Source organism: Anabrus simplex, chromosome 11, assembly GCF_040414725.1.
Source record: "Anabrus simplex isolate iqAnaSimp1 chromosome 11, ASM4041472v1, whole genome shotgun sequence".
Classification (NCBI taxonomy): Eukaryota; Metazoa; Arthropoda; class Insecta; order Orthoptera; family Tettigoniidae; genus Anabrus; species Anabrus simplex.
The window spans coordinates 83,685,677-83,829,855 of NC_090275.1; the positions used below are offsets into that span (position 1 = coordinate 83,685,677).

At 39.4% G+C, this 144,179-nt stretch overlaps 1 protein-coding gene across 1 annotated transcript; it reads right to left on the reverse strand.

Moving 5' to 3' along the window:
* Positions 1-15,767: 15,767 nt before the first annotated feature.
* LOC136883303 (maternal effect protein oskar-like) lies at positions 15,768-97,204 on the reverse strand. Its single transcript, XM_067155538.2, has 6 exons — positions 97,024-97,204; positions 96,781-96,865; positions 92,262-92,395; positions 92,009-92,183; positions 47,897-47,975; positions 15,768-16,112 (listed from the first exon to the last, which is right to left on the reverse strand). The coding sequence occupies exons 1-6, from the start codon at positions 97,033-97,035 to the stop codon at positions 15,953-15,955; spliced, it is 645 nt and encodes a 214-aa protein (XP_067011639.2). The 5' UTR covers positions 97,036-97,204; the 3' UTR covers positions 15,768-15,952.
* Between the last annotated feature and the right edge of the window lie 46,975 nt (positions 97,205-144,179).

The following is a 144,179-nucleotide window of genomic DNA, read 5'->3' on the forward strand; positions in this document are numbered from 1 at the left end:
TTATACAAAGGGGCTACTATAGCAACTTTACATTCATTTGGTATAGATCCTTCATGCAAGCAATAATCAAATAAGTACTTCAGATATGGAACTATATCCGAACCCACTGTCTTTAGTATATCCCCGAAACCTTATCAATTCCAGCTGCTATTCTAGTTTTCAACTTTTGTATCTTACTGTAAATGTCATTGTTGTCATACGTAAATTTTAATACTTCTTTAGTGTTACTCACATCCCCTATCTGAACATCATCCTTGTAACCAACAATCTTTACACACTGCTGACTGAATACTTCTGCCTTTTGAAGATCCTCGCATACACACTCCCCTTGTTCATTAATGATTCCTGGAATGTCCTTCTTTGAACTTGTTTCTGCCTTAAAGTACCTATACATACTCTTCCATTTTTCACTCAAATTAGTTGGCCACCAATTATTATGCTTGCCATCATGTTATCCTTAGCTGACTTCTTTGCTAGATTCAATTTCCTAGTAAGTTCCTTCAATTTCTCCTTACTTCCACAGCCATTTCTAACTCTATTTCTTGCCAACCTGCACCTCCTTCTTAGTCTCTTTACTTCCCTGTTATAATATAGAGAATCTTTACCATTCCTTACCACCTTTAAAGGTACAAACCTATTTTCACATTCCTCAACAATTGCTTTAAACCCATCCCAGAGTCCGTTTACATTTTTATTTACCATTTTCCAACGATCATAGTTACTTTTTAAAATCTCCCTCATGCCTGTTTTATCAGCCATATGGTACTGCCTAATAGTCCTAATTTTAATACCTTCCTTTCTTTCACATTTATTTTTAACTACGACGAAAACAGCTTCGTGATCACTAATACCATCTATTACTTCGGTTTCTCTGAAGAGCTCATCTGATTTTACTAGCACCACATCCAGAATACTCTTCCCTCTAGCTGGTTCCATCACTTTCTGAATCAGATGCCCTACCCATATTAACTTATTTGCCATTTGTTGGTCATGCTTCCTATCGTTCGCATTACCTTCCCAATTGACATTTGGTAAATTGAGATCACCCGCTACAATCACGTTCCTTTCCTTATCGTTTCCCATACAGCCGATTATCTTATCAAATAATTCTGAATCAGCGCTTGCGCTACCCTTTCCCAGTCTGTATACTCCAAAGACATCAAGTTGCCTATTATCTTTATAGAAGAACCTTACACCTAGAATTTCATGATTGTCATCGTTAACTTTTTCGTAGCTTACAAATTCTTCTTTCACCGGAATGAATACTCCCCCTCTTACCATTCCTATCCTATCTCTACGATACACACTCCAGTTCCGTGAGAAAATTTCTGCATCCATTATATCATTTCTCAGCCATGATTCAACTCCTATTACAATATCTGGTAAGTATATATCTATTAAATTACTTAATTCTATTCCTTTCTTTACAATACTTCTACAGTTCAGCACTAACATTTTTATGCCCATCCCTATTTGATTTCCAGTTCCTTGCTACCTTACCACCGCTCTCTAGGCCACGCCGTTTCCCTGAATGTACCTCCCTATAACCCTTCTAAACAAATTTCCTAACTTATATGTACCACTGCAGTTTAAGTGAACACCATCTGAGCGCAGATCCCTATCTCCTACCCACCCATTAGGGTCTAGAAATCTTACTCCCAGTTTCCCACATACCCACTCCATAATCTCATTTAAATCCCCAATCACCTTCCAGTCAGTATGACTCCTACACAGTATTCCACTGATAACAATCTCCGCTTTCTTAAACTTCACCAGTGTTGCATTTACCAGATCCCATACATCCCCAACTATGTTGGTACTTATATCTACTTGTCTTATGTTGTTAGTACCAACGTGAAACACTCCCACCTTCTTCTTCTCTTCTAAATCCTCAACATCTCCCTTAACCTAATTCCTGGATAACACTCTACCCTGGTACCCTTTCCTCCACACACTTTCCCGACATGTCTAACAATGGAATCCCCCATGACCAGAGCCTCAACCCTACCCAACTCATTTGATCCCCTTCCCTCCTGGTCAGTCCTATCTTTCTTGACAGCTGCAGAAGCTACTTCCTCCTCCCCTTTCTCTATCCCATGACCCTGTTCCACCTGTCTTTTCCTATCCACTACACATTTCCCTTTCCCACCTTTTCCTCCTACTTCCACACTTCTCAACAACAGTTCCCTGTTCCTAATCTTCCCTCGGTTGTTCTACCTGCAGTGACTCGTACCGATTTCTCACAGACACCTGTCCTGAATTCTGATCCTGAATGGAGCCCTTAGCCTGCAATCTCCTTCCCCTTAAAACATTAGACCACCTGTCTTCTACAACTCCTCCCTTTCCTTCCCATCCCTCTTTTACACCTACTGTATCCTGTACATTGTTTGAGGGAAGCCCCTTCCTGTCCTCGGAGAGAATCCTAATTATCTCCCTCAAACTCTCCAACTCCTCCCTCATACTCCTTAATGCCTGGTCACACCTACAGTTCCTACACTTGCACTCCTTAATCATTCTTTACTGAGTAATGAAAAGAAAAGGAAAATAAGATAACTTATTCTGTGCAAAATAAAAATGAAAGGAAAGAAATATTGTCTAGGATAGTTCACAAAGATCACACGACAATAAGGTAATTAATATAGGCTACTACAATACTATTTAGTTTTACGATTTTTTTTCCTACAACACCCTAACAGGATGAAAATTGCTGTTAATTACTGGAAACAGAGAATACAGTGGAACCTCGATTATCCGTTCCCGGAAACTACGTTTTCCCAGATTATGCATTCAAATTACGTGGTCCCGCGTGCATCGTAATTAAATCACGTTGTAAAAATCCCTCATCTGTTCCTCGAAGAAACGATTTCCCGGGTCAACCGTCCAGAAATTTCAGTCCTATGGCTGCTAAATCCTCGATTAAGCGTTTTTCAATAAACTGTATCTCATGAAAGGACGCCTATGGCATACTTATGGATCTTGGCGTTAAGCCCCGTCATTATGATAATCAAAGCAAGTACTGTAGCCTACTGGAAAAGCGATCGGCGGTGAACTTACATAAGGGACCATCTTAGCATCGCATTCAGGTGGTATTGTTTAGAGAATCTCGGAAATCATAAAACAGAGAGTAGCCACAATAACTGCAAGGAGACAGCGCATTTCGACAACTCTACTTGAAGACGGAACAAGTTTCATCAAATGTTCGCACTTATAAAACGTCTACATTATGTCCACGGCTAGATGTTTATATTTTACTTTCTTCGATTGTATTGCCGAACAGGTTTTCGACACTTTCCTCAGGGCACTGTATAGCAACTGGGCTTTCAGGCAGGAATCGAAACTACTCCTTCTTAACACAAATGTAATACGGTACGTGATTATGTTATCGAGACCAGAACAGATGTTGCACCTCACGTTTAAAAAAGCCATGGGAGGACTTGGGATTGCCTATTATTGTTTTGGTTCTAATGTAAGACTGGAAATGTTACGTTTTCGTGTTAAAATACAAGAAACCGCAGTCATTTTATTTGCGCAAATTACATTATAAAAATTTCGTGTGGCTATTTCTAGCCGAGTGCAGCCCTTGTAAGGCAGACCCTCCGATGAGGGTGGGCGGCATCTGCCATGTGTAGGTAACTACGCGTTATTGTGATGGAGGATAGTGTTATGTGTGGTGTGTGTGTTGCAGGGATGTTGGGGACAGCACTAACACCCAGCCGCCGGGCTGAGTGGCTCAGACGGTTGAGGCGCTGGCCTTCTGACCCCAACTTGGCAGGTTTGATCCTGGCTCAGTCCGGTGATATTTGAAAGTGCTCAAATATGTCAGCCTCGTGTCGGTAGATTTACTGGCACGTAAAAAGAACTCCTGTGGGACAAAATTCCGGGACATCGGCGTCTCTGAAAACCGTAAAAGTTGTTAGTGGGACGTAAAGCAAGTAGCGTTGTTATTATAACACCCAGCCCCCGGGCCTTTGGAATTAACCAATGAAGGTTGAAATCCCCGACCCGGCTGGGAATCGAACCTGGGACCCTCTGACCATTTAGCCGAGTCGGACGCAAATTACATTTAAATGATTTGAATCATTTCCAACTCGTACTGACATGTGCAGCGGGCACACTTTCCAGCTGAGCTCAAGGTCACGAATAACTAATTTCTGAAGTTTTGATGATTTTTTCCTCTTTCCAATTTGATTGGATTAGTGACGGGCAGAATTGAATATAATGCATTCGGAAACTTTTGAGAATCGATACTTACATTCGAAACCATGATCTCGAGTTCAACATAGCCTTTAAAAGTCGATGTAGGCCTAATTTACGCGGTACAAGATTACCAGAAACTGATTACGAACAGTATACCAGAGACCAAATTACAATGGAAAATTTAAAAAAAGAAGGGATTTTGCCATCATGTTGGGTGCTTTTGTATCTAATGCCCTTTATTTTATTACATGAGAGAATTAAGAACTACCTGTGGTCAATTGTCGTTTGGTTTGGCGTTATTGGATTTTTCGAAGAATTGGCTAATCAAAGTGGCTGAACTGAAAGCAGTTTTCACGGGAAACTGACGAAGATTCCCCTGTAAAATTGAAGATAAAGTATTGAGATTTTAAACTCCTGTACCGGTAATTAATGTTTGATGCCGGTTTCGCGGTCTAACTTGCCAGCTTCTCATTCGGAGGGCCTGGGTTCAATTACCGGCCAGGTCAGGCAATTTTACCTGGATATAAGGGCTGGTTATCGGTCTACTCGGCATACATGATTACCTTTAAGCAGCTATCTAATGGCGAGATGGCGACCCCGGTCTAGAGAGCCAGGAATATCGGCCGAGGGGATTCGTCACACTGACCATGCGTCACTTCGTAATCTGCAGGCCTTCAGGCTGAGCAGCGGTTACTTGGTAGGCAAAGGCCCATTGGGGTTGTAGTTTGGTTTGGTTTAGGAGTTTTTGTAAGATTATAATTGTACATATTTCATTTTTGTGATGTTTAGCCAAATTGTTGATGGTTTTCATTCATTCCCAGATTTTCCGTTTTCCCGTGTTGTACGTTTTATTTTCAGGGTCCCTCCAAAAACGGAGAATTGAGGTTCCACTATAAAACACAAAAATGACACAATTCTAAACTGCAGTTAAGTCAACCCTAATTACTACAACAGAATTCTAGTAAGACAGTTACTACAGATACCACAGACACTATACTACACAAATATTTCACAATAATAGAATAAACACACTATTTTCTATTAAGATACTATAATACACTACAATACCAGTAATTTTCAACTACATTCAGACGTATTCTAATTACAACAGGTTATTACTAAACACAAACAGAAAAGGAAATTACAATTAAAGTTCAAAATTCGCAAGACGGGTTTACTTTGACCACTTTTTCAGAAAATTTTTGACAGGATCTAGGGGGAGAGTCATGAAGCTTACAAAAATAGCACTGAGTGGGTTTAGTTCCATATCTTTATAAAATGTATCTCTGAAAGTCCCTTCTCCCAGCTGAAGAGATTACTGGTATATTCAACCATTTTTATGTTTCCTGTTACTTTGCTACCAAAACTACGTGCGACTTATTCCAGTTGCATCGTGCAGATCATATGTCAGAAAAGGGTTTAAATAAAGAAGGTACGTTGTCCAATTATCTCTAATGATATCAAGTCTTTCATTTCAACTTCAAGTTGAGAAACAAATGTAGCAGAGTGAAATGTTCCGAGTGTGACTCATTGTTAAGGTTATTGGGGCTGGTCAAAGCAAATACAGTGGAGACAATATGAGACACTCAGCGAGATATCAAGGGACAGCTATTAGAGCTCTCTCTAGCAGATTGACCTGAGAACTACTGATTCTGTCATAAGAGCACGTGTATTTGTGTGTGAAGTTTTTGGTGTTATTTATGAGTTTTCAGTGAGTTGACATAATTAAATAGTAGTGTGTATCATTCCTTGATATCTCCTCTCAACATGAGGGGAAAGGTATGTGCTGTGTTTGGCTGCAGTAATTATGAAGTAGAGAAGAAGGCGCGGTCTTCCTTCCATATCCCTCGAGACAAGAAAATGTAAGTAATATTGTGTTTGCATATATATTCATCCAGTGACAAAGAGATTTTTATAGTACTTCATAATCTTCTGACCTGCTTGACCCATATTTTAATTGGCTTAAAATATAATACGCATATTTTATTGTATAGTGCAGCAGTTAACCTTCAATACTGATGTGTTGTTGTAGGTGTGATCTGTGGGTTTGATTTAATTCAGGAAAATACATATGCATATGAGTGTGGCTGGTTGTGTTCTAAGTTACCCCATTTGGAATGCCGTAATGCGTTGTCAAGCACTGAAGAAAACATGGGTGATTTAAGAAATGTACATATTTTGTTGAAACAATATAATGATGTAAATTTGCTTTACCCTAATATAATGGCAAGTATTGCTTATAGGGAAAGTTTAAATGTCTGAGGCTAAATTTATAAATTTTTTCTGTTAGTAGGCTTCAAGTAAAAAGGAAAATTAAGTAATAATAATAATGCTATTTGCTTACAACTTGTCTCCCATTTTAACAAGGCTAAATCCGGAAGTGTCGCGTATTGTCTCTACTGTATTTGGTCAAAGTAACCCACCTAGTCAATGTAAGCCACAGTCTAAACATTTACAATAATATTTCTGGGTCGAGCACACAAACGAAACCTCTTGAGTAGACGTTACTACTTTTAGGTCTTCGGAGACGCCGAGGTGCCGGAATTTAGTCCCACAGAAGTTCTTTTACGTGCCAGTAAATCTAACGACACGGGGCTGTCGTATTTGAGCACCTTCAAATACCACCGGACTGAGCCAGGATCGAACCTGCCAAGTTGGGGTTAGAAGGCCAGCGCCCTAACCGTCTGAGCCACTCAGCCCGGCAAAAGGAAAATTGTCCAGCTCTTAAATGTAAATTCATTGAATCGTGTGTGTAAGGAAAGTGCCGATATTTTTGTTGACAAGTGTTTTAATATGATGATACAATGCTTTTAAATGAGAAAAAAGAAAAATCTAGCCATGAACGTTCAGGCAGGAATGCTAAAGCTAAAAAAAAAAAAAGTAATGCATAAATGAAAGATCAAGCCCTTTCGCAGCAGTCCATTTCACATCTTGATTATATTCTAATTTTAGTCTTTAAATAATAACCTGTTAAATAATTTTTCATTCATTTATCCAGAATTGCTTTAGCACGTTTGAAGTTAATATCTTAGAAACACTTTCTAGACGTAATTTATTTATCCATTTCCATTGATATTTTAATTTAGCGCGAAATTTCAGGTCAAGCCACTAGGAGCGCCACTTACGACTTGACTCCCATTTTAACAAGGCTAAATCCGGAGTGTCGAGTATTGTCTCTACTGTATTTGGTCAAAGTAACCCACCTAGTCAATGTAAGCCACAGCCTAAACATTTACAATAATATTTCTGGGTCGAGCACACAAACGAAACCTCTTGAGTAGACGTTACAACACCGCAGATCCAAGTGTTCTAAAGGCAGAAATGGCAGATGTAGAATCAAGGAAATTGTCAATTACCAAGGCAGCTGCCCATTACAAAATAGCAAAAGGCACTCTCATGAATAGACTTCACAACAAACATTCACTAGCCGTGGGCAAGCCTACTGCATTTAGCAAAGAAGAGGAGGATTCATTTGCTGACCATATCATTGTTTTAGGTCAGTGGGGATTTCCCTGCGTTACTCTGGACATTTGTTGTTTAGCTAAACGATATTTAGATGCACGTAGAAGGAAAGTATCAATATTCGGTAAGAATAATTTACCAGGTACCAATTGGGTGTGTTCCTCCACTGAAAGACATAAACTACGTCTAAACTACAGACGTTGCCAGAACATTAAACTAAAGGCAGCCTTACACCTGAGGCCATCAAGGAGTATTTTGAACATTTAAAAGTTTCCATGCAAGACAATAGTACAAACTCAAAGGTGCCACCACCAGAGCGTTTATTCAATTATGATGAGACTAATCTGTGCGATGACCCTGGTACTAAAAAAGTGTGTGTTTAGGCAAGGGATAAAATATCCAGAAGCATCAGAGACAGCACTAAATCAAGTATTTCACTGATGTTTTGTGGCTCAGCAGCTGGATAGCTACTACCTCGATATGTTAAAAAATCAGAGTATTTATGGCAAACATGGATGGAAGGAGGACCACTTGGAACAAGCTATAACAGCAGTTGTTCAGGTTGGTTTGATTCCAATATTTTTACAGATTACTTTACACAGTTATTCATACCACATGTGAAGAAACTGAATGGCAAGGTAGGTATTGGAGAGAATTTGTCTAGCCATTTTACTCCAGAAATAATTAGATTGGCAACAGAAAATAACGTATCATTTCTCTGCATCCCTAAGAATTCTACACATATTTGTCAACCACTGGACGTTGCTTTTTATGAACCTCTCAAGAAGTATTGGGGAAATATCCTAGATGAATGGAAGGAAGGATTGTGTGAAGAAATCCCAAATACTGTCAAAAGATGCCTTTCCAACATTGCTGAAGACACTATATGAAAAAGTGAAAGGTCCAGATAGTGTGAGTGAAAATCTCGTCAGTGGATTTCGTAAGTGTGGTATTTATCCACTTAATGCTGACGTAGTTTGTAGTCGCTTGCCTTCTGAACTTCCAAACGATCCAATGCAGTATCTCCAAATGTATCAGACACTGTTGTTAAAATGCTAAGCGACATGCGATACAAAGCCAAAGAAAATACCACTAACAGTAGGCCTCGAAGATGGAGAATCAAAGTTAATGTAACCCCAGGAATGAGCCTGTGTATTGAAGACATTGAATACTATGAAGGAGAGGCAACATTGGCAATAAAAGTCCTTCATCCTTTGGGATCGCTGCAGATCATCCTCCTTACTTGGACAGTGACACAAAAGAAGAATCGTTCAACAATGAAAATAATGAGCCTTCTGCAAAGGATTCTTCATGTCATGCGAAGGTTGAAGATTTTGTGACAGTCAAGATCCCGACAGTGCACAAATCGGAGAAATACTCCATTGGACAAATCACTGAAGTTTGCATCAATGACTCAGGATATGTTGTGAAATTTCTAAAGAGACAGAAATCCAAATTTGTGTGGCCAGATCATTTTGTTGAAAGCGAAGAAATTATGTTATCCTCACCAGACCCGATGTACTGAAATGAGTCTTTAAATTTCTTCAGCATGAAATAGAGTGCTTCAATATTAACTAACATTTGTGATAATAAACAGTAATAACAGTAGTAAATTTATTTGAAATGCCACAGGAATATGTTGTATGGATGTTTATATCTGAATAAAGTATATTTTTTTCCCTAAATTAAGTTTGACTTTAATTTTGTATTTGTGTAAAAATTTTCTTTGAGAACAACAGGTTGGTACTCATATTCACCAATAAATGATCTCTTAAAAAAAAAAAAAAAAAAAAAAAACCCTCTGTGGTAAATCCCATTTGCATGGTAACTTTGACTGGTTACTAAAGGGCTGTTTACTGATGCATAGTGCAAGATTAATACATAGTCACCACAGATTGTTTACAGGAAGTGTTAGCCCCTAAACTTTATTTCTTCAGGCAACATTCAGAAGTTTTGTAAATGTAATTTGAATAATAATTTCGGTCAAAGTATACCCATCTGATGGTACTCAAAATAATAGAATAAGCACTCTAATAAGTTACTATAATACACTATAATAATTTTTAAACTACGTTCAGACGTATCCTAATTACAATAGGTTACCACAAATAGAAATGAAAATTCCAATTAGGCCTAAAGTTAGAAATTCGCAAGAACTACTCAAGGATTACCAACAAAGTTAAACACGTAGACAGATTTATATTATTACTACTTTACCCAACTATGCTGTATTAGAAATGAAACCTGCCATTTGCACAAAGATACACACAAATATAACAGGCAAGATACTATCTAATATTTTGTATCTACACTACAATTCTCACTGAAATGTGGTTATGTGATTATTACAGAGGGTGGATTACTATTATTTTCCCTACTCTGCAGGACGGAGAATAAAAGTGTCCTTCTGAAAAATATGAGGTTGTTTACAATAATAACTCAAAAATATTTCTGTCAAAACTAAGCTAGGGACTTGAATTGCAATTATTGAGGTGTAGGAACTTGTTTTTATTAGCTAACCGCTCATAAATACTGAAAGATCGAGGGTGTGAAATATAAATTACGGATACTTTAACTGCCAACTCAGAACTACAAATGATCAGAATACAAGAATCAACTGATTTTTATTTATATTTTCTTGATACACTACACCTTTTGTTCACGACTGTAGCCAACAGTGCCAATATTTGAATACAAAGAGCGATAATAATCAATAACAATACGACTGTTAACTATTTCGCCAGTGAAATACTGTATATTGTGTTGAAATTCTCCCTTTAAACAAAAATGACAACAGAATCGCGTTATTTAAAGAAATTATTACCTTTATGATAGGTAGAACCGTTGAACTACTATTTGAAATACCCTGACAAATGCCTGCACTAATAGACTATAACCGCTGCCAAAGTTACGACTCTTTTTAATATTCAGTCTTTGTAAGTATTTTATCAACAAACCTACTGATATTTTAAAAATAATATTAAAAAGAAAGAGATATTTCTTCTTTCACGCAGTCCTAAATTACAGGTTGTAATCTAGCGAACGCCTACAGTACTACTCAGTGTGAAAATTGTAAATACCACTAATCGCAGATTACTACAAACACTAAACACCAATATTTGTGGAACTAAATGTATCACACACACAAAATATGCTAAATTTCTACAACTATTAACTACTTTATCACTGAGATAATACAGAGCTCTTGGAACAGTCATCCACTCGCTAGTGCATCCAACAATGGACTCCCATGATATGCAGGGCAGCAAGAAATTACTGTATGGTATCTTAAGAAACAAAAAGAAGATCAAGTAAACAACCAGATTTGTGAAGGATGAAGGTGGCAAGAGTATTTTCAGAAGTTGCTGAACATGACAACTAATGACAGTCATTCAGTGGATGACCAGGAAAGGCAATTAGTTGATAAAGAAATGGATAAAGAAATTACAATGAATGAAATTTAAATGGCAGTAAGAAAGATGAAGAATGGAAAAACTGCTGGAATAGATGAAATTTCAGTGAAGATGGAGCTGTAGGCATGCAGTGGACATTATCGAGTTCTCCGTATTTTCTGGGAGAATAAAGAGGTCCCTGAGGATCGGCAAAAAGGAATAATCATCCCAATTTTCAAGAAAGGCGATAAGAAAGTATTGAAGAACTACAGGGGAATTACTCTGATATCCCATGTTGCTAAGATAATGGAGAGGATACTGGAAAGTAGGATTAGGTTGAGATTTGAAAATCAGATACAGGAAAATCAGTTTGGTTTCAGAAGTGGTTTCAACAATAGAGCCCATTTTCATTACAAGACAACCAATGGAAAAGCAATGGGAGTATGGGAATGATATGGTGATGACATTCATTGACATTGAAAAGGCATCTGACATTGTCCCCAGGACTAAAGTTTGGGACAGTCTGGTGCAAAAAGGAATTGGACAGGGATTAATAAAAGTGATCATGGTAATGTACAAGGAATATTGGAGTTGTGTGCAAAAACAAGTTGGTTCAAAATCACTAGTGGGCTGAGACAGGGAAGTGTTCTATTGCCAATCCTGTTTACAACAGTAATGGATGACATAAGAACAGCAAAAGCAGCATATGGAGGAAGAGAAATTAACATCATGGTATTTGCAGATGATATTGTGATTTGGGGAGAAGAGGACATGAAGGTTCAAGAATAGTTGGATGTGGCAAATGGGAAGATCGAAGAATGTGGATTGAAAATAAGTGTAAAAAAGAGTAAAAATCTTGTTATGACTAGAGGGGAGAAAGAAGGAAAAGGTCAGATTAGACTTGCAGACAAGCTCCTGGAAGTAGTGGAGACGGTCAAATACCTGGGGAGTGAATTAATGGAGAATGCTCGACTGGATGCCGAGATTAGTATGAGGATTCAAGCTGTAGGCTGTTTCTATCATAGTGTAAGAAACATGTTATGGGACAAAGATGTGCCAATGCAAGCAAAGGGAACTATCTACAAGATGTATTACTTACCCATAACAATTTATGAAACAGAAACTTAGACAATGACCAAGAAGGATGAGAGTCAAATACAGGCAGCTGAAATGAAATTCTTGAGGAGTATGATACAGAAGAGTAGAAGAGAGAAAATAAGGAATGAGAAAATCCGGGAATAAATTGGAGTGGAAAAAATGAATGATACAACACAGAAGAGCCGACTAAGATGGTTTGGGCACATGAAAGCAAACGAGTGATGAAAGAATGCCAAAGAAGGTGATGGAAATACAAATGCAAGGAAGGAGAGGTTGCAGACGACCACGAATGAGATGGAAGGACACAATCTAATGCAGTATTATAGAAAGAAACCTGGACTGGGACACAGTGTTGGCAGAGGAGTGGTGGAAAGACTTGAAAAAGTGGAGAGGAACCATATTTGCCCCCACCCGGCTACAGCTGGATAAAGGGAAATGATGATAATGACTCTTCTCACTAGTGAATAGATGGTTGTTGGTCTCCAGTTATTTAGAACCGTGGGGTCTCCTCCTTTATAAGTAAGCATGGTTCTGGCTTTCTTAAAAATCACCAGCACCAATGTTCTTGTTAATATGGTTGTTGCAATCAATGCTATACAGTAATTTCATAACACGTGTCATGTTTAAGTGCACTCATCAATATATGGTCCGGGCCAGGGGATGTATCAACAGCTATTTTATTGATTGCATACTCTACTTCTTGTTTAGTATCTTCTAACTCTACAGATTCTACTTCAGATGTGTGTGAAATATATGTTGGCCTTTCCAAATCATTTGGAATTGAAACACGAGTGGAAAAGTAATTGCGTGTCTTATTTATATCCACCTTGCAGACCTCTTTTGTGTTGTTGATTGCCGCATGCACTGCTTTTCATCTGTGGCTGTAGTAAAGGAATAAAGTTTTTTTGGTGTTCATACTTCTCACGGCGCTTCATTCTATCTCTCTCGGTCTCCCTTTCTGGATTGCTTGAATGCGAAAATTTACGTTGATTGTTATTCAACTTTTTTCTCTGCCTTTAGCTCATCAAATTTAACTGCCAGTTGTTTTGGACCAGGAAGCTGATATACGGCTTTGAATAAGAATTCCATTAATTCCTTGACATGATTACAGAAATCATTGTCGGTACCGATATTCTGGAATTCCAACTTATATTTTTGAATCGTTTCTTTGTAGGTCTATGTTTTTTGATTTTGGGTATACCAGGTATATTCATACACTCCCCTTTATAGAGTTTACCACAATGAGGACAGGCTGTGGTGTTAACAACTTTGGTGTTAATCTGAGTTGTTGTGATTTTCCAAGGGTTCCATTTCAGATGTTATATTACCCTTATTCACAACAATGGAATTAACAATGACACGATATTCGCTATAGCGGAATATACAGTACATTAACTTATCCTGTTATGATCACTAATTACCAACTGAGAAATTTGCACATATCACTGTAGAATACGATTAAGTTTTATCTGTAGACACAAGAAGCCTAACAGACATAACCCAGCAATAAAGCATTGACCATATAATATGTAATATGAACATGGGACCTTGCTGGACTTGGTTAAAAGAGATGGACTTGAGCAGTCAGTGTTTTCATTCATCGTTATATCTTGATGGTGAGGATACAAAATAGGCCTATTAAATATTAGCACCATTGATTAAGAGCATCATCTTCCCAGGCCTATCGTAACTGGTTTGTTAGAAGGCAGTTTGAGTTTAGGAAAGGTTATTCCAGTGAAGCACAACTTGTAAGATTCCAGCAAGATATAGCAGACATTTTAAATTCAGATCAAAATAACTGTCTTGTTATTGAACTATCCAAGGCTTTTGATACGGTAAATCATGCAAGATTACTGACAAAAATTAGGGCTATTCGACTAGACAAAACAGTGGTTGAATGAGCGGCTAAATTTCCAGAAAACGTTGACGATAATAACAAGGTTGTTAAGAAATGTTACAGATCTCTTCACATGGTTACGAGGGTACTTAGGTGTTGTAGTAAAGATGTAAAGGAGAGGGCATATAAATCTCTGGTCAGACCCCAGTTAGAATATGGTTTCAGTGTAACCCTCACCAGGATTACCTTGATATGAGAACTGGAAAAGGTCCAAAGAAAAGCAACACAATTTGTTCTGGTTGATTTCTGACAAAGGAGTAGTGTCACAAAAATGTTCCAAACTTTGGGCTGGGAAGACATGCAGTGTCAAAGAGGATCAGGACAAGCAGATGGCAAAATGGAGGTCAATGATTCACAGCCCCACCCAGGAGCTCCCTAGCCAAGGGTGAAGAAGGAGGAGGAGGAGGAGGAGGAGGAGGAGGAGGAGGAGGAGGAGGAGGAGGAGGAGGAGGAGGAGGAAGAAGATGATTTTACCACGTGGAGTAGCCAGTGGAATGCCTCATTGCAACTGCCGACACCTGACAGTCAACTCCACATGGCATTCTAGGTCTTATGAGATTTTCCTGGTTATCTGTAGTTTGTTACCTAGAAGACTATTCAAGGAACACACCCTAAGGCAGCCAACATCTTGAACTTTTACTGAGTTTTACAACTACAGTTCTGTTTTCAGTACCAGCACGATTCTACATAACTTTCTCTTCCACCCACATTTTTTTTTTTTTTTTTTTTTTTTTTTTTTTTTTGAATGCAGGAATTGTAATATGGTAGTTTTACTTTAAATTAATATAATATTCAAAATAAGCACAAATTTTTAACATTGTGTTGTATACAAATGGCACTGTCATGGATCCGATCATAAAATCTATTAAAGAACACTGCAGATGATGTTTTGATCTGGGGAGAAAATGGGAGCAAAAGTAGAGGACGAAATAAACCTTTTGAATGGCAAGTTTAAAGAATATGGACTAAACATCAGTAATACAAAAATGGTTGAAATGACAATCAACAGGAAAGCCACAGTTTCAAATATTTTCTTGTTTCTAACTTCAAATACCTTGGAAGTATTGTTTCAAAAAATAAAACTGAGAAGATTTTGAAGTCCTATAAAGTATTTCTAAGTTATTGTGTTATTTTCAAGCGAGAAATCTACTCTGGGATTATAAAATACCCCAGAAAGCAAAATTGACCACGTTTCATACATACTTTATTCCAATTCTCACCTATGGGCTTGAAACATGTACCTTACATAACAAGATTAATAGTAAATCCAATCAACAGAAACAGAAATAAAATTCATCAGAATAATGAACCAAAAGAACAGGAAGGATAAGATTAGAAATGAAGCAAACAGGAAGGAGGCTGGCATCAAAATACCTGTTACAGAGGTTTTTCGGAAGACGCAGGCTACAATGGTTTGGACATGTTATGAGGACGGAGAGAATGAGAACAGCAAGGAATTAACTTGACCAAGAAGTGGAAGGGGAGAGGCCATTAGGGAGTCCAAAAAATCGATGGATAGACACAGTGAAATCAGAAGTCAGCACAAGTAATGCTAAGTGGGAGGATAGAGGAACAGAAACTATACTTCGACAGGAGATTGGAAATTGAAAATGATGATCATGACGAATGCCAAGGGACGGCAAGAAAAGTTCTCATTATTCATAAATTTGAATTGTATTTAGTTCCAGGGCATATAGAAAAAAATAAAAACAAACAAGTATAAAGATATTTATTGAACTAAACAAACGTCCAGTAACTTAATGTCAATAATTTAATATCAGAGTTTCACATAGTGGAACTGTAGGGATATGGCAATAAAATTATCTTTTAATTATACTCTATCTCTCTGTGCTCTTTTAAGAATACCCTTCATATACAATCTCAACAGTAAATAGGGTTTCTTATTTCAAGAACCAGAAATCCATTTTTCTGAATCAGGAACCCAATTTTTTGGTACAGCATTATCAATAATTACAAAATTATTATTCAGAAGAAAATCTTTTATCACTGTCAGTCCTTTCTTATTTAGATGGATCTTGTCCACTCTTCTATTTGATTCATAAAACCTGAAATGAAAAGATTTACCATCACTTTCAAGAAGAGTTACTGTCCTGTAAAAATAGAATTTGAGTTAATTCTGGCAAACAGGTAATGTCTTCTGATAACAGTAATGTGAAATTAAAATTGCATTAATCTAGGACTAACAGTAAAAGAAAAATGCAAAAATTATAAATTATTATTTATCTTATTATTTATTCATTTATCTTAGATTGATAAAATCAAAAGGAAAAAGAGGAAGACAATAGTGTTGACTGGAGGAGAAAGGAAAGGGAAGGAACTATAAAAGTAAAGGGACAAAACCTTGAAATGGTGGAGAGCTTCAAGAATTTGGGAAGCAAACTGATGCAGGATGCAGGGCTGGAAATGGAGATCAGTAAAAGCATTCAACAGGGAAATGCAGTCTATCAGAGTATGAGAAACATGGTTCAGAGGAAAGTAGTACCAATGAAGTGAAGAGGTGATATTCAAGATGTACTACTGCACAATACTGACATATGCAGCAGAGATCTGGACATTAACAAAAAGACAGGAGAATAAAATCCAGGCCAGTGAAACAAAATCTTTAAGAAGTGTAATAGAAAAGACAAGGCATGACAGAGTAAGAAATGAGGACGTCAGCAAGGAAATCAGAGTGGAAAAACTTTATGGCAGAATGGAGAGGGATAAACGTAGATGGTTTGGACATGTGGGTTTTTTTTTTGCTAGTTGCTTTACGTTGCACCGGCACAGAGAGGTCTTCTCGCGACGATGGGACAGGAAAGGCCTAGGAATGGGAAGGAATCGGCCATGGCCTTAATTAAGGTACAGCCCCAGCATTTGCCTGGTGTGGAAATGGGAAACCAGGGAAAACCATTTTCAGGGCTGCCGACAGTGGGGTTCGAACCCACTATCTCCTGGATGCGAGTTCACAGCTGTGCGCTCCTAACCGCATGGCCAACTCGCCCGTAAATAAAGAAATAAATAATAAAGTCCTTGTAGGTGGACTTAATACAATTAAATTCTTTTAGAATTTTATCTTAGATAGTTGGAAGACAATACAGAACTGGAATGAAGTTCATTACTTGTAATAATAAAGTTAAACAATGAGCTTCTGGCAGGAGTTCACACCTTCAAGTCCTGGGATGTGTTGTGTAACACATTGGGACTATAGCACAAGGGTGCAAATGGTAGGAAGATGAGATGTACAGAATGAAAAGGTCCCATATAATGCAGTGATAATAAGGAATATTATGTCCCTGTTCTGATATTTGGAGCAAAAACATGGACTACAACATCCCGAGAGGAAGGCAGGGTCCAGGGAGTGGAATGAATTTCTGAATTTCCTTATAAACATGGAGCCTCCGTGGCTCAGGCGGCCTCTCATCGCTGGGTTCCGTGGTTCAAATCCCGGTCACTCCATGTGAGATTTTAGCTGGACATCGTGGAGACAGGACAGGTTTTTCTCCAGGTTCTCCGCTTTTCTCTGTCATATTTCATTCCAGCAACACTCTCCAATATAATTTCATTTCATCTGTCATTCATTAATCATTGCCCCAGAGGAGCGTGACAGGCTTTGGCAGCCGGCACAATTGCTATCCTCGCCGCTAGATGGGGGTTTCATTCATTCCATTCCTGACTCAGTCGAATGACTGGAAACATGTTGTGGATTTTCATTTTCTTAGAAGCATGCTCGGAAAGGTGAATGACCGCACAGGGAATATCGCGATATGGGAAAGGATGGGGACATAAGTTACAAAACAGAACAGGAACCGGTAAGCTGACATGGTCTGCCATGTTAGCATGATGGAAATAATAAGAACCCTAGAGCAATGATGGGATGTAAGGTGAGTGGAACAAGACCAAGGGGAAACCAAGGAAGAGGTAGATAACCAAAGAACACGGGTGACTGGCCCAGAATGTTCAGAAAGGAATGATGAGAGAACAGGTCCATTACCCACCAGATAGGGAGTCGGATAGAAGGTGTAGAAGAAAATAGGTGAAAGCATAACACATAAAACAATAAAAATTATGATTCAAAATTATAATAATAAAAATAAACATAATTAAGTCATGTTCATGGATCAGTGGCACTGCTGAAAGAAATCTTAGAAAGTACCTAAATATTTCTTTCTGCGTTTCCTGTTCTCTGATAGCCCGCGTGGTGGCCATGATCGTAAAGGCATTAAGTCTGAACGGTCTGACACCGTGGTTAGCCAGTTCGAGTCCCGTTGGTCAAAAAATATTTCACCATCAGAATGTTGGCTGGCAGGGGAGGGGAGGTAATGGTATACAATTTTTAATCACTAGAGTGCGAGCCAAAAGCCTTATAAAATTCCAAACCTCTCCGCAGTTTTCATACGGAGTGAGGGCATATGACGCTGTTGGTGGTGATCCGTCTGTCGGATTGGGACGTTAAGCCTTAAGCAGACCCCTTGGTGCTATTACATGTGATAAAATTCATTCTTGGGCCCGTATTGAAAGTATTTGTATTAAATAACACTAGAATGTTTATATTGTTCTCCTACCTATTCAATACAATACAATCTTAAAAGTTAGGACTTTGTCCTTATCAAAATATTAGCGTAAAATGAATACATTAGATGGTACATGTTTCGCCTATCAATTGTAGGCATCATCAGCTATATTTTACCTTATGAATAGATCAGGTACCTGATTGGGAATGACTTATGAATACTGTTAAAAAATAATATCTTGTAAAATGGATTGGAGATCGTTAGACAACTAATACAAAATAAAATGTGGTAGTTGCTCTAAAGCCATCAACATAAGTTAACATCTCAGTGGTCAAAGAGAGTTTCATCACGCACTTGGCTACCCACCGACTGACAACAACGTTCCCTTTTGACTAGTATGCTCACCTCAACTTGTTCAACATTAAAAGCTACACCTATCATTACTTCAAAGAAGATGGCCTAATGACGTCTACACAAACTTCAATATAGCCTACGACACCAGCATTTCAAGTAATATTATCATCTTAAAAAGAACCAGACCACATGTAAATTCTTCAAAATTTATAAGTATAAATATAGAAACTTCAAGAACCAACGACCACTACCAATGCTCAATTTTCTTCAAGTTTTTAATAACACACCCTTTGACAATCAAATGGAAGGTGCTTTCTGATTTTTATCTTTATTATATCTTTTAATATCAGTGTTGTAATCTTCAAATGAATGTCACCCTTTTAGACTCAAATATTTTATTTTGTATTAGTTGTCTAACGATCTCCAATCCATTTTACAAGATATTATATTTTAACAGTATTCATAAGTCATTCCCAATCAGGTACTTCACCTATTCATAAGGTAAAATATGGCTGATGATGCCTACAATTGATAGGCAAAACATGTACCATCTAAAGTATACATTTTATGCTAATATTTTGATAAGGACAAAGTCGTAACATTTAAGATTGTATTGTATTGAATAGGTAGGAGAACAATATAAACATTCTAGTGTTATTTAATACCCTTGGTGCTATTCGACAGGAGTAGGCTATGTGCTGGCACTGAGTTTCACCCTCTCCCTTCCTATCATATATCACGTTATTCGTTTCATTAAATCTTCCGATGAGGTTGACGTCAGGAAGGGCATCCGGTCATAAAAACCCGCTACGACGGAACCATCTCACCTCATACCCAACCCCTTAGAAATAAATGGGACAAGGGTTGGACAAACATTTCATGTTCTCTTATGTCTTGCAATTAAATTGTAGTTACTGAAATATCTTTCAGCATCTACAATACAACTCCCAAATACAATGCAGAGCCATTGGGTATTTGCACGGAACAGCAAACAGTTGTTTCTACAAAGAAAATTTTTAAAAAATGAATTTTTATTTGAAAAAATATTACTGGTTTTGCATTTAAATTACTCACATAAATTTTGCATTTTATCTTGTATTTCCAAACACCCTGAAAAGTGCTAAGTCATGAAAAAAAGAAAAATATGTTTATAAACATTTTGCATAATATCACTGTTATGATAAATCACCACCCATAATCCTGTACAGTGAAACCTGTATTAAGCAACCATTGACTGTTCCACGAAGAAATGATCTTTCAGAGGGGTGGTCGCTTATAAGGTGGCAATATTCAGTAACTTTTTCTTTTTAAGTTTGGAAGCAAAATGTATGTGACTTAAAGCATAGTTTACTGCAGTTTACTTATACTTTTACACTACAGACTTTACTTGAATATACAGCACAATCCAAACTCTGTCCCTAACCTTTTACTTTCTTTTTAAAAAATCATCAAAAATGGAACTTTTCTTCATTTTCTATAAAATATTTTTTAACAAATTCATTTTCAAATTGCCCATTCCTTTAAAATGGTCTTTCACTGTTAAAATGGAATTGATCCGATACATTAAAATTTTCCCTTCGAGAGATAACATACTTCTCATATTCTGAAACATCTCTACCATCACAGCACGTCACAAGAAATGAAGATGAACTGTTATGACATACACCCTCTTGGTCCTGCTTTTAAAACTGTAGTAAATATTTAAACTTCTAAGAAACAAAGATCAGTAGGCTTCCTTCCCAACTGGGAGTGGTAATTTCCGAGTTCATTAGGTATGCCCTGCTCCATTGATAACTCGCACAGATACAGAATATGGACCCTAACTTTCGCAACAAAACAGCAACAGAGAGAGTCTATTATCGCTTCAAGAACTCGGCAAGGGCTTGCTAGTTACACGTCTCTTTCTCGTGCGTGTTATACTTCTCCAAATTTCACTGAGAAGTGGTTCTTTGAACAAGGTTAGACAAAGAAATAGATGTGCTTTCCCCAAGTTTTATAACATAAATCTACAGTGGATCTCTTGTGCGCGGAAATATTTGTCACAAAAAATAAATAAATTAGACAACATATTAAAACACAATCATCTAGAATGTCTGATAATAATCAATATTATCAATTAAGGTATGGCAAAGCAGACGGGTCTACGACCGATAACTAACAGGGTACTCCCCAGAAATTTTTGCCAGCCGGGTGGCAGGAATGAGTAGTCAGGCGGGGAATACTATGTAAAAAAATGAATATGATAAAATTTCAATTTATTCCCTTCAGGGCACTTACAATACAGTTATATCAGACAAGTAAACATTAACCTTTTCTCTGCCAAGTTTTGATGACCCGACGAACCCTCTGGGCCGGGTTTTTTTTTAACCCTTACAGGACCAGCTGACGATACATCATCAGTAACAGTCCTTGCTAAAAAGACCAGCTGACGATATTTCGCCAATGGAATAAAAGTATATCTGTAGGCCAAATATTTTAACACATGAATAATATAGTGCTATATTAAGTGTCTTGAAGATCTTTTGGAACTGTTAGATTAAAGTTTGATTGAGTATGAGAGTCAAAGCACAAAATAAACACCAACAAGTACAGTGCAGCACATCTAATGAAGAGTGCCACCTCGTGCTCGCCAGCCCGTGTTAACCTTATCGCCGAGCTGTGGAGTCTGCTGTTGCCGTTTCAACATAAACCACGTGTGGCGGCAAATAACTTAGTGCACTCTTCTCAATTTTATCGTTTGTTTGTTTGTTTCCGTCCCTATTTACGGTATCTCCTTTCCAGAAATCTGATAAATCTAACAAGTCATTGTCAGAGTTCTTGTCAAATTCTGTCTACAATTCGTAACTTGTCATACGTTTACGAGAAACACTCATTATTTACAAAGGCGATGGCTGTATCACTCAAAATGGAAAGCAATATTCAAAATAATTATCCACTTGGAAAGGAGCTACCGTAAATTAGCAAACAAACAAATAAAAAAACTGAGAAGAGAGCACTAGGTGAAAATGAAATGGCGTATGGCGTTTAGTGCCGGGAGTGTTCAAGGAAATGTTTGGCTCGCCAGGTGCAGGTCTTTCGATTTGACGCCCTTAGGCGACCGGCGCATCATGAGGATGAAATGATGAAGATGACACATACACCCAGCCCCCGTGCCAGAGAAATTAACCAATGATGGTTAAAATTCCCGTTCCTGCCGGGAATTGAACCCAGGACCCCTGCGACCAAAGCCCAGCACGCTAACTATTTAGCCGGACAATGTACTAAGTTACTTGCCGCCTCACGTCATAAGGTTATTATTAATCTTTAACCTTTATAGGACCAGTTGAACTGTGTGTACCAAATGCAAAGAAGGATGTCATGGTGTGTACATTGCGAAACATATTTGTAAATAAGTTTTTGTAAGTGTGAAAAACAACTGGAAACATTTTAAAACATTATTGGGTCAGTGTCAGTGTGTTATACTGTAGGTCTGTATTGGTGTTATTCGAGGTTCTGGCTTTGTATCTACAAAGTGTAGGCAAACAATGTGTGCTTAATGCTGTGCTAGTTTTTTTAGACTTCAGATCAAGTTGACAATAACAATATTTTATTAATAAATTTCAATCCGAACTCAAAAAAATTAGTGATAATACGGAAAATGAAATATGGAACGTAAATAATACATTTTCCATAGACAAATTTTGCTTAGTTTAGAAGTTACAGATTTTCATTTCAACATTTAAAAAACATTTTTGAGTGTATATATAAAATAATATTTATTTTTAAATATTAATGTTGTTCAAACTGCCTTCGTTTACATCTCATATGAAAAAGGGTTGTTTTCTCAAGATTTAAAAAAAAAAGAAAGAATCGTGTAGAAACCTTTATTACAGACTAAGTTATAGTTTACTGAAAGGAGATGTGAAAAATACGCCTTGAATGCCTTAGTCTTTTTCGCCATACCACATGCTAAACAGCTGGTCCTCTTAGGTGCGCCCTCCCTGAATATGCCCGGTCCTAAAAGGGTTAAGGAATACACACTTTTACAGATAATTTTGTAATGATACTATTAATGGAATGCATATCGCCCCCTTAGCCCCGCAGCCCAATACAGGGTCGGGGATGAAGTGAGATTATATTTTACAGCATATTTTTATGGCCGGATGCCCTTCCTGATGCAAACCTCAGTTGAGAAGGTAAGGAATATGAAATGAATGATGGTGAATGAAACTGGTTAAGGAAGTAGAAGGAATCAGCTGTGGCTTATGAATAAGAACTGCCCTGGGATTTGCTCGAGAGTGCAAAAGGGAAACCACAAACAAAAATCTGAAGACAGCTGATGGTGGGGTTCAAACCCACTCGCCTGTCAAATGCAGAGCTTGGCTCCATAGCCATACCATGTTAACACACTCAGACATTCCCCTCAGTGATACTATTACTGAAATATAATATATAATTGTTTTTTTACAATTTGCAATTTGCTTTACATCGCACCGACACATGTCCCTTGTAACGTTTTATGATAAGATTTAATTGTTAATTTACTACATCTCTTCGTATTGAATAGGTGGATATTAAAAATAACACTTGTAACATACTGTGTATTTACGGATAGGTCTTACGGCATGGGACAGGAAAGGGCTAGGAGTGGGAAGGAAGCGGCCGTGGCCTTAAGTAAGGTACAGCCCCAGCATTTGCCTGGCGTGAAAATGGGAAACCATATCCAGGGCTGCCGACAGTGGGATTTGAACACACTAACTCCCGAATACTGGATACTGGCCGCACTTAAGCAACTGCAGCTATCAAGCTCGGTATATAATTGTTGATGTAAGATGCTGATTAGTTTATATCACCTATTCAATACATTAAAATAAATATAAAAAGGTCCCTTTATGACCAAATACTCATTTTGCTTCAAAAAATGAATTTTCAAGACAACTTTTCTAAAATCTTTAATACCACATCAACTAACTCTCCCAACACATTGACAGAAAACCCCGTCTCCCCTACCTAGCCCATTCCCACCAACTCTCCCCTACGCAATGACAGCAAGCCCATAACTCCTCCCTCCCAAGCACTTCCCCCTCCACTACGACCTCGTGGATACAATACGAGAAGTAAGAACCATAAGAACTTCAAAAACACAACAACACCCAACACAAATAAATAACACCTCAACTGCATATAGAAAATACACAACAGCACTATCCACGTAATTTTTGGGACCATACAACCCCCCCTCCCCTCTCTTTTTTTTCAATCCAACACCATATCAACCAGCACTCCCAACACATATACAAGCTCGCCCCTCCACCCCACCTCCCACCTTTCCGTCAACTCTCCTCTGCGTGTGAACTTCAAGCCCATAGCACCTCCCTCCCAAATGCTCCCCTCTCCACCATGACCGCACAAACACATGCGTGGAATACTAGCTGAGCTTCCTTCATAGTCAAGCAACACTTACCTCGAACAGGTAGCTTCTCAGCGGCATATCGGGTATGTAATACTAATATTTACTCTTCTGTACTTACCTAAATCTTTTCTTTTAAACACCAATTTAATAATAATCTCGATTACAGATAACTTCCACTCCACCCACCACAGCTTTTAACAACACGCTAGCATCCAGCACGCACTGGCACCATCATGGCGTGCCACTACAGCTCCACTTCACAGACAGAATGAAGATGACTCGTCCTAGCCGTGACACTCCGACTCAGTCGTAGTGTACTTTCACATTTGATCCTTCCACTGCGGATTACGCCAAATATAAACTTCATTCTATATCACTAGGCCAGCATCCAAACCAAAACTTCGTCCCGATGTTCTTCATGTTTTCAATTACAACAATACCTCCATTTAAAGTCTCATCATCCATTCTCACGTTGGTAAATTTCACATAGCATTCAAGAAGTTAAAAAAAACTCAATTTAAGTGATGATTCTAACCCCGCAACATGTTCCCAGAAACAACTATTATCAACAAATAACGGCCATCATTGTTGCCATTCACAATGCACCATGTACTTAACGACCTTTCTTTTCAACTACACCAAAATTAAGCTTAAACATTACGACACCCAATCGAATTTCCTTCCACGCCAGCCAAATTCACCGCTGCTTATTGGAGCCATATTCACAAACCCGGGACTTCAACCAGACAGCTTTCTGTATGACTACTCTCCTAATGGAGCCTCATTTGACAATCTCAAAAAATGTTGGAATATTTTTCCTAGCATTCCTAATAATATGAACTGAGGTCAAACCACTGCTTCATATTACTCTGCAGTTGCCTTGTCAATACTGTGATCATCAACCAATGGCAGAATTTATAGTTATGCACATTGGTGCCCGATATTTTGTATCCTTTCTCCCCAAACTGCTCCCATGTAAATATGTTAATATAAGCTTTGTAATTTCCTAACTTTTCTAACAGAGTAGCACCAATGTTTCAGTCAAACCACCACTACTGTTGGCACTGTAAACATGCCCTGTGGTTTTACGCATTGGACCGACTACTTGTATCTTTGACCTTAGACTGCCCCCATGTAGCTATGTTAATATAATTTTCTTTTTAACTCCATATTATTAATGAACACTGTTTTCTCATTGAAATTTAGCAATTATTTTCCTAACATTTCTGATAGTGTAACGTCAATATTTCATGTCAGACCAATGCTGCTGGACACTGTTAAATACCCTGTGGTCTTATGTATTGGTGCTAGTCACTTATCTTTTCCTTACACTGCCCCCCTGCATATGTGTTAAGTTAACCTTTGTAAGACCTACCCTAACATTTTGACGCAATTATCCTCACAACTGGTAATTTACAGCCAATGGCTGATATGTTGATATCCATATTATCACTGAACATTGTTTTTCTCATTGACTATCCCTACTGTAATATGTCAATATTATTTCTTAGTAATTACAATTTAAATACAAATTGCCTTGAGGTAGTACTGTGACTGATGATGCCTTCAATGAAAAGGATAAATTCCTAATTGTTTAAAATTTTAATGTATTGAATAGATGATATTATAAACTAATTAGCATCTTACATATCGTCGCTGCTGGGACAAAACCTCCTATGTGAAATATTTTAGCTTAGAACATTGGCTGGTAAGGTTCTGTCATCTAGGGTGCTTTTATTTTTTTTGCTATTTGCTTTACGTCGCATCGATACAGATAGGTCTTATGGCGACGGTAGGATAGGAAAGGCCTAGGAATTGGAAGGAAGCGACTGTGGCCTTAAATAAGATACAGCCCCGGCAATTGCCTCATGTGAAAATAGAAAACCACGGAAAACCATCTTCAAGGCTGCCGACAGTGGGGCTCGAACCCACTATCTCCCGATTACTGGATACTGGCCGCACTTAAGCGACTGCAGCTATCGAGCTTGGTCATCAAAGGTGCAATATTGTGTGAATGTTGCCAAGGCATTCTCGCTCTTCATAATGTATGTGCTGCGGGTCAGTATATCTCCAAAAGTATTATCACATAGGAGGTTTTGTCCCGGCACCGACGATATAGTATCTTCAGTACGGATCCATAATGATATTTATCACTTGCAAAGTTCTTCAGTTTCAGCTGGAACCAAATTTGTCAAAATTAAAACAAAATTACTTGTCTGAACCAAACAAACATGTCCTTGCTTCCATTGCCACTGCTGTACGGGAAGTCATCATCGTCATTGTACAGTTCCAGTTTCCTGGGTACTGTTAATGAGCCTCTTCCACTTCTTCCTGTCCATATACTACTTGTCATGGAGAACATCATCTACTGCCCATCCTCTGGTAACTAGATCAACCTTGATCATGTCCATCCATTGGGTTTTAGGTCTTCCTGCCACTCTTTTCCCATCTACCTGTCTTTCCAAATTTATTTTGGCTGTTATTGTAGGCTCCAACCTCATCACATGCCCATACCACCGTAGTCCGGATGTGCCGATTCGGTCTAATAGGGATGTCTTTATTTCGGCTTCTTTCCTCACCTCCTCATTTCTTAACTTGTCCATCTTGGTCTTCTGGATGGTGGATCTAAGAAATGTCATCTCTGATTCTTGCAGTCTTGATGAATCTCTTTTTGTGAAGGTGCACGCTTCAATACCATAGGTCAACATTGGTATGAAACAGCTGTTAAACACCATCAGTTTGGCCAGTTTCGGAATCATATCATCCCATAAAAGTGTTCGTACTTGTTGGTAGAATTCTGATCCCTTTTGCACTCTGTTTGTAATTTCCTTTCTGACCAAAGTATCACTGGAGATTACACTTCCAAGGTAAGGAAAACTATCCATACACTCTAGCTGGTGGTCTCCTAGTTTTACACTTGCTGGACGCCGTTCTCTGTTGACTGCCATCACCACTGTCTTGGTCTCGCTGATGTTGAGGTTATATTCCTGGAACTAGGATTTCCATACGTTGAGTCTGGTTTGTACTTCCTCTTCTGTTTCACCCCAAATCATGACATCATTATCAAAGGCCACTGCATTCAGTTCACCTAACTTTTCCTTGACGTTCTTCATTATAATGCCCATAACAGTGATGAACAGTAGTGGGGACAGTGCACTTCGTTGTTGAATTCCACTCTTGGTCTCAAACCATGATGATCGACCTTCCCCATTTGTACTTCCACCGTCTCTTCCGAACACTGATTGATCACATGATAACCAATAATCCACACAAGGTTCTTAAACACGGTCAAATACCTGTTCCTGAAATATCAACTCATGACCTTATATACTTAGCGTATTCGCTAAGAGTTCCTAAATATAGGTCGAAATATGTGACTTTTAGAGACTTTAAAAATATAGATTTCAATCACCTAAAAGAAGATGCTTGCAAATGTCCTTGGGGTGACATAATACTAATGAATGACATAGATGAAAAACTGGAAAATATTAATTCTCACATTCATGGACTTTACAATAAGCATGCTCCTAAGCGCTGTGTGAAAGTAACACGGCCGCCCTGTCCGTGGCTGACAACTGAAATTAAATCTTTGATGGCTCAGTGTGATTCGTTATATAGACGTTACAAACAAAATTTATCAGCTGACACATTTGAACAATACCGTGTACTGCGAAATCGAATAAAACAAATTATCCGCAATAACAAATTCGATTACTTCCGGCGTCTATCCAATAATATAAACGCTGGTAGTACTTGGCGACAACTTCGTTCATTAGGTATTGGAAGGCCTCCTGTGAACCATGCTAAACCAGAAATACCAGTTGACGAGATTAATAGACACTTTTCAACAGATGTTTTTACTCCTGAACACGATATAGTGCAGGCCACCATCAAGTCTATAATACGACAACAATCATCTGATCGCCCATATTTCGAATTTCGAACTGTTTCAGAGTCTGAAGTGAGACGAGTACTGATTTCAATTAAATCTCATGCAACAGGGGCTGATGAAATCCCTATTTTCTTTATTACTAACATTATGGATACAATATTGCCGGTTATTACTGACTTATTTAATGCATGCCTCTCCCGTAGTTATTTTCCGACAAAGTGGAAAGATACACAAGTTGTCCCAGTTCCAAAAAGGTCGCCGGCTAATGTAGCATCCGACTTTCGTCCTGTATGCATTCTTTCAGCACTGTCTAAAGCTCTAGAAAAATTGATCTATAGCCAACTTGAACAATATCTGGAAAAATATTCTCTGCGTTTCCAATCTGGTTTCAAGAAAGGACATAGCACAGGGACGGCACTGCTAAGAATTACAGACGACATTAGACGAGCTATAGATGAGCGGAAAGTGACTATACTTATTTTACTTGACTTCAGTAGTGCGTTTGACACAGTAAATATTGACATATTATTAGCGAAACTACAAAGATTTAATCTGAGTCCCTCTGCTATTCAGCTCTTTGCCTCGTACCTCTCCAATCGGTGACAACGTGTTGTCATAAACGACACTACCACAGACTGGAAGATGAAGCAAACAGGTGTCCCACAGAGATCCGTGCTTGGACCTCTTCTGATTACTCTATATATCAATGATATATCTTCTCAGTTCGGTAACTGTAAGTATCATTTATATGCAGATGATCTACAAATATATTATCACTGTAAAGCTATTGATATTGAGTTTGGAATTCATCAGATGAATTCCATTTTAAATCCGATTAGCTCCTATTCTAATAAGAATTGTTTATTAATTAATCCTAAAAAGACACAAGCTATTATAATAGGGCAACAAAGGCAGTTAAATATCCTTAATAAGAAATTATTGCCTTCACTTTTGCTTTGTGGTGTAGCTATACCATTTCAGAAGTCTGTAAAAAATCTTGGAATTATCATAAGTGACACACTAGATTGGAGTGAGCACATAACAAGCATCTGTAGGAAAATTCACTCGTCACTTCACCCTCTCAAAACTCGCCAATCACTTCTTCCACTAAGCTTGAAAATTAAACTTATCCAGACCCTCATATTTCCCATACTTAATTATTGTGATATTGTAATGATAGATGCCACCATGGAATAGACACTAAAATTACAGAGGGCGATGAACTCATGCATTAGGTTTATATTTTCAATTAAATTTTCAACTCATATCTCCCCCTATTATGAACTTCTCTCCTGGTTAAAAATCGATAAACTACGACATCTTCATGTTGCTACTCTCGTATTTCGTCTGCTGAATGAATCTAAACCCCAGTATTTATCCTCAGAGTTTAATTTACTCTCCTCCTCTCATGAACACAACACACGATCGACTACAACACTCTCAATTCCTGTGCATCGCTCATCTTCATTTAACTGCTCCTTTCAAGTGTCTGGTGCAAGACTATGGAATTCCCTTCCAGTTTGTGTTAGGAATTGCACTTCCTTTTAGCTTCTTTCAAGCGGTCTTGCCGAGATTACCTATTAAATGTATAACCAGCTTGTATGAATGGCAGTATGAATGGAAGAATGAATGAGGTTAGGATTTATATTTTGTTAATTATTTCATTATTCTGTTTTATAAAGTTTATTAGATATGTGGTTAAGTGTAAGAGAGGGCCGTGAGCCTTAACTTCGCCACAAATGAAGGCATGAAATAAATAAATAAATAATAATTTTCCCTACCAGTCTTTCAGGCACATTTCTTTTCTTCAGGCACTCCCAGATCTCTTATAACATTATCATAGGCCTTTTCTATATCCAGGAATACATGACCAGGTTCTTGCCTTTCTCCCAATACTTTTCCATCAGAATACGGGTGCTATAAATTAGATCCATTGTTGATCTGTTACTTCTGAATCCATATTGCTCCTCCTCTAACTGTGGTTAAATGATGGTTCTCAATCTCCTTCCTATGATCTTCTCTAGAATTTTTAGCCCATGAGACAGCAGTGTTATTCCTCTAAAGTTGGTGGGTTTCCGTCTGCTGCCTTTTTTAAACAGGGGAGTTATAACGCCTTTCTCCAATATGCAGGTATTTTGTTGTCTGTCCATATGGCATTTAGTACTCTGTGCAGCTGTTGTATACCCAGGATGTCTGCTGCCTTTATCATGCTTGCATTCACTTCATCTGCACCTGAAGGTAATATAATAAAATGTGAAGTATTGACAAGGCAGAAAAATGTTTTCATAAACTGAATGTAATTCAATACGGACAAAATTGAACCATCATGGTTAAAATAATCAACCCAGCATGGAGTCGTTCGCTGTACAGTCTACTCAATTCTGTCACAGGATGAACCTGGCCAGACAATTATCAACACAAGAATTTAAGACAAATGGGAAAAAATGACCATAATAACAGACAGAGCCAAAGACAAGAAAGAACCATTTACAAAGTAAGGTTTTATACCCAAAAAGACCTACCTTAAACTAGTTTTTATTTCAAAATCCAATGACAGATTTTGAATGCCATAGATTTCACTGGTATCTGCAAAGGCAGGACACATGGCAGGCACTGTGGGATTTTTTAACCCAGTTGAGCCATCTAGTTGATAATGTCCCTGACAACTGCTCCCATCATCGTGGTGGAAGGGGCAATACTGACTAAGGTGACACTCTTCTAAATGGTCTTCAAAAGAACAGGCAATCGATGAACAAGCATTACTGTTAGAAAAGAATAAAGGAGGGTGTCTTGTCATTCTCTGCTCGGCCAGATCACAGGCAATGAACTCTCTGACAACAAAGTAAGTACTCCTAGACACAAATAATTATTATTACAATGACAGAAAGATTCACCTCCATGTGTCAAATCAGAGGTATGAAAAATTAGTATTTTGATAGCTTTCAATCACCTGTGTCTTCTAATGCAAGAAGGCACTGGAATTGAAATGACAACACAGCCAGACAGTTAACAGAGTACTTCCAATCTCTCTGCTTTTAGCATGTAATCCATTCTAGTGTATTAAGTCTTACAGAATTTGTAAAGCCTAACATTAAAGTCTTATCAGTTGTTCTGATGGTCACCCATGTAAGAAATGAATCAGATACTTGAAGGTAGAAGGGATATATACGGGAAGAACGTAATCTATATACGAGTGTTCTAATTCCCAGGCACTTGGATACTATTTGTTGACCATGATAATGGACAGACTGTGACCTTAATTTATTTGTGTGCACCATCTTTGGTTCAGGAGTGAGTTACTCTTTGCCTCAGAGGCAAAGATTTTTTTTCCCTTACGATTTGCAGATAGGTCTTATTATGATGGGATAAGAAAGGGCTAGGAGTGGGAAGGAAGCGGCTGTGGCCTTAATTAAGGTACAACCCCAGCATTTTCCTGGTGTGAAAACAGGAAACAACGGGAAACGATCTTTAGGGCTGCCGACAGTGGGGTTCGAACCCACTATCTCCCACTATGCAAGCTGATAGCTGCGTGACCCAAACCATGCGGCCACTTGCTTGGTATGTGTTTTGTGTCCAGTGTGATGACTGCATGTTGTGTTGTGTAGTATGATGATGAATGATGGAAGGAGGTGAGACCCAGTGTCAGCATATAGTCTAGTCCTGTCAAATAACTTTATGGGGTCAGCTAAAATCTTAAAGTCCCCATCCGACAGATGAATACATATGAGGACTGTGGAGAGGTTTGCAAGCTGCTTTACGTCGCTCCGACACAAATACATCTTATGGCGCCGATGGGATAGGAAAGGGCTAGGAGTGGGAAGGAAGCGTCCGTGGCCTTAAGTAAGGCACAGCCCCAGGATTTGCCTGGTGTGAGAATTGGAAACCATGGAAAACCACCTTCAGGGCTGCCGACAGTGGGGTTCGAACCCACTATCTCCCGAATACTGGAGACTGGCCGCACTTAAGCGACTGCAGCTATCGAGCTCGGTGGAGAGGTTTGGACCAAGATTTTGGCATGCAATCAAATGATTAAGAACCATATACCATCACCTCTCCTACCCTGAGGGTGTGTAATTTTTTCACCTGCAAGACTCGAACCAGCTAACTACAGTGTCCAACCACGACGACTTCATTTCATTACAATCATTAACTTGCATTTACTCCCTGATGATAATAATAATCATCTAGAAATACACTTCCACGAATGGCGTTGATGGCACTGGAAAAGACATAATGGAAAATTAGCGGTAAACTAGCCAGCATATTAAATGCTCATTGAACAACCCCTAAATAATTTGAAAAACAATAAAAACATGTTAATAATAATACAGTAATAACAAAACTATAATTCTAAATAGCCATTGACATCTCTGGAGTGTGATGTAATGGAAAGTTACCAACAAACTAGCCAGCTCACACTTTCTGTTGGATTAGCAAGGAGAGGATATACTACTGGAGTACTTCATTAACCCTTTGCCCTCGAATATTTTCGTAGGCATAATGTCTCCCAACTTGTAATTATTTCAGTTAGTTTTTGCCATACTGGGAGATGTATTATGAAACACTTATTTACATAATTATTTACAACTTTGTACAGATTCAGAATGCAAAAATATTGTACACAAAGACATATGAAAGACACAGATAGGTTTTTCTCTACATTTTAATTGGAATTTCTGGAGGGTACGAAACTTTTCGAAGCACAGTCCTGAGTGAAGTCCTGGTTGCTTCTCAGAGGTTTTGCATAAGTAAACCGTCTCTCGCCTCCCCAACGCAACTTTTCTATTGCTGCAAACCTTAAGAGTTCTTCTACTGTGACTTCCTTCCATGAACACCATATAGACCGCTTCTGAAGTGGAGTGTTTCTCTGAATGTTTAGTTTCGTACATCCGTTAGTCTCATTCATAATAGAGGTTAGTAGCTGGTACATAAAAAGTAATTGCCAGTACTGTAATTCTGTAAAAGGCCTATTTCCAAGACTTGCACCCACTTTACTGACCTAAAAGTGAATTTAACCTTTACATTGCTGAGCTCGCAATATTGCGAGTGCGGAGAGTGACCGCTGCTCTGCAGCGCACGTAATATTGCGAGCGTGACATTCTTCTGAATTTATCAACGCAATACTCCCAATGTCGACATATGAAGTCATTTGAACTCCGTGGACGGATACACGCATCTCTCTACAGTAAATAGGAGCTTACGAAATGCCAATCTGTTGATTCATTCATGAGTTATTGAGATAAATACGACACTCTGCTTTATGAGATGCTCTGCGGTATGGCCGGTGTGCATGCTAGCAGTGAGGCCCGCGTCAGGGATGAGTAAGCTACAGTATGTCGACCGCCAGTAAAGCGCGCGATCTTACCAAATCCAAGGTTGTAAGAGTGCTATCCACATTAGAATTGGAAGATGAATATTCCGATTTTAGTGATTTCGATAATAATGATTATAGTGATGACACCGATTATAATGAAAGTACAGAAGTTGTCCAACCACTTGTGCAAAGCCTGAGAAAGAGAAGCCGTACCTGTTCTCCTATGTTCAAATGGCAGGATAATGTGTTTAGTCCAGTTGTGCACGATTTTGATGACGCAAACAGTGGTATTACTCTAGGTCTCTTACGGAACGAAACAACTTGAACACTTTTCAGTTATTTTTTACACCAGTTCTTATGAAAGAAATAGCTAATGAAACAAATAAATATTACAAGTTTGTGTTGGAGAAAACGTCACCGAGTTCAAAATCACGTTTACTACAGTGGAGAGATACTACTCCTGAAGAGTTATATATATTTCTTGCAGTGACAATGCTAATGGTTCGAATGAAGAAGCTGAATATCACGGAGTACTGGTCTACTGATCCGCTCCTAGCCACCCCTCAGTTTTCACATTATATGCCAAGGGATAAGTACTTATTACTCCGTGTGATTCACTTCTGTGACAATAATACTCAACGTGAAGGTGACAGACTGTACAAGATAAGACTAATTGTTGACCATCTCAGAAGAAAGTTCAGTGAAGTTTTTAGTCCATTTCAGAGCGTGTGTATAGATGAAAGTTTGACGCTATTCAAGGGTAGGCTCTCTTTCATCCAGTTTATACCCTCCAAGAGGCACCGGTTTAGGATAAAAACATTTGTTATTTGTGGTTGTGAAACTGGGTATGTGTTAGATTTTATTGTGCATCGGGGCAGCAACAGAAATTTTACCAGAACGCGAAATGGGTATATCTGGTGCAGTAGTCAAAACTTTGATGGAGAAGTATCTGAATAAAGGGCATACTCTGTGGATCGATAATTGGTATTCGAGCCCACTACTGAATGACTATCTCCATAAGAATAAAATAAACACATACGGAACAGTACGAAGGAAACGTAAGGGAATGCCTAAATTTACAAAGAAACTACAACTGGGGCAAGCTGAAACAAAATGCACAGAGAATATGATGGTCATGAGATGGATGGACCGTAAGGAAGTGTGTATGCTGACTACGCTGCATACAGATGCAATGGAATCGACAGGGATAATAGACAGGAAGACAAACAACCTAAAATAAAGCCACAATGTATTCTTCAGTACAATAAGAACATGGGATCAGTTGACAGAGTCGATATAATGATTAGTTCCATAGAATGTGTCCGGAAGTCCCTGAAATGGTACAGGAAATTCTTCCACCTGCCAGATATTACAGTTCTGAACTGTCACACACTCTATAATATGCAAACAGGAGAAAACTTTTCACTTGCTGATTTTCAGCTCAAATGTCCACGAGAGATTTTCCAGAAATTCCATTTACCCCGACCTACAAGCAAAAGAGGACACCCTTCAGCCGGGGACAAACCGCTCAGACTGACAGAGATACATTTTCCTTCCCCTGTACTACCCACCCCGAAGAAGAGATTTCCTGTCAGGTACTGCCATGTGTGTTCAAACACCATGCTTGATGAGAAAAAGAGGAAAGAAAGTATTTATATGTGTGAAAAATGTGACGTTGGACTCTGCGTACACCCATTTTGGAAACTACCATACTCTAGTAAGGTACTGATGGAGATGAACTTGTTTCGTGCGAATGAACACTTCCAAAGACATGCGATTTGAAAAAATGTAGGCTACCCACAGTTTTGGAATTACCAGTTTTGTACAACCCTTGATTAACTGGTCTGGACCATTTTTTTTTATTTACCAAATGTACAGGAATTTTTAATGCATTCTCAGTGTTTTGTCTTTAATAATATTTTACCATAAAATTTAGATACATTTTTACTCATTTTAGACACCCCTGAAGTTATTTTCTTCAGTTTAGTTATATATCAGTGCTTGGAAGTGGACAGCTAGGACCACCTGTAGCCATTGAAACATGTAAGTTGAGCTTTTTACTGTTATTTTTAATTATTAGTTTGATTTTTGTTCAATTGTTGGGCTTTTATGTTGGACAACCTTGAATTTCCTGCGCAACATATAGCTAATTTTGTGTTAGAAAAATCAGTTTAGGACCTTCCATATTTAGTATAAAAATATATGACAAGCAGACAAGAACCCTCTGGTTTTTCCCATCTTATTTCCAACTTTTATGTATTGAAGTTAATAATTAAGAATAATTCAGCACAGGGCTTTTACAAAAGCGAATTTATCTCAGCAATGAAAGGCCTACATCATCTGTAGTCCACAATCTCCAAGCAGTATTAGAATTTTGTACATGCCAGTGAGGTCCGAGTCGCGGTAATACATTATACCTCCCCAAACATTACACCCATTGCTGTCATTATTATTATTATCACTCAGATAACTATCTGAAACATCACTTTCAACGAAACGTTCATCACTCTCATGGTCACTATCCGTAAATTCAGTCATTGTCACCAATATTTCATCCTCCATCAAGCCGAGAACCACCATTTTCCTGAGATCGCTTTCCTTTGTGCATATACAACACCAAAGAAAGAGTGCAATATTGTCTTTGCATTCTAAAAGAAGTTGTCTGAAATTTGTTCTCACTGTACTCAGAAGATAGCAGCACTCATTGAATAAAAAATAGAAGTCGTAATGCACTCCACAGAGTAGTTATGCGACGCAAAACCGAGGGGTAGCACCCAACGGCAGCTGTCGACCTGTTAATAAGTAAAATTCTTTCGGGAAAATAATTTACCATACGTATCCACCTATTCAATACAATTCACAGTTTATAGTGATTAAATTCTAAATGAATTACATACACTTTTTAGGGATATGTTTTGCTCTTTTTTGGCATCTTCAGCCTATTGACAATCTTTAAGGTCAATTCCAAGGCCTTGTTTGAGTTAAACATTTGAACTTAATACTATACAAAATGATCTTATTCTAAAAAAATTTTTGTAAAAGAGTTTTTCTTCAGATGCTGTGTACATGGGTTTAAAATGTGTATGTTGAATAAAAACAAAATTTGTGACATGAATACAATAAAAATTATCTACATTTAACTAAAAATGTCCAAAGCAAAAATTGGATCTTCATCAATTATTGGATGAATCATTAGGTTAATAAAGTTTGTAAAAACTATGTTCATAGAAAGATGCTTTTTAATCACCTATGCCGTATGTTTGGCAGCGACCTGTTGTCGAGACACGAGCGAAAAGAGTTAAGGATAAGTTCTTTCAAATATTCATCATTATCATAATCATTTTCCAACTCCAGTTTCCCAGGTGTGGTGTCTTACAAATATTAAAGGGTATAAACAGAATTTAAATAACTGTTTCTACATTTCAAAACAATTTTCAACAATTAAAAAAAAAGGTGTGATTTGATAGAATCTGATGAGGTTATTTCAAGAATGAAACATTATACACTGTGGTGCAAAGCACACTCCCAATGATGACAAGGCAGATTGTTCACAAGCATGGGCTGGCTCATACAGTTGTTAGGAAATTATTAAAAATGAGAAATTACACAAAAGCTACCATGTTTTATGGATTATTATTTTATGTCCATACCCTTGGTTAACCAGCTATACAAATTACAGACTTTTGTAACAGGAACCATTCGTTGCAACAGAAAATTTCTACCACAGGCCTTGTCAAAGAAGTTCCAGATAAAGAATAAAAAGTACTTTCAGCAGGGTTCAGTGCTTGTATCAGCTTTTAAAGAGAAAAAAATCTCAGCGTCTTCCTGTTTTAATAGTATCGACACACAGTAAAACTGGAGATTCACACTGTACCTCATGGTGATCTGCGCAATATAACCAAACCTACCATCTTTCACTCATAAAATACTCACAGTGGAACGCGGAGGGGGACGAGTTGAACATTAGACACGATGCTACATGCTCAACTGGATGAGACACGCACAGTCAAGTACTGGAAGAAAGTAAGCTGTGACTTTACACGAATAATACTTTCTCTTAGTATGTAAATTTTCATTAAAATTTTCTTGACCGTCTTAGCACAACCACTATATTTCAGCCTGGCATCAAAAGGGTTAAGAGGGAAGAAGAGGGGAGGGGAGCAATGAAAGAAAATGAGAAAGCAAAAGTAAATGTACTCCGGAACCCTTAACACTGTCTAATCTGTTACAAGTACACGTAACTTTTCTTGGTAACGGGAATTAACACACTGATTGATGTAGAGGCCGCAGGGAGCAATGAAACGTGATAGACAGGTTGACCAGAGGCAAGTTGTCATTGAACTGTTCACACCATTCTGTTCAAATCTGATGTATAATTCCAACGTCAGTGCAGGTGGAACCATGGGTATTACTATTACTAGTGTATATAGTACACAGCTTCATCACTCAGGTTATTGGATAGAGTACGGATATGGTAATTCCCGACTGCTGCTTCATCCGAACCATTCTTTGTTATTATTAATTTTTTTTTGTTATTTGCTTAACGTCGCGCCGACACAGATAGATCTTATGGCGACGATGAGGCAGGAAGGGGCTAGGAGTGGGAAGGAAGCGGCCGTGGCCTTAATTAAGGTACAGCCCCAGCATTTGCCTGGTGTGAAAATGGGAAACCACGGAAAAACATTTTCTTCAGGGCTGCCAACAGTGGGGCTCGAACCCACGATCTCCCGAATACTGGATACTGGCCGCACTTAAGCGACTGCAGCTATCGAGCTCGGTTTTATTATTATTATTATTCAAAACTGCACGATTTTAAAGGTATAGGGGATTGTTGCAAAGCCTTATAAGCCAATGCGATGATATCCACCAAATAATTTCACAACTTGCCCACATTGCATCATTTAGTCTTGCAATGAAGTTCCTTGTACGAGTGTTATGATCACAAGACAAAATTAGTCGCATAGGATGGGAATGTACTTGCGTAATTTTCCCAGTTTTGCATTTAGCATTTCTTAACCTCAAAAACAAATTAGGGGAGGGAAAATTACGTTAATTCAAAACTGAATATAAAATACCGATGATACTCCACCACTTTCTCAGTATGGTCCTTCGGTAATCACTGACATACAGATGTCCTTCAATGAGGAGGGTTTTTCCTCTCGACGAATCTACACAGCCAACCTCTGCTTCTTTCAAACTGCAAGATTCCTGTAGTGCTTTCCTTGCCAACTCTAGCACCTTTAACAGTAGTATTTTGTGTGAAACTAAATAGCCATACAGCATTGTTTCTTAACCTAATTACTGTATTTACTTGTGTATTAAAGTCCCTCCCCGCTTTTGGAGATGAAGAAAATGAAAAAAAAAAATCTTGCATACAAGACTCCCCAACGTAATTTGTCAGAGAAGAATCAACGATTCTGCTTCGAAGAATGTCTGCCAGTGTAATGGTTAGCACAATTAGCTGCCGTTCTCGGGAGCCTGAGTTCAATTCCCGGTAGATAGATAGATGGATAGATAGATAGATAAAGCCTTTATTTTCTGTGGTGAAGTTAGGGCTCTTGGCCCTTTCTTACACTTAACCACACACATATTGTACTTATTCCATACAACGACATTGATTAACTTAAAATACCATGAACTACAAATAACACAAATTTTGAAGACAAAAATATGAATATATACATGCAAAGAAGAATGAATGGTACCATATTGCCAGAGATTAACGAATGGCAGGAAGGTTGATTTGCGGTAAAAATGGTACATGCAACTCCCTTCCACTAGGGGCCTGTCTAATGCTCAACTGACAGAGACAAATGACTGGCCATTGAGTTATTTTGTATCAATATTGCATAATAATATGATAATACAATACCCTTATCCCCTTTCTCTACAGGGTCGAGAAGCGAGACGAATCTTCATAGCCAGTTTTTACGACTGTATACCCTTCCTGACGTCGACCACATCAGAGGAATTAATGAGATGTAACACATGACGTGATATGAGTAGCTAAAACGGAATGTATTTACTTCTGGTGTAGATAAAAAGGACAGTTGCAGTGTGTCAAGGAGAAAGCATTATCATTTTGATAACCAAAATCAGGTTATCCTGAAACTGAAAATTGAAACTGTTTAAATTTATACCGTATTTACTCGCGCATTAGAACCCTTTTCTCCCCACTTTTACAGCCAAAAAAGTAAAAGGGTGTCCAATACGCGATAACCTCAAATTTTGTGTAGTGACCACATGACTTCCAGGCTATAAAGAGCTATAAATTGTACATGTAAACATTCTACACTGTTCTTTAACAAATTTATGAATGTATTTGAGTTATACTGGCTATTTTTGTTGGAAGGCAGTATTTTTAAATGTGAAGAGTCAATAAATGGTGAACACAACTTTTAGGCCTACATATAAAGTAAGGGCTGGTTTACACGGGTAGAGTAGCGAGGCGAGTAGAGTAGTTAGTAGAGTAGCCACGTTACTCTACTCTACCGCTGTCTGGTAGAGTTGACACTCGTATCGTTCATACGGGAGTAGTCATACAGTCGAGTAAGTACAGTAGTAGCGCCATATCAAGACGTAAGCACATCGTAAGGAAGTGTTTAAAGACATTTACAAACATATTACTGCAAGAGGTTAGTGAAGCGTTAGAAGAAGTAAATGAGGAAAAAATGGAATGGGTAAGAGGCTGGCTTAGCAGGAGAGATACACTCGGGGCATCGGCATTAATTCTGAGAGAACTTGGCAATTTGGAGAAATATGGGGGGACAAACTCGACACAGTTGGCCAAGAACATGAGGGATCGTCTCAGGAATCATTTTGTTAATGAAGGAGCAGTTCCCTGGCAGTGCAAGCATGTATTTTAACCCAGGAACACAAACGATTGAATTTTTATGACTTTATTCATTATTGTACAGAAAGTAACGACAGTGTAATCATCCCCTCAGGATTTTACTAGTCTTCGTCTGTGAATACTGTAGTGGTGATTTCTAAGATAAAACTATATGAACGAGCTCCAGTCTAATTATAGATGATAATTCTGGCGAAGGTTTTTGTTCCACGGTGAAGGGGTGAGGTACTCCTTTCCCCAGTTAGACTGTAGTGATGTTTCTATTTCCAATTTTTTGTATTTCAGCCAACCTAAATCTTATCCGAATAAAATTTTACAGAATTCATTTCAAAAGTTATAGAAAGAATATCCATTGGCCATCAGTGTGTCGTCTCAGAACCCACGAGTCTCAAAACTCACGAGTATCAAAATTCACGAATTCTAAGAAGAGGGTTAGCAAGGCCAGTCTCAAACCTCACGAGCAGGACCAGTTCTTCTTTGAATGGATATATGCCCACCCTACTAGTGATGATATAATCGGATATTTTTTTAAAATCAAATAGCTTCCATCCGGTTATTTAAACAATGGAATAAATAATCAAATGAATTTCAAATATCATTCAGTTATATCGCGTAGAATAATCGGTTGCGTCATGAATAAATTTTTCGGTGTAAGTGTGTCGGATGGATAATCGATTGAATTATGTGAATAGATGAAAAATAGAAATACGCCTCTTTTTTTGCAATCCATGAAGTCCAATGCTGAAGACGGCACAAACACTCAGTTCCTGAGCCATAGGAATTAACAAATGAAAGTGAAAATCCCGGCCATGAGTCGAACCTGGGACTCCCTGGACCCATTGGACCACAGGCCAGCATGCTAACCATGTATCCATGCAGCCGGACGACATAAAATTAAAGTAGGTATATTGCCTGCTGCTAGTTAAAATAAATTTTCAGTTGGTAGTAATTACCGGGGCTTAGTTCTATTATGAGGCAAGAAGACGGCATTTACTTATATAAGAAACTTTATTTTACCGATATTAAATATTACGACTGATAATTCACTCATTTAGTTTCATTAGAGATTAATTTGGTCATGAATCTCATCGCAGGGAAATTAAATTACTTATCTCCATTCCCTTCAGAAAGTAGGCGAGTATGATGAACGGTCGCTGATACGCTTTCCAAAACTAATATGAACTCATGCTCCACACGTATGACTGAGTCATGTACTCCCAGATGCCTTACTTAGCATAGATTAATATATTACATCACGCCCCCACGCGATTACATGAAACGCAATGTTATATACTCGTAGTATTGACTACTTGGGTCACCAAATTTATAAAATCATAAATTAAAATGTGTCAGAATTTTATCTAAAATATAGCGAAGTAGCCAATCGCTATCTTTGACGTTCTGTTGCTATATGACTTAAAAAAGACTCCACAGCGCTGATGTTGATGATATTTTATGATGGTGGTTCTTTCTCCAGCCAAGAAAATGTGGAAAGGTTCATTAAAAATCAATAAGTGTTGATCACAATGAAGGAAAAGGTGGTGGTGGTGATTACTGTTTTAAGAGGGAGTGCAACTGGGCAGCCATCTTCTATTAATACTAATCAGAGGGAAAAAATGGAAGGTGGCCCATACTTCGAGAAAATGAAGGTTTTGGGCAAAGAAAAACAAGGGCCTTTTCTAAAAAATGTAAGTACCCCTGGGGTCCCTTTTAGTCACTTCTTACGATAGGCAGAGGATACTGTGGATGTTACTCTGCCACCCCAACACACAGGGGAAAATAATGGTCGGTGAATGACACAGAGGTGTATTATTATTATTATTATTATTATTATTATTATTCGCTAGGGGCTTTACGTCGCACCGACACAGATAGGTTTTATGGCAACAATGGAATAGGAAAGGCCTAGGAGTTGAAAGGAAGCGGCCGTGGCCTTAATTAAGGTACAGCCCCAGCATTTGTCTGGTGTGAAAATGGGAAACCACGGAAAACCATCTTCAGGGCTGCCGATAGTGGGATTCGAACCTACTATCTCCCGGATGCATTATTATTATTATTATTATCATCAAAACATTTTTCTGTGGTCTTAAAGGTAATGTAACGTATTTTTCCTTTTGATATAAATTTAATGTTAATGGTATTGTGGCCTCAGGAGAGGCCTGGTGAGTAAGTCACCACGCACCTCACCCCTCCTGCCGACATCGCAGGCACCTGCTATCCGGAGTCGTGAATTTTGAGACTCATTGGAATATTAATTTAACTATTAGTTTGCAGTCGTGAGTTTTGATACCATTTGCTACTAATTTACGCACGAGTTTTGAGACGTAACCGGCCATAAGTACACTGTAAATTACGCTGGCGTAGGCCTAATTTGCAGTAGCTTCTTCGCCATAAATATCCCAATTATTGATCTATTTAATTTTTTTTTTTTGTTCGTTGCTTGTACGGCCCAGGTGTAGAGCTTAAGCTTCTAGATCTGACACTGTACTGTAAACAATAATTATTTTGGATATTCCAAACAACATATGGAAACTATTCAATTTGTTGAGGAAATTACTGTTATTGCTGAAAATTAACGGCAGTGGCAAGTGATATGTAGAAGATCCCTATGTATGTTATTAATATGATTAATGTACACAGTCCTGCACCATTGTATTGCCTAACTTAAACATCTTGTCAATCATATGTTAATTTTAAGGACACTTCCTCTAAAGCATTACTTTGTCAATTTTATATATTTTTCATCTAAACAGTGTTATGTGGCTGAAGATGTTGATAATATACGAAACATGTACCACTTTTGACCATTAAAAATTGCCATAAGCAATCATTGTATCGACTAGGTGGAAAATAAATAAATACTTAATTGTTAACTTAAACATGTCGAGACACATGATGAACACGCTGTGTAACATTGAAACTTGAGAAATCTTCATATTAAGTGAAAATCCAGCTGACACTTGTTTATATTTTATGTTGCATTTTTGAGTGTAGATGTCTGCGGCACCACCTCCAGACTTCTTGGATCTTCGTATTTTCGTAAGTTCTTGATTGTATGTACATCGTACATTTTTTATTTTCTGTTTCAGTTCCGTTAACCCAAAACCCTCTTTACCCATTTTCGCAATCAAGTCCTCTTCCGCCGCCCGTCTCATATTCTTATTTCTATAAGTAACGATGTTTATGTTCCATAAACATTCTTTACCGCTGTAGAGCTCCACAAATTTGCAAGTTTCTTCTTCCGTCCACTTCATTTTGCCGCCAAATAAACGCTCAACGTAATACCACCGTCTGCACACATGCAAATACAGCAGTCGAATGACGCGGCAGCTGAAATATCGAGCGTCCTCGGACTTCTCCGCCAGCTCTCGGAGCTCGGTTCCGGTGGAGGGGGAAGGATAGTGGTAGAGTTACTTTACCGCAGCGGAAACCCACTCTACTCTACTGCCTACTAACTACTCTACTCTACTTGCTACTATCCCGGTCGTTTTCATGATGCTAGTAGCTCTACTATCCACTCTACTCGCCTCGCTACTCTACCCGTGTAAACCAGCCCTAAATGTAATTCGTTTTAGTTACTCATATCACGTTATTCGTTTCATCTCATTAATTCCTCGGATGAGGTCAACGCCAGGAAGGGCATACAGTCGTAAAAACTCACGAAGATTAGTCTCACTTCATACTCAATCCCGTAAAGAAAAGGGATAAGAGTATCGTATTATCATATTATGCAATATTGATACAAAATAACTCAATGGACAGTCATTTGTCTCTGTCAGTTGAACAGTAGGCCTACCACACAGTAAACCTGATCACTTCTTTCATTTTAATTGTCTTGCGCCGCTAATTTCCCTGCTACCAGCGTGTCGCCATTCCAAGTTACGTCATCCTCACTGCCATCTCGTCAGCCATGCACTGAAATCGAGACCTAGAGCATTCGAGATCCTGTCTTTTGAACCTTTTAAAAATAGTTTTGTTCCCGACTATAGAGTCCAAACTGTGTGAAGCTATTCCCAAATGGTTTCTGGAGATAGTCTTTGATATTTCTCCAGCTGGTGCATGTATAGCAGAAGCCACTCCTTCTGAATAAAACCCTGTTGTTGAAAGCGTGCCAAACCACCATCTGATAACTAGTATATGTTACGAGTTGTATTTCTGAATGAAATACGTAGTGACTGGAAGCATTCTTTTCATAATTGTAGCTGTTGAAAGCCAGACCCTTATTTTTAAGTATATTTCATGCTTGTTCTGTACATTTATCATATCAGGATTTACCTAAAGAGCTGTAAATGAGATAAGAGAGACCGCATTGTTTAGGTTAGGTATGCGATCACCCTGACAGTGCGAAAAGTTCCACGACGGAAAGAATAAAAATAAATAACAGGAACGTTTGCTGCATTTATGGATATCTACAGGTGTGGCGGTAATGTGTTTTATTATCATAATGTTTAATTTCACATCTTCGCTGTCTCCCATTTTTTAACACATAGTCCAGTATGTTTTGTTTGGTGTTTCCGAAAATCGCTGAAAGTGGGGACATAAAAAATCAATATTACTATTATTATTTGTTAGGCACGTTGGCGAGCAAAACAATTGTGATTGGGTTGATTTTATGACGTTTTAAAACTACTTCTTTCCCCCCCAAAAAAAAAAAAAAAAAAAAAAAAAACACCCCTGCACCACCTCGGGATGAAGAAACAAGTTTACTTTAGTTAAGAAATATTCACGGTTGTTGCTACGCTTATTAATATAAGCAGGCGAGATTATTAACAAAGTGATTGTTTAATATTTCGTAACTCAAGCTATATGTCATAAAATACATTAATATTTACAGAATATTTTAGGAATGGTGTAACATCCCTCAATTAATTCCTATTATATCAGTTGAGAATACAAGTCAAATATTCCGCCTTCCTTATAACTAAGAATTGTTAACATCATCACGCCAACAAGAAGAGCTCAATTATCTTCTTTTTACTGGAACTATCACATGTGTTTAATATCTTTGTCTTCACTTTATTAGAACCAAACATTTGTACTCCAGAACATTCTCCAAACAAAAATTTTAACATGCTTTTTAACTGACGTATTCGGTAATCCAAATCATATTTTAAATCATCATCACCACGCTAACAAGAAGAGCTTGATTACCATTTTTATTGAACTATCACATGTGTTTAATATCTTTATCTTCATTTTAATAGAACCAAATATTTGCGCTCCAGAACATTCTCCAAACAAAAAATATTTTTAACATGAATTTTAACTGACGTATTCGGTAATCCGAATCATTTTAATGTGTTTTTGTCCTCGTCTATCTATTGTACTTATTCTTACAAATTATTTGGCTGATGTTGTCTACAAGATGGACGAAACATGTACCTACATTTGTTAATTGTTAATTAAAGATTTTTTTTTTTTTAGTATTATAAAGGTGGAACCTTTGACTGTACCTTTTGAAAAAGTACATGAATGACAATACGGGCTTTACAATGAAATTTATTTTACGCAATAACACTTATTCACAGTCCATGTACACCGATGATCTCATGATTTGATTATAATTATTACTGAAGTATTGTGCAATGATGCGACATACGATTTGAGAGAATACCAAGCGGTTCTTCGGAATATAAAACACAATTTCGAGTAGTCGTGAGCATGACTCATAGTCAAGTGTAGGCTAGATACTGTAATAATGTTACTGGCTATACATTCCACTACTACTTTTACGGTTTCAAATACCACCGGTCTGAGCCAGGGTCAAACCTGCCAAGCTGGGGTCAGAAGACCAGCACCTCAACTGACTGAGCCACTCAGCCAGGCTAGAGAGCTGAGTTTAATTAATTGTTGAATGTCAACTTACTAGTTATAAAAATACTGATTGATTAAACTATTACAGTAAATAGAATAACCTAATAGCCTACCTACTTGCAAGCCAGGTACTTTGGAATTATGTTTTGACTACCTTTTTAACACTGCAAATAAATCCATCTATTACTTAAACCTCCCTGTAAGAAGAGGACAGTGAATGCAAGTGGGTATTATTTTCAAATGAGCTGAGTGAGAGTAAGTTATAGCATACGATTCTTTCAATATGCCATGGCTCCGTATGTCTCACTGCAGTGGAAGTTCGGCTTCCCGCCGATGTTCAGTGTCCCAGTAGTGAGCCGTGTGTGTATTGTGTCTCACTGATCCATGAGTGCGCTACTCAGCACTGTCTGCTGCAAGTCAACCAAACGGTGAGCTACCTGTTGCTGTGAATGGATTCACTCGGACACTTGAATGAATCTATACACTGCTTCGAATCATACACTCAGTAGCCAACACTATTCCACAATGAATATTTTTTAATTTGTGAATAGGATGTTGTGATACTGGCTCTCCCCATACGTTGTTAACAAAGCCTGGGATAGAACCCGGCCAATCTCCTTTAATATTTCTGTTAGTAAATGCTGTGTGTATCTTTCATATGCAGCAACACGTAAATCATCCTTCAAAATACGTGACAGTTTGTGGAGATATATTCATCTCACGACGTAACGTTGTTTGTTTATGCAAAGGATTGTATTGATCTTGCATGAACAGCATTCACAGATTCTTTTCTGCGTACACACCTAGGACAGCCTGATCTGACACAATCAACAGTTGCACCCATTTGTTTAAACCGTGCTATTGTCTGAAACACAAATCGTTCATTGATACCGAGAAGTTTTAGCGTAGCAAAAATTTCCTTAGCTCGCTTTCCTCAACGAAATATACGATTCTCATAAATACGCCCCACTCTATCTTTCACTGCTGCCTGCTGTTGGCACACTGTAAGCCAGTTACTGGCGGAGTTGTGAAGGTGACCTTGTGGACGACACAAAGCGTTGCCATGCTTCTTCATTCACAATTACCACACTACAAACGCATTCAGATTTTACTGACAGAACGTATGGCAGTAGTGTGTAAAAAAGAATATTTAAGGGTGATTTGACCAAGCCCGTAACTTCTACGGGATCAGGCCTAAGATTGAATTTAAAATCCCTGCCCACAACTTTTACAGGCCTATACGTTCATGGTACTACAGTCCAGTTGCATGGCTAAATGGTTAGCTATTAGCCTTTAGCCCAGGCGTCCCAGGTTTCATTCCCGGTCAGGTCACAGATTTTAACCTTCATCGGTTAATTTCAATGTTTCGGGGGTTGGGTGTGTGCACCATCTTCAGTATTAGAATCATCATAGATAGGGCCCCATTCTCACAGATGCACCGGTCACCATACAGCGTCAATTCGAAAGACTTCTTCGGAGGCCACACAACATTTTATATATGATACTTCATAGTAACAAGCTCTATTGCTAGATGGCGCCTGATAGCAGTTATCAAGGATGTGCTGCAGAGAAGCAAAAGAATATAATGTATCATCTACGACTGTAGTAATATAGACTGAGTGAAAAAGGTTTTACTTAATTCAGTAGTCTTTTTTTTCTAGACAATAGAACAAAGGTCAAACAATATTAACATATCATGGAAGGTAATAACTTTACTTACTTCTCAAAGTAATCCATTCTGCAGAGTCCAGGGCGAGCCACATATAAGGAGGTAATGTCAGCTACCCGAATAGTTACATCTGCCAGCAGAAAAATCAATAGTTTATGCAATATCCTCTTTTTTGAGTAAAATTATAACTTAGAATTTACAGTCAATCAACATTCGGTATCACATGCTCCAAAATTACTTTGGGTATGTTTCAAGAAACCTAAAATGAAACATTTAAGATTGTGTGAGAGAAAAGAATCAACACAAAAGATAAAAATACCTATACGTAAAAGATCTATTGGAGGACATGATTACAATCTTATTAGTATTACTAATAGTATAACAGCTCCCTCTGCAGATCAGTGGTCAAGTGTTGGCCTCTGGATTCCAAGATTATTATTCCTTTAAATGGAATGTTATATATTTTCCACCATTCAATACTTAAAAGGACAAATACATATATTAGTTCATGTTTTGGTTTGTGTGACATCCTTCAGCTAATGAATTTAATATGTACTAATAAATGTATTTATATCCTTTTAAGTACTGAATAGTGGAAGATATACAACATTCCATTTAAAGGAATAATTATTTTATTATTCAAAGTCAACACGAAACAAACATGGTATCCATAAATTGCAGTTTAGTTGACAGGATGATAATTGGTGAAGTCACCAACTTCTGTTTGTACACATCATAGACATGTAAACAATCCTTTTAACTCATGGGTAACAAAATAACATGTCCTGACTGACTGATTCATAATTGCAGAGCCAAAACTACTGAAAATAAAGAAGTGAAATTTTGGAGATACATTTATATTAGAGTGTAGGTGCTCACTGAGGGAGAATTTTAGGATATTCCATCGCTAAGGGGGTGAATAGTTTTAATGAACAAATCTGTATCTCAAAAACTTGAAAGTTTACAGACGTCAAAATTGGCATTTAGACTCTCCTTTAAAAATAAAGAAACACTTTTTCTTTTTCAGAAAATCCCCTTAAGGGGGGTGAAAAAATGGTTGAGTACCTTTTATGAGGATACTTATATCTCAAACTGAAGATGATACAGACATGAAAATTAGTATTTGGAATCTCCTTTTAAAATAAAGATATGCATATTCTTTTGTTTTTGGAAAATCCAATTAATGGGGGTGAACAAGAGTGACAAAATGGGTGAATTTTTAAATAGAAAATATCTCCAGTATATCTCAAAAAAGTAAAGTGTTACTGACGTGAAAATTGATATTTGGAATGTCCTGTAAATGAAATATAGATAATTTATTTTTGGAAAATCTACTTAAGGGAAAAAAGGGGGTGAATTTTAAAAATGAGAATATCTACAGAACATCTCATAAACCTAACATGTTACAGACATGAAAAATGGCATTTTTAATCTCTCTTAAAAATTAAGAAACATGTGTTTTTTGTTTCCAGATAAATTTGAAAGGGGGGGGGGGGGGGGGAAGTAAAAAGGACTGAAAAGTGGGTAGAAATCAGTCTATTACAATGGTGATATCTGAAAAACTGAAGATGTTACAGAGGTTAAAATTGGTATCTGGAGTCTCCTTTAAAAACAAAGAAATACATATTTCTTTGTTTTTGGAAAATCCACTTAAGGGGGCTGAAAGAATTGAAAAATTAGTTGAATTCTTTGTATGAGGATACTTATATCTCAAACCTCCTTTAAAAACAAAGGAACATGTACCTTATTTGTTTTTTGTTTTCAGAAAATCGGCTTAAGGTGGGGGAGTGAAAATAAGTAAAGGAGGAGTTGAATTATGTTTAAGTGGATACTTATATATCAGAAACTGAAGATGTTACAGACGTGAAAGTTGGAATTTTGAATCTCCATTAAAAATAAATAAAGAGAGATATATTTTTTGTTTTCGGAAAATCCATTTAAGGGGATGAAAAGAATTGAAAATAACCAGTGAACTTTTAAAATGAGTACCAGTACATCTACAGTATATGACAAAAACTTCACATGTTACAGACATGAAACTTGGTATTTGGAAAGTCTTTTAAAAATACAGAAACATTCTTTCTGTTTTTGTAAAAGGCATCTAACGGGAGGGAAAAGAAGTGAAAAAATACTTGAATACTGAAGATGTTACAGATATGAAAATTGGCGTTTGGAGACTCCTTTAAAAATAAAGAAACACGTATTTCTTTATTCTCAGAAAATCCACTTAGGTGGAGGTGGGCGAAGGGCTGATCAATGGGTTGATTTAAATTTATGGAGGTATTTATTTCTCAAGAACCAAAGATGCTGTTGTTGTTGTTGTTGTTGTTGTTGTTAGTCGTTTAGTCGCTTTCGACTCTCCGTGACCCCATAGACCAAAGTGCGCCATTTCTTCCTGTCGTATACAATTTTCCGAAGTCTTTCTAAATTGAGAGCCGTGGCTTCCTTGATGTCATCAATCCACCTCATCCGTTGTCGCCCTCTTCTCCTGTTACCATCAGACGTGAAAATCGGTGTTTGGAATCTCTTTTAAAAATAATGAAACATGCTGGGTTCTTTTTATTGACATGAGAGAAGAATATTTGTCACATGTACAGTTCTATGTCGCATGGTCATCTTAGCCCCAAAAGTTAATACCACAAACATGGTTTACAAAGAGTTTCTGGGGTAAATGAAATTAATTTTTGGTAAGTTTGTATACTTTAGGGATTTTTAGATAATGCCCTAGTACAGCACCAAGGAACGATTACTTTTAACAAATTACGAAGTCCACGTGAGCAAAGCCGTGGGTAACTGCTAGTCTACCTTTATGAAAACACACTATTAAACGAAGAATGACATGTTTCGTTCTTAAAAGAATATTATCAGATTAAATGTAAACTTAAAAATATTGAATACTGAATGTGACTTCATAGAATCTGACGTTCTTTTAAGAAAGAAACATGTCATTCTTTGATCAACAGTGCGCTTTTTTTCTTTTAGAACTGAGCCTTTATGGACTGTGTGTTATCAACCAATTTCATTTTCAGTGTCTGTATCTTGTTCGTCTGCTGCTTTGACATACTGCCAGTATCCCTTGAGACCATCAATCAGTGCTTTCTTCTGCTCCTCTGGTAAAGGGCCTCTCCGTCTTCTGGGTTCTGTCTCCACCATAAAACCCTGATAGCTTTCCACCATCCTTTTGAAACTAAACCTGTCATCGATTATGTTCTCCGTAATGCCCACCTCTCTCAGATCTTTCTCACTCTTGGAACCATCTCAATAGATACCTTTGGTTGTAGAAAATTCTAGATTTTCTTTCTGAGCTGGTTATTATTCATATGGAAGACTATCTGATGTACTCATTCTTCGCTACGGGATTCTACATTGTATTATATTGCATGGCTCTTAACATTACCCTAGAAACGCGACGGAGAAGTCACCAAACGTCTTTTCTCATATGAAGACTGGGTTAGGGAATTTTCATTGTAATGGTAGGCCTGCTTGCCTACCATCAGTCACAATTAGGTTGGGGAGTTTTCATTATAATGGCAGACACTCACTCTCCACCTGCATTTTTACATCCTCAGAAAGACTGTCTTAGTGTTTTTCCCAAGTGAAATGACCATAGGTCATTACAATGATGTCAGTAGGAATGGTGCAATTAAAAGCAATATGAAATACTGAATCAAATGAAAAACTACGCATTTTCTCACTTTTAACGAACAGTACTACGCTGATAATGTGATACTGATGTTGACTCCCATAGGGAGTCCATGTCCAATAACGGACAATTATATTGGTATTACAGTACTACGCTGCCGATCTAACAGTCCAAAGTTCCAGAGCTGGAATGACCAAGCCACTGACAGGCGTGATCCGTGAATACTCTTCATCTTTTATCGGCGGGGGGGACGGGGTTTGAATAGTGGAGAGTCCCAGGGCAAATCTATGCCCTTTTAATAATCTGTTTCCCAGGAGTACCCGATGAGTTGGAAAATCTCATTTCACTACAATGGCAGCGGAAAAATCTATCTGACTTGAAGGCAAATTTTCCTCCAAGCCAGAGGAGAAAACCCCTCTTCACTGCTAATTTGGAATAAAATGAATGTAGAATTTAATAAAAGTGAAGAGGAAGACGCTTTTCTTAAGAAACGGCTCTTATCAGGGTTGAATATTAAATTATTTAGTGAATTGTAGTGCTATAATGTTGCGCCATTTCACTGTTCCCAACAAGATCTAATTGGAACGAAAATGGAGTTCAAGTCATCAGAACGTCAATAGTAAAGTGTCAGAGTACTACTATGAGTCGAAGGAGTAATGTTTTCGTCAGGCACTCGATGAGAAAGGAGCAAAGAAGGCGGTGGTAAAAAAAAAACCCACACGTGATAAGATTGTTAAGAATTATTATTTAAAATTAACATTCGATTCACACAGAAGGAGAACATCACGGACGTACTCAAGAGGAAGGAAAGCAGTGTTTTAACAAAATACTGGACGTTAAATAGAGAAGGACCTTTGTCCACAAACTGTTTTACGAAATATTAGCGCTCAAGAATACTTTACTCCGTAAAATTTTTTTTTTTTTTTTGCTATGGGCTTTACGTCGCACCGACACAGATAGGTCTTATGGCGACGATGGGATAGGAAAGGCCTAGGAGTTGGAAGGAAGCGGCCGTGGCCTTAATTAAGGTACAGCCCCAGCATTTGCCTGGTGTGAAAATGGGAAACCACGGAAAACCATTTTCAGGGCTGCCGATAGTGGGATTCGAACCTACTATCTCCCGAATGCAAGCTTCACAGCCGCGCGCCTCTACGCGCACGGCCAACTCGCCCGGTACTCCGTAAAATTAAGCTGTACTTTCAGAATATAAAAAAAACTTCAGCACTACTATGTCACGAGATCTACCTAAGACGACGTGATAGGCGACATGATTAACTCCGAGAGGCTACATAGCTGTAATGTTGACAGAGCGAGAGAGAAGAAGAATATATATATATATATATATATATATATTACGGTACCATAATTCAATTGGAATATTCATATACGCATTACAAACTTTACAATAATCCCAAGATTAATTTCCTAAAGAGCATTATTCTCATATCATATTCAAATTGTAGAAAAGCATATCTATTAGATGACAACATTCTCTTCTGATACTCTTGGGATCTACTTTGTTCAACTCTAGGTATTAAGAAAGATGTCGAGCTTGTGGAAATGATCGGGTACATAATGTTATTTCCTCGTTGAAGAAAGAAAGAAGTGGATCCTGCTGGTCCAGTAGTATATCCAAACATCTGCCTAGTAGATTCTAGTACATATATGTTTCAGAATTTTCTTTGCCTCTTCATTGTGCAAGTTCCGAAATTTCTGAAGGTGCTCTTTTCTTTTGACACTCTTCTCTAAGAAATGAAATATAACAACAAGGATCTCATCCACTTTAAGTGGTAATCCTCCAGCACCTTTTTTAGCTGCTTGATTAATCAATTATGATGGCAATATCTGTTTTAACTTCCTTCAGAACTCCTGAAACCCCATTTTGTGGCCTATCATAACAGGAGCATTGTCAGAGCAGAAAGCCACTTCAGCTGTGATAACATCAGGTAATCTATGTTTCGCCCTTTTGAGTCCCTGTTTAATGCTGGTATGGATAGCACCGTGCTCACTACTTTTTCCCGTGGAATATCGTAGTAGGTAATAACAATATGATACCACTTGGCATTTGTATCATTGCTTCCATCTGCTGCCAAAGAAAATGGTCCGTTCAGAAGGCATTGAACAACTTCAGATGATGCAGTTTTTTGCCATTTACAATGCATGTCGTTTTCATGCGACGACAACTATATTTCTTTGCAACTTATGATCTGGGAAAAATTTACTTAAATAAAGCACCAGCACTTAAGGGCACATAGTGTTCCACCAAAAAGGAAGAAAACAGACACTCGGCCCTAATTACGTCACTGTCAACGTTTCCAGACTTGGCCAAAAAAAAAAAAGTTGATTTTCTTGTTACCTTCCTTCGATTTAACATAACTTACGTGTTTACTGCACTTCACATGATTACTTAAATAGTTTCCTCCACCATGTGCAATATTAATATCATACCCACATACCGTGCAAAGGGCAAATTTTTATCCCTTTCTTGATATTAATATGCATGGAAAATCAACAGAATATGATTCTTTAAAATGTGCGGAAGTACACATTCTTGTTGGAGTTATTCATGAATCCTACAATACCAATATAGTGTATGAAAATATCTGAGAACAAATGTTTCGATAACTACTAAAACACTGAAAGGAACCTGGATCAATAAACGTCACATAAAATTATAACAAACACTCAAGGCAGTCGAACACTTCATTAAAACATGTCAAAGCACACAAAGTCTTAAACTATTAAATAAACACAATGCCAACCTCGTGAATAAAGCATATGCACACGGTAAAAAAGACACACGTGGAACGAATGTAATTAGTCCAAGGAATACAGGAAAATGCGAAGCACCAAGTTATAACACAAAAACTCAAACATTTTATTAAAATATGTCATAACCTTAAAAGGCCAAAACATTTGAAGAACGCCAACTTCGTGAACAAAGAACAACACTCATGTGGTCAAAGAATATAGTTTAAATCACAACAAGCGAGCGGAGTGGAACGAAGAATTTGTGGAGCAGAGCCTATCGACATCTAAGATTCACATGGAAGAACTGTTACCCTGGCTTTAAATACAATTCAAATGACGACACAAACATCATAGACTATCATGGACTTGCCTCCGACCCAAGCAAACAAATGATTGTATGGAAGTGGGGTGATTATCGAATGTTAAAGTTTCAAATTCTTGTCTGCGAAGTCATAAAATGACACCGTCCATCCGTAAAATGCTGCAATTTCCGTAAATTCTACGGATAAACCGTAAAAGTTGGCAGGTATGCGATGGTATAGGAAAGGGCTAGGAGTGTGAAGGAAGCGGACATGGAGTTAATTAAGGTTACAGCCCCAGCATTTGCCTGGTGTGAAAATGGGAAACCACAGAAAACCATCTTTAGGGCTGTCGACGGTGGGGTTTGAACCCACTATCTCCTGAATGCAAGCCCACAGATGCGTGCCCCTAACCGCACGGCTAACTCGCCCGGTAATGTAATAACAATAATTCAAATTACTTTTTTCCTTTCTACTTCTCCCATCACCGATCATAAACAAGACATAAGGTGGCTGTGGGTAGTGCTGTCGACAGGTCAAAGATCTGTAGAGTGGAACTCCACAAATACCTCACGGTGGGATTGAATTTAACTGTTTCCAGTGAAATAAACATGAACTGGCGGCTGGTTCTTGTTATTGAGACGTAAAGGTGAGCATTCCATTTTGCTAAGGCTACATGGAAGTCACTCCCATAAGGTTGTCTCATCTGGAAGCATTATCTCAGTTTCTTCCAAATTTTTTCTACTCACTGCAGTGAAAGTTCACCAGCATAATTTCCTTTGGGTAGTTTCTGGAATGTCTGGAGTACAGAACCTTGAGGTAAACCATTCTAAGTTTTCTTGGCTGCTCATTTCATGGCTCAGAATTACTTGAAAGTATCAGTCACACAGCATGTAGTTGAGTAAGTGTTCCACAGGGGATCATCCTGAGAAACTACAGGAGCCCCTCCCTCCACACACTATCATATGGTGCAGTTACTGTTAACTTTACAAAAATGGCAGACATTTTCAGGCAGTTTTGATAACCATTCTCAATGAAGGTTGCAAGGTCAAGTACTTTGTCAAAGCAGCTGTTCCACAAATGAACTTCAACTTTTCACTTTGCACTTTTCAGTTCAGATTTTGTTCCACCATCACTTTTCAGATTTAGCTTGCAAAGTGAAAAGTGAAAAGATAGGAATCTTTTCACTTTTCAAGCCTGTTATGTTATTCCATTGGTACAGAAATGCAAAGTGCACAAAGAAATGAAGTGAAAAGTTTTCATAAATCTTGCAAAGAGATGATTCCCTATTCATCTGTTAATTAACAATATGTACACTAGTTTATCAGCGTAGAATTTTGTTTAGTGATATAAAAACGTTACGACATGAGTTTTTGTTAGCATCAAGTGAGGACAGTGATGAAGAATCCAATAAGAGAACGTACAAAGACGAGATTAATTTGCATAACCTCACTTCGACAATCTTTCGCAAGTGATTTTGTATTACCCCAACACAGGCTGACTATATTTCTTGAAATGATCAGTCATTTATTGAAACATGCAGTAAAAAGAAGTCAATTCCTTTCCGAAAAAGAACAAATTCTTATATGTTTATACACATTGGTTAATAAATCGTGCCCAGCTGCACGGTGTAGCACCAATGCATGGGATATCAAAATCAATTATTTGCAGAACCGTTACCAAAGTCGTAGATGTTATAGTAAATGTAATATTTCCTAACATTACATTGGCCTGATAATCCATATAATATAGCGACAGGATTTCTAATGAAGGGTGAATTTCCTTCATGTGTGGATGTGTTGACAGTACTCTCGTTAACATTGATGTGTGTCATCATTTGAGAGGTTATCTTTAAAGTTGTCAAAAAGGATGTCACGTTTCTCCTTGACAACTTCCAGCACAGCCAGCTTCTTGTAATAATAAACTTTCTTTCCCATGATAAAAACTTAAACGGTACCACAATTATACCGTCAAGTTCGCCGCGAAAAGTAAAGCATTAAAATTAGGCCTATACAGTTTGCTAATGGAATAAACTCGATCGGTTAACTCATTCGCAAAGACTTTTCACTTTGCGAAGAAATTGAAAAGTACAACCTAGATCATGATGGAACAGAAAGACTATGCACTTTGCAAGAATTGAAAAGTGAAAAGTTGCAAAGTTCGTTCATGAAACAGGCCCCATTTCTGGCTCTTCCTGAAGGTGGCTTGTTCAATACGTATATGTTCCAGAATCTTGTCTCCAATTCAGTTCAGAATCATTCCCTTTAGCAACACGTAGTACGAGATTAAAGTGTGGTACGAGGTGATAGTTCCCTGATTTGTCCAGTGGCTTACCTAGTTTATAAATAGCTACAGTTCCTTGCGAATACATCTGGCTTACATAACAGAACTACACTTTTTTTTTGGCAGCCGTTGTCTAGCATGTAGCCCGCACTTCATCGGGAACACATTATACCATCAAAACCACAAGCTTTCCCTGGTTTCATGTTTCGGAGGGTCCTACTAACTTCTTCTCAAGTAAAAGATCTTGAGTATTGTGGTTTCTCCTGGCTGTTAGCTTTCATGCATTATCGCTCTTGTTTCACATGTTTCGTGTGTCATCTCCCCCTTAGGGCTTGTGATATGGAGACAATTCGGTCAGTTACTTTGTTTGGCGTTAACAGTCTATTTTTTTTTTTTTTTTTAACCATAGGTAGACTTGTTCCTAATGTTCCTACCAAAAGCCCACACTTTTCAGCTAGAGTTATTTAAGTCCATCTTCGTTGCAGTTTGAATCCATTTGTCTCTACAAGTACAATCCAAAGTTTGGAGCAGCATACCCCAATTTTGGAGTCGTTTTTCTCAAGAAACTCTTCATACAGGGTCTCAATTTTCTTGCTCCAACATGGTATATATTCCTTTTGATACCTTCCAGGGATGTATCTCCTGGCAGTTGATATTACCAAACCTACAAGCATTTTATAATTCTTACGTGTTGGTGCAATCCATCTCAAGCATGTATCAAATTCTGCAGCAAAACTATTCTAATCAGTTTCTTGGAAGTTCCACCTTGGCTTTGAAAAAGACCTTAATATCAGAACACGGATACCTAATTCAAGAAGTGCTGGTTGATGTTTGCTCTTAAGGAACTCTCCCTTTTGAGTAAAGAGAGTGACTTTTAGTGCCCCTGGAGACGAAGATCAATTTGGAATCACAGGAGAACCTCTTCTAACCTAAACAAAGGGGGGCAAGGAGGTTTCGGATAATTGAATGTCATTTTTTGAGGATGAAGGATTAGGTAAAAGTAAATGAAGACAATAGGCTACATATATAGTCAATTGTTGACAAAGTATTTTAATACTGGAAACCTGAACTACTCAACTGTATTTACAAAACAAAACTATGTTTAATAATAATAATGTTATTTGTTTTACGTCCCACTAACTACTCTTTTACGGTTTTCGGAGACGCCGAGGTGCCGGAATTTTGTCCCGCAGGAGTTCTTTTACGTGCTAGTAAATCTACCGACACGAGGCTGACGTATTTGAGCACCTTCAAATACCACCGGACTGAGCCAGGATCGAACCTGCCAAGTTGGGGTCCAAAACTATGGTTTTTTTTTTTTTTTGCTAGGGGCTTTACATCGCACCGACACAGATAGGTCTTATGGTGACGATGTGATAGGAAAGGCCTAGGAGTTGGAAGGAAGCGGCCGTGGCCTTAATTAAGGTACAGCCCCAGCATTTGCCTGGTGTGAAAATGGGAAACCATGGAAAACCATCTTCAGGGCTGCCGATAGTGGGGTTCGAACCTACTATCTCCCGGATGCAAGCTCACAGCCGCACGCCTCTACGCGCACGGCCAACTCGCCCGGTCAAAACTATGTTTGACAGTGCTTGTAAATATATAAGAGGCCAATTTTTTAAATGAAGAAGTATTCTATTTTCTTTTGTTTTTTCTATTCCCATCATTTGCTCGCTGCTATGTCATGCCACCGTTTCATTAGCAAATGTCAGAATAACAAATAATGTTTCTTTAATTCATTTTTGTAACTTAACCAAAAAAATTTCTGATCATTTTGGTTAAAAGTGTTTCGGTTAACGGAGGTTCTACTGTATATTCTTTACATTCCACACAGCTTATCTAAAAGTTCAAAGATTAACTGGAGGTTATTTACATCTGCCCAGCAGGAAAGGAATGCTCAGTTATGGACATTCTCGGAATGATATTTCCAGTCATTATGATGACTGTTGAAGTCACCACAGTATACTGCTGGGTGAAGCTGTAGTTGCAAAACGTATGGAGGCCACAGACCTGACTGTGGTTTATACAGTATATGTTAATGATAGCTGTTTCCCTAACTTTCAACACAATTGTATGTTTGATGATGTGGATACTAAGTGCATTTGTGCTGGCTACCAAGTGAGTGTTGCTATACACTGTTTCGATTCATTCAACTGTCTGAGAATCGAATCTTGGAAACAGTGAGCTCATGGTTCATGAATCTCCTTGACTCTGGAGGCCCTGGAATGAACTACATTTCTAACAGGGTCTTTCTATATTGAGTCTAGTTACTAAGGAGCAGAGGTGCCAACCTTTGAAGTGGATTATCAGTAATCACCCTCCACCCCCAAGAAAAATTTTGAGCCGAGTCCAAAGCATGCTCCTTCCTTCTCCATAATGACACCCCCTTTGCCCTTCCCGACAGCAATCTATTCTAAAATATATAATATTACACAATAACATTTGCACACAACCTGTTAGCTCTGCGATAAAACATTCCTTGTAGCTTGTTTCTCACGCAGCAGCTGCTTTTCAGTGTATGTTTTCTTGAATAATAATAATAATAATAATAATAATAATAATAATAATAATAATAATAATAATAATAATAATAATAATAATGTTATTGTTTTTACGTCCCACTAACTACTTTTACGGCTTTCGGAGAAGCTGAGGTGCCGGAATTTTGGCCAGCAGGAGTTCTTTTACGTGCTGATAAATCTACCACACGAGGCCGATGTATTTGAACTGAGCCAGGATCGAACCTGTCAACTTACGAGTCGGAAGGCCAGCACTCTACTGTCCGAGTTACTCAACTCGGTTGTTTTCTTGAAGCATCCTTCCCCCTGTTTAGAATTTGTTGTCTTCTGAACCATAAGCAATTCCAGTGTAGATGTGCTTAATGTAGGTCTCAATTCTGTCTGTCAACTGTCAGGTACACTTAATATAGCAAATACACTTAAGGATTTATAGTGAACAAGAGCAAAGCCTGAGCTGCTTCATTCACAACGAATTTCATAACGATTATGGGAAACAAAAGGAAGTGATGAGGTCGTTAGATGCAGAGTGGCCATGGCTGGTTTGGGGTCCGACAGTTTTGCACTCCGACCGGCCAACCGAGCAGAGGAGGTGTGGCCACGGCTCTACGCCTCTATGTTCGGGAGACGGGAAAGACGGCTGGTCCCCACTGTCGGCTGTCCTGAGAATGGTTTTTCCACTCTGCTGCATTGAGGCGAATGCCAGGCCAGTTCCTAGTATACGCCACGGCCGCCAACCCCCTCACCTTCTCCGCGCATCTCCTTCACTGCAACAAATTTCACAGCCTGAGAGACGGCGTTACCTTTCAGAAGAGGAATGTAAACATTTTAGTAGTAGTAGTAGTAGTAGTAGTAGTAGTAGCAGTAGTAGTAGTAACAACGATCAAATAAGTATCGTTACCAACTCACAAGCACTGAAACGAGGACGGTTTCGGCTCGAAAGGATTGAACATTTAGTACTGATTTTTTGTGATAATGTCAGCTTTTCCATTATAATTTCCCCTTTGACCATAATCGTGACGTGAAATCCGTAATAATTACAGGCAATCCGTACGTCTAATAGTTGGCACCTCTGATGGAGTCGCAATTGCCACCAACATCTTTGTCATTGCTCTGAAGACGATCCTGGTTGCAGGTTCGAAACACGTTGATGTATAATAACTATTAAATGACCTAACATCCCCAAAATAATATATTAGTGATTACCTACTTGTACTTCCTCTTAAAACAAAAATCACCACCACCACCACAGAGTGGTTGTGAAAATTTGTGTTTTAAGATTACTGGAGCAAAATGCCGGTACATTAAGTTTTAAGTTTTTTGTTTTGCTACATAGAATTTCTACGATGTTAAACTCCACAACAAAACTTGTTTCACTAAAACAGACCAATTGTTAATAAAGTTATAAGCACATTATGAGAGGATCTTACTTCCCAATTACCCTTGAATGTAACTAGACACAGAATACATAAATAAATAGCTTGAAAAATAGTATTTTTCACCATTATTTTATTTATTTTTATTTATTTGTCTTTAGTAGTGACAAAGTTAGGACTCGTGGTCCTCTCTTACACTTAACCACATCATTGTACAGAAAAACTGTGGATAATATTAAATATTTTAAGAGAAACTAATGTGTAATATAAATTCAAAATAAATGCCACGTACCGTATTTACCCGTGTATTAAACACCCTCGCGTATTTGACCCCCCCTTGGCTTTTCGAGACAAAGACTTTTTTTTTTAGAAATCTTGCATACAAGACCCCCCTAGGTGATTCTCCAGAGAAGAACAATGATCCGCTTCAAAGTGGGTACAAGCCTTATGCAGCTCTGGTGAAAAAACACAAATTTGTGAATAGTTTAATCCGTACGATCCACGCAATGAAAACACGCATCGAAGTCATGCGGTACATCTGTGTTTAGTAGTTAAGAAATGTCCACCTCAGTAGCACAGGCCTACTGCAGCTCTGATGAAGTCGCACAAATAGGTGAATAGTTTCGCGTCCGACCCGTGTATTGCAAGCATGCGTCAGTCATGTATATGTCTGCGTTTTGTAGTTAAGAATGTCCGATAGCATAATGGTTAGCACAATTAGCTGCTGTTCTTGGGAGCCTGAGTTTGATTCCCAGTACTGTATTACCAGAGATTTACAGATGGCAGGAAGGTTGATTTGCGGTAAAAATGGTACGTGCAACTCCCTTCCACTGGGGGCCTGTCTAAAAAAAAGCTGCACAACCTCAGGATGAGGAAACGAGTTTACTTTAGTTAAGAAATATTCACGATTGTTGCTAGGCCTATTAATATGGGCAGGTGAGATCATTAACAAAGTGATCGTTTAATATCTCATAAGTCATAACTCAGGCCAATACAGGGTTTTTGGAAAACAAGCAGGTTTGAAACATGATAAAAACAATTTAATCACAATTGTTTTACTCACCAAAGTACCTAACAAATAATAATAATATTGATTTTTTATGTCCCCACTTACTTTCAATGATTTTTCGGAGACACCAAACAAAACATACTAGGGTATGCGTTAATAAAAAATGGGAGACAATGAATGTACGAAATTAAACATTATGATAACAAAACGCATTACCGCCACACCTGTAGATATCCATTAATGTGGCAAACTTCCCTGCTATTCATTTTTATTCTTTCCGTCGTGGAACTTTTGGCACTAACCGGACGATAGCATACCCAACCTAAACAATGCGGTCTTTCTTATCTCATTTACAGCTCTTTAGGTAAATCCTGATGTGATAAATGTACAGAACAAGCATGAAATATGCTTAAAAATAGGTGTCTGGCTTTCAACAGCTGCAGTTATCAAAAGAATGCTTCAAATCACTATGTATTACATTCGGAAATACAAATCGTAACAAATGCTAGCTTTTGGCTGGTGGTTTGGCACGCTTTCAACAACACAGCTTTATTCAGGAGTGACTTCTGCTGCACATACACCGGCTGGGAATATCAGAGATCATCTCCAGAAACCATTTGGGAATAGCTTCACACAGTCTGGACGCTACAATCTGGAACAAAACTATTTTTAAAAGGTTAAAAAAGACGGGACATCGAATGCTCTCGGTCTTGATTGCAGTGCATGGCTGATGAGATGGAAGGTGGTAGTGAAGATGACGTTACTTGGAATGACGACACACCGGTAACAAGGAAGTTAGTGGCGCAAGACAATTAAAATGAAAGAAGTGGTCAGGTTTACTATGTGGTAGCCCTACTGCTCAACTGACAGAGACAAATGATTGGCCACTGAGTTATTTAGTATCAAAATTGCATAATATAATACGATACCCTTACAGTATCCCTTTTCTCTACGGGACCGAGTAGACAATGAAATGAGACAAAACTTCGTAGCGAGACTTTAGGATCGCATGCACTTGCTGACGTTGAGCTCTTCAAAGGAATTAATGAGATGAAACTAATGACGTGATATGAGTAACTAAAACGTATTATATTTACTTTATATTCAGGCCTAAAAGTCGTATTCACCATTTATTGACTTTTTACATTTAAAAATTACTGAAAATAGCCAGTATAACTAAAATACATTCCATAAGTTTGTTAAAGAACAGTGCAGAATGTTTACATGTACAATATATAGCTCTTGATAGCCTACAAGTCATGTGTTCTTTACACATTATTTGAGGTTATCGCATATTGGACTCCCCATTACTTTTTTTGGCTGTAAAAGTGGGGGGAAAAGGGGTCTAATACATGAATAAATATGGCAATAATTATATCAATATGTACATCATGTCAAACTACTAACTGAAATTTTATGAAAATTAACTGAATAACACACACACTCACCATCCTTCACTCATCAAAATTCACACCGTTGGTTTGTGCATCTAAGAGGTACTTTCTGTACAAAGACTTGAAAGACTTTAACGAGTTACTACTGCGGATGTTATTTGGAACAGAGTTCCATAATCTAGTTCCCGTCGCAATAAATGAATGATTACAATGGAACTTCGATTATCCGTTACCGGAAACTATGTTTTCCCGGATCATTCGTTCAAATTATGTGGTCCCACGAGCATTCCAATTAAATCATGTTGTAAAAGTCCCCCATTATCCGTTCCTCTAAGAAACGATTTCCCAGATCAACCGTCCAGAAATTTCAGCCCCATGAATGCTAAATCCTCGATCAAGAGTTCATCAAGAAACTGTATCTCACGGAAGGACGGTTATGGCATATTTATGGATCTTAGTGTTAATGCCCCGTCATTGGAAAAGTGATCGTCGGTGAACTTGCATAAGGGACCATCTTAGCATCGCATTCGGGTGGTACTGTTTAGAGAATCCTCGGAAATCATAAAGCAGAGAGTGGTCACAACAATTAGAAAGAGGAAGAGCATATTTTGACAGCTCTACTTGAAGATGGAACGAGTTTCGTCAAATGTTCGTACTTGTAAAACTTCCACATTATGTCCAGGGTTGGATATTTATATTTCTACTTCCTCCCCCGATGGTATCGCCGAACAGGTTTTCAGCATTTCCCTCAGGGCATTGTATACTCACTGGGCTTTCAGGCAGGAATCGAAACTGCTCCTTCTTAACACAAATCTAGTATTTTAATATTATCATATACGATTGTGTTAATAGATAATTAAAATTAAAACCCTCCTTTTCAATACTAATATTAAACTAAATAAGTTATAACTAGGGCTCAGATGTTTAAGACCTAAAAATAGCCCAAATAAGCAAGCAAATATGACCTAAAAAGTGACAAAATATGACCTCAAAAGAGACAAAATATGACGTAAAAGTTACAAAATATGACTCGAAAATAGTTGGCGAGAGTGTTTTGAAGATTCCGTTTTACACTCTCGCCAACTATTCCATATGATTGATTGTTGTACTGGATTTCAATACTTGCATGAATTTCTAAGCTATCAATTTCTAAACAAGTAATTGCGCTCGATATAATTACAAAGTTCGACTATATACCGTATATATGCCAGACTTTCTGACAAACTGTTGGAAAACAATTCCTGTCCAATCTCGATAGAAGAGGCAGGCCCACTTGTACTGACTGCAGATGTGATACCGAGAAGCAGTTTTGTGAACACTAGTTCGCATTCAGTAAGTTGAAGATGATTTTGTACAGCTACAGCTGTCGTCAAGCCGCCAAAATATGACCGAAATATGACCCTTCTACGAAAATAGCTCCAATATGACCTTATGACAAAAATAGCCATAATATGCATTTATATGACAAATAAAAATCACTTAATTGTGACGATAACCATCTGATTTGCACCAACATCCAATCAGGCAAGAAAATAGAGGCAAAGAAAAAATATGACTTTTCCTAAACATCCGAGCCCTAGTTATAACATATTACTATAACTATTATTGTTTTGGTCCTAATATAAGACTGGAAATTTAACGTTTTTATGTTAGAATGTCATAAAAACCGCAGTTGTTTTATTTGAGCACGTTATATTGTAACAGTTTGTATCATTTTCAACTCGTAGGCCTACTGACTTGTGCAGCGACCGGTGCTTTCCAGCCGAGCTCAAGGTCACGAATAACCGTACTTTTTGAAGTTTGATTGAGTATGATTCACGACGAGCAGAACTGAATATAATGCATTCGAGAACTTTTGAGAATCGATGTTAACATTCTTTTTTTTTTCTTCACGTCGCACTGACACAGATAGGTCTTATGGCGACGATGGGATAGGAAAGGCCTAGGAGTTGGACGGAAGCGGCCGTGGCCTTAATTAAGGTACGGCCCCAGCATTTGCCTGGTGTGAAAATGGGAAACCACGGAAAACCATCTTCAGGGCTGCCGACAGTGGGATTTGAGCCCACTATCTCCCAGATGCAAGCTCACAGCCGTGCGCCCCTAAATCCACGGCCAACTCGCCCGGTGTACATACATTCGAAACCATATTCTCGAATTTAACATAACCTTTAAAAGTTGATATAGGTCTAATTTACGTGGTTCAAGATTTCCATAAACCGACTACGAGCAGTATAATACAAATATAAATGGTCCGTTATGGCAGCAGTGAGGAAGTGCATGTGAGAGAGCTCTGTAAACCACCTAGCAAATCAGCAAGTTAAACTACAATTTGTGTGTACTAGATCAAGTTACATTACTCAATAATACTCAGGGATTAGATACATTCATTCACTATGTCTCTAAAGTCTTTGAACAAGCGGATTTATTCATTCAAAGAAAAGCTAAACGACATCCAAGCTCACTTTAAGAAAGCAACGCGCGCCGCCAACAGCAATGCTACCAACCCCGGCGATGTTTCCCTAGACGCACTCGCCCTTGAGTTCCAGTCCTTCCGAGCTGCTGCCACCCAGGAGCTCAAGGAGGTGAAGTCCGAACTTACTGAAATGCATAACCAGGGGCCTATTCCATGAACGAACTTTGAAAATTTTCACTTTGCACTTTTCAGTTCTGATTTTGTTCCACCATCACTTTTCAGATTTAGCTTGCAAAGTGAAAAGTGAAAAGATAGGAATCTTTTCACTTTTTAAGCCTGTTATGTTCCTCCATTGGTATAGAAATGCAAAGTGCAAAGAAATGAAGTGAAAAGTTTTCATAAATCTTGCAAAGAGACGATTCCCTTTTCATCTGTTAATTAACAAGTATGTACACTATTTTCTCGGCGTAGAATTTGGTTCAGTGACATAAACACGTTATGAAGAGAGCTTTTGTTAGTATTAAGTAAGAACAGTGATGAAAAATCCAATAAGAGAACGTACAAAGACAGGATTAATTTTCATAACCTCACTACGGTGGACTTTCACGAGTGATATCGTATTACCCCAACACAGGCTGACTATATTCTTGAAATGTTCGTTCATTTATTGAAACACGCAACAAAAAGAAGTAAATTCCTTTTCGTAAAAGAACAAATTCTTATATGCTTATATTGGTTAGTAAATGGTGCCCAGCTGCACAGTATAACAGCAATGCATGGGACATCAAAATCAATTATTTGCGGAACTGTTACCAAAGTCGTAGATATTATAGTAAATTTAATATTTCCTAACAGTACGTTGGCCTGATAATCCACATAATATAGCGACGGGATTTCTAACGAAGGGTGAATTTCCTTCATGTGTGGATGTGTTGACGGTGCTCTCGTTAACATTGATGTTTGTCAACATTTGAGAGGTTATTTTTAAAGGATGTCACGTTTCTCCTTGGCAACTTCCATCACAGCCAGCTTCTTGTAATAACCTTTCTTTTGCCTGATAAAATACTTTAACGGTACCACAATTATACTGTCAAGTTCGCTGCGAAAAGTAAAGCATTAAAATCAGAGTATTAGGCCCATACAGTTTGCTCATGGAATAAACTCGATCGGATCACTCATTCGCAAAGACTTTTCACTTTGCGAAAAAATTGAAAAGTACAACCTAGTTCATGGTGGAACAGAAAGACTTTGCACTTTGCAAGAATTGAAAAGTGCAAAGTTGAAAAGTTGCAAAGTTCGTTTGTGGAACAGGCCTCTGATCTCCAAACAGGACGACCTAATCGACGAAGCAGAGCAGTACAGCAGGAGAAACTGCCTATTACTCCATGGGGTGACATAAGCTCCGAATGAGGACATCTAAGACAAGGTGTTCGGTGTTGTGAAATCCCACCTAGGGATAGACTTGACATTGAACAATTTTGGATTGCTGTCACAGGATTGGGAAACCAAGAAGAACAACAGCTGAGGTAGTGACAGGAGGGAAAAGGCCCATCATTATAAAGTTCACGCGATATCACAAACGCGACCGTATCTGGCGTGCAAAGAAATCGCTGAAGGGATCGGGTATGCTGATAACAGAATCACTAACAGCTACGAGAAAGGACATACTAAACGCCGCGCGTGACCACTTGAGTCAGAAATCTGTATGGACTAAGGATGGACGAATCATTATTCTAAGCTCTGATGGAAAAAAAATTACAAGTGACCACACGAGCTGATCTTAACAATGTTATTTAAACAGCTAGGCGGTGAAAGAGTGTAGTGAAGTAACGACAATGTGGATTACTTTAAGTTTGTATTATAGTGTGTTATTATTGACTGTGAATGTGATTGAGTGCATGAAAAGTCGGCGTGGTATCAGAGAAGATTCGGAGGTAAGAAGCATGCATTCTTTGTTTTCAGCTTTGTGTGCTGTGTTATGTTGGTGGACAAATCTGTCACTTACGTCAACGACCTACATTCCTCGTTTCCCCTCTTAACTCAACCCTCACCCCTCCCATACCCTGAGGCAATGGGATCCATTCTGAGGCGACAGCTGATGAATCACCCGAGAGCTCTAACCTGTTGCCACCTAAATTCACTATCCATTGCAGCTCACCTGAAAGAACTACAGATTATTTTTGAAAATAATAAGGTGCATTGTATTGGCATATCAGAAAGCTGGTTACGTGGAGATATGCTGTCTTGTGCTGTAAATCTCGACGGATACTTGCTCTTACAACATGACCACACTGACAGACGAGGTGGTGGAGTAGCCTTTTACTACAGGAATGATTTAAAATGCAAGATCATCTGCACCTCAGACCCAAGCCTTCCCCTGCGTCCTGAGTATATGTTTGTTGAACTCGACTGCAATAAGAAAATATTAATAGGAATTGTATATAAGCCACTTAATATTAGACAAATGGAGGACTTCGAAGCAGCTTTAACAGATCTTATCTCGGTCTACGAAGATGTCATAGTCATGGCTGACTTTAATACTGACTTGTTAAAACAAACCAGTGAATCGGATAAGTTGCGTCATATATTCCATGCTGTGAATAAGGAAATCCTACTACTTAACACTACGAACCACGTCTACTACCCTGATCACTCGACTCACACATTAATTGACCTTATAATTGCAAATCAACCCCAGAAAGTCATTAAGCACGGACAGATCCCAGATCCTGGGATTTCAACTCACGACTTATTGTACTTATGTTACTCTATCCGTGGACCGAAGTATAAAGCACGCTACGTTATCTTAAGACATAAAACATATTGAATTGGATGATCTACGCAATGACGCATATAACTTACTGTGGGATGACATACGTAATCTTCATGACATTGACTCAAAAGTTAACAGATTCAACTCTTTAGTGCTGAACTTGTATGACAAACATGCTGCGGAGAGGCAAGTAAGATTTAACCGACCCCCTTCTCCTTGGTTGACGACCGAGATAAGATCTGCTATGGCCAGCCGTGACCGTAGGTACAGAAAATTCAGACAAACACGTGACAAAGATGACTTTGAACAATACAGGAAACTGAGAAACAAAGTTAAACAACTAATTAGAAACAGCAAATGCCACTACTTTCAACAGTTAGCAGGAAATAATAATTTAAACCAAACATGGAAGAAGCTACGATCTTTGGGCATAGGCAAAGCCGTAGAAGAGCACATTCCCACCATATCTCTAAATACATTAAATGATTACTTTTCTCAGCCTAAAGTCGGACCAGTTCCATTACCAGCTAATCCCACAAATTCAACATGCCACTCCGAGCGCGACCAGTTCTCTTTCCACACAGTTAGCGCAAATGATGTTAAACGTGTGTTGTACTCTATCACTTCCGATGTGACAGGTAATGACGGTATCTCGCTAAAATTAATTAAAAACATCAGGGCCATACTGTCAATACTGACTCACATATTCAACTACTGCCTGATCAATGGAGTATTGCCTAATGTTTGGAAAGACGCACTAATAAGGCCGATCCCGAAAAACGCTACCTTAGATTCTCCATCAGATTACAGCCCTGTGTCCATCCTACCACCCCTTGCAAAAGCACTCGAACGTCTGATTCATGCACAAATCACTGTATACCTGACCCAGAATTCCCTCCTTGACCCTTTTCAATCCGGCTTTAAAAAAGGACATAGTACCACGACAGCATTACTGCGGGTTACGGACGATATCAGACATGCAATAGACCAACAATATGTGACTGTAGCTACACTACTAGACCTAAGCAGCGCCTTTGACACAGTTAGCCCTGGGTTACTACTGCTAAAACTCTATAATATCAACTTTAATGAGACATCTCTTAAATTTTTTAGCTCCTTCCTTACTGACCGTCGGCAACGAGTATCAGTGGGAACAATGTACTCAGGATGGCATAACAAGTCAATAGGTGTCCCGCAGGGGTTGGTTTTGGGCCCACGTTTATATGTAATTAGTGTGAACGACATAGGGGACGCATTGAATTATAGCAAGTACCATATATATGCAGATGATCTCCAGATTTATTATCACTCATATCCACAATACATAGATGTAGCCAGTGACAGAGTAAATTTTGACTTACAACGACTGAATGACTATACCAAAAATAACAGCTTGTTCATAAATCCTAACAAAACTCAGACTATTATATTTGGTACTAAAAGAAACCTTAACTTGTTAAAAAGTAGAAATGTACCCCCAATTATTTTAAATAATACTGCCATGCCCTATTGTACGTCAGTAAGAAACTTAGGTGTTATAATGACTGAGACACTAAACTAGACTGAACAAGTGACAAATACATGCTGTAAAGTGCAGAAATCTTTTTTTCCTCTCAAACGCTACTCTTCCATATTTCCAAAACATCTTAAAATACAACTGGTAAAATCCCTAATCTTACCAATTCTAGACTATTGCGACACTGTACTTACAGACATAACTCAAGACAGTAACAAGATGTTCAAGCGGAGTTTAAACACCTGTATTCGATTTATATTTAAGCTGCGATATGGTTCTCACATTTCACCTTATTATAGGAAGTTGTCATGGCTTCGTGTTCATGAGCGTCGCAGTCTCCACATGTTGTCCCTTCTGCATGGAGTTCTAAACTCAGGTGTACCGAATTATCTCTCATCCAACTTTAATTACCTCTCCTCCTATCACAACCACGATACACGATCTGGCTCCTGTTTAACAATATCTCTCAGTCACTCCAGGACTTACAACCGCTCCTTTGTAGTCACTGCCGCTAGGCTGTGGAATACCCCCCCTGATACCATTAGGGATTTACGTTCTCATAGGAGATTTATGATCAATTGCCAAAATCACTTGCTGAATACCTCTAACTGACTTGTTCGATGTGCGTAGTGTGAATGAGTGCGTGAATGAGCTTATTTTCATAAAAATTAGAAATGTATTTGCTAGTTATAGGTTTTTTTTTACTGTGTTTTCCTTCTTTTATTATCACTAGTGTTAGCTTTAAAATTATTATCATGTTTCATTTATACTGTCATGTTGTACATTGTATAATTATTTCTTCTATTACTCTCTCCATATTTGCTATTAGTACTATATTATTTTTAAAATGATTTGTTTTATTTAAAAATATATGTAATTATTTTAAATGTTATGGTTAAGTGTAAGAGAGGGCCTCGAGCCCTAACTTCGCCACGAATAAAGACGAATTACTTACTTACTTATTGGACATTATAAATTTTCTAGCTAACTCATTCCTGGTTGCCAGTGTTTCGCATATCGTGGAGGCCACTGCGTAGGCTACTTGAAGCCACCGGCGGTGCCAATGCACTATGAGAGACTGTCTCACTATCAAAAATTGATGCCTTCTTGGCCATCAGATGATAATCAATATCAGATGGGAATAAACATCTATATCACATGAGCAGTATACTGGTGACCAAATTATAATGGAAGATTAAGAAACGAAGGGATTTCGCCATGATGTTGGGCCCTTTTGTATCCAACGTGCTCTATTTTATTAGATTAGAGAATTGAAAACTTCTTATGGTCGATTGCTGTTTGGCTTGGCGTTATTAGATTTTTCGAAGAGTTTGGCTGATTAAATTTGCAGAAGTCAAAGAAGTTTTCATGGAAAACTAACAAATTTTCCCCAGTAAAAATCAATATAAAGTATCTATATTTTTAACTCGCGTACCGGTAATTAAAGTTTGAAGCTGGTCCCGCGGTCTAACTTGCCTGCTCTCACCCAGAGGACCCAGGTTCTATTCCTGGCCAGGTGAGGCATTTTTATATGGATATAAGGGCTGGTTCCAGGTCCACCCAGCCTCAGCCTACGTGATTACCTTTAGCTGAGGAGCTATCTAATAGTGAGATGGCGATCCCGGTCTAGAGAGCCAGGAATAACAGCCGAGAGGATTCGTCACACTGACCATGCATCACCTTGTAATCTGCAGGCCATCGGTCTGAGCAGCGGTCGCTTGGCAGGCAAAGGTCCATTGAGGGTGTAGTTTGGTTTAGGAGTGTTTGTAAGATTATAATTATACCATACATATTTTATTTTCATGATGTTCAGCTAAATTGTTTATGGTTTTAATTCATTCCCGGATTTTCTGTTTTCTCATGTTGTACATATTTTTCTTTTCGTGGTCCCTCCAAAAACGGAGAATCGAGGTTCTACTGTATAGGCAGCTGACCTGCTAAAGGGAATGGCACTGAGTGTGTATTATGCTGGTGAAAAGAGGTAAGGTATGTAAAGTTTTAATGACAGGTACTGGCGAGTTCTTTCAGTTAGTGATCTGAACACCAATACAGCTACATGAAGCTACTCGTTTGATAAAGCAATGTAACATTAATAACATATTTGCACCTCATTATTATAGGTGTTACACACTGGTTAACAGAGAATTCTTTGCATTATACAGTGGTGTGCAAAACTTAAGGACGAAAAAGGTTATCGCCTATAGTGCCTCATAGGAAACATTTATCTGTGAGAAAATAATTCAAAATGTACTTCATAAGACACAGAAGTGATAAACAACAATGTACCGGCTGGTACACCTCTACGCCACACATTTGAATTTTCCGCCTTCAAGGACTCCTCTACAGGAGAAACTGTGAACTTAAAACTGGATCTACTTAAAGTTTTGCTCTGAAGATGTCACTGTGTTAATTTTGTCATGTTTTTGTTTACTATTTATCAAGAAGTTTGGACATTGTCTCATAGATGTCTCTACTAAAAAACTTTGATCATGCACCCTGGTGCGAAGTGAAGGAACTTTTTTGAAGAAATTTTGGATTCATAAGTTTTCTCTTTGCTAAATTTTGTTCTTTCATTTGTGGGTTGGCAATATTAATCTTTTCTTTCTGCCAGTTTTGAAGTTAGCCAATCAATTATTTCTGTAATTAATTTTTGACCAATCGTGTCTTTCTTCTTCGATTTTGTGTGGGACTGTGTACTTTAGCCAATAAACGCCTGTGGGTGTGTCTTAATTATTCATGAAAGGTCTCAAATCTTCCCCGAGGGTATAAAAACTGCTGATTTTCTTGTCTCTCGGCCACATCATCATCAACATTTAACTTAGTGTATGGACATGTAGCAGGAGGCGGGAAGAATCTCTTTCTTCAGGCAGCAGTTCTTCAGTAAAGTAATGGCCGCTTAACATCTTTATTTCTTGCTAGCTCAGCAGTTTAACCAGCAGGGAAGGTCCAAAACTTTTACCATGTAACCTATCTCTTAAAAATGTAAATTTCTTCTTGTTTATGTAAAAACTTCATATATCTTTAACTGTAAATCGAGGATAGAGAGTGCTTCACCCTCTCGAGCTCCCCTTCATTTTGATTTGAGGTAACTATGTTTTTGTAACCGATTTTCTACTCTTCCTTAATGTGTTAAATTTATTCAGTATACGAGTCACCTCCATAGTTTGGGAATAGCCCGCTTCATCGGCAGAGTGCCTCTTAAGTTTTAAGAAGTTTCATGTAGGAGTGCAAATTCACGCCTCCATTCATTTTGCATTTTGGGCCATTAACTTAACCTGTTATTTTTCTACTAAGGCCCAGTAGGCTGGGTACAAGATACCCCTGTTTCTTTGCAAGTGTGCCTTGAGGGCAGTTAATGGTAAAGTCTGTTGTGGCCTTTGATAGGCTCAGAAAATTGAGAGCGGGTCAGCTCTTTTATATGTGGTAAAAGTGCCTCTAGGAGGCATGATATGGTTTTTGGAGCAAAGGCTCCTTGAATGAAGGGGGTTTTCTGCCCTTTGAACAAAAATATGCCTTTGTAAAGTTGGGCAGAGAGCTCAGAAATTGTAAAAAGTGGGGCTTGAAGCCCAGATTGTTAATTTGTCCCTAAATCTTGGCTTTACTGGCCTTGTACCTGATTGTCGGTTATTTGTTGACTACTTGTTATTGGTTAAATTTTGAAAGTCTATGTTGAGAATTGTTGAATTTTGCTATTTTCGAAAATATAACCTTTTATGCAATTTTAATTCATATCTCGGCTTTGTAGTTAGACTCATTCACCCTGGCACCTTCTTTCACCTCTGCCAATCCACCAAACCACGGTAACAAGTGGTAGCAGAGCGTGGTTGAATGGGTCTCATTTAAGCCCCTTTTGATGGCTAAACATTGCATTTAATTTGAACTCTAACAATTTTCTCAGTTGCTGGAATTTTCCTTCCTATTTTTCTAAATTTGTCAACCTTCTGCCATCATGTCCGGCCCTCGCAAAGTCATCCACCCAGGCTATTTGCGCAAGGAGGAATTGATTTACGAATTAACCATTAGAAATGTTCAATCTGGAGGCACGGTTGTGGCCGACTCCACCAAACTTAAGGATTCCCTTGATTTGCCGATTAGTATCCCAACCTTGGGAGAGAAAGATAACGTTGAGGCTCTCTCCACGATCACTGACAACACTACTGAGCTAGCATCCGTAGTTAGTTGTTTTTTTTTTTTTTGAAGTAGGTGATCCATCCCCAAATCAACTTGAAAGAGTACAGGCTAGACTGTACCATTTTTATAATAGGGTGAGCAATCTATTGTCTCTTAAGTTAAATGAACAGGGTAAGGAGGCTAGTAATCTTGTAGAACACCTTTCTAAAATGTCCAATAAAGTTAGTCAGTTGTTAACTGGGGCAGTTCCTCCCAAGACCGATCAAGCCACTGTTGCAAACATAGCTAATGAGGAGGATTCTTCCAAGGGGGAAGAAAATAGAAAATCCGTAGGAGTCCAACAAACATCTGCCCCATTAGAAACTGAGTCCGGTCGTCGTACATCCATTCCACCATTTGTTTTGAACAATGCACTTTCTGAAACAGCTTCTCTGCCCCCTAGGTCTTTACCTACAATGTCACCTGGGTTCAGTAGCTTACCTCACCCTTTGGCTATGTTGCTTAGAGGTATTTCTAAGTTTTCAGTTAATTCTACTAGTGATGTAATTTCATTTCTAAGATTTTTGGTCGAGTTTCAGGATCACGCTCTTGTGTTTTCGCTTTCCCCGTGTCAAATCCTTCAGATATTTACCCTTATTCCATTGGCGTCCTCTCAGACAAAATAGTAAGAGCAATTGCTGAACAATCAACTATGAAGACTTCCATGCCCGCCTGTTAGCTAATTTCATTCCGGCTCGAGCTAGGTCATCTCTAATACAGAAGAATTATTACCGAGTACAGCGACTGGATGAAAATCTTGCCAATTTCATCCAAGACATTAAGTTCTATACTAGGGCATTTGCTCTTCATTTCCCAGAAGATCAAATTGTTCAGGCCATTGTGGAAGGAATTTCACCATCCTACAGGTCATATTTGTGTTTCGCGTCGCGTCCTCAAACCTTTGCCGAGTTAGAGGCTATGGCTGTCTCAGACGAAGGAGTTGGATATGCCGACACCTTACGCGTCGCGAAGGAGCCCCCTCCGTTGTCAAGTAATTTTCAGCCTCCACCTCGCCAAACCATCGCAAATGTTATGCTTGTGGGTCGCATGATCATCTTCGGAACAAGTGTCCATTGATTAAACCTAGAAGGACAATGAATGGAGCAGGGCATCCCAAGGCTTAAATGCGGCTCGTTTTCCCATATAGCCAAGAATTGCCCTAATACTAATAGCATCCGCTCCTGCTCAACTTCTGGTGCAACTTCCACCGATGCAAATAATCAAAAGTGACTAGTGCCTTCGGCTGAGTCGGCAAATCCATCTTTTCAAGGCTCAGCCCCAAGTAAACCATCCGAAATCTGTCTCGGAACATGGTAGAAGGCCTTCCAACCCCACCTTTGAGTGCCCTAAAGAATGTCTTAGGATTGCGGCGGAGTCCCCCGCTCCAGTACCCTTCCTGAAAATTGAGCTGAATAATGAACCGAATACTGCTCTAATAGACTCTGGGAGTGTGTGTTCCATTATTTCGGCCGAATGGTACTCTAAACTAAAGTCTGCCTGTACATTTTCTGACTATTGTTCGTCTTCGGTTCAATGCATTTCGGCCAACCTTACTCCATTAGAAATTTTAGGTTCCCCATATGCCAAAATTTGCATTTCGAAATTCACTTGGAAAGTAAAACTGTTTGTGGCTAAGCATTTGTCTTGCCCCATTATATTAGGAGTAGACTACATGTCTCACAATGGTCTTGTGCTCGACGTTCAGAACAAGTCGTGCACTTTCAAATTTGCTAGTAATTTCAAAATCCCCTTATTAAAATGTAATTCTGTGTCATGTTCATCTGTTTTGCCTACCCAGGATGAGATTATGTTAGACCTTACACATCTTCCTGAGGAGCAGGCTGAGAGTATTCGTAAGTTGTGTCAGTCGTTTCCAGAGGTTTTCTCCGATACTCTTGGTGTTACTGACCTTATTGAATATAAGATTGAGGTTACGGATTCGGTCCCCGTTAGGTTCCCACCCTATAGGTTATCTCCTCGTAAAATGAAGGCTCTGAAGGAGATCATAGATCAGATGCTGAAAGATGGTATAATTCAGTCCTCTAAGTCGGCATATTCATCGCCTATTTTCTTAGTCCCAAAACCCCAAGGTGGCTTCAGGCCTGTGATTGACTATAGGGCTTTAAATCGGAAGGTGGTGTTACAATCTGTGCCCCTTCCCGACCTTCACTCTGTTTCTCGTAGTTTTGAAAAGCTAAGTTCTTCACCATCTTAGACCTTAATCAGGCGTATAATCAGATCCCTCTAGCTGAAGAATCCAAACATCGTACAGCTTTTGCCACGGATTGGAACTTGTATGAGTACAACCGTGTGCCTTTCGGGCTCCCCACGGAAGCAGCTGTGCTTACGAGACTGCTAGACAGGGTCTTCTCCGACAACAAATTCGAGTACTTATACCATTATCTTGATGATGTCGTCGTATTTTCTGAGACGTTTGAAAAACATCTAGATCATCTGAAAGAGGTCCTTGATCGCCTTCGTAAGGCAGGGTTAACTGTGAAGTTATCGAAGGTTGCTTTCGCTAAGCCTTCCATGTCATTTCTAGGGGATATTGTGTCGCCCGATGGTGTCGCAGTGGATCATTCTAGAACACAGGCCATCCGTGACTTCAAACCTCCCAAGAACATCTAAGGTATTGCCACATTCATTGGCATGGTGAATTTCTTCAGAAAATTTATTCCTAACTTCGCTAGCAGAGCGGCGCCCTTGAACTTACTTCATAGGATAGGCGTCAAATTTGAGTGGGGGGTCTTCTCAACAAGCCACTTTCGAAGACCTAAAATTAGCTCTTTGTAACGCCCCTGTCCTTGCTATGCCTGATTTCTCGAAGAAATTCGTCGTCCAAACTGACGCGTCGACGTCGGCTGCAGTCCTTCTTCAAGAGACTGAACTAGAGAGGCGACCCATCGCCTATGCATCTAGGACTCTATCGGCTCAAGAAGCCAAGTATTCCACCTATGAACTTGAAGGTTTGGCAGTCTTATTTGCGCTAGAGAAGTTCCGCCTCTATCTGGAACATGTCAAGTTTGACTTGGAAACAGATAACCAAGCCTTAAGTTGGGTCTTAGCTAGGCCGCGTCGTACAGGTCGTATAGCCCGCTGGGCCATCAGAATTTCTGCCTTCCAATTTGATGTCAGGCATATTAGAGGGTCTGAAAATGTTGTGGCGGATGGACTAAGCCGTATGTTTTCTAATGACGTAGAGACCTCTGAACAAGAAGACAGTTCTTCACTTACCGAGTCCATACCCTCTGGTGTAAATGCCATTCTAACTGATGCCCCCATGTTGTTTAGAGATATTGAAAAATATCAACGCGAAGATCCAGTGCTAGCTCCTATTATGGAAACCCTTTCTTCTGGGGAACATGTCGTCCCTTATGTATTGAGGAATGGTGTTTTATGTTGCCCGTCGAGGCATGATAAGAAGATGAAAGTTGTGGTTCCAGCTGTTGTTGTACCCATGATCTTCAAGTACTACCATGAGACCCCATTAAGGGGACATTTAGGCATCTTCAAAAACCAGGAAAAGATCAGAGAAATGTTCATTTGGAAAAGTATGGACGGTGAAATTCGTGAATTGGTAAAAGCCTGAAAATCTTGTTGGCTTAGTAAATCCACCATGTCCACTAAGCAAGGCCATTGTTATCTCATCAAGCGTCGCGCCCTATGGAACACCTCTATATCGACTACGTAGGACCCTTCCCCCAATCTCAGGGGAACACCAACAAATTCATTCTCGTGTGTGTAGATGAGTTCAAAAGATTTTCCTGGTTATTCCCGACTAAGCTGGCTACCGCTCAGTCCACCATTTCTTGTTTAAATTCTATCTTTGCTTCTTTTGGTCCGTGCCAATATATTGTTTCTGACAATGCAAAAGCTTTTACCTCCAATCTCTTCCGTAAATTCTGTTTTGATCTGTCCATCTCTCACGTAACTACTTCGGCATATTATTCCCAACCATCTCTGGCTGAGCGGGTCAATCGTAATCTGAGATCGGCTCTTATTGCCTATCATTATCATGATCATTCCAGGTGGGATACTTCCCTGCATTGGTTGGCCTTCGCTTTGAATTCGGCGGTTCATGAATCTCATAAGTTCACTCCAGCTTCGTTGATGTTTAAATTTGTGCCTAACACGCTGCTCTCTAATCTTTGGTCTCTTAGGGATATTCTACCCGAGACAATAAATCCCAATAATATTAGAGACCTATGGAAGAAGGCTAAGGCCAATCTTAAAGTTTCTCATGAAAAGGTTAGGGAAAGATATGATCGTGGACGGAGGCCCACCAATCTAAAAGTAGGAGATCAAGTCATGATTAAAAACTTTGTTCCCGCGGGCAAGCTTGCCCCCAGATTTCATGGGCCGTGCATCATTTTAGATTTCCTTACTCCGGTTACGTTGTTGGTAAGCAATCCAGCCACAGAGAGGATATTTAGAGTTCACCTATCGCAGGTGAAACTTGTGTAATATCCTGGTTAATTAGTCATTAACATCTTTGTAAGAGCTTAGTGGGTTATATTTTTGTTTTCATTTAAGGCCCTCTGCCCTTGGATTAAGTTTACTGTGACTATATGGATTGTACGATCTTCCCCTCTGGTTATTCTGCTGTCCTTTCCCTTGCGGCCATTTCCAAGCTCCCGTCTCCTGCTAAAGTATACCTGTGGCTATAATTTTCCACGCCGCTGGCACCTCTGCCTCTCCAAAAAACATCGTACCCTAAAATAAAAAGTCACCAACAAATTCTGCCGCCGAGATCTGACTGTTTCAGTGCCCCGCAGCCGTTCATCGCAGTACAGCCACCGAAGTGGGGAAGGGCCCACTCCACTCCCGGGATGTCTTGCCGTGTACGGCGCGCCGGAGTCCATCTCCCAGCAAAGGCTAATGTGTGGCGCACCAACCGCCAGCTTATCTGGGGACTGTAAATAAACTTTCCATCTGCGGCGTCCCTTCACCACGACTACCCCTCTCATAATAGCGGGAGAGGTGTATCTGAGGGTACTTGAGGGGTAAAGGGGATTCGACTGGACATCGGCAGCGGCAGCTGGCCTTGCCGTCAAAATTTTCATCTTGTTGTTGGCATTCTACGGCAACAAAGACACTCTCGAGCTGGAGTTCAACTAACTCCTACCTATCTACTTCAAAATAGGAGACTTTAAAATTTTTTTGGTGGTTTAAATGTTCTTCAAAATTCTTCTACAAAACTTTGGAAATTCTTAATGTCTCCTCCATATTCTCCCACAATCTATTTGCAAGGAAGCAGAAATTTTCTTCAATTGATGATTAAATTTTGTTTCAAAAAAAAAAAAAAAAAAAAAAAAAAAATTCTGTGTCACCCCGTGGAAGGACATTTGGGGGGGAGGTCTGTACCGGCTGGTAAACCTCTACGCCGCACATTTGAATTTTCCGCCTTCAAGGACTCCTCTACAGGAGAAACTGTGAACTTAAAACTGGATCTACTTAAACTTTTGCTCTGAAGATGTCACTGTGTTAACTTTGTCGTGTTTTTGTTTACTATTTATCAAGAAGTTTGGACATTGTCTCATAGATGACTCTACTAAAAAACTTTGATCATGCACCCTGGTGCAAGGTGAAGGAACTTTTTTGAAGAAATTTTGGATTCATAAGTTTTCTCTTTGCTAAATTTTGTTCTTTCATTTGTGCGTTGGCAATATTAATCTTTTCTTTCTGCCAGTTTTGAAGTTAGCCAATCAATTATTTCTGTAATTAATTTTTGACCAATCGTGTCTTTCTTCTTCGATTTTATGTGTGACTGTGTACTTTAGCCAATAAACGCCTGTGGGTGTGTCTTAATTATTCATGAAAGGTCTCAAATCTTCCCCGAGGGTATAAAAACTGCTGATTTTCTTGTCTCTCGGCCACATCATCATCAACATTTAACTTAGTGTATGGACATGTAGCAGGAGGCGGGAAGCATCTCTTTCTTCAGGCAGCAGTTCTTCAGTAAAGTAATGGCCGCTTAACATCTTTATTTCTTGCTAGCTCAGCAGTTTAACCCGCGGGGAAGGTCCAAAACTTTTACCATGTAACCTATCTCTTAAAAATGTAAATTTCTTCTTGTTTATGTAAAAACCTCATATATCTTTAACTGTAAATCGAGGATAGAGAGTGCTTCACCCTCTCGAGCTCCCCTTCATTTTGATTTGAGGTGACTACGTTTTTGTAACCGATTTTCTACTCTTCCTTAATGTGTTAAATTTATTCAGTATACGAGTCACCTCCATAGCTTGGGAATAGTCCCTGTTTCATCGGCAGAGTGCCTCTTAGGTTTTAAGAAGTTTCATGTAGGAGTGCAAATTCACGCCTCCATTCATTTTGCATTTTGGGCCATTAACTTAACCTGTTATTTTTCTACTAAGGCCCAGCAGGTTGGGTACAAGATACCCCTGTTTCTTTGTAAGTGTGCCTTGAGGGCAGTTAATGGTAAAGTCTGTTGTGGCCTTTGATAGGCTCAGAAAATTGAGAGCGGTCTGCTCTTTTATACGTGGTAAAAGTGCCTCTAAGAGGCCTGATATGGTTTTTGGAGCAAAGGCTCCTTGAATGAAGGGGTTTTCTGCCCTTTGAACAAAAATATGCCTTGGTAAAGTTGGGCGGAGAGCTCAGAAATTGTAAAAAGTGGGGCTTGAAGCCCAGTTTGTTAATTTGTCCCTAAATCTTGGCTTTACTGGCCTTGTACCTGATTGTCGGTTATTTGTTGACTACTTGTTATTGGTTAAATTTTGAAAGTCTATGTTGAGAATTGTTGAATTTTGCTATTTTCGAAAATATAACCTTTTATGCAATTTTAATTCATATCTCGGCTTTGTAGTTAGACCCATTCACCCCGGCACCTTCTTTCACCTCTGTCGATCCACCAAACCACGGTAACAAACAACAACAAAAAATAATAAATAGAAAAGTTTACAATCAAATATACAGTACATAGCACTGACTGATAAAATACATATGCACCTATGCCAGAAATGTAAAGGGAAGCAGTGATTGTCAGTTGTTTTTGTGATAATGGGAAACCTTATACGGGTTGTCAGGCAAACAGGCCACCTCTGCATAGTCTTCTCACTAGGGTAAACGGCAACAATATTGAGTTCTTCGCACCTGTGCCACGTTACTCGCTGTCCGGTGTCTGTTCCTCATTTGGTGTGGATTTCAGCGGACAACCTCCAAGGTCCTTCACCCAGTCATATTTGTCATTCTGAAGGCTTTCCATACTCATGATATGAGCGATATCAAACTCCCGAGTCTCACTTGACACACAATGATCTTGCTCATGTTTTTCATTACTGTACCACGAGCAAAGTCATCCAAATATACTCTGTGGGCAAGTGGGTTTTAACGCAGGATAAAAGTTTGTAAGTGAAAATCTTTTTTACGATGATGTTTCCCTCCCCCCTGAATACTTCCATTCAAGTGGAGAATTTGCACTGTATTCAAACATACAGCTCTTACAAGCTCTTAGGTCCTATACATCATGTGCTCTTAGTTCTTAGTTTGGAAATGCCGCATACAACACCTAGTTTCATTATACCAGTTATCAACAAGGCAAACCGCGCAACATTAGTACCTTGGTTCACAACTTGCACTGCAAACATCTAGATGCGGTACGATTGTCGTTTGTTTCTTTCTCGCAGATGATGTGATTCGCGCGGTGCACAAGGCTGCCAACATGTCTACATAGGAACCGAGCACAAGACGATTTGTGTACACTGTTAGTTGTGGGCAAAAAGGCTAAATGACCTTTATTCTTGCTGTGCGGACATTATGCACCGTGGCTATAGGAAAACGCTTCTCAAAGGGAGTATGGCCCAGGACGAGCCACTGTTCTTATGAGAGAGATTGGCCTGGATGTGTAAAGATAGGTTACAGATACTTAGTTACCTTTTTTTTCTTGCCCTGTGGGCAGTATGTGCCATGGAGCCCTTACTTTGCACGGGTTGGTAACAGAAGCTGAGAGTTTTGATCTCTGGGAATGAAGTAATGTCAGCTAATGGCAATGCCAGTAGCTACTCAAGTAATGGAGAATGGTTCATGCTACATTTAATTATGAAAGTAAATGTACTTCTGGGGGCAAGATAGTGGATCCCTAGACATTATGATGAACACGTCTCTGCTCTACAAAGAATTCCACGTAAGATTTGCATCATTTCTACTATAACGTTTGTGCAGTATATATATTCAAATTCAGCAAAAGTTGACACCTTGCAACCCAAGGTTTATAACATTATAAGGAAGTATAAATTATGCAAATCTTACTTGAAATTCCTTACAGAGGAAAGATGTGTTCATTGCCATGTCTACGTACCCACCAGCTTGCCCCAAGGAAATAAATTTACTTTTATACTTTAATAAAGAGCAGGAACCGTCATTGTCCATTGCTGAAGTACAGTAGCTACTGTACTTGCATTCCTATTTGCCAACGTGAAAAGGGATGTGACGTCAATCCCATCAATGATGATAATTAGATTGCTTTACCAATCCTGCAGAATAAAAGCACAAATATATAGAACATGCAAAGAAACAATGTGGAATATAGAACAGCAAATATTCGCAGAAACGTGTCAAATCGGATGCACTGCACTCGCCCACATAGAATGGCTCTGCTACTGCCCTACAGAATGCTAGAGGCCTAGAAAACTGCTTTGTAACACTAACCTGGGAGTTTATCCCCCCAGACCCCCTTTGCTTGGTCACTATCAATGGTTTGGTCACTAACCGGACTTAACCAATTAAGACCTATTGCTTTGTCACACCCCGAATTAGAAATAAATTCAGCTTTTCGCCACTGTCAAACATACAACGTGCTGCTATTGCCCTAATCCAGACCAATGGATTTTTCACTAGCCAGACCTAATCAATCCAGATCAATCGCTTTGTCACTGACCCAAATTATAAATGAATTCAGCTTTTCACCACTGTCCAACATAGATTGCGCTCCTATCACCCTACAGAATGCTAGAGGCCTAAAAGCCACTTTGTGGCCCTAACCTGGAGGCTTATGCACCCCAGACCCCCTTTGCTTGGCCACAGTCCACTGGTTTTGTCACTAGCCAGAATGATAAATTAATTCAGCAACAGAATGCTCTTAGTTCCTAAGTAAACAGGTTGGCAGCATTGCTGACTGCCCAACCATGTCTCCTCTGCATCGAGAAGTAAACAATGACAGTCATTCCACGCATAGCTGAATGTAACGAGTATTCTATGGCACGGCGTCAACTATTAAATGTAACAAAAACTTTTCAGTTTTGCCATTGCCAAAGTGGAAAAAGTCACAGCTCAGTTCCCAATAGATCAACAACCTGAAACTAAATTCGAAGTCAAAAAGAAACTTCAAGAATTATTTAAAGATCAGAAAGATAACACGCCCCATTTACCTTCTAAAGATATTAAAGGCTTAAAACAAAAAATAAAAGATAATGACCTTCCAATCACAAAGGCGGATAAAGGTAATGTGTCAGTTATCATGCACAAGAAGTACACAGAAAAAACTGAAGCATTTTTCTCAGATAATACTTTCACAAAGCCTCCGTGGCTCAGACGGCAGAGCATCAACCTCTCACCGCTGGATACCGTGGTTCAAATCCCGGTCACTCCATGTGAGATTTGTGCTGGACAAAGCGGAGGCGGGACAGGTTTTTCTCCGGGTACTCCGGTTTTCCCTGTCATCTTTCATTCCAGCAACACTCTCCATTGTCATTTCATAGCATCTATCATTCATTAATAAATCACTTTGGGGGTGGCGACCCCATCCTACTAACAGCCTATATCTGCTTCATTCATTACATCCCTGACCCGGTGAATGACTGGAAAACAGGTTGTAGGTTCCCATTTTCAATACTTTCACAAAAGTTAAAAAAGACCCTACTAACTCTGTCCAAAGAAAACTAAAACAAATACTTAAAAAACATTAATTTCATCCTTAATGAGAATGAAATATCAAGCTTAATTAACATGAATCCAAGACTATTGACAGCAAGAGCTTTGCCTAAGATACACAACAGCCCTACCTATAAGAGCTCTAAATTTATCAATAGTTTTCTAAAAAAGTACTATACTTCCCAAAGTGGAACCACAATCAGTAATTCAATAGAATTTTGTAAAATTACTGAGAACACTAAATTAAAACCATCTTTCACCCTGAACTCATTCGACGTTACTAATATGTATTCTACCATCCCTACAAAAGAAATTCTCCAAAAACCATAAAAGAAGTTAGTGGGATGTAAAGCAAATAGCATTATTATTATCATTATTATTATTATTATTATTATTATTATTATTACAAAAGAAATTCTAGATATAATTAAGAACAACTTAACGACTGTTGAGTGTGTCCTCCGCATCCCAAGCTCTGCGCCTACAAGCTCCGCAACCCGCCACAGCACCGAAGTTTCTAGCAGCTACGAGGTGTCTTCACTGCGCCCTGGCATGCTCACCGATGACGTCAGCCAGCGATATATAAGGAGCTTCGTTCCGAGCCTCTCCAGGACTACCCCAATGTTCGACGACCAGATCACACCGCAAGTCAAACACGGGGGCATTCCTCTTAAAAACGTGTTTTGAACAGGTGGACAAATTGCTGGCCGTTGAGGTTTCACCTCTGAACATAGCGTCATTATCCTGATCCCCGTAGCCCTGTCGAGCCCCGAGTATAGCATTCTGCTGCTCCCTTTAGTCCTCACCAGTGCTCCGACGTACACCTTAGCATTCTGCTATTTGAATAAATTAATGCAAGTTCCTTGCAAGTATAAACCTAGTACCAGCATTCTGCCTCTCTCTACAAGTTACGCTTGTAATTTCACAGAAGATAGTTTTCGACTATCAGGACAATTTATTAGTGAAACAGACTATCTCCTCAAGATAGAACTAAGTGTATATAGAAGTCTCATATTGTATAACTGTACATATGCAACAGACATTCAATTTAAGATTTAATTTCAATATTAACTGCGTGCATTCAAACAAGTTTCAAGAAGAATTCAGTTTTATTTCTTATATATATTGTATCAAACCATTGAAACAATAAACTTTATGTTGTGTCACTGTATTCCAAGTTCCTTGTATACAACACGACGACTCATAAGAAACTTAGTAACCCTGAAATAGAGGAATTTATGCTACTCCTAGAATTTACCCTTAACAATAATTACTTTTCCTTCAATAACACAGAGGTCTTCCAAAGGAATCCCCAGCATCAGGTATCCTTGCTGAAATATACAAGGATCATTTAGAAAAACATAACATTTTAAATGAAGAAAAAGGTATTATCTGGCTAAGGATTGTTCATGACATTTTTGCAATTATAGATTAAATCAATAGTAGCGGTAATTTAATAGACCAAATTAACAGTTTAGACCCTTTCATAAAATTCACATTAGAAACGGAGAACAATAAAAAACCAAAATTTCCCGGATTTAACAGTCGAAAGAAAAGAAGAAAATTTCTCCTTTTCAATCTTTAGAAAACCGACCCAAACTATAAATACCATACGAAAAGATTCGTACCATCCTGAGGTACGTAAAAGTTCCTTTTTAAGCATGTTAAATAGAGCCTTTAACATTCCCTTGTCCAAAAACGATTTCCAAAAAGAAACTAATCTCATTTACAAAGCGATAAGCAACGGATACACAAAACACTACATAGATAGATTAATAAATAAAATGTAGAATAAACCTCAAACGCAGTTGATTAAAGAGCATAAAAAAAACTTTGCTACTTTCACTTATAATAATGGGAACATTTACCAGATTATTAATATTTTTAAAAAACTTAATTCCAAAATAGCTTTTTTGCACCAATTATAATAATCATTTCATTTTCAATTACCAAAGCATTGGAAGTAATAACAGATACTCAAATTCAGGGATATATAAACTTAAATGTTCAAATTGTGCCAATTCATACATTGGGCAAACAGGACGTAATTCTCTAGTAAGATACCAGGAACATATTATTGCTGAGAAATGCTAGGAAATATTCGGCCATGAGTCTTCATATGACTGAATATAAACATAATTTTACAGAAAAGGACTTGACCATTCTGCGAACGTTAAACAAAGGTAAATTAAGGAATATTTTGGAAAATATCTATATTGAGATTGATCAGAAATAAAACCCCAGCCAGAACATTAACGAATTAACGGAGAATATCAATAGCTACCAAATTAGATTTATCTAGAAAAGCAATAAAAAAGGACCCGGAAAAACATCCAGCACACCTCTCAGTTAGCTCCACCCTACACAGCATTCCCCCTGCTTACCCCCCTTCCCTTACCTTTCCTTCCGCTTCTCCTCACCTACCGCACACACGCACGCACGCACACACGCACACACACACAGAGAGAACTTAGTTGACGACACGGCGTAAGGGAGAACGCTAAATACAACACGACCGATTATGGGGTAAACAATTTCATATACAGTAAAACCTGTCTTAGCACGTAGAGGCGCGCGGCTGTGAGTTTGCATCCGGGAGATAGTAGGTTCGAATCCCACTATCGGCAGCCCTGAAGATGGTTTTCCGTGGTTTCCCATTTTCACACCAGGCAAATGCTGGGGCTGTACCTTAACTAAGGCCACGGCCGCTTCCTTCCAACTCCTAGGCCTTTCCCATCCCATCGTTGCCATAAGACCTATCTGTGTCGGTGCGACGTAAAGCCCCTAGCAAAAAAAAAAAAAAACCTGTCTTAACGGACACCTCTCACCTGCGGACACCCCTCATTGGCGGACGATTTTCTAGGTCCGTAATTAAATGCCATGTTGTGTATGAGTAATTTACCCCTTATACGGACACCCTTTATTACGGACACGGACCCACCATAGCCACGAGAAACTCCAATTAAACCTCTCCTAACGGACACTGTCTGTTTAAAAAAATTCTGTATTTGTGTCCTGTACAGTATGTATTCGCTTACTTTTTTTTTGCTAGGGGCTTTACGTCGCGCCGACACAGATAGGTCTTATGGCGACGATGGGATAGGAAAGGCATAGGAGTTGGAAGGAAGCGGCCGTGGCCTAAAGTAAGGTACAGCCCCAGCATTTGCCTGGTGTGAAAATGGGAAACCACGGAAAACCATTTTCAGGGCTGCCGATAGTGGGATTCGAACCTACTATCTTCCGGATGCAAGCTCACAGCCGCGCGCCTCTACGCGCACGGCCAACTCGCCCGGTACTTTTCATCCTGGCTGTACACATTCTTGGAAGGCAACACTAAGCTACGCTATCACTTCCGGAAGTTGTGTGATCTGAAATGCTCGACAGCCCTGGAATTCGTACCTTCACTGTCAGGTTACTTTTCAATGACTCGTGGGCTTTTGATGTGTTCAATTTTACGTTAGTAAGTGTGTGTAAATATGGCCCCGAGGAAGTTTTTAACTTTAAAAGAAAAGGTAGGCATAATAGACTATCATAAACGTGAGAAGTGTGGTGTACGTAAACTGTCCAAAGTGTTTAAGATTGGAAAGACACAGGCAGCTGAAATTGTGAAAAAGCAAGCGGAACTAGTAAAGGAATGGCATTTAAATGGCAACGAACAGCGCATTAAACTGTTTCAAAGTGGTAGTGGAGCTCTCATTGACAAGGCAACGCTAGAGTGGTTCGCTAAAATAAGAAGTCAGAATGTCCCTGTGTCAGGACCAATGATACAAGCAAAAGCCTTAGAATTCGCGACAGAATTAGGAATGGGAGAGTTCAAAGCCTCGAATAGCTGGCTAGAAAGATTCAGAAAGCGACATGGTATCAACTTCAGAGTGATTTGCGGAGAATCATCCAGTGTTAATATGGAGATTGTTGACACCTGGCAAGAAAAATCACCTTCAATCACAGACGGGTATGCTCCGGAAAATATTTTGAATGCCGATGAAACGGGATTATTTTTCCGTGCTTTACCCGACAAAACTTTGTGTTTCAAAGGAAATCATTTTGCTGGTGGAAAAGTTGCGAAAGAACGTCTTACTGTATTGTTATGTGCAAGTATGAGTGGAGAACAAGAGGTGCCCCTTGTGATAGGAAAAGCTGCAAAACCAAGGTGTTTTAAAAATATGGACGTTACAAAGTTTGGCATTGAACGAAAAGCGAATAGGAAAGCATGGATGACCAGAGAAATAATGGCAGAGTGGCTAGGATAATTGGACAGAAAAATGATACGCCAGGAGCGAAAAATGTTATTATTCCTCGACAATGCAGCATCGCATTCGGATACAATTAAGTTGCAAAATGTGAAGATCTTCTTTCTCCCAACAAATGTAACATCAGTTTCTCAGCCGCTTGACCAAGGAGTGATCCAGAACTGCAAGGTTATGTACAGACAGTTAGTGATGAAGCACACAGTATCAGAACTTTTCGGGAATGAAGTTACCCTTCAAAAACTAACAAAGGGGCTGAATGTTCTCCAAGCAATTTCATGGATAACCAATGCATGGAAAAAGTCACGGCCTCAACAATTCGTAACTGCTTTCTGAAAGCTGTGTTTCCCGCTAGTGGTAGACATCCCGAAATAGAATCGGATACCCTTCCTGACAGCATGGAAACAACACAAGAGTTGATTAATGCAGCAGGTTACAGTGTACAAGTGAACGCCTATATCGAAACTGATTCCGATATTCCAACATAGTGTGAGAGTGGAGACACGAAAACGATTCTTCAGTCAATCCAAGGGAAGAAGGACAAAAATGAAGATTTTGACGAAAGCGGGAGTGAAGGTGATGCTAATGACGACTTTGAAGGAAATACAGAAATGAATGTGCTGCAAATAACCTCGTACAGTGAGGCTCTCGGCTTTGTTAAGCGACTGAAATAATTTTATTATAAACAAAACTATGAAAAAGGTGTAAATTTGACCCAGGATTTAATTGCACATAGTGAAAACATCATTGCTAAACTGGAATGGACAAAACAAACAAAGGATTTTTTTAAGTGCTAATGTTTTACTGTACTGTGCTAGAGATTGAGTTTCAAAAACTCATACGTTCTTCTTTTAACATGGTGAACGGTAATAGTGTACAGTGTGCTCAATAGAGGTTTCCATAGAAGTGTGTTTGTCCCTTTAATACAGTGCATCGCAGCTGCAGCAGCCCATTTACAACTTTCTCATGTGAGTACAGTGCAGTATATTGTACAATACTGTATACAGTATACAATTAAAGGTACATTTGCGAGAATGGTTAACACATACAATACATGGGTTATTGTGTTCCAACTTATGTTTAATGGTACCGGTTTCATAACCTCTCGCGGGCGGACACCCCTTCATAAAGGACATTTTTTTCGGTCCCGAAGGTGTCCGTTATAGGGAGGTTTTACTGTATCCTTATATACCTCACCAACACACATTCTTACAAGGTTCTCTCCTTTAAAATATCTCCCTCCTTACTTAATTTCTTTTTGTTTCAGACTCATTTTAACAGTCTAACTTCAAAGCTCAACTTCAACTACGGTTGTTTCAAGAATTCCCCCGACAACCATATTTTAAGAAAATCTTTTATATTCTCAACTTTACCTTCAAGATCAACAAGCATACACTTCTCCAGCATAAAGAAGACCCCTTACGCCGATTTTATTCGTTACTTGGACATTGACTTGTTGGAAGTTTTAACCCAACATGAATGAACATTTTATTCCATCACCATAATCATTACATGTGTTTTAATTGTCCTGCCGTTTTTTGTTAAATCTTTTAGCTGAAGATGTTCCATAATCGGAACGAAATAGGTTCTATTTTGTATACACCTAGAGATTAAGCTGGATGATGTCGTGTAAACAATAAACTAGCTATAGGAAATTGACAAGTATTGCAAAGTGGGAGGGAATCTCCTTATAACTTAACCTTAGTTACTTTTCAATCTGTCACACACACACAGCAATTATAATATAAATTATAACATTATAACCATACCTGTAAAAATACACCCTTTTATACAAAGAATGACATGTTGGTTCTACAAGAACATCCTCAGATTCTATCAAATCACCTAAAGCATGTTTATATATGAACAGTATTGTTTACGTTGCGTAAACTTGTCAATATAGAGAGTTTAGTGATAACATGAACCAGTAATGACAAAAAATAAATTTACAAGTATTAATATAATGAAAAACTTTCGTACTTATCTAGACTGCCGATGCTAAGTCCGTTGACACCAAACACACACACAAAAGAAAAAAGTCAACTATTAATTCAAATTATACCATGAACAATATTATTTGTTATTTTACACGTCTTTTAAGTATGGCATTTCATAGTACCTACCAACTGAACTTAGTACCGATTATGAGACAGACTGAGTGTGTGCATGTGTGTCATATAACATTATTTGTACAACTTTTACTTAAAATAAAAACAAACTTTCTCAACCTACCTATTTGTTTTACGTCGCACCGGCACAGATAGGTCTTTTGGCGACGATGGGACAGGGAAGGCCTAGGAGTGGGAAGAAAGCAGCCGTAGCCTTAGTTAAGGTACAGCCCCAGCATTTGCCTGGTGTGAAAATGGGAAACCACGGAAAACCATCTTCAGGGCTGCCAACAGTGGGATTCAAACCCACTATATCCCGGATGCAAGCTCACAGCTGCGCGACTCTAACCGCATTGTAATGTTTCTTACACCTAATACAAACTAAATTCTGGCAAGATTAATTGTCGTTAGATCCTTGCTCCACCTGAGCGATCGTAAGTAACATGTCCACGAGTTATGATAAAGATAACTAAGAGCAATTGCAAGTTGGGTGCCAGGCTTTGAAATTAAGTGGAATTTGAAACCGAATTTTGATATAAATAATACTAAACTTTATTTTTTATGAGACTATCCTGGTCGTGAGCTGTAAGGATACTAACCATTAAATACCATGTGGAAAAACATAGATAACCAACTAAAAAAGTAAATTATTTAAAGAAGTAGAAAAAAATTTATTGCATAAAAGGAAAAAATAACATAACGAGTTATTCCCAAAATTTGAAATTAATGACAGATTACCAATTAAACTCTACACGCACGGACATGCGATAACAAGGCTAAAGCTCACCAGAGGTTGATCTTCTCGTCGTCTGCTTCCGTGGTTGATAGTTTTCGTCCTTCCTTCAAGAGCATCATCCTTGGCAACTGCTTCATAGAATGGATTCCCCTCTGAATCTATCACTCCCTATTGTGCTAGGTACCAAAAACACAGTACCAGCCTTACAATATGAAATTCCTCCTCAGAATTAATTGGATAGAGGGGGCTGAAAACATCCAGTCCTTCTATATTATGTAAACTTAGCTTTCTAAATAATCTGAGTGTCTCACAGAGCCGATAAGAAATATAGCAGAGACTCTCTAAAAGCCGGGGACTACCTGAGAATGGAGACTCAAGAAAGCTGGATGCAGAAGAATACTTCACCATGCAGTGTAGTTCTATATAAAAGATCTTCACATTTCCACTTCCTCCCTCGATGTCACACGACGAGTCGTTCCAATGAGAGCTTATGCACGTCACCACCCTGTCGATATAGATGTAGTGTCTGTCCTAGACAGAAAGGGCCCTCCTGATAAGAGCACGTGATGTGAGGTGATATACCGCCCCAACAAAAAAATTATGTAGCTCCCTCGTACCGTTGCGTACGCTTCCAAGAACCGTCCGAAATTTACCTGCTGTTCCTGGACTATTGTGAGACACAAAGTAGCATGTTAGCGCAAAACCTACTGTCTTAACATTACAACGGAATATTCTAGTATATTACAATTAAAAATTATTTCTCGTTCTTACATACCAATTACATAAATGATAATGATGGACTTTAATAGTGAATAAAATTACATATGATACATATATATACACACACACAATAAATTTGGGTGGGCAATCAAATTATGTAAATGTCGTGGCTACCACGATATTACAGCATGGCCAACTCGCCTGGTCTCAACCTACCAGCATCTGGGCAAGAGAAATGATAATGACAATAACAACAACAATTTCTCAAGTCCTAGTTCTAGGAATGTCACCATGTTAGTACAATAAGAACAGAATAATTACCGTCATTGAGAGTCAGAATGAAACTATTGAAAGCCTGCAATCGTGACCAATGATCCTCTTTGAAGGCCAGTTTTGGAACTGGAGGCACAGTCAGAACAACCACCTCTGATGCGGTTTCTCGGATGTATCTCAAAATAGATTTCATGCGTGTCTGCATGCGATCTGGTTTGGTGTCCTGAAAAATCAAAGACAGGACTGTTGTGAGGAACATCTTTGCAAGATCTTCAGAGATGATCTTTGTTTATAAACTTACCCTTAGCAAGTCATTAGTACCAATGAGCAGGATCACTTTATCCGATACACGATAGAACTCTGCTTTGAGCCTCATCCTTAGATCCTTGAGGGTCTGCCCACTTACACAGTAACCCAGGAATCTCAGGCCATTTTCTGAAAGAAAAAAAAATAACACAGTTAGAGACATGCATGCTGTAGGGGCAATTTATCCCATTCATATCAACTACTGTTGTCTCACAGAAAGAACTGACTTCTGACACTTTCCCAAAATATACCGTTGAACTCCACTACTCCCCTGCATAAATCAGATAATAGGAGTTGGATCCGTCACTCGCCTTTTCAGCAATAAAAAGCAGCATTTCCTCATTTTAAATCCTTAGCTCAGATATCACTAGAGCTATCAATATACTGTTGGATGTGAAGTAATGGTAATTTTCCTATGTTTATGTAATATTGAGCAGTTATGTAGGATTCTGTTTCCAGCACCACACTATAACCACCTGCAAATCATGTGAAGCACTCAAAATATCAAAAGTTATTTCTTTCTTTGTGGCTATGTAATAAATTAAACACAGTTTTATAACAGTGGTATCAAACTCAGACCCTTTGAAGAGCCATTTCTAGGATCTTGGGGATTGCACAAATATAATTAGAGGCTTAAGGAAAAGGGACAGTTTTACACAGAGTACGAACATTTACTCGGACATTTATTTAGCAAACAAGCTCTACAGGCGGAATTAAGCAAACTGTGCAATTGGTTGCAGAAGAATGGTATGGAAATAACTGTGGGGAAAGCAAAGTACAGACGAGGAGGAAATATTTCCAAATCCGACAAGAGATATACGAGAATATACTGCACCCATCAAGAAATAGCAACCATAGTACCCACATTTAAAACAAACGCTACATTCTGCAGAAGGTAGTAAGTACAAGTGAAATTTTTTTTAAAAGCAATACACTTGCATTTTAAAAACCATAAAAATTATGACATTCAATAATAATAGTGTAATGTATTTAATGATCCATCAATTATTATTTTTTTTTTTTTTTTAAAGCCGAAGGGCTTGCATTTTAAACTGAAGAGAACTACCTACTTTATAGTGCCAGCAAATTTACTTACATGACTGTCACACTAAAGCATTACATGTATTAAATCTCACTGTAGACCGTATTGGTTATAGGATTGTAAACATTAAATAAGGACAATAATATACACCACCTTTCCAATACTTATCAGTCCTTATATTTAGGATACAAACATTACAACTGGTGTTATAAGTTGGGACATGTTTCGCTTAACTGCCGTAAGCATCCTCAGCCAAAATAAACCTTAGCCTAAAGTTTGGTCAGAGCCCCGAATCTAGTGACCTTAAGGTATATGGTTCCCTAAGATCCGACGTTTACATTAGAGACAATCAATAGCCTTAAAACTAGGGTGAAAACTTCTAACAATGCTCGACATAGCTAAGAGTAAAAACACTACAATCGTACTGACGGAGGTTAAGACATAAAACACAACATAGAGCTGATAATGAAGTAAATAAAATCATACAGGATATCATATTGCTATCAGTCAATCAATAAAAATATTTATACATAAAAATGATTATTTTTATGTTCGTTGGAATGAAGAAGGTAATTAGAATAGTCACTAGTTAAATCTCATTCCATTGCATAGACATGAAAGTCAGGTGAAAAAAATCACATATAGTAGTTGACTAATGGAGTAGTAACACATCACAGGACTGATCACGCCTGAAACTGCGTATATGTATAGGCAAATATCCAGTTCCTTTAAACATAGGTTAAAGCCGAAAACAGGTGTCCTCGAATTTCTACTGGGAGTTCAACAAAGTCATAGATGGACAAAATAAGACGCAATGAGCGTGAATTGAAGTTCCTTATGATGGAAGAGCAGTGACTGGTCACCTTAGCCACTCGACCAACATACGTGGCAACGGGCAGACGATTACCAGACCTCCGCGATACTGTGGGTGTTAATCTACTGCCCCCACCCGCAGGGGGTTTTATTGTTTGACTGATAGCAATATGATAACCTGTATGATTTTATTTACTTCACTATCAGCTCTATGTTGTGTTTTATGTCTTAACCTCTGTCAATACGATTGTAGTGTTTTTAAGCTATGTCGAACATTGTTAGAAGTTTTCACCCTGGGAGCCTAAGCCAATCTCATTAGATCCCCCTTTCTTCAGGTCTCCCTCATATTTCCTGATGCATGCAGAACCTACTTCCTCCTCCCTTCTCACCCATCCTTCTTCCTATCCTCTATTCTACACTTTCCTTTCCTAGTGTTCCCTTTCCTCTTGCCTCGGCCCTCTACAGTAACACTGCTGTTCTGTTTTACTGTGTTGATGGGGTAAAAATATCTTACAGGGAAAACTTTTTTTCCTACTTGTTTATCACACGAACACAACAAAGGTTTTTGTGACAGAAGGTAGGGAAATAATTAGAAAAGTAACGGCTGTTGCCTTAATTAAGATACACCCCCAGCATTTTCCTGGTGTGAAAATGGAGAAACCATGGAAAACCAAGACAGGCTGCCGACGTTGAATTCGAACCCACTATCTCCTGAATGCAAGCTCACAGGTGCGCGACCCTAACTGCACGGCCAACTCGCTCCGTGGGAATACTGTTAAATACTTAGGTATTAATACAAGGAAAGTCAGTCATTGGAGCAATCAAATTAAGCAGGTTGTAAATAAAGGTTACAGCCTCTTAATAAGGTTATCAGGGCACTTAAGGGTTGTAATAAGGATGTAAAGGAGAGGGCAAATAATTCTCTGGCAAGACCACAATTAGAGTATGGTTCCAGTGTATGGGAGCCACACTAGAATTACTTGATACAGGAACTGAGAAAAATGTAGAGAAAACCAGTGCAATTTATTCTGGATTATTTCTGACTAAAGAATAGTGTTACAAAAATGTTTCAGACTTTGGGCTGGAAAGACTTGGGAGTAAGACGACAATCTGCTTGACTAAGTGGTATGTTCTGAGCTGTCAGCTTGGAGATGACGTGGGATGACTTTAGTAGGCAACGAAGTTTCCATGGAGCTTTAACCCCCCAAGTGGTATCGTCTCGCTACGAGATAATTCGGATCCCGGCTCAAGTGAGACGATTCGTAAAATCGATATAACAGCTCGTAAAATCGGTAAAACAATCAATTTTACGAATATTATCGCTGCAAAATGAAATTCTCTATCTGATAGGCAGCGCAAGTTGGTCTTTGGTTGGGGAAGGAAAGCAGTAAGCGGCGAACTTGTCAGCTGTGAGCTAGTCTTTGTTTACGTCTATTCAAAGTGTCCAATTGCTTCGAGCGTTTGAAGATTATTGTTTGCTGGCCAATTTGTGATAATTGTTTGCCTGATTTACTCTATTTTAATTGGTTTATTTTAGTTTAGTGATTATTACAATATAAACATAAGTGAACTAAGTGGTTCAAGTGCAATTAGAGAAGCATTGGAGGAGCTTGGGAGTGATGAAAGTGAAAACGACATTGGTAATGTAGAATAATTTCCTGGTGGTTTATCATTAGACGACTTTTCTTCTGGAAGTGGAGAAGAATATGACCCTAATTTAGATACCCATGACTATAGTGATGCGTCAAGTAATGATGTAGACAAACCAAACGTGCTAACCCTACCAGGCACACCCAGACCTAATGACCCCACCACAACAGACTCTCTCCGAATCTTTTTACCTGTGACATTTTTATTAGTCATTGAAGTTTCTATTATTATATATCACTGTGCTTGTAATGAAATTTGGCACATTTTGTATATCTTGGAATTTAATTTCAGATAATGTAGTGCTTGTAACCAACCTCAAAAACTGGAATATCTTCTGATCAGTTTTTTTAAAATATGACTAATCATCCATTATACTTTTACTGGATAATTGTGAGTAAAACATCCTACAATTATCTTATTCTCTAACACTTCCTGAACAAATTGATATATAATATGCCATATGTAGTTATAGTTTTTTTTTTTAATGTATCTGCATGCTGCCTTAAGAATGCTCAGCACTTAAGAGTGAAACGATCAGCAATTGGAGGGTTAAAAAGTAGGAAAGATCATAATATGAAGAAAATGTTGGAAATCAAGAGAACAAATTGGGGCAATTATTAATTTATAGGAAGAGAAATTAGGGAAAGGAATAATTTAGGCCTAATAAGAGAAATATTTGATATATTTCAAAGTTCTTTGGAAACATGTACAAAAAGTCCAGGAAAACCACTGATAGAGAATTTGCCCACCTGGGCTAGTCCTAAATATAGATGATGATCTGATCGACTTGAACTAACCGCGATATGTAACTGGGATGAAAAAATTTACGAATTCCTGTAAGCAGCCTCCTAGTTTACACCTTACTCGAGTTCCATGTACAGATTTTCTAAATTTCAAACAAAAGAAACGATCCCCTTGGAATACAGCCACGCCCTCTTAACAGGGACAAAAGCGCACGTGCGTCCCCTTGTCCAAACATACACATCACTATCCACAAAGTTTTACGTACCATACTTGCATCGCAGGCCTAAAATTTGTTCGGCAAACCGCAGCAGCATACTATCCCCAATGAGTTGATATGAAAAAAACATTGGCTGTAACAAAGAGCACGTGCGGAATCAGTTTCAATAAATAATAAACTCTTTATTAATCATCATTAATACAGATACAGCACACAAATTGTGCATGGTATAAACAAATAACATTAAATGATGCAACGTAAAATGGCATAATCAGGATCTAATACACATACCGTAAACTCCATTTTGTCTGGAAATTTAAGCACACAGGCACTCAATTCCACTAGTCTGCTTTGTCACAATATCTGAATGTACGTAGTTCCACATTCAATCACATAAATAATACCACTAAATTCATATTTCACTTAATTCCTTCCTTTCTCTACAAGTCCGCCATACCGCAGATTTAAGGATTTCCCGCTACATTCAAGAAAATTTACACCGTTGCCAACTGACAAATACAACATTCTGTTTAAACAAGTCGGCCATACAATCAAAAGATACGAACCACACTTTGTATTAATAAATACAAAATCAGAATGGTGAAAAATTATTTGAAAGTATTAGTGTTACAATGATGTTCTTGACAATGTAAAATGTAAGGTCGAGTTGAGTCATTATCACAGACTGGAAATAAAATTTATCATAGTAAGATCACCCTTTTATTATGAATAGAATATGGCCACTTTATCGAATCTAAAACTGTATACCTATGACCTTTTAAAATATATCGTTCACTTAACCGTGTTGGCCGCCGCCGTAAGATGCCTGCTTTGTTGTATGCATATCAATTTCTTCTCTCCTATAAAAATACTATCTTACGCACTGCTTCTTCTCCCTTTTATTCAGTACATTTTGACTGTTTATTTTTTGTCCCTTCTATCATTATCTCCCCTACATCTTCTTTTTCCTATTCCTGGTTCTTCGTTGACAGGCCCTCCTTTTAAAAAACTACGTTTTGCTCTAAGTGATTCTGGCGTCAACATATAAACAGACGCCTCAAAAAATTCTTTTGGTGTTGGAGCAGCGTTCTATATACATCATACGTCGAAAGGTAACAAAGATAAACGGTTGCTAGTTAACATCGCGTCAATCAGTTTTTCCGCTAATTTCAGATGACCGCCAGCCATAAGATATAGCCTACCCCGTTGATAGGTAACACTGCGTTATACATTTTGTATCGCTAATTTCAGATGACACACGGTATGTAAAAATGTTCCCATCAACATGTTGCCCGGCGGAGTAGGAAAGGTGGTGATATACAATGTCCGAACACCAGTTTGCGTGCCAAAAGCGGTGGTGATTATTGCTTTAAGAGGAATTACAACTAGGCAACCATCCTCTATATAACACTAATCAGAGATGAATAATGGAAGGCAAGGGCTACGAAGGGCATGAAAATAAAAGACTCCCTAGGCCTCGATTGCTCTAATACCATCGCGGTCAGAAAAGAACAAGTGTTGACCAAGGGAGGTCGGATAGCATAGATGAAAGTGAGAAGCCTGACACAAGTAAGTGGAAGCAATGACAGGACTCAGCTCAAGGCCCCGTAGTCGCCACTACCTCCCGAATACTGGATACTGGCCGCACATCAGCAACTGCAGCTATCGAGCTCGGGAAAGAACTGAAAGAGAGTTCTAACATCATCACAAACCTTACGGATATCCTGAAGAAGAAATTCCCCGAAATTTATGAGCTTGCAAGTTGCTTCGTGAGAAGCCGTTCTTTTATTCGAATGGACGCTTTAAACAAAAGTAAGACATTCAAGAGACCGGGTTTCAGTTAATACAATACCGATAAAGAAAGAAGAAAAGCTATGGATAAATGTGTTTGATATTCTTTTTTAAAAAATATCAGCATTATTCTTTGTGTATAACAAGACTGTTATTTTTTATGAAAGGCAATTTATTATGTTGTATATGAAACCAGTGCTAAGAATGTTAGTATACAGGCTCATTAATTTATATGGCCTATCTAATGTTAAGGTGTAATTTGTCAGTTCCTGGCACTTGGAGGAGAATATTTACTGTACTGTTTGTGTTGTGGACAGTTTCCTAACATTTGCTGTTTGTGTTGTTGACAGTGTATATAGTTTCCCAATATTGCTTGTAACAACGGACACATTTCTTGCAGTCATCAAGCTTTAATGTTCGAGTCTGTAACAATTAGAACCCCTTGTTACTGTTATCATTGGTGTTGAGAACATGAACATATGGAATGGCTATTCCACTGGGATCACAGTCTTAGCATTGTTAACAAACTTTTATACAGATCGAAATACTTCAGAAACGCCGCTGGATCCACACTGTATTTGATCTCCTATTATTACTCTCGTAATAGTGAAGTGGAATGCCTTTTGTTAAGTGGTGTTAAAATATCAATGAAGGTCTCTTATCTCTAACTTGTGGCTAAAATAGAATAGCTTACAGCAGTATATTAGCCTACCTGATACAGAAGACAAGGCGCTGAGGGTTCACGCTGACGTCATCGACGGCCAAGCGTGGTGGGGGGACCTGCGCGTGATCCCTACCTCTTACTCTAACTACCTTGACGACACCCTCTACGGGGCTTAGCTAAGCAGACCGGACAAAAAAGAAAACCTTTCTATAATATAAGATTAGTTACTAAAAAAAAAACAAAGGCTGCCTTATAAGTAGGGCCGATATTTTGATGCTCTATAAATTGACCTAAACGTCCTCAAAATGATCTAAAAAGTGCGAAAAAATCGCCCAAATATGAAGAAATATATATACATTTACAAAAAAAGTAAATATGTGCATTATCCCCATTGCGTTTGACTCGTAATAAGTGTCTTGTCAGGATCATATCTTGAGTCTAAAAATGATAATCAAATATTACAATGCGCGACCAAAGAACATCTTCATCTCTCTCGTTGACTTTCTAAAAGCATACGATTCAATAGATAGAGACACATTGATGGAAATTTGAGAAAATATGGCATCGATCAAGAAACATTCAACTTACTTAGGTTAACACTAACAAACACCATATCCAAAGTGAAATTTCGAGGAGAGATCAGCAAACCCTACCAGATAAAAACAGGTCTGAGACAGGGTGACAGCTTATCCCCAACACTTTTCAACGTGGTTCTAGATAAGGTCATGAAAACACTGTGGATACATAATGATAATGACTCAGGTGCTATAATAGGTAGTAAAAGTAAACATGTCAAACCCAAGTGTTTGGCCTTTGCTAATGATTTGGCACTCTTCGCTGAGACAGAACAGGAAGCAATAACACAGATAAATGAACTACAGGAGATAGCCGAGAAAACAGGTTTAAAAATCTCCTTCACAAAAACAGAGATAATGAGCACGGACAGGAATTATGTGAAGAGAACAATGAAGACGAAATATGGCGAAGTGAAGGTCATAAAGCAGTTTAAATACCCGGGAGATATTACCAGCAGCAACGGGATGGATACAGAGGCCATGGAAAATAGAAGACTTAAGTTGGAAAGGCTAAACATTGCCACCAAAGCCATTTGCAACAAAAATAATCTTCCCATCAATGCGAAACTAAGACATTATGATGCTGTGGTAAAACCAGTGATTCTTATGGGGTGGAAACAGCAAGACTAACGAACCTGGAAAAACTACTAAAGATTGAAAGGAGGATATACGGCCCAAGGGTGGTAGAGGGAAACTACAGATTACGATCAAATAAGGAGATATACAAACGAACAGAAGACCTGGAAACAACAATAAGGAAAAGACGGCTGCGATTCTATGGACACATGGTCAGAATGGATCCAGCAAGGTTAAACAAACAATTGTTTAATAAAATATACTACTTGAAGAGCCAGGGGGGATATGCCAAGCAGATGAAGGAAGAACACAAGAGATTAGGAAATGCAGATGAAGAATGTCGTGATAGAGACCAATTCAGGAAAAGACTTTCCAACATAAAAGTTCTGGTTGAAGGAAAGAAAGAGCGCAGAGGGAGAAGATGGACTGAAGAGAGAAGAGCGCAACATTCTGAAAGAAATAAGAATGAAGGCACTGTGGAGAAAGAGGAAGGAAGAAACAAGGGCGCCCATACCCGGCGGCAAGGTGGGGCAGCGGCCCCCCTCAAGCTCTCAGGGAAAGGCAAAAATCTAGTGTAGTCACGTGTTTTCCTTTCAAGAAAATGATTTAAAAGTCAGTATTACGTAAAAACGGTAGTACCGTCCACCACCAACATGCAGGGGATACCGTGGGTTATTCTACCGCAGAATACAAATCGCCATTTATCTTCCAAAATATTAAAATTACTACGTACCCCCAGGTCTGGGCTCCCCTCTAGAAACTGTCATATGGGCGCCCATGGGAAGAAGGGATGATTAGAAGGAAGTGAAGTGGTCCTAAGTTTGGCCGGTTCGCACGAAAGAAATAATAATAATAATAATAATAATAATAATAATAATAATAATAATAATAATAATAATAATAATAATAATAATAATAATATCAGAAACACCTGAGATAATATTTCAGTCAGTCTTTAAAAAGCAGTTCTTACAAGCAAAACAACTGAGAATCTACATGTCATCCAGTGATAATTCTGGATACCTCGTGTTTGTCGCGACCTACATGTTACTGAATGGTAAATCTTTCTTCCGTAGCCCCTTTCGCTTCAAACATTTCTCAGAAAGGTATTTGACCATATGTAGAACTCGCAGAAATTGTGAAATATTTTCTTTCAATGGACAACTACAGCTTTATCTAACACATCCTAACGCTTGAAGTGAATCACACATTAAAAATTAAACTCTCACTGTGTAAAATTAATAGCACAAATATGTGTGTTAGTACTTACAAATACAATACTCTACTGTATTTGGTACTCAGACACTTAACCTGACTTAAATGTGAATTTGTAGCTGATACAGTGATAATACCTCTCACTCTTATCTTAAGCCCATTCAGATTAAACGCAATGGCTTGTCTGGACAAAAAAAGGGGACCCATGTACTGGGAGTGTGGGTTGGCGAATGAGGGGCACTTATCTGTGTGCTGATATTGCTTCTATTCACTTGTGCCAGGCTCCATATCCTCATCTAACCTATCCGATCTCCCTTTGTCAACTCTTATGCTTTTCTGACCTTGGCGAGAGAAAAGTTTCATGCTGAGGAGCTGAGGTCAAATTTACTGCTACCAACTACCCCAGCTACTTCGAGGTAATGAAAGAGCTGACCAATAAAGTAACAGACATATGGAATTATTTCTTTGCAACTGGCGCGATGATACTAGAAGACTGGAAAGGACCAAATTTCGAGCTAAGGAATAATGATGACCAGATTTGCAGTGCATGGTTTTCACCACCAGAACTGTAGCACAACGAGGTAGAGTGTAAATGCAAGTTATGCGAAGATTGGTGCAACAGAAATCATGTAATGTGGTGTAGGGAGAAACCTGAAACTATGACACAGTTTTGAACTTCAATATACAAAATATCTATGTGCCTTTCTATTTCAATGAAAGAGCTTCGAACCCGAATCTGAAATGAAGAATATTTGTAATTCTGTGCGATTATATAACATATAAATCATATTTTCTAAGACCACTGGCTGCAATAAATACTTTATTCATTAGGTTTGCAAGGCGTAGGGAGTATTTCATTTTCATGCCCTTCAGCCCTTGCCTTTCTTTGGCTGTCACCTACATATTTCAAAGTGTCGGACACCTTCATTTTTCCCCTCTGAGTGGTCTTAATAGAGGATGTTTGCTTCCTCTTCCTCTTAAAACTGTCATCACCGGGCGAGTTGGCCGTGCGGACAAGGGCGCGCAGCTATGAGCTTGCGTCCGAGCAATATCTCACTCTGTCATCTAGTGAGTGTAAGTAAAGAGTACGTCTCGATGTTCTTTGTATGCGTTTCATCAGTTGAAATGAGGTATTTGAATGAGACAGAACGTGGTCGAGAAGTGACATTACTGCAAGAAGGTTGGATTAATTGTCCAGTGTCTACAGTGGCTTCTTCTGTTGTTGGGAGGGTTTGGAAACGATTTCGTGAATTCGTGAAACTGATACATACACACAGAAGACAGGGCAAGGGAGAAGACGGAAAACATGGGCCAGAGAAGACCTATATGTGGTGAATAGTTCCCTCCACCGGCACTCTGCGACTGCCCGCGACCTAAAAATAGATCTCAAATGGTCTCAATCACATATGCACTCCTGATCAATTAAATCGCATGAAATTACTAGAATCTGATCTATGTAAATATAATACTTCTGTTAGTAAAATTAACCATATATTGTTTCAATGTCCGCCGCTCGAAGCTAGCAGATTAAAATGGTTGAAGTCGCTTTTTCGGAAGCATTTCTCCTTACTACTCAAGCCTCATGTTGGTTAACAGATCCTACCCCATAGCTCGGCGGTGGCTCTCTCTAACTTCATTTCAGAAACCAAAACTTGATTTAATAATTTCCCTTGATCCGGTCATGTTCGTGTGGTAGTAAGTCACCCAGAAGAATTACTCAGGCGTGAAGCTTTGCACCTTGTGTCCTTGTGAAATTCCTGTGTATAATAATTTTGTGGTAGACTTATATTCCTCTGTGCCTAATTTTGTCCCCTTTGTTTTAAAGTCTCCTCCATAGTTAGTGTTTAGTTTTAGGGCCAGTGACTGGGTAAAACGCTATCAGCGAAGCCCATTAAATTATAAAGGAGTAGTAGAAGACAAAGAAGCAGAAGAAGAAGAAGAAGAAGAAGAAGAAGAAGAAGAAGAATTAATTGTGTCAACATGTGCCGGCACCGGTTTTCACCCTCTCCCTACTATCATATATCACGTCATTCATTTCATCTCTCATTAACTCCTCTGATGAGGTTGACGTCAGGAAGGGCATCCGGTCGTAAAAAACCGCCACGACAAATTCATCTCACCTCATACCCGACCCCGTAGGGAAACGGGACAAGGGTTGGACAAAGGGTTGGACAAACATGTTCACAATACGTTCGTTTGAATAACTTTTGCTATTTGAATTGTATCAACGAGTGGTCAATAAGTTAATATGGAAATGTTTGGTAAATTTGAAAGCTCTGTGAAATCATTTTAGAAAAGACTAGGTAAAATGATAAGGAATCTAGAAATGGGCTACAGCACTAATGCAGATCATTTTTTTGTTTTGCTAGGGGCTTTACGTCGCACCGACACAGATAGGTCTTATGGCGACGATGGGATGGGAAAGTCCTAGGAGTTGGAAGGAAGCGGCCGTGGCCTTAATTAAGGTACAGCCCCAGCATTTGCCTGGTGTGAAAATGGGAAACCACTGAAAACCATCTTCAGGGCTGCCGATAGTGGGATTCGAACCTACTGTACTATCTCCCGGATGCAAGCTCACAGCCGCGCGCCTCTACACGCACGGCCAACTCGCCCGGTAATGCAGATCATTGATCTTTGGCATGATACAATCCTTCATAATTCATCGACGATATTTTAACAAGTAAATGAACACACCTAATCCTCATTATTTCTGCTAACCAAGCTTGAAAAGCCTATCAACTTGTACAAAACTGCAGGTCTTGACGCAGAACAGGGGAGAACTCATTACTGTCTAGGCTATATATAGTTTTATTCACACTGGGTGAAAGAGTTTAGGAGATGGTCAATAAACAAATGATCAAATATCTCCTTTATTATTGGCTTTTGTCTATAAATGTCACATAACAATTTGTACAGTATAAAATAAACTGTCCGATCGTATGCTCAGTATAGATTCAAGAGGCGACTGAAAGGGTGACAGAGGCTCGAAATTTGTGAGCTTGGGTTGGTGATCGCGGTTCCCTAACGGAGCCTAGTATTGCTTCCCCTTACTTGTAACCTTTACTATCCAGCTACCCTTTAGGTTCGAACCCCACTGTCGGCAGCCCTAAAATGGTTTTCCGTGGTTTCCCATTTTCACACCAGGTAAATGCTGGGGCTGTACCTTAATTAAGGCCACGGCTGCTTCCTTCCCACTCCTAGCCCTTCCCTGTCCCATCGTCGCCATAAGACCTATCTCTATCGGTGCGACGTAAAGCAACTAGCCAACCACGCTTGGTCAATTCTTGTTTTGTTTCGACCCACACCCATCCCTGTGGTTGGGGCGGTAGAAAACCTTCCAAGGTATCTCCTGTCTGTCGTAACAGGAGATTGAAAAAAGCTGCAGAGGCTGTTAACTTGGGAGCGAGGGTTGGCGACCACGGGGCGCTTAGTTGAGTCCTGGCATTGCTTCTCTTTACTGTCCGGCTCCATGGCTAAATGGCTAGCGTGCTGGCCTTTGGTCACAGGGGTCCCGGGTTCTCCTTATTATGTGAGAGCACATTTACAGAACAAACAAATTATTCTATTACTGAATCTACAATACAAGATGACTTTGAACAGCACAGACATTTTTTTTCAGTTCTTGAAGTGATCACATGCAACAATTCCATAGTTTTACAAGAGTAACAATTTTCTAGGAAACACTTCCATAGTTTGTATGGTGAAACACAATACAACCATGGTAAATATAGTGTACCGAAAAAAGTTCAGTAAGAAGCCAATCCTGTGTGAGATTTGTTAGAGAGAAGAATAATGTGCTGTACAGCAACAACATAGATCAGTCATATAATTGATTTATCTACTTAACTAGCAAATGTACCCTGCTTCGGTACGGTGTTCTACCTTGTGTACGGATTTCTACCGTAAATTACTCTGCATATCTCTTGCGTGTCTCTTAGCGCTCTCCGAGAAACAAAGCGAGGAGGACCCCATACGTTGTTTCCGATATAAGGTGCGCAATGGGGTGCTTTGATGATAATGGCTGGCCACATTTCCTACGGTCATCCACAATTGAGTTCAGGAGTTTCTACTATAACGTCAGACTCACGTGCCAAATGCTTTTCACAATAGAGATGGGGAGTTGTCATTATAAAGAAAGGCCCCTTTTCCTAATGCCAGTCACAATCGAAATGGAGAGATTTGAATACAACCGAGAATTGCAGCCTATCTAACGTTTAACGGATAGAGATACGACAAAAATTCATATGACCAAAATTGTAGATCTCTCCAAATTGAACGGCGATAGTGCTAACAGTTTTGTGATACGATTTACAGTTTAGCCACCAATTACCCTGAAACGGAGGTATGCAGGGTCACTAAAACTGCCTCTATATTTCAATATTTTTCGGGGCCAGAGAGTTACATATTTGAACAGCTTGGATGTTTTCCTCAAAGGAAAGAGTTGCCATGTTTCGGGATTACCAGTCGCATGCATACGGAGAAATTAAGAAAGATATTAATATAGTTAAGAAAGTCGAAATTAATTGAAAATAGGATAATAACTAAGGACAGCTGGATAGGACAAATATGTAAATACAAGGTGGATGTAGTGGAAAATGCAATGCTTCCCACTAAGTCGTAATGATATGAGATACGGATTTAAGAGAGCGGTAACAGAGGAGAAATTTAGGCGCAGGGATTCTTAGGTAAACAGATAACGAGATGACTTATGGTGTTATTAATTAAGGCTAAAAAGGCTTGTGGTTTCCGTTGGAGAGTACAATGATCCTCAGATAGCACTGGGTGGGGTGTTAATATTTGAACAGTACCATGGAGTGTAACCCATTATTTCACACCGTAATGTGTTTCCTGGAATTGCCTGTAATTGTTATCGTATTTGTCTTCTACTTCTGGTTTCTGCATTCATTTCTTGCACACAGGATATTCCGGTATTCCGAAAATATCCCGCAGAATGGCAGCTTGACATCTCTCTCACCTTCTACCCAAGGAAACAGCCACGATTTTACAGGAATGAGACGAAAGTGACATTACGTAATTTCACTGTTGGCAAGCAGACAGTAGCGTATACGAGTCCAACTCAAGGCCGGCTGGATTCCTCGCTGCACACCTTGTAAGGAAAGCGAATGCTTGTAAGGAGTCTCCATTTCAGAAATAGCCGTATGAACGCTAAAGGTAGTTGTCCGCAGAGAGCGATGCGAGTTAGACGTGCCAGTTTTGTCTTACGTACAATAAGAACACCGCAGTGATCAGTGCACTTTTACCAGCAAGTCTTGCTAATATTCTCTGTGATTAATGTTTTTGATTTAGTCAATTGTTCCGTTTGAAAATAATCATGCAGATCATTCGTAAAAATACACTGAAATGCAGTTTCCAGCGGAGTTATATAAGGCCAACAACAGCAGAAATACACACCTGGCTTTCAGAAACACTGCAAGTAAACATCGACCAGCTAGAAGCTCTCCAAATTGACTCTCCGGCTAATGCGGTGTATATAAAGGTAATTTCATCAACTATTATGGAGAGAATATTACATAAATTTGAAACATGTTGCACACTGAAACTTTTTAGTGGAGAGACAGTGCCGGTTTTATTGAAGCAGGTGGAATGAGCTGACTAAAGTTCGTCTGTTTAATATTCCTCCGGAATTGCCGAACGAAAAAATCCGGAATTATTTCACGAAATACGGTAATGTTAAAGTCATTTATGATGAATCGTGGTTTCAGTTCTACCGTCTATCGGTTCCCAATGGTATCCGACAAATAAAAATTAAAACAGCAAATTCCATCCTTCGTAACCATAGAGGGGTACATTTGACAAGTCACATATGAGGGGCAAATAGAAACCCTATATGCAACGCCCGGGATCACCTGCGCATTGACTCTCCCCGCCGTGCGGGCAATGTTTTGAAACAGCCTACATCACTTGGTCCAAGCTACGTAACACAACACACTACAGACCAACACATGGATGTTACAGAGCAACCAGATACACAAATGAAAGCAGATCATTCCATAATACAAGATGATCCCTTTAATGTCCGACTCGTTGGCTGAACGGTCAGCGTACTGGTCTTCGGTTCAGAGGGTCCCGGGTTCGATTCCCGGCCGGGTCGGGGATTTTAACCTTAATTGGTTAATTCCAATGGCACGGGGGCTGAGTGTATGTGTTGTCTTCATCATTTCATCCTCATCACGACGCGCAGGTCACCTACGGGTGTCGAATAGAAAGACCTGCACCTGGCGAGCCGAACCCGTCTGGGATATCCCGGCACTAAAAGCCATACGTTTCATTTTCATCCCTTTAATATTAAAAATACTGCCCAGTTAAGTAAAGAGCACGTCACACATAAGAAAATTAATTCAAAGGAAAAAGTTAACACCCCCACAATCGATACACCAGCTGATACGTCAGAAGATTCCGATAGCTCTCTAACAACCAAAACACGAAAATGCCAATCGCAACAAGTTAGTCCTAAAGACCCGCGGTTGTATAAAGGAAATCCAACTTCCGGGAATCGAAATAAATCTAGTTCCACCAAAACCCATTCGACCAAGGACACGCAAGGATTGCAGCGTAAAGAGAACATCGGTAATTGAACAATTGGATACAGCTAAAAGTTGCCAATTTCCAGAATAATCTCCTTTCAACTCATCAAGGTCACACTATGTTTCGAATCTGCCGCTTGTTCACGCTTTTTAGTCTCCTGGCCGTTGTGTTTAAGCACCAGCACTCCACCAAGACCGATTCATCATGTCATCCTGACCTTACTCATGCATAGAGCACCTACTTTCCAGAGATGACTCTGCGTACCATTGCTACGGTGAACATCAATGGCATTTTGAGCATCACGAAGTGGGCACTCATTAAGAGGTATATTAGAGAAAATGGCATTGATATTTTATTTCTCCAAGAAGTGTGTACCTACAGTTATAATAATAATTTCGTGTGGCTATTTCTAGCCGAGTGAAGCCCTTGTTAGGCAGACCCTCCAATGAGGGCGGGCGGCATCTGCCATGTGTAGGTAACTGCGTGTTAATGTGGTGGAGGATAGTGTTATGTGTAGTGTGTGAGTTGCAGGGATGTTGAGGACAGCACAAACACCCAGTCCTCGGGCCACTGGAATTAACCAATGAAGGTTGAAATCCCCGACCCGGCCGGGAATCGAACCCGGTACCCTCTAAACCAAAGGCCAGAACGCTGACCATTCTTCAGCCAACGAGTTGGACATACCTACAGTTTAGATATATAAAGCCTATACGAATAGTATGTTAACTTAGGAGAGGATACTCGAGGAACACCTATTGTATATAGACCTGGTCTTGACATTCATGATTTTGTTGCACATCCAAACGGTAGAGTGCTCTCCACTCGTTATGAAAACTTCCTACTCATTAATATATGTAGTCCATCATGAGCGCAAAACAGATTAGAATGAGAAAAGGTTTTCTTCTCGAAGACCTCAACATTCATCTCACGTGGGGAACCAATATTGTACTTGGAGGTGATTTCAACTGCGTTCTCCACCCGGAGGATCAAACCGGACCCAACATTAACAATTCGGTAGCGCTCTCAGAACTAGCCCAGCAGCTCCGTTTAAGAGATGCTTGGGAAATGAAACACGGGAATTATATTGAATTCATATTTTCCCGCCACAATTCAGCATCTCGACTAGACAGAGTTTATCTCTCTCAGTCAATGTCCATAATTACACACAGAATATCAGTCATCTCAGTCCCTTTCTCTGATCATCACACGATATTCCTTCAAATACGTGATGACACGCATGTTCCAGTGATATGAAGAGGATACTGGAAGTTGAACAATAATCTTCTAAAGACTCCAGATTCTACATAAAATTTTCACACGATGTGGGAACGAATAGTCGATAGGAAACGACATTATTCCTGACAACTCCTCTGGTGAATTCACATGGCTAAACCTGCCATAAAACGTTTCTTCCGAAATGTGTCTTTTCAAAAAGCTCTGGAACGAAGACACTCAGCAATTCTACGAACAAGCCTTACACGACTACTGTCGTGCGCAACAGCACGTATATGACGTACAGCACAAATTAACAGAAATTAGACATAGGCCCTATATTCTGTTAGATGAAAGAACATGATATACAGGGAGTACAGACACGCAAACGTATTCCTTCTTTAGACGAAGACGAAAAACGTCGTTATATCACATTGCCAAAGAGAAGGGTAGAAGTAGGAAGAACTCTATCTCAAAACTACAAACAACAGGGGGGTCCATTACAGGAACTGACAATATTATTCAAATAGCAACCAATCATTTTGAATTAGCTTTGCTCAGGACTCGCCTCAACAAAGCACAACAGTCCAAGTCTTCTTACAACTTTCAATAGATGACGTCCCGCAACTAGAAAGCGACATACACCAAGATGAACTGTTACAAGCTATCAACGATGCATGTTGTAAAAGATCACCCGGCACTGATGATCTTTCTTTCGAATTACAAATCCTATTGGCAATACATGAAGGACGACTTACTGTTATTTTTCCAATAAATATTCATAAGTGAAGCACAGATGCATATCGCTGAAGGAATAATGGTGTTAGTACCTACGATTAAATCACCCAAATCCTCGTCGAATTACCGTCCACTGACACTAATTAATACTGATTACAAGTTGTTTGCAAAAATTCTTGTCAGACACTAACGACTCACCTTACCTAATATCTTTGGTTCCGAGTAACATAATGTGTTGAATAACTCCAACATCATACATGGCCTCCCAATTCTACGTAACTGTGCTGCACATGTCCTCTCAACCCAACAGCTCTGCCGCACTCGTCAGTATAGACTTTCAACAAGCTTTTGACCGCGTTCGACATTCTTATCTATGGTCCGTCCTAAGAAGATTTGCTTTCCCCAACAGGATAATCACAACACCAATGCAACATCTAGACCACGAATTATTGGCTTTCTCTCTAAAACAATCCACATTCACAGATCGATTCGACAAGGTTGTCCGCTCTCTGCAGTCCTCTTCGCCATCAGTGTGGAACCATTCATTAGACAATTAACTTGAATCTTCCAGGAATACAGCTAGGTGCAACGTCCTTACAAGAGCACGTCTATGCGGACGACATCACTGTTATTATGACACAGCCCAAACAGCTCGAAGACTTACGATTGGTCACAGACGACTATCAACATCATTCTGGAGCAAAAGTTAATCCACACAAATCAGCTATACTACCATTTGGGCCCTGGCCGAAACAAGATCAATGGATTCCCTCTGCCGAAGCACAAAAAATCTTCCGAATAACATTTTCTGCGAATTTGACTCAAACGATAGAAGATAACTGGAGAAAATTGCTCAATACATTTCGCTCTGTCCTGTTTGCTCAACACCTTCGAAACCTCAATATACTGTATGTCAAAATGTCTGAACAGTTAACATCTTTGCACTAAGTAAACTGTGGTACGTAGCGCAGATTTTACCTCCACCAGCTATAATAGTCAAGAAAATCGATCTAGTTGTAGGATATTACCTATGGAGAGGACACCACACCAAGGTAGCCGGAACACATTTGTACAAAAGCATTAAGTGTGGACGGTTAGGACTAGTTTCTGCAGAAGCTAAATGCACTGCATTTGTCGCGAGAAATATTATTATTTCTGTGTGCAGACCAGCTGATGATTATGCTAAGGCGGTTCTGAATAATATTATCCGAAGTGTAGCCATTCTCACTTCCCATCATAATTTGTCACTGCATTCCAAACGACTTTTGAGCTGTATAGATAACTTTCCGAGAACTTTAATAGATCCGACTTCAGTTGTAATAAAAAATGCATCTGTAACCATATAATGAACCAGAATATTAAACCACCTACAATACAGGCAAAGTATCCTTCGCGACACTGGAAACTAATATGGAATAATATTGCTAATAAATGGATTCCTCTTCAGTGGAAAACAACTTTATACTTAAAAATAAATGAAACTATACCAACAAAGGATAAGATATTCCGACATGGACGTTCTGACTCCAATACCTGTGAACATTGTCAACAACGAGATACATTAATACATCGTGTTAAGTCTTGTGTAAGTGCGGACTTAAGGGCGTGGTCTTTCGCAAAAATATGCAACATACTTCACACGACTCCACATCCCATCTTAGAATATCGAATTATCGACATAGAATATGCTTTCCTCCCGGCCACGGTCAACAACGCAGTTCTATGGCTCATGGCAGCTACCATTCACTTCATTATGGAACACCGACGAAAACCAAGACAACGGAACTTACCATCGTTTCAGAAATACATACGGATGGAAAGGTGGACATAAAAGTGCAATCAGAAGATGTCAACAGGTTTTGCTTCATTATTATATCAGTTTTAATTCATGGCGTAACAGTGTTTGGATATTGTAAGGTGTTAATGTGACACGGACTACTTAAGGAACCGACAACAACAACCAATGTTTAAAATGTGATCAGTGTTTGACGTAATTTTGTTTAGCATTAAAGAACCAGGACAATGAACTTCAGACAGTGTATGCCATCAGTTTTTTGTGTACATTACACATGTCTATTGTAAAACGTTAACACAGTAATAAAGAGGTATTTAAAAAAACGTGGTTTGTATGTGCCATCTCTTGGCATTCAACTAAACTATTGGAATGGCGGCAATAACCGATGATTTGAATTTCTATCGCGTTCTATTTCCTAGCGAATTTGGATTTTTACAGCATTCTATTTCCTATTGTTTGGTGGCAAGGGTCGATGATTTGAATTTTTAGAGCGACGTACTTCGTAACGATGTGCGCTAACATGCCAGCATCATTTCTTTGTTTAGCTTTCGGTGCGTCCGATGTATTTCACTTGATCTCTTATTACGTTACTACAAGGGGCACAAGGGAAGTTTTGCAATGTGAGTGAATGCTTTACTTTTTCAAAACAATTTACACCACACTCAATACACTTCTCCACACGTCGAAACCAGTCACTGAACCAACTCTGCCACTTTTCTTCGGTTACATTTTCACACTCTTGATCCCATGCTGCCAGAAGCTCCTCGTCGGATGCAAAACGCCGCCCTTTCAGCTTCATCTTCACTTCTGGAAAGAGTGCGAACTCACATGGAGCAGGATCAGACTGTATGGAGGGTGATCAAGCACAGTCAACCCTGATCTGGCAAGAAAATCCATTGTTACATTAGCATGATGTGCTGGAGCATTGCCGTGATGCAAGAGCCAAGTGTTGAGCCGTGAGCTTGGACGGAGCTGCTTGAGAGCCTGGGTGGCCTGAGGCAGACAAGTCTCACTTTACCACTTCGCAGTAACTGTCCTTTGTGTTTCTAGCACAACCCGAGTCAGGATGCCCCGTTTAGTGAAGAATACTGCAATCATCCTTTTCTTCACTGACCTTGACTTTCGTACAGTCACAGGAGTCCCCTCATCTTCAAACAGCCACACCTTGTTCCGGGATATTGTTGGGACATTATAATAATAAAGCCAAGTTTCGTCCCCTGTAAGGAACCTATTGACGTTACGCGAAGTCCCATTTTCAAACTGTTTTAGCCTCTTTCGGCATCATTTCACTCGATGTGCCCTTTGTTCCTCTGAAAGTGAATAGGGCACCCAAAGGGAACAAACTTTTCTAACATGGAGATGGTCATGTAGAATTGAATGAATAGCTGGTGCATGGATGTGTCAACCGCCTCTCTTGCTACAAAATTTTCCTCACATCTTCAGTGTTTTCCTCAGTCACTGATTCAGACGGTCACATAGAACGAGGGTCGTCTTCAACCCCAAAATTTCCCCTGTGGAACTCTTTGTACCAGCGGAAAATTGTTGTCCGATGTGGACAGTTTTTCCCCACCACAGGAATCATTTCCTCCAGGCACTGGTCAACATTTAATCCACGAGCAAAATTGTAGTGGATAATTTCGCGTTATTAACCTTTAGACCACTATCTATCTATTAAATGTTTTCATTCCCCACCCTGAAGGGGTGGGGCGGGCCACCTAGAGGTTTACGCCCTCTCTCTGGCCAAGAGATGAGGGCGAGTTGGGGAGGTGTGATGGAAGAAGGAGGTGGGTAAAGGATGTGAAGAAGGAGGAGATGGGAGAGGAATTTTACCTATGCATAAGGATTTTACTATTTATTTATATATGACTTTTTTAGAATGTACATACAATCTACAAGTATATACATAATAAAGTGGAAGGCTTTCGTACAGTTTGCTTTTTTTTGTATGTGATATCATAATGTACAGCTTTAACAAAACTTGAGTGATTGTCCACTACATCCGACTTCTGGGATACCAGGGGTGAAAACAGACAGCGAACGGTGGAAGTATGTAACCATGTGACAATGTTCTTGCAATACACTTACAGAACTGCTAGATATACAGGAGAGTATGTGAGGTTAAACCCGTGTTTCCAGATGGGTGAAACTGAAATGAGAATTTAAGCCAGAATGCGTGGTGGAGAAGTGGAGGTTTAACGTTTGGTTGGCTGCGGCCTGCAGGTGATGGAGGACTAATCAGCGATTGTAGGGTGAATATTGAGCAGGGAGAGAGTGACGAAACGGACAAGATCTTCAATGGTGGGTGGTGAAAATAGAGAGCGATTGGGTGATTTTGGCGGGTCTATGGTTCCAATTGGGGCCACAAGGTCTGGGCGATTGTGGGGAGGTGGAGGGCAGCTTTTACAACGGCGTGTGTATACGGGGTGAGTGCCTCCACAGGTATGACACTGGGGTGGTCGGTGGGTGTTGGGACATTGGGGCGTAGAGTGCTGTTGGTTGCAGCGTCCACATGATGGGCTTTGGGCAGTGCAGTGCGTGGTGAGATGATGGATGTAGGCGAGGCACCTCTCACACCTGATGGATTGGGGAGGCGGTGCACGGGATGGTTCAACCTTATGTTGGTGACTGTGAATCGAGACTCCACTGGCCAGTACCCGGTCGATGTCTGTTGGTGTGGGGAGAAGAATCTGGACCATGTAAGTTGAACCCGTGGTGTTCCTGATCCGGAATGCCTTCTTTTGCCGGGATGCCTTCCGCGTTGAGCTCTGAGATGATGGTGGCTTCAGAAATAGAGGGGTCGACGCCGCGAATGACACAGCTTAGAAGTATGTAGCATGGAGGGGGTGGTGGAGTTTTGAGAGGTGGCGTTGAGAGGGGTTGAAGGGGGTTGGTGGATCCGAGAATCTGAGCGCCGATGGCCTTGGTGAGAAGGTTGGCAGCAGCCTTCCCGTTGTCCCTGATGATGACTCCATGTGTAGTTTTACGGATATTTGCTATGTTAGGCCACACTGACATCTTAACTTGCTTTCAATCCCTCTGCTTGATAACAACTGGAGTGAAGGTCACTACTTGCTGTCTTCTAGACCGGTTTTCACCCCTCTTTGTATCCCTCATCATAACGGGTTTTCAAGCCAACCGTTTTTGCGTATTGCAAAACTTTCGTAGTGTCCTTTGTATTATTATTACGTTAAAAGTTTGTCTTGGATTCTGGATGAAATTCTCGATTTTCAGTTTTTGGGGGGCCTTTTCTAATATTACGTTTAACTCTGCTTGGTTTTTGGTACATCGTCTTGGATTCTGGATTCAGTTTGCACAATTTACTGTTTTCTGGTCTTTTAATTAATAATAATTAATCAATTTGCTCGGTATGTTTCACTTGATCCATTATTACCTTTAACTCCACTTGGTTTTAGGTACACTTTATTGGATTTTGTTTGGACTTTGTAGACTTATCAGATCTTTTGCTATCAGTGTAATATGAGTATTTATTATAAAAATATTGGGAGATATATACTATTAGTCCATGGACAGAAGGAGGAATTATGCTCTACGCTAATGTACCGCTGTTTGGAACCACTCTGTACTGCAAGCTTCCACTTGAAAATAGATTTAATAACACATCCTGAGGAACAACATCATACTCACAGCTCTAAACAAGAGTTGACATTTGATTCCTTCCAACGTAATATATTTCTTTTCCTACATGCACTATGTCTCTGTAAACATTCAATTAAATTTTTTCAATCAATCACTACTGATCTGCATTTAGGGCAGTCACCCAGGTGACAGATTCCCTATCTGTTGTTTTCCTAGACTTTTCTTTAATGATTGCAAAGAAATTGGAAATTTATTGAACATCTCCCTTGGTAAGTTATTCCGATCCCTAACTCTCCTTCCTATAAACGAATATTTGCCCCAATTTGTCCTCTTGCATTCCAACTTCGCCGTCATATTGTGATCTCTCCTACTTTTAAAACCTCCACTCAAACTTATTCTTCTACTGATGTCCTCCCACGCCATATCTCTACCGACAGCTAGGAACATACCACTTAGTCGAGCAGCTCATCTCCTTTCTTCCAAATCTTCCCAGCCCAAACTTTGCAACATTTTTGTAACGCTACTCTTTTGTCGGAAATCACCCAGAACAAATCGAGCTGCTTTTCTTTGGATTTTTTTCAGTTACTGAATCAAGTAATCCTGGTGAGGGTCCTATACACTGGAACCATACTGTAGTTGGGGTCTCACCAGATAAAAATATGCTCTCTCCTTTACATCCTTACTACAACCCCTAAATACCCTCATAACCATGTGCAGAGACCTGTACCCTTTATTTACAAACATATTTTATGTGATTACTCCAATGAAGATCTTTCCTTATATTAATACCTAGGTACTTACAATGATCCCAAAGGGAACTTTCAGCCCATCAACACAGCAATTAAAACTGAGAGGAATTTTCCTATTTGTGAAACTCACAACCTTACTTTTATCCCCGTTCTCATCATACCATTGCCTACTGTCCATCTCACAACATTATCGACGTCATTTTGCCGTTGCTCACAATCTTGTAACATATTTATTACTCTGTACAGAATAACATCATCTGCGAAAAGCCTTATCTCTGATTCCACTTCTTTACACATATCATTGATATATACAAGAAAACATGAAGGTCCAATAATACTGCCTTGAGGAATTCCCCTCTTAATTATTACAGGGTCAGAGGCGTCGCCTACTCTAATTCTCTGAGTTCTATTTTCTAGAAATACAGCCACCCATTCGGTCACTCTTTTTTCTAGTCCAATTGCACTCATTTTTGCCAGTAGTCTTCCATGATCTACCCTAGATAGGTCAATTTCAATACAGACCATTTGGTCTCCTGAATCCAGGATATCTGCTATATCTTGCTGAAATATTACAAGCTGAGCTTCATTCGAATAACCTTTCCTAAGCCTAAACTGTCTTCTGTCGAACTTTCCCTAAACTTACATACAATGCATTTCAAACTGACATCCGCATCCGCCGTTTCGACAAAATCCTGTGAAGCCTCTAAACGTGCCTGCTTCTGATCGTCAGTCAAGTGATGTGGCACAAGACGAGAACACGTTTTCCTCTTCCGTAACATCTGGGTAACGATTTGTGGCACGGATTCACGGTTAATCTGCAGTTCATCCGCTATCATGCGCACAGTTATTCGCCGATCGTTCGTGATTAATGTCCTCACCTTCTAAATGTTTTCGCCACTGACGGCGGTCGCCGGTCTTTCGCTACGGGTTTGTCAGAAACACTTTCGCGGCTTCCTCGAAAACGGGTGAACTACTCGTACACACACTTCAAGGACAGTGCTTAATCTTCATAAACACGTACCAGTATCGCATGTGTTACTAACGGTGTCTTGCCAAGCTTAAAACAAAACTGTACATTGATATTTTGGTCGTTCATGTTCCAGTTCGCAGTTCAGAACCAACGCACTAAACACGCACTGTGTCAAACAGGTCTTAAACGGAACACACACGATGCATATTAGAACAACGTTGGGATCAGGTGGTCAAAACCTGCTGCTACGCAGGTGCAGCGTTGTGTGTCGCCAGTCTTGCTGGATCGACTGTTATGACTCCATTCAGCCAACTTTATTTTCACAGGTTGTACTATTAAATGTAGCAATAAGTGCTATAGTGTCGTTATTATTTTTTCGTACGTTAATTATTAAAGTGCATGCTAATTGAATGATAACATTCATTCATTCATTCATTCATTCATTCATTCATTCATTCATTCATTCATTCATTCATTCATTCATCCATTCATTCATTCATCATGCATGAAACTCTCTCCCAAGTTGGTGCTTATCCGAAACTGGGGAAGAGGACGTTTTATTTTTTTATACAGTTCATACTTTCTTTCATTCACTCAATCATGAATGCTCTCTCCCCAGTTGGTGGCTATCCGCGACTGGGTGAGAAAAATGTTGATTCATTCAGTTATGCATGAGCACGATTAAATCATGAATCATTGATTCAACACAATTCATTCATTCGCTTCTTACATTAAATTAATCCATTCATTAATTCAATCATGGAACAATCCAGCAGATCCAATTCATTCATTCACTCTTTCAATAAATTCAATTCATAAATTCATTCATGGTACGCTTTTCCAAGTAAGTGGTTATCAGTGACCGGGAGAGAGGACTTATTTATTTTTTAAACAGTTCTATCATTCATCCACTCAATCGTGAATGCTCTTTCCCCAGTTGGTGGCTATCCGTGAATGGTTGAGAAGAGTGCTTATCCATTCATTCATGTACGAGCTCAACTCAATCATGAAATCAACCAATTCTTATAGTCATTCATCCTTTCATTCATTCAATTCACTCAAAATATATATTGTAATCGTAGGATAAATCTATAAAGACTGATGAGACAATTACGCACTAATACAAGTTAGCGAGCGTAAGATACATGTTTGTCCTTGACTATATAACTCTGTTAACGTCTTGGAATAAATAAATAAATAAATAAATAAATAAATAAATAAATAAATAAATAAATAAATAAATAAATAAATAAATAAATAAATAAATAAATAAATAAATAAATAAATAAATAAATAAATAAACAACCTACAGAAAAGCTAGAATTTTGAAATTAGATTGAAATAGTTTTTATGCATAATTGTAAATGTTTCATGTTACGATAGGGAAAGAATGCATGTATCAAAACACACTTTGGATTACAATAAATTATTACTCCCGTCCAAATTTCAACTGATCCGAAACCGTTGAGGGGAATATTCTATTCTATTCTATTCTATTCTATTCTATTCTATTCTATTCTATTCTATTCTATTCTATTCTAGCATTGTTCTGGCGGGATATTGCTGAGAGTGAAGCATGCAATATACAGACTGGTAAATAGTGTATATTACCACAACACAAAGAATGCATTGAATGATCGTACGTACTGTATATTCATAGTCTTCTTCTTCTTCTTTTTCTTCTGTGGCGTACAGTCCAGGGTAAAACTTGGCCTTTCTAAGGAGCTTCTTCCATCCGTCATGGTCATATGCTGCCCTCCTCCAATTTTTGCATCCCAGCTCCCGTTGATCATCTTCCATTTCGTCCTACCATCTTGTTCGAGGTCTACCCCGTTTTCCTTGGTTTCCAAAGATAATCTTCTTTGTCACCTCGGACTCCTCCATTCTTGCCACATGACCTGCCCATCATATCCTTCCTGATCGTTGATTTTTGCTACTGGAGAATCGGTGTATGTAGTGTACAATTCTGCATTTTACCTTGTTGTCCATCGTTCTTTATCATACACGGCACCAATTATCCTTCTCAGAACATTCCTCTCGATTCCATCAAACAGCCTTGCGTCGGTTTCCGTCAGAGCCCATGTATCTGAAGCGTACGTGAGGACGGTTCTAACAAGGGTTTTATAAATAATAAGTTTTGTTGGGCGGCTGAGGAGTCTTGACCGAAATAACTTTCTTAAGGCACAGTATGCCCTATTTGCTGAGATCAGCTTGTCTTCATTTCATTTGAGATATCATTAAAGCAAGTTACTGTGGAACCCAGGTACTTGAAACTATCTACTATTTCAAGTGTACATCCATCCACACTGAAAGTCTTCGATATATTAGGTTAATAGACTTTCCCACAGGCCATATATATGTTGTCTTGTCTTCACTTATCATTAGGCCCATCTTCCTGCTTGCTAGATTCAAGGCTGCGGAGGTTTCTTTCAGTGCTGTTACTGTTCGAGATACAATGTCTAAATCATCTGCATATACCAAGATCTGCACAGACTTGTAGAAGATGGTGCCTCTGATCTTTAGGTCTGCATCCCCGATCACCTTCTCAAGTGCTATGTTAAATAATAAGCATACCAACGCACTCCTTGACGTAGACCATTTTTATTTCCAGAATGTCTGAATAATTTCCTTAAACCCGAATGCAGCTTCTTACATCAGACATCATCATTGTTACCATTCTCAACAGCTTTCCATGTATCTCCTGTAGAGCACAATACAGATGGTCTCTGTTGGTGCTATCATATGCAGCCTTAAAGTCAATAAAGAGGTGGTGGGTTCCAGTTCTGTATTCGACAGCCTTCTCCAAGATTGGACGCAAGGTGAATATGTGATCTATCGTTTACATTTATCGTTGGAATACAATTTGATACGCTCTAGACACTCCATCCACCTGTGGGAGTAACGGATCGAAAATGATGTTAGTTAGCACCTTGTACACCAGATTCAAAAGAGTGATTCAACGGTAGTTTCTGCACTCCATTCGGTCGCCTTTTTTATCTATGGGACATATTATTCCTTCATTCCACTCGTCCGGTATCTTCTCCTGTTGCCAAATGAGAATAATAAGATCAAACAAGGACTGCTCAAATGTTGCTCCTCCACATTTTACCAATTCTGCTGGGATCCTATCAGTGTCAGGGGCTTAATTAATCTTCAGCTTCCTTAATGCTTCTCTAACATCCTCTATCACTTTCCAAGGTCCAATCCTTGTTCACACTCGTGGGAAGCATCATCTTCTTGTTCTAGGTCTCGGTTTTTTTTTTTTGCTATTTGTTTTACGTCGGACCGACACAGATAGTTCTCATGGCGACGATGGGACAGGAAAAGCCTAGGAATGGGAAGAAAGCGGCCGTGGCCTTAATTGAGGTACAGCCCAGCATTTGCCTGGTGTGAAAATGGGAAACCACGGAAAACCATCTTCAGGGCTGCCGACAATGGGGTTCGAACCTTTTATCTCCCGGATGCAAGCTCACAACTGCGCGCTCCTAACCACGCGGCCACCTCGCCCGATAGGTCTCGATTTAGTAAATCAATTACACTGACTGACAGTGACAATGCAACACCAAGAAGGAGTGGTTCGAAAGGGATGAAAGTTGGGGAAAAAACAGAGACGGCACGGACGAATAATTGATGTTTATTTCAAACCGATATGCAGGTTACACAATGCGCACGGCATCGACTCAGTAGGATGTACGACCACCGCGAGCGGCGATGCACGCAGAAACACGTCGAGGTACAGAGTCAATAAGAGTGCGGATGGTGTCCTGAGGGATGGTTCTCCATTCTCTGTCAACCATTTGCCACAGTTGGTCGTCCGTACGAGGCTGGGGCAGAGTTTGCAAACGGCGTCCAATGAGATCCCACACGTGTTCGATTCGTGAGAGATCCGGAGAGTACGCTGGCCACGGAAGCATCTGTACACCTCGTAGAACCTGTTGGAAGATGCGAGCAGTGTGTGGGCGGGCATTATCCTGCTGAAACAGAGCATTGGGCAGCCCCTGAAGGTACGGGTACGGGAGTGCCACCGGCCGCAGCACATGCTGCACGTAGCGGTGGGCATTTAACGTGCCTTCAATACGCACTAGAGGTGACGTGGAATCATACGCAATAGCGCCCCAAACCATGATGCCGCGTTGTCTAGCGGTAGGGCGCTCCACAGTTACTGCCGGATTTGACCTTTCTCCACGCCGACGCCACACTCGTCTGCGGTGACTATCACTGACAGAACAGAAGCGTGACTCATTGGAGAACACGACGTTCCGCCATTCCCTCATCCAAGTCGCTCTAGCCCGGCACCATGCCAGGCGTGCACGTCTCTGCTGTTGAGTCAATGGTAGTCTTCTGAGCGGACGCCGGAAGTGCAGGCCTCCTTCAAGCAATCGACGGGAAATTGTTCTGGTCGATATTGAAACAGCCAGGGTGTCTTGCACATGCTGAAGAATGGCGGTTGACGTGGCGTGCGGGGCTGCCACCGCTTGGCGGCGGATGCGCCGATCCTCGCGTGCTGACGTCACTCGGGCTGCGCCTGGACCCCTCGCACGTGCCACATGTCCCTGCGCCAACAATCTTCGCCACAGGCGCTGCACCGTGGACACATCCCTATGGGTATCGGCTGCGATTTGACGAAGCGACCAACCTGCCCTTCTCAGCCAGATCACCATACCCCTCGTAAAGTCGTCTGTCTGCTGGAAATGCCTCCGTTGACGGCGGCCTGGCATTCTTAGCTATACACGTGTCCTGTGGCACACGACAACAAGTTCTATAATGACTGTCGTCTGAGAAATCACGGTACGAAGTGGGCCATTCGCCAACGCCGTGTCCCATTTATCGTTCGCTACGTGCGCAGCACAGCGGCGCATTTCACATCATGAGCATACCTCAGTGACGTCAGTCAACCCTGCAATTGGCATAAAGTTCTGACCACTCCTTCTTGGTGTTGCATTTGCTCTGTCAGTCAGTGTATTTTGTCAAATGCCCGGCGACTGATTGGAACCTCAAACTACACCATCAAAATTGCGGGTAAATATTTCGTAATTGGCGGGCGTGAAAACTCAGTTCCAATGGTTCTATCTTCTCATCAGGACGGCCCAGGCTTGAATCGCAGTCGATGCATGAAACATTTTTAAAATGGGAAGTCACGTTGTATTGATATGGATTCTACTTAAAACACTAGATCCCGTCCCTTACAGTTCTTTATACTTTTGAGCCATAACCGCGTCATTTATGGTGGTGTATTTTGAGTATCCAACCATTCTTCGGGCTTACTTTGTACCTTAAATGGTGAGTGGATGCAGTGGCGCACCCACAAAATAATTTCAGTGGGTGGGGTTTAAGTCGAGGCCAGTAGCGTGGATATAACTTTTCCTTGGAAGGGGTTGTAAAAAGATTTTTTATATTTTATTTAGAATTTGCTTTACGTCGCACCGTTGGTTTTATGGCGACGATGGGAAAGGAAAGGGCTAAGAGTGGGAAGGAAGGGGCCGTGACCTTAATTAAGGAACAGCCCCAGTATTTACCTGGTGTGAAAATGGGAAACCACGGAAAACTATCTTTAGTGCTGCCGACTGTGGAATTAGAACCCACTATCTCCCGGATGCAAGCACGTAACAGCACAGCCAACTTGCCCGGTGGATACGCAAAAAGCCGGTTCTACCGAGTGCGGTGACGAATCTTCAGTAGATATTGATGGTTTTGATTGTTACCATGTACAAACATAGCCTCTGTACTCGTAACATTGAAACTGTTCGTAAAATTGATAATATCGTTCTTCGTTGTGAAAAAGAAGAATTTTCATTTAATTTGTCTTCTTAAAAAAAGGAGCCACATTGGTACTATACCCCATGAAGATGACTACCTTCCAGGTCGTTGATATTTCGACTACGTTAGACTGAAGGCCAACTCTACTGCACCCACGAACATGGTCGTGTCTTCACCATCCCATGACTTTCTTAACTCTGTCAGTGCCGGGAATCGAATGCAGGATGCCTTAAGTCAAATTCTAAAATAAGGAGACCTAAAAGTAACCAGCCGGCCCCGCGGTGTAGGGGAAGCGTGCCTGCCGCTTACCGGAGACCCCGGGTTCGATTCCCGGGCAGGCCACGAATTTTTACCTGGATCTGAGGCTGGTTCGAGGTACACTCAGCCCACGTGTTTATAATTGAGGAGTTATCTGACGGTGTGATGGCGGCCCCGGTATAGAAAGCCAATAATAACTGAGGAGAGGGTTCGTCGTGCTGACCACACGACAACTCGTAATCTGCAGGCCTCCGTGTTGAACAGCGGTCGCTTGGTAGAAGATGGCCCTTCGGGGCTGTTACGCCATGGAGTTTGGTTTGGAAAAGTGAACAGAGAAGGAAGCGCCACCCCTGCACGGCTCTTTAGCTTCCAGCTAGTTCTTCTGTGCGGCCTCGTGCATTTGGGACAGTTGGAAAACGTACGCCGTAATAAATGCTCCTCATAAAACTTTGTAAGATACTAACGGCATATATTTATAACAATAATCACAAACGCCTCCTTTACATGTGGCTCAGTTGGTTGAGTCGCTGTCCTTCTGAGTCAGAGTTCGCAGATTCAAATCCCGGCTTGGGTCGGTGGCCATTAAAGCGGTGTTGAAATGGCAACAGCTCCATGTCGTTGGTTATGGAGTGTTAATAAAAATTATACATACGAATATTAGCGTCACAAAACTGTAACTTTATACTACTATGTTCTGTATCCCAGGCTTGCCAGGGAAACCAATTATCAATTTGCTTTACGTCGCACCGACACAGATAGGTCTTATGGCGACGGTGGGATAGGAAGGGCCTAGGAGTGGGAAGGAAGCGGCCGTAGCCTTAATTAATGTACAGCCCCAGCATTTGCTTTGTGTGAAAATAGGAGACCACGGGGAGCCATTTTCAGGGCGCCGAGAGTGGGGTTCGAATCCACTATCTCCCATATGCAAGCTCACAGCTGCGCGGCCCTAACCGCGAGGAAAACTAGTAGGACAAGGTAAACCCTACCTAGCATATGTTGTGACGTGAAATTTTTCTTTACCAAAAACAAAATATACATACCCATACGCTTTACATTCTATATTTATTTATTTATTCACTTATTTATTTATTTATATTTATTTATTTATTTATTTATTTATTTATTTATTTATTTATTTATTTATTTATTTATTTATTTATTTATTAGTGCCTTCTGTACAGTGGAAAAGTTAGGGCACTAGGCCCTCTCGTATACTTAACCACATACTAATCAGAATATTATAAATAAAATACTGAGATACTTAAAATAATTTTAAAACTACATAAATTAATAGAATTGAAAATAAATAGAGTTGAAAATAAAGTTAAATATATTGCTAACTAAATTAATCTTAAAACTAAAATATTAAAACTCTTAAAAATGACTAATCCTCAGGCCCGCACACATTCATATTCAACCATTAAGTCAGCTGTCCTCAGCAGGTATTCTCGGTAGGTGACCATAAATCGTGATTTAAAATAGCTACTTTCTCTGACCTCAGCCGGCAGGGAATTCCATATTCTGGGGACAGCCGCCACAAATGATCTATTAACTTTATTTGTGTGGTGCGGTGGAATAGAAGGAATGAATCTAGAACGTGTATTTAAGTTGTGAAATGACGATAAAAAAGATGAATTTAGAAGAAATATACAGTGGCTGACTTTCAGTTACCATTCTAAACACCATAGTTAAAGTGTGTAGATGCCGACGTTTATCAGATACCAGCCATGTGACAGCCTGATAGTATGGGGTGATATGAACATCGTACCGGATATTATAAATAAATCGCAGGAAGGAATTCAGTGCTCGTTGGAGTTTAAGTTTTTCTTCTCTCGTCATGTCAACTAAAACGACGTCACAATAATCAAGAATAGGGAGAATGAGTGTCTGTATGAGTTTGGCCTGTAGCTCAAATGGAAATACATCCCTCTGCCGTTTAAGAGGGTGAAGCACTCCAAAAATCATTTTACATATTTCTTTCGTGTAATCAGACCAATCAACTGTGTCATTCATCATTACGCCGAGATTTTTAACCGTTTTATTGTAGGGAATAATGTTTCCATACAGTAGGATGTGCGGGATTGCGACATTGTTTGAGCAGCTCAGTAATTTTCGTGATCCAATTATGTTTGCCTGAGATTTTGTGCAGTTTAGTATAAGAGAGTTTCGTTGTGCATATATATTGAGTCGTCGGAGATCATTGTTAATATCGTGTCTTGTAATGTCGCTATATTTGAAGATCGTCAGCATAGATGTGGTGTGTGTTATTTCCTGTCACAGATGCTATGTCATTGATATAAATACAGAAAATTAGAGGCCCTGGAATACTGCCCTGTGGGGCAACACTAAGTTTTATTTTCCATTTAGAGGCCTTGTCGTTTACTATTACACACCGTTGACGGTTACTCAAGAAAGAACTAAAAAGCTTAAGCGCAGCCAGGTCGAAATTTAGCAGTTTCATTTTCTTTATCATAGTCGGAATTACTATAGTGTCAAAGGCGCTACTGAAGTCAAGAAGAATAAATATAGTGAGCAGTCGTTTATCCATAGCGTTTGTAATGTCTTCAGTAACCTTCAAAAGTGCTGTCGCAGTACTGTAAATCCAGATTGCAAAGGGTTCAAAAGAGCATTTTGATTGAGGTATTCCAGAACTTGCTTGTTTAATAAACGTTCAAAGGCTTTAGAAAGCGCAGGGATTATAGACATAGGACGATAGTCAGAGGGTGATTGTAGGTTTAAACTCTTAGGTACCGGTATAATGTTGGCTGTTTGCCAGACAGTAGGGAAATTTCCGTTTAGTAAACAGTAGTTCAGTATGAGCGTCAGTAGTATAGGCAGGACAGCACTCATAATGTTATGTATAATATGTATAATACCATCTGCACCTGTAGCCTTCGATTTAATGGAATGCAAAGCATTTTCAACCTGATTTTCTGTGACACTGTGAAATGTGAATGGTGGATTGGCTGGAGGGGAGGGCGGTGAGTCGGTGCAGTTATTTGGGGTAGGTTGAATATTTATTCTACTAAAGTAATCGTTCAGTTCGTCAAGTGGAATGTCAGAAGTCGTCTGCCTCTGTTGATATTTTCCTATTCCCAGAGCTCTAAGTTGGTCCCATGCGCGGTTAGAATTTCAGTTCTTAGCTAAATTCCAGAAATATATACGGTACATATCTTATTTCTGATGAACTGCTTTGTGCGATGTTTTAAGATGCGGTAAGGGTCGAAGTCTGTGCCATCTAGGGTTTGTTTATAATGTCGATATAACGAGTCAAGGTGGGCCATCATTCTCTTGGCTTCATCATCTAGCCATGGACAAGAAGGGCAAGAAACCTGTATTCGACGCATTATTTCTATAAAATGTCACTTCTGTATTGCTTATCACATGACCATTATTATAATAACATTACCGTATTTATTCCAAAGCAGAATATTGCATCTTTACTCACACTGTTTATTCTTGCATTCATTTCAATTGTACTCGGAATATATGAAATGCTGCAGTTATGTTGGGATGGGAGTAATTAAGGTAGCCGCGGGGGGGGGGCAGCTCTGTTGTCGTCCATGGAGTCCAGACACTCCAGGAGTTTTAACGAATCTACTTCTATTAAGCATTTCATATATAACGTACTGTATATTCATATTGGCTGAATGACCAGTGTTGAGGCCTTCGGGTCAGAAAGTCCCGGGTTCAATTCGCGGCCGGGTCGGGGATTTTTAATATCGTCTGATTAATTCTGCTGGCTCGGGGACTAGGGTTTGTCCCAACACTTTCCTCTTCATATTCAGACAACATACTACACTACCAACTACCGAAGAAACACACAACAGTGATTACATTCCTCCGTATAGGGTTGGCGTCGGGAGGACATCCGGCCGTAAAACAGGGCCAAATCCACATGTGCGGCACAGTTCGCACCCGCGACCCCACAGATGTCGGAAAAAGCGGGGATGGGGTGGAAGGGGAAGAAGATTACTATTAGCTTCCGGAATCCACACGAATCCACCACTTTTACTTGGATCCAAGGACACTAATTTCCTTTGTTTTGGTATTCTACACAACCTAAACTCAGGAAGTTTGGACACCATTAAAAAAAATTCGGGATGAATGCCCCCCCCCCCCAAGCTGAAATCCTGGCTACGCTACTGTCTACACGGACCACGAAAAATGGTTTAAAAAGGAGGGCATGTCCGGATAAAATAGGAGGCCTGTCCATCCTAAAACCGGCTATCGTTGACAAGCGAACACTTTGCATATCACTCCACAAAGAAAACACGTTATTCTAATGCAAACATCACTGTTTAAGCACAACTGTACCAACATATATTCATACAGAAATTAAATCCAAAAATAAACATTTAACACCTGAGCTATTTCAGCGAACTGAACTCTTGCTGAAGTAATAATATATCTTCATTTATCAGGCTCACATATTAAGACGTCATCACTGCGACAGCTGCCAGCATGCCGCTACTCCGGTGTTGCCACTGCACGTACCATCACCATATGACTACAATCGCGGCTACCATGTACCACTTTGAAATAAATACCCCGTGCATAAGTATTATTATCCAGACAGCTCTCTTTTTTTTAAATTTGTCAGCAGTAATCAAATGTTCGTTAGTTGCAAAATTGTACGATTTGGTTAATAACCTCCTTCTTAAGAAGCGTTCATCCCATAACCTAGTGAATCTCTTACGCTCAAGAAGAAAATTTTCTTTCTCTTCAGTGTTATCACTAATATGAAACATGTATTTCACTCTTTCCCACGATCCGTTGTGTGCATTGGGTTCGATCTTTAACAAATGACAGAATATTTGATAAATATCGACTAATTTGATTGGTGGCACAACTAATCCTTCGTTGAGAAACGAATTTCCGAATGCCATAAATATACCTCGCATTGATTTGTACTTAGGATCAAGCCCATGGCTTCCGTAAACTTTCTTACATTTTGCGTTTTGTTCTCTTTTTTCATAAAGGAGAATATCTGGTGAACGTTTTGCTCGTTTATAATGAAATCTCTCCGGAATATCAAGCCGAAGTTTAACATGATAATTATTATTATTATTTTCCCGTATTTGATTATACAGCTTCATAAGTGAACCAGGATTTGCGAACAGTTGAACAACCGATAACTCGGGAACCATAACCTTTATGTAAGAAGCATCAGTACTAGGTCCAGAAAACTTACAGACAGAATATTGCCCATGGTCGGACAGTATGATAATGTCTACCAGATTTTCACGTTGTTGTAAAATAAGTGATTTCATAAACGTTTCAAGAACTACACCAATAGATTCCATTTTATCTATTAGCTTGTCTGAAGTTGCACCCAAATTGTGTCCTATATCGTCAATGGAAGCATCATAAACCATTATCAAATCATATCCTTCCATGATATAACCAAAGGTTTCATTCATATTTTGTACAAAATTGTTAGGTGTTTCGAAATATCCTTTCGCTATTCTTGGGAGAACGCCATCTATAGGAACATCACTTCTTGACCATTTAATTGTAGCTACTTTCAAACCCGCTTTCGTTGCTGTAGTCCAGATAGGCTCAGCATTATCCCACCAATATGGTGAATTTGTAGAACTACTATTAGACATTGAAAAGAACTGTTCGGTTTCAGGATCGTACATGTTATTTCCAATAATGCCATGATTTTCAGGATAAAGACCGGTACTCACCGATGTCCAAGAAGGAAATGAATTACTGGGAAATACAGCTTGAACGTACTGAGCTCTAACGCCCTTCCTTACGAAATAGGAAAACCCTCCCATTTTATCCTTTCCTAGTAAGTCTACAAAATCCCAACGTACACCGTCGAGCATAATCACAACCAGCTGTCGTTTATCGTGCCCAAGACTCAGATGGGAAGTTAGGTATAGGCCTAATATATATACCGGTATTGCATTTAACCTGAACATTTCTGTTCTTCTTCAAACCGTAGGAAGAAATACATATAACCTTATAAACACATGTGAAATTCACGCCTCTTCTTTTGTTCTTCAGGATTCTTTATGGATCTCTATCATGTATAGCTTCATAAATTACTTTTCCAGCAAAGAATACCTCTGTGTATGTGCATTACACTAACCATGATTGTACATGGACATGATCGCAGATAATATGATCAAGACCATCTACAACATCAGACCTTAATGCAGCTATCGAAATGATGAAAAATGGCGCCGCGTTCGGTTTAATGTAAACACGAGGAATTGCGAAACATCAGATAGGTTTTTATCTGTTGGTTTGGTTTTTCTAGGAAACGTTATGTACTGATTTTTTTGGTAAAGAAATTGGTTTTAACATGATAACTTATATTAGGACTGTATCGTTCGTTTCGTCTACCGGAATGTAAATCATATTAAAGCAGATGCACTCACATTCATATCAAGTGTACTCAATGTCAAGATTTCGTAGTTGATAATAATTAATTAGAGTGTATTAAAATATTCGAGGATACATTTTTCATTAGAGAGGATATTTTCCGCGTACTTGATAGCTATTTGTTCGTACTAAGGTCATACTCTGAGTTGGTGTCTATCCTAGTACATTTCCCAAATAGTAACTACTATATATTTCCAGGTTATACAAAATGATAAAGCTATTTATTTTTAGACATGCAATCAGCCTTTGGGCTTATGCCTTGTCAAGAAAAAAGGTGAAATTCTTTACGTTTCGCAGAGAACTTTGCTGGATACACCTGTTCTATATATAGGAATTTACACCCTCCCTCTGGCACTTATTAACTAACAAAATGTGATGGCAGTCCAGAGGAGTGCGACAGGCTTCGGCAGCCGGCACATTTTCTATCCTCGGCGCTAGATGGGGCTTCATTTATTCCATTCCTGACCCGGTCCAATGACTGGAAACAGGCTGTGGATTTTCATTTTCAAAATGTGATGGCGGTAGTGCCAGACCTGTAGCTTAGATCCTTTTCAACAGAACAAACATGATCTAGGCCAGCATAGCTCAATTTGATAGAACAACCGACGCGAAATTGGGAGGTTGTGGGCTCGGATTCCACTTGTGTTCTGTACTTAACATCTCTTAAAATTGTACCATATTTACTGAACGCGGACCTAATACGGTGAAAGTTCATTTCGAGCACTGGATTTGTTTAATTGAATTTTGTCGGACTACTACGCCTATATGAGAGCAGACATTAGCAGACATTACACTTATGTTGATTATCATTTCTATTAGTCTGTAGGAAGTAAGTCTCTATATTTCCTACGACCATTGTTTTCCTCGGGGATTATGTTCATTTCTATGATTTCAAATTACGTGGAACTTCCTTCAACATAGGAATTAAGTTACAATTTTCGGGTGAATACCCTGGCCATAAACAGCTACTTTATCCGCACAGCGATGCCACTGCAACGTGTCGCCAGTCATTCACATATTAAATGAAGCGAATATCCGAAATTGGCTTTCTACAGTATTTGATAGAACTTAATCCTTCAAAGAACTTCTTGTAAACGTCAGAGAACACTTCATTCTGAGGTCTTTGATCAAAAAGAATTCCCTTGCTAATTCTTAGGCCAATCTTGAGGGAGCATAGCCTAATTGGTTTGCTAGGACAGCGGCCATTGTAACTAGAATACTAATAGGTAGACCATTCCGGGGAGCTGCCATTGGATGGTGACGTCACCCTGAGGACAGAGCTATCACCTGATTCAATGCATTATGTGTCCAAGAGTAAAGTTAAATGAGTCCAACCACACCTTTCAAGAAGAAGAAGAAGAAGAGTAAAGTTAGATGAGTGTTTTTGAGTTAATCTTGTAAGATTCGTTTGTTTTCCTTGGCAACCGTGAGAGGTGTTGTTTGAACTTCAGCAAATAGTTTGAAGTTTATTTACTGGTATATTTTGAAGAACTTTGTGCCTCCAGTCGCTACCTAATACTTACACATTACGATACGCTTAGTCGTGTGCTACATGTTTTCAGTATTTGGTTGTGAGGATTCTTTTTTCTTGTTTAAGTGCTAGTGCCGTGTGTTATTATGGCTGCCTCCAGTGGAGGTGAAAGCCTTTTGTTAGGAGATAAGTTAGTTGTTGCGCAGGAGGAAGAAGTTCGGATGCAAGACGAATCTTCTGGAAACCTGGCAACTCAATCAATTTTGACAGACTCACAATTATCACAAAATTCTAATTCTAATGGTGTCAATGTACTGCCGCCTATGGAACGTGAACAGTATTCCCATTCACACCTTGGACCTTATATTGTGTACGTTGAATCTCTGGAAAACAAAAATTTAGGGCAACTCCATCCTATGGCCCTTGGGAGACATTTTTATGAACGTAATATTCCCGTCCAGTCTATCTCCCGTAAAGGTCGTAATCGCCTACAAATAATTTTTAATAATGCGGGCCAAGCCAACGATTTTCTGTGCCACCCTCTGCTCACATCTCTACATCTTAAGGCATACATCCCGTCATCTAATATTTTTCGTGTGGGGATTATTCGAGATGTGGATAAGAACCTTTCTGAAGACGACATTCGACTTTATCTTACTTCAACCGTACCGGTTAAAGCAGTACAACGTCTCAATCGTCGCATTGTTTCCAATGATGGAGTTGGTTATGTCCCCACTGGGTCAATTAAAATTACTTTTCGAGCCCAAAAGTTGCCGACACAAGTGTCTCTTTTCCAAGTCTACTTGCATGTTGAGCCTTTCATTTTTTCCCCTGTTCTTTGCAGAAAATGCCTCCGATATGGTCATACACAGGCCCAATGTCGTGCACAGGTAGCACGCTGCGGAAAGTGCTCAATGGAGCACGCCACCGATCATTGTACATCTCAAATTGCAAAATGTGTGTATTGCAAAGGCCCACATCCGACGGGAGCAATAACTTGTCCGGAACACAAATACCAACAAGAGATAAAGAAGGTCATGAGCACGGAACATATCTCATTTCAAGATGCTAAGAACAAGACTTCCCTCCCTCATTATCATCCGTCTCAACACCCCCAGGATTTTCCCCCCCTGGTACCAGAACAAGTCTCTTCTTCCCCTGTTCAAGATTTTTCTAGAAAACGTAAATTTACACAAGTAATCCAGAAATCTGCCCCTCCGCCTTTGACTCCGGGTTATGATAGAACTGGTTATCTTGCCTTGGTACGCCCTGACACTGGTTCTACGGGCCGGGTTCCATTTTCTTCTCCTCCGCCTGCTACAACACCATCTTCTCTTCCCACAGCATCACCTCCCTCTACTTCGGGTCCTAGTTACCCGCCCCGATCCCACGACTCTCAACTGTTAATACAAAGAAACCAAGTACATCAAGAAATCCAACAAATCTTATTCTTGCTTCTTCAGAATGTGGGAGGAGAGTCTCCCATTTCACCGGTAATTTATCAACTACGAGATCGCATCGCTCATATCCTTACCCTATATGATACGCGTTTTGCAGTGGAACGCTAGAAGTCTTTTTCATAAAAAACATGAACTTCAACTGTTAATTCAGGAAACATGTGCTAACATCATTATAATACAAGAAACGTGGTTTTATGCAAACACCCTTTTTCATCTTCCTGATTTTCGAGTCGAACGCCTTGATACTAATGGAAGTGAAGGCCTTGCCATTTTTATTCATAAGTCTATTCCATATGTCCCCTTTCTTCTGACGCATTGCATTCCAAATACTCTTGCTTTAGGTATTATCGTGCGAAATATATATTTCATCAATATGTATTGTCCTCCTGATGTTTTTATCTCTACCTCTCACTGGTCCCGCTTCCTTACCCAATTTGATTCCATAGACAATGTTTTTCTCTTTGGTGATTTTAATTGTTCCCATACTGCCTGGGGTAGTTCTAAAGATACATCTAAAGGGACAAATTTTCTTACGGCAACTCAATCCCATCACTTTACCCTTTTAAATGACGGGTCCCCAACTCGACTCACCCCTCCTGGTTCACCCCCTAGTTCTGTTGATCTTTCGCTCTGCCATGACCACATGACTCCTAATACCGTGTGGCATATACTCAGTGACACTCATCTGAGTGATCATTTCCCTATTATTATTTCTTTTGGTGTTTGTAAACCACCCTTTTCCTCATCCCCACCCTCTCAGCTCAGTAATATTCGGTCTTTCCGAAATTTTGATAAACAATCGTATTGTAGTTTCCTTCACACCCATTTCCTTCAATACACGCCCAATACCTTAGACTATTCTACCCTTCTACGCATTCTCTCCTCATATGTTGAGACTTTCCATCCATTCAAATTTATCCCCTCCCTCTGCTCCCGTCCTTATCAGAAAATACATTGGTGGGACGACGAATGTCACAAGTTAATACTGCGGCGAACAGCTTTATTTAAATTGTATCGTAAGAATATGACACTAGCTAATTATTTAACATTGAAACGTCATAATGCATGTATCAAACGCATATTTAATGCAAAGAGACGCGAGTCTTGGAAGGCCTTCATCTCCTCTCTTAATCATCGCGTATCTGCAACATCCCTTTGGAACGCCATTCGCGCACTTACCCGTGTTACTTCTGTACATCCTGCGCATTCGATTATTCTGCCTAATGTCCTTCTTTCTTTTCTATATACTATAACACCTGACTTCACAATTCCGCCTCCCTTTTCTTCTTTCCGTCCCATATCCCCCCAATTTTCTGTTTTACTTCAACCCATCCAACTGTCCGAATTACAGTCCGTTTTACAAGTAGTTCGTAGTTCATCTCCTGGTCCTGATAGTATCACTTACACTATGCTCCGACTTTTACCCCATACCGGTCTTCTTGTCTTACTTTCTCTTTTTAATAATATCCTTCTCACCTTACAGGTACCGGCACAGTGGAACAACTTTCATTTAGTCCCAATTCTTAAACCTGGAAAAGATCCCTCTTCTCCTTTAAGTTATCGTGGCATTGTTTTAAGTTCCTGTGTTAGGAAACTCTTTCAAAAAATTCTACTACGGCGTCTTCTCTGGGTTATGGAGAAACATCAGATCCTTCCTAAATATCAGTATGCCTTTTTTAAAGGACGTAGCACACAAGATCCACTCAATATTTTGTTGACTGATCTCCTACTAGCTAGACATCGTAAACATAGCACTATTACTGTTTTTCTTGATATTCAAGGAGCTTATGATTCCGTTCCTTTACATCTATTATGGTCGTGCCTTGATTCGCTTGGCTTTCCCTCTGCTTTTATTTCTCTATTAGAACGCCTATATACTTCTCGCACTCTCATTCTCAAATCCCCCTTCCCCCCGTTTCCAGGAAGACACGTTTCGCATGTAGTCCCACAGGGTGATATACTAAGCGGTATCCTCTTTGCGCTTTATATGCGAGATTTAGAACGTATAATTACAAAGAACGCACGAGTTTTAGCTTACGCAGACGACTATGTTTTATACGTATCACATGATAGTGTTGATGTGTGTAGGAGAAAAATAGAATGTGTCCTTCATGAGGTTGCTCTCTGGTTACATGAACATGGTTTCTCTCTCTCGCCTTCCAAATGTGCTGCAATCCTATTTACCCATACTCGCGCACCTAACCGTTCTCCTCTCCTTCTTGATCGTCTTACTATCCCCTTTGTTAATCAGCATCCCTACCTTGGAGTCATATTGGACCACAAATTATCATGGTCTCCTTATGTGGTCTCTCTTCAACGTAAAACTGATCGTTTTATTTCTATTTTACGTACGATCACCCGTCGAAGTTGGGGCGCTGACCCCGTTACAGCTATTCTCCTTTACAGAGCAACTATTCGATCCTTGCTAGATTATCGTGCTCTTTTTATCGACACCGCTTCTGCTACTACCCTTGCACGTTTAAATACAATACAATACCGCGCACTACGTGTCTGTTTAGGAGCACTTAAAACTACACCAACCAATGCCTTATTAATAGAAGCCGGTGAACAGCCTTTAAAGATTCGGCGACAGACTATAGCCGCTAAGTATGTCCTCAAACATTTTACTGTCACCCGGTCTCAGCTTATCCCCAAGCTACGACTTTTACATTCTTATTATTCTTCCAAATCTCCCCGTGGAAACCGTGTCCCTGCTTTATATACCGCATTTCGTTCTCTTATACCAAGAGAAGATGAGCTCCTCCGTTTACCCACATTGCCTTTATACTCTATCCCTTATGACAGTCAGTCCTTTTGTCCTCAAGTAATTATATCTTCTTCTGAATCATTTTCTTGTCTAACACATTCTACTCCTCTTTCCCCTCTTGCAACTAAACGTATTCGACTTTCCCTCTACATGAGGGAAGTAAGCATTTTTACTGACGGATCAAAATCAGCACACGGCGTTGGAGCAGCCTTTTATATCCCCCAACCATATACTCTCTCTGAGTTTTCCCTCCCTTCTGCCTTTTCTGTTTTTACCGCCGAATTGTTTGCTATTCGACAAGCCCTCATTACCATCAGGTCACATGCTTATGATAAGGTTACGATTTTCACGGATGCACAAAATGTTCTGCATGCCTTATGCTCGCCTCTCTCTTCCCCTAATTGGTACTTATATAGCGTTAAGTATCTCTTATATATCCTTACTCGTTCTGGTGTTTATATAACTCTAGTTTGGGTTCCCAGTCACTCTGGTATCATGGGGAATGAGACTGCTGATCAGGCAGCTAAACGAGCATCACAACAATCCCCCTCTCTTTTTCTTGCGATCCCCCCTTCTGATCTCATTCATGAAGTGCGGGATATAGCATATCAACATTGGCAGTCCGATTGGAATGAAACGTCACGAGAAAAGGGATGTTTTTATCATCAATTACAACCTGTTATTCCTCTTAAACCGTGGTTTTATTATGGTACGTACTCTCGACGCCATATCACATCTATTATACGTCTACGTTTTAATCATGCCCTTACTCCCCAATATAAAAATCGTTTTCATCTTCCTCCCCCAACTTCCTGTGCTTGTGGCTTGTCTGATACTGACAGTAATCATCTTCTGTTACAATGTCCTGCTTTTGATGTTCCCCGCCAGCGCTTCCTATCCTCTTTGCTTAACATGGGCATCCCCTTCCCCACAAGTATTTCGTGTTTATTATCCTCTCTAACTCCTAATCTTGTGAACAGCATAAATCAGTTTCTTGATGAAGCACATATTATATTATAATCCTCTGACAGTCTCTTTATGCTCTCTCTTCCATTGCAAAATGTTTATCATAATTTTGGTAGGATATAAATCTCTTTACCCTCTGTCTATATGTTATCATCGTTTTCTTGTGTGACTCCTATAGAATGTTTTTTTTCTTTTTTTTCTATCAATTACTTTTTAAAGTACAATACGAGTGATACATGTGTCAGTGTTAAGTAATTAATGTTTTCGTGACTGGACGATAACACATGAGTCCAACCACACCTTTCAAGAAGAAGAAGAAGAAGAAGACAGCGGGAGCTTTCTCTATAGTGAAAAAAAAAGACTGTCACCGTCTATTTACCTCATGCGTCACGGCTTCAATATTGAATAATCCAACTTACAGTTGGCTTCAGTTTCAACCAATCATGCTCGACCATCGCTGAAATAATTTTGAAATAAGAATATCGCAACTGTTAGGACGTCATAATAATTAATATTTATTGCAGCCAATGGTGATAAAAGGAATATACACAATAAAATTCAATTACATAATGTTGTTGTTTGAGTCATCAGTCCATAGACTGGTTTGATGCAGCTCTCCATGTCACCCTATCCTTGCTAACCTTTTCATTTCCATGTAACTATTGCATCCTACATCTGCTCTAATCTGCTTGTCATATTCATACCTTGGTCTACCCCTACCGTCTTTACCACCATCTCTTCTTCTCGTCAAATTTAGCCAAATCGATTTCCTCTCACCAATTCGATTCAGTGTCTCTTCATTCGTTATTCGATCTATCCATCTCACATTCAGCATTCTTCTGTAACACCACATTTCAAAAGCTTCTATTCTCTTTCTTTCTGAGCTAGTTATCGTCCATGTTTCACTTCCATACAATGCCACGCTCCACACGAAAGTCTTCAAAAACATCTTTCTAATTCCGATATCAATGTTTGAAGTGAGCAAATTTCTTTTCTTAAGAAAGCTCTCCCTTGCTTGTGCTAGTCTGCATTTTATGTCCTCCTTACTTCTGCCATCGTTAGTAATTTTACTACCCAAGTAACAATATTCATCTACTTCCTTTAAGACTTCATTTCCTAATCTAATATTTCCTACATTACCTGCCTTCGTTCGACTGCACTCCATTACGTTTGTTTTGGAATTATTTATTTTCATCTTGTACTCCTTACCCAAGACTTCATCCATACAATTCAACAACTTCTCGAGATCATCTGCAGTCTCAGATAATATAACAATATCATCGGCAAATCTCAAAGTTTTGATTTCCTCTCCTTGGACTGCGATTCCCTTTCCAAATTTCTCTTTGATTTCCTTTACTGCCTGTTCTATGTAAACATTGAAAAGGAGAAGAGAGAAACTGCAACCTTGCCTCACTCCTTTCTGGATTGCTGCTTCTTTTTCAAAGCCCTCGATTCTTATCACTGCAGATTGATTTTTATACAGATTGTGGATAATTCTCCGTTCTCGGTATCTGATCCCTATCATCTTCAGAATCATAAATAGCTTGGTCCAATCAACATTATCGAATGCCTTTTTTCATAATAATGAATGCAAACTGAATATTGTGCCGGAAGATTTGCCCGTATCGCCTTAAACACTAAGTAATTGAGTTATTCGTCTCTGCTGACAACATATCGCATGGTACCGATCGCACCGCCTTCCACACAGTTCATTCTCACAAGTGGCTTCGTCCTGGATGTGGAAAGGCTTCTTCCTGCAAACACGATAATGGAATCCGTGTACTGCGAAACTTGCCACCATCTGTCGCAGGTCATAGTCCACATGTTTCCACTCTGAAGAAGTCATTGCTTCAGTCACGTAGAATTCCAACCATACCTCATTCTTCTTGTGCTGCAGGTCTTTAAACAATGTGTGATATGCCCTTGTAGATGGAAGAAGCATTTTTTCCCTTCGTTGATCTATGAATAAAGTCTCTCTAATCAGCTCGTATGTTAGCCTAGATCGAGAAATCTAGAAGCGCTAAGTAGTCTCTTGAAATCCTCATTCTTCACATCGTATCTGAGAATTTATCAATTTACTTGTAGTGTGTTTAATTCTTGATGTATACCATCTTATTATTATTATTAATATTATTGTTATTATTATCGAGTTATTTTACATGACGTGGCTCGGGTTATGAAGCCTAGTGTCATAGCAAACCATATTCTACACTGTACATCTACAGCATCGTAAAATTAATTTTACATCTAATTATAATTTAAAATAAGGACTACGCAAATTGATTTTGACAGCTACTATAATAAGAGGTTAAATTATGTTCTAACTCCTTAAATCTAAACACTTCTAAATAAATTCATTTTGGCTACGTATGTCCGTAATTTACAGCTGGAAGGGAATTCCACTAACTGAAAATCTGCGGAGTGTTACATGTCAGTTGGAACAAATATTTCGAACGAACTCGTGCCCCTTTGCTGACACCTCGACACAAAGCTCGACTTGCATGGGCCCGCGAACATCAGCAATGGACTATGGAAGTGTGGCAGTGTGTCGTATGGTCCAATGAATCCCAATTCCATTTGTATCGAGCTGATGGGTGCGTGAGAGTGTGGGGTATGCCCCATGAAGCTATGGATCCTGCGTGTCAACAAGGTTGTGTCAAGTTAGGAAATTTGCTTGGAAGGGTAATAAGGAGGTACATTCAGGGAAACGGGATGGCCTAGGGAGCGGTGATAAGGGAACAGGGAACTGGAAATCAAGTAGGGATGACATAAAATTGTTAGTGTTGAACTGTAGAAGTATTGTAAGGAAAGAAATAGAATTAAGTAAGTTAATAGATATATATTCAGCAGATATTGTAATAGGAGTTGAATCATGGCTGAGAAATGATATAATGGATGCAGAAATTTTCTCTCGGCACTGGAGTGTGTATCGTAGAGATAGGATAGGAAGGGTGGGAGGCGGAGTGTTCATTGTGGTGAAAGAAGAATTTGTAAGCTACGAAAAAGTTAAAGATGAGACACATGAAATTCTAGGTGTAAGGCTCATTTCTAAAGATAATAGGCAACTTGATATATTTGGAGTGTACAGATCGGGAAAGGGTAGCACTGACGCGGATTCGGAATTATTTGATAGGATAGTCAGCTATGTGGGAAACGACATGGAAAGAAATGTGATTGTAGCGGGAGATCTGAATTTGCCAGATGTCAATTGGGAAGGAAATGCGAACGACAGGAAGCATGACCAACAAATGGCAAATAAGTTAATATGGGAAGGACAGTGGATTCAGAAAGTGATGGAACCAACCAGAGGGAAAAATATCCTGGATGTGGTGCTGATAAAACCAGATGAGCTGTATAGGGAAACTGAAGTAATAGATGGTATTAGTGATCATGAAGCTGTTTTTGTGGTAGTTAAAAATAAATGTGATAGAAGGGAAGGTCTTAAACGTAGGACTGTTAGGCAGAACCATATGGCTGATAAAGCAGGCATGAGGCAGTTTCTAAAAAGTAACTATGATCGGTGGAAAACGGTAAATAAAAATGTAAACGGACTCTGGGATGGGTTTAAAGAAATTGTTGATGAATGCGAAAACAGGTTTGTACCATTAAGGGTGGTAAGGAATCGTAAAGACCCACCTTATTATAATAGAGAAATAAAGAGACTAAGAAGGAGGTGCAGACTGGAAAGAAATAGAGTTAGAAATGGCTGTGGAAGTAAGGAGAAATTGAAGGAACTTACTAGAAAATTGAATCTAGCAAAGAAGGCAGCTAAGTATAATATGATGGCAAGCATAATTGGCAGTCATACGAATTTTAGTGAAAAATGGAAGGGTATGTATAGGTATTTTAAGGCAGAAACAGGTTCCAAGAAGGACATTCCAGGAATAATTAATGAACAAGGCGAGTGTGTATGTGAGGATCTTCAAAAGGCGGAAATATTCAGTCAGCAGTATGTAAAGATTGTTGGTTACAAGGATAATGTCGAGATAGAGGAGAAGACTAAGGCCAAAGAAGTAATAAAATTTACATATGATAACAATGACATTTACAATAAGATACAAAAGATGAAAACTAGAAAAGCGACTGGAATTGATCAGATTTCTGGGGATATACTAAAGACAACGGGTTGGTATATAGTACCATATCTGAAGTACTTATTTGATTATTGTTTGGTCGGAGGAGCTATACCAGATGAATGGAGAGTTGCTATAGTTGCCCCCGTGTATAAAAGAAAGGGTGATAGACATAAAGCTGAAAATTACAGGCCAGTAAGTTTGACATGCTTTGTATGTAAGCTTTGGGAAGGCATTCTTTCTGATTATATTAGACATGTTTGTGAAATTAATAACTGGTTCGATAGAAGGCAATTCGGTTTTAGGAATGGTTATTCCACTGAAGCTCAACTTGTAGGATTCCAGCAAGATATAGCAGATATCTTGGATTCTGGAGGTCAAATGGACTGTATCGCGATTGACCTGTCTAAAGCATTTGATAGGGTGGATCATGGGAGACTACTGGCAAAAATGAGTGCAATTGGACTATACAAAAGAGTGACTGAATGGGTTGCTATATTTCTAGAAAATAGATCTCAGAGAATTAGAGTAGGTGAAGCTTTATCTGGCCCTGTAATAATTAAGAGGGGAATTCCTCAAGGCAGTATTATCGGACCTTTATGTTTTCTTATATATATATAAATGATATGAGTAAAGGAGTGGAATCGGAAGTAAGGCTTTATGCGGATGATGTTATTCTCTATAGAGTGATAAATAAGTTACAAGATTGTGAGTAACTGCAACGTGACCTCGAAAATGTTGTGAGATGGACAGCAGGCAATGGTATGTTGATAAACGGGGTTAAAAATCAGGTTGTGAGTTTCACAAGTAGGAAAAGTTCTCTCAGTTTTAATTACTGCGTTAATGGGGTGAAAGTTCCTTTTGGGGATCATTGTAAGTATCTAGGTGTTAATATAAGGAAAGATCTTCATTGGGGTAATTACATAAATGGGATTGTAAATAAAGGGTACAGATCTCTGCACATGGTTATGAGGGTGTTTAGGGGTTGTAGTAAGGATGTAAAGGAGAGGGCATATAAGTCTCTGGTAAGACCCCAACTAAAGTATGGTTCCAGTGTATGGAAACCTCACCAGGATTACCTGATTCAAGAACTGGAAATAATCCAAATAAACGCAGCTCGATTTGTTCTGGGCGATTTCCGACAAAAGAGTAGCGTTACAAAAATGTTGCAATGTTTGGGTTGGGAAGAATTGAGAGAAAGTAGAAGAGCTGCTCGACTAACTGGTATGTTCCTGGCTGTCAGCAGAGAGATGGCGTGGAATGACATTAGTAGACGAATAAGTTTGAATGGCGTTTATAAAAGTAGGAAAGATCACAATATGAAGATAAAGTTGGAATTCAAGAGGACAAACTGGGGCAAATATTCATTTATAGGAAGGGAAGTTAGGGATTGGAATAACTTACCAAGAGAGATGTTCAACAAATTTCCAATTTCTTTGAAATCATTTAGGAAAAGGCTAGGAAAACAACAAATAGGGAATCTGCCACCTGGGCGACTGCCCTAAATGCAGATCAGTATTGATTGATTGATTGAATTGAATTGATTGATGCCTCACTGTATTGCTACCGTTTTGAGGTCTCCCGGAGGAGCAACTCATTACCATTACATTCAGTGTCTTCCCATTACTTCTGGCAACTCACAAGGGGGCATTCCTTACTCGTCACCACCGATTTCGCTCAAATTTACAGAACATGCAGGGCTTGGCTAGAGATGAAAGTATCCGAAGTGAGAACGCCAGATGGCCAAGCGTAAAGAAAATAAGAATAAAAATGTTGACGCGGCTCTTGCACCGTATAAGCCACTTACGTTAGTGCGCACACCGAGCAGTTGTTGGGGTATTTGTAAGAGCTTGGACCAGTAATTCGATGGTCGTGGGTTCGAATCCCCGTGTGGAGACTGCTTTCTTCTGTCAACTTTTATATTATTCATTCATAGCCAGTAACAGGGTAACAGAGAAAAAAAAGAATTTCTGTTTGAACACGTCGGGAAAATTCGCAACTCCAAATTTTCTACAATTGTGCGCTCATTAAACAAATGACGTCCTATATGCCTCTTGCATATAAATAAATAAATAAAATACATTAAAATAAATGAATAATATAAACATTGAAACAAATATTCTCCTCGCAGGGAGCCGAACCCACGACCATCGAATTACTAGCCCAAGATCTTACCGCTACGCCAACATCTGCTCGGCGTGCGCACTAACGTAAGTGGCTTATACGGTGCGAGAGCCGCGTCAATATTTTTATTTTTATTTTTATTTTTATTTTCTATACGCTTGACCATCTGGAGTTCCCACTTCGGATACTTCCATTTCTAGCCAAGCCCTGCATATTCTATAAATTTGAGCGAAATCGGTGCTGACGAGTAGGGAATGCCCCTTGTCAGTGTGTATGTCCCATATGTAATTTCAATTGTTTCTGAGAAAAGTGTACCTCCAAGAAACGTATACAATACAATGAGCTCAATCTTTTATCTGCGTGACTGTTGCCCTGTTTCTTCAACTCTGTGTTAAAGTTTACTTAACATTTGTTACCTAACAATTGCTATTAATCTAACACTTCAGTTAAAAGTCCCCTGTTTCCAAAAGACAAGTTAATACGTATCTATGAGATTTCTGAATGCGTTCGACAGTGAGCATCTTTTGACTCCTTACATAAAGCGCTCAGAGCGGTATGTTGGAATTGTATTTTGTCACACATGGTCGACATTATTATAGGTTATGGTTAGTGGAGACATCTAATATTTGGATTAAGATGCAACAAAAGCATTATTATAATGAACAAGAGACAAACGTTATTATAGATTTAATTTAAAATTATGAGTGTGCGCCTGAAAAATAAAAAGGATGGACGGTTATATCAGAACATTAATTATATTCTTACAGTATAGGAGTGCAATCGGGCTCCTCCACCGCCAGAAAAATGTGATAATTCGTGTAAACCTTGAACGATTTTTTAGCGTTCTTGATGATGCTTGTTGTTTAAAGGGGCCTAACATCTAAGGTCATCGGCCCTTGGGCATTCTTTTACTGTGGGGAAAACGATGCAATGTTTTGCCAATCCTGCAATGACAGCAGAAACCCTTTGCACAATTCTATTCACTCGTCTTACACTCTTGAAGGTAGTCGCCTAAAATTACATGGTACATGGTGGTGGTGTTGATGGTGCTGGTGGTGACGGCGGCGGCGGCAGTAGTTGTTATTGTTAAAAGAGATAAAACTCATCTTTTATCCAAAAAGTTGACAATTTTTTTAGGTTTTAAAATGTACTGATGATGGCTCAATAAAGCCAAAATATGTATACAATGTTATTGTAATATTTAATCAATATTTTATATTAAGTGATATAACTAAAAAGCTCCACGAATATGTAGTTATTCCTCTATAGTAGTATAATTGGATGGTTCTAGCGCCACCTCCACCTCCGGCTCCCAGGGGCCTCCTCCACCTCCACCACCCGGGAGGTCTTCCCTGGGGCCCGCTCCACCACCACCACCACCACCACCACCACCCGGGAGGCCTTCCCAGGAACCCGCTCCGCCTCCCGCGGGATGTTTGAATTGGTAAACAAAGCCACGTGCTTTTTTGACAGCTATCATCGACAACAACGCATCGCTAACCTCAGTACTGCCATCTTGACGGGCCTAAACATTAGTGGTACCAACTTAACCTAACTAGCGCGAGATTTGAATCGGTAAACAAATCCACGTGCTTTTTGACAGCCACGTGCTTTTTGACAGACAACAACGTTATAAGTTAAAAACTTCATTTTCCGGTGTTGAACTGAGATTCACAATTAGAATTAAGGAAGGTTCAACCTTTTCAATACAAAATGTGTTGTACAGGGTGTTCACAACATATTA

Coding starts and splice junctions, on each gene's coding strand:
- LOC136883303 (XM_067155538.2), bottom strand. Junction 92,184..92,261: donor GTACTAATGACTTGCTAAGG/GTAAGTTTATAA, acceptor TTGATTTTTCAG/GACACCAAACCAGATCGCAT. Junction 47,976..92,008: donor CATTCTGACTCTCAATGACG/GTAATTATTCTG, acceptor TTCTGCTGGCAG/ATGTAACTATTCGGGTAGCT.